General features: G+C 47.2%; 5 protein-coding genes and 2 pseudogenes across 6 annotated transcripts; 4 read left to right on the top strand and 3 right to left on the bottom strand.

Annotated features, from left to right (window-relative positions):
• Window positions 1-12,496: 12,496 nt before the first annotated feature.
• Window positions 12,497-13,671, top strand: LOC125529025 (fasciclin-like arabinogalactan protein 6). Its single transcript, XM_048693437.2, has one exon. It carries the CDS (start codon window positions 12,625-12,627, stop codon window positions 13,423-13,425), a length of 801 nt encoding a protein of 266 aa, XP_048549394.1. The 5' UTR covers window positions 12,497-12,624; the 3' UTR covers window positions 13,426-13,671.
• A 6,312-nt stretch (window positions 13,672-19,983) lies between these two features.
• On the bottom strand, window positions 19,984-23,125 carry LOC147992666 (uncharacterized; annotated as a pseudogene).
• Window positions 23,126-27,120: 3,995 nt separating this feature from the next.
• LOC125529034 (fasciclin-like arabinogalactan protein 12) lies at window positions 27,121-28,375 on the top strand. Its single transcript, XM_048693445.2, has one exon. It carries the CDS (start codon window positions 27,206-27,208, stop codon window positions 28,073-28,075), a length of 870 nt encoding a protein of 289 aa, XP_048549402.2. The 5' UTR covers window positions 27,121-27,205; the 3' UTR covers window positions 28,076-28,375.
• A 2,782-nt stretch (window positions 28,376-31,157) lies between these two features.
• Window positions 31,158-101,370, bottom strand: LOC147992667 (uncharacterized; annotated as a pseudogene).
• Window positions 101,371-109,813: 8,443 nt separating this feature from the next.
• LOC147992668 (monothiol glutaredoxin-S9-like) lies at window positions 109,814-110,704 on the top strand. Its single transcript, XM_087531330.1, has one exon. The coding sequence runs from the start codon at window positions 109,912-109,914 to the stop codon at window positions 110,347-110,349; it is 438 nt and encodes a 145-aa protein (XP_087387456.1). The 5' UTR covers window positions 109,814-109,911; the 3' UTR covers window positions 110,350-110,704.
• A 5,182-nt stretch (window positions 110,705-115,886) lies between these two features.
• LOC147992669 (phosphorelay protein) lies at window positions 115,887-120,444 on the bottom strand. The gene is made up of 4 exons (XM_087531342.1): window positions 119,979-120,444; window positions 119,000-119,109; window positions 118,408-118,512; window positions 115,887-117,075 (listed from the first exon to the last, which is right to left on the bottom strand). Exons 1-4 carry the CDS (start codon window positions 120,331-120,333, stop codon window positions 116,254-116,256), a joined length of 1,392 nt encoding a protein of 463 aa, XP_087387468.1. The 5' UTR covers window positions 120,334-120,444; the 3' UTR covers window positions 115,887-116,253.
• Window positions 120,445-120,537: 93 nt separating this feature from the next.
• Window positions 120,538-123,471, top strand: LOC147992670 (S-adenosyl-L-methionine-dependent methyltransferases superfamily protein). Of its 2 annotated transcripts, none has more exons than XM_087531349.1 (2): window positions 120,538-121,336; window positions 122,166-123,112. In XM_087531349.1, exon 1 carries the CDS (start codon window positions 120,617-120,619, stop codon window positions 121,289-121,291), a length of 675 nt encoding a protein of 224 aa, XP_087387475.1. In that variant the 5' UTR covers window positions 120,538-120,616; the 3' UTR covers window positions 121,292-121,336; window positions 122,166-123,112. The 2 variants fall into 2 exon arrangements, with proteins under 2 accessions (XP_087387475.1, XP_087387474.1); XM_087531348.1 differs by lacking the exon at window positions 122,166-123,112 and adding an exon at window positions 123,138-123,471 and having other exon boundaries at window positions 120,539-121,336.
• The last annotated feature ends 10,677 nt before the right edge of the window (window positions 123,472-134,148 follow it).

Genomic DNA, 134,148 nt, shown 5'->3' on the forward strand with positions numbered 1-134,148 from the left:
CCATATTCCACCTCGGTCATATTGTAGCGGTGCTTAGGCAAAGCCCTGCAATGGTAGTACATCAAGATCATCACCACGCCGTCGTGCTGACGGAACTCTTCCCCGACACTTTGCTGGATCAGAGTCCGGGGATCGTCATCGAGCTGAACGTGTGCTAGAACTCGGAGGTGCCATAGTTTCGGTGCTTGATCGGTCGGGCCATGGAGACGTACGACTACATCAACCAAACGCTTCTGTTGTCGATCTAAAAGGGTACGTAGATCACACTCTCCCCTCTCGTTGCTATGCATCACCATGATCTTGCGTGTGCGTAGGAAATTTTTTGAAATTACTACGTTCCCCAACATCTCCCTCTCACCAGGGGACTCAAAAAACATCAGCTCGGCACAATAAACCCCGTAAATGGTAATGCTCGGCATTTGATCACGCAGTATCGGGCACTCTCCTGTGCCATGTACAGCCTTGAGACAAGTATCACACAACTCAGTCACACATTCAGCAATAAAGTGACCCCTCTCACCACAGCGATAACAAAGCATCTTCTCCATTTTACGAGCCCACTTGGAGGCTCTATCAACATCAGTCATGTCCCCCGTACCCAGTGGCTCAGCCTCGGGCACCTCAGCATTTGCCAACATTGTTACTACCTCTATAGCCTGACCGGACAACTCAACTTGCTGACCCGAAGCATCCACCTCTGCAGACGTCGGCTCCACCACTACCGGTGGAGGAGGTTGGCGGTAGCGGTTCCGGCCAGCACGACCACCGCGACCTCCACGATGACCTATGTAACCACCTCGTTGCCTGTAATCAGGGCTGGACGCCCCCTCAACAAAACCCCCCGGGGGTCCATAAAAAGGTCTTTCAGCTGACCCATCACTCTGCCAAGCATAGCCTCGCCCGCCGCCTGCCGACGACGAGCCATGATGTTGGCCATCTCCATACGCGTTATGTCCATCATCACCCCACTGTCGTCGAGCAGGCCCGTTACCGCCGTGATCGACTGGTACCCGAGCCACATCTGCAGTTGCATCGCCCACATGCATGGTCTGAGGCTGTTTACCATGTGACTGCACCGGTATTCGATTCAGAGGCGGCCGAGTCACGTAGTTCGGCGGCGGCGCAACACGCGGCATCTGTCCAATTGCCGGCGCTTGCTTGCGTGAAGCCACGACAGCCGCGCCTAGTTGCGGCAGCCTCGGCCCCTATGTGCTGCCCCGCCCTCCAGGAGGCGGCTGCGCCTGGTTCTGCGCCTGAGGTCTGGCCGCCGTTGGCTTGGACCCCAGGGCTGCACCGCGCCCCGTAGTTCCTGCAGGTGGCACCGCCCCAGCAGCTTGGGCTGCTGACCCGGTGGGGCTCCTCCGCCTCGACCGGCCGACGAGGCCCCGACGACGACTGGAGCCTTGTGAACCGATGAGGCAGAGCCCCCCCCCCCGACCATGACCAGCCGACACAGCCCCGATGGCTCCTGGAACCTTCTGCCTTGCAGGATTGGTGCCCCCCGACCCGCCATTGCCGCAAGAGAGGGAATACGGCGCACTCGTCCCGCTCCGCACTTAGCGAAGCCAGGAGCTGCGCAGCGATGGCGAACCCTAGGAGGCGGTGTGGAACGAAGATACGATCTCTCGTCGACCGAAACCATGCATGGGCCAATCTTCAGCACCGACGAGGCTACCGGGATTGCCTGGGCCTCATACCCAGCTATCCACGGCCCACTCTCCTTCGGGTGAAATTGTTGGAAATATGCTCTAGAGGCAATAATAAAAGCATTATCATTATATTTCTTTGTTCATGATAATTGTCTTTATTCATGCTATAACTGTATTATCCGGAAATCGTAATACACATGTGAATACATAGACCATAATATGTCCCTAGTAAGCCTCTAGTTGACTAGCTCGTTGATCAACAGATAGTCATGATTTCCTGGCTATGGACATTGGATGTCATTGATAACGGGATCACATCATTAGGAGAATGATGTGATGGACAAGACCCAATCCTAAGCATAGTACAAAGATCATGTAGTTCGTTTGCTAGAGCTTTTCCAATGTCAAGTATCTTTTCCTTTGACCATGAGATCGTGTAACTCCCGGATACCGTAGGAGTGCTTTGGGTGTATCAAACGTCACAACGTAACTGGGTGACTATAAAGGTGCATTACAGGTATCTCCGAAAGTGTCTGTTGGGTTGACACGGATCGAGACTGGGATTTGTCACTCCATATAACGGAGAGGTATCACTGGGCCCACTCGGTAATGCATCATCATTATGAGCTCAAGGTGACCAAGTGGTTGATCACGGGATCATGCGTTACGGTACGAGTAAAGTGACTTGCCGGTAACGAGATTGAACAAGGTATTGGGATACCGACGATCGAGTCTCGGGCAAGTAACATACCGATTGACAAAGGGAATTGTATACGGGGTTGATTAATCCTCGACATCGTGGTTCATCCGCTGAGATCATCGTGGAGCATGTGGGAGACATCATGGGTATCCAGATCCCGCTGTTGGTTATTGACCGGAGAGTCGTCTCGGTCATGTCTGCTTGTCTCCCGAACCCGTAGGGTCTACACACTTAAGGTTCGGTGACGCTAGGGTTATGAAGATATGTATATGCAGTAATCCGAATGTTGTTCGGAGTCCCGGATGAGATCCCGGACGTCACGAGGAGTTCCGGAATGGTCCGGAGGTAAAGAATTATATATAGGAAGTGCTCTTTCGGCCATCGGGACAAGTTTCGGGGTTATCGGTATTGTACCGGGACCACCGGAGGGGTCCCGGGGGCCCACCGGGTGGGGCCACCTGTCCCGGGGGGGCCACATGGGCTGTAGGGGGTGCGCCTTGGCCTATATGGGCCAAGGGCACCAGCCCTACTAGGCCCATGCACCTAGGGTTTCCACCACGGAGGAGTCCAAGTGGTGGAAGGCACCCCGAGGTGCCTTGGGGGGGAGGGAAACCCTCCCCTGGCCGCCGCACCTAGGAGATTGGATCTCCTAGGCTGCGCACCACCCCCCCTTGGCCCTCCTATATATAGTGGGGGAGAGGAGGGATTTCATACCTCAGCCTTTGGTGCTTCCTCTCTCCCCGTTACATCTCTCTCGCAGTATAGGCGAAACCCTGCTACTGTGACGCCCTGCATCCACCACCACGCCGTCGTGTTGCTGGATCTTCATCAACCTCTCTTCCCCCCTTGCTGGATCAAGAAAGGAGGAGACGTCATCCGTTCCGTACGTGTGTTGAACGCGGAGGCACCGTCCGTTCGGTGCTAAGATCATCGATGATTTGAATCACGTCGTGTTCGACTACATCATCCCCGTTCTTTGAACGCTTCCGCTCGCGATCTACAAGGTACGTAGATGCATCTAATCACTCGTTGCTAGATGAACTCCTAGATGGATCTTGGTGAAACCGTAGGAAATTTTTTGTTTTCTGCAACGTTACCCAACAGAAATTGGGCCGACCCTATGTCCGCAGACTGGGCCATAGACTCGCCAAGCCCCTCCGGCCCAGTCGCGCCAATCAGCCTGTTCAAACGCCGGATCCGCGCATCCCAGATCTCAGCTGGCCGGGCGGTCGCCGGCGCCGGCCGGACCGCCACCGCCGCCGACCGTTTCTTTTTCTTTCTCCCAACCCTTTTCCAAACACACTCTTCAAAGAAATCAGATAAGGTAAGCTTCGGAAGACTCACCTTGGGGAGAGGACCGCGCCATGGCGGGATCACCGAAGACGTCGTACGACGATGACAATGCGGTGCACTAGCTCGATGTTGTCCTCCTCCTTCAATCCCGATCTCGCCGGATCGTCGCATGGGACCGCCAGATCAACGAGTAGCGCGACCTCGTGCTCCTCGTAGCCCATCCGAAACGCCTCACAGATCGCGTCTGACGGCGTCGGGGAGCCCGCCGGCGGCTCGTCCCCATCCGACTCACCGTGCTCGTCTTCCAGGTCGTCACAGTCCGCCAGCGCCCAAAACCTCCCCCCACCCGCCGCTCCTTGGCGGATGAGGCCGCCCGAGGCGTCGCCAGCGGTGCCGACGGTAGAGTCGCTAGAGCCCTTCTAGACGATCGAGATTTCAATATGGATTACATATGGATGTATATAGACGTAGTTTAGAGTGTAGATTCACTTATGTAGTCCATATTGGAATCTCTACAAAGACTTATATTTAGGAATGGAGGGGGCGTTTTTCTGACGAATTTGTTGGTCCCTTTTCATTTCTCACTGATTAGAAGGCACTATATATACTCAACATCCAAAATCTTCAGCAGCAGAAGCAGAGATCCTTCCGATGAGTTATAACCGGAGCCGGATCCTCTAACTTAGAGAAGGGAAGTCACGGTGCTACAGTGCTTGTCTAGTGTAAAATGAAGAAGGAATGTTAGGGACTATTAGGAGGTCATTTACTTTTGGTAATTACTGTAGATATAAAAAATCCAAAATTAATTTTATCTCACCATGAACTTGTTTGTATGTAATTACTATGAATGTACATACTAGATTTGTAATTTAAAAATTATTTAAAGTTATTTTAGCCTTAATTGTATGGTTTAACAGAAGGAAAGTCAGGGTACTGTAGCTTCTCTAAGATCCCTTGTGTATGTTAGAGGATCCAGTTCCGTTATAACCTGTTACCAGACGAACTCTAGGCCTGCATCCTTGAGCAAAGTTAGTTTGGTTGTTGCAACAGTGTGGCTCGAAAGATGCAACGCAACTTGGCACGTGGATGGATGCTAGCGACAGCGAGCAAGGGCCGCCCCGCTCCTCAGGGTCCAGCACGTGATGATGATGGATCGATCACGGGGGTCAACTAGCCAGCGCTCGCCAGGCATCAATCAAATGCTAGCAGCAGCTGCTGCGGCGTACTTTAATCAGCCAGCCCCTTGCATTCATGCAGTTGATCGTTAACCCACCCAACCATCCAAACGGTTCCGTATTAATACCGCCATGCATGCATGGCCCAGAATCCGGATACCCACGTAGACGTACGAGTAATTAAATGGAATCTCGCCGGGGAACCAAGCTCCCGTTTCGGAGGGAGCACTACTCCGCAACGGCTACTCGCCGGCACCGCTCTTGTCGTAGGTGAGCGATCTCGATCCCTCTCTGACCGGCCCTGATTTCTTTAGCGTGCTCAGCTCAGGTTCTGAGGTTGAGAACCACAAGCCGGTGCTTGCTTTTCTGTTACTACTACTGTTATGAGATTCTTGGCTCGGTCAATTAGTTTTCTTCGCGCGGCTCAAGGAGAGATCGATCTTGCAGTTGAGAAGCAAAGTCCACCGCCACCAGATGCTACTAGTCCTGGAGCCGAGCGTACTTAGTAACTAATCAGGTGGAGCAGATTGTTGTCAAAGAAGTCGAAGAATCGTATTGCTCAACCACAGCCCCGGGCACGTCGATCAGTCCATCCCGTGAAAGGTGAAACCGATCGGAGAGCAAGCTAGGCACCACCGCATCTGCATGCAGCCAAGTTGATGGGCGGTAGCTGAGTTGTATCCTGTTCCGGCAAATTATATGCATGCTCAGTCACATCGCCGGGCTCCGCGGCTTCTCTTCTTTTTTAAATTTTAGGGAAAGCAACTAGCTGGGGGGCTCCTCATATCCAGCGCGCAGCCCACGGGCAGATACACATTTCTGTCGGTAGAATGGAACGAGTTGCATGCTGGTCGAGCAAGTAGTACACATTTTTTGTCGGTGGAAGGAAGGAAACTAGGAAAGGAGTGGAGTAGCAGCCACCAAGTCCGTCTGCCAGTGCCAGATAGTTCCTTCAGACACCAGGTTGAGTCTCGCTCCTGTTTGAAGTCGTGCAAACCATTCAGAGCAAGAGAAAATTGGAGAGTACTGTACGTGCCAATACGGCTGGAGGGAGGAGCATATTTGTTTTGCTGCCCGTCGTCGCATGCAGCGGCAGCACGTCCGGTCGTTTCTGCTGGATTACACGCTTGTCTCGCATCGCAGCCAACGGCTAGCTAACCCGTCTGCCGATCCATCTACCTATGAATCTTATCTATCCATGTGCAGACCAGCAGATGTGCTGTAGCGCAGTGTCACTGGGTGAGTGAGTGATATGGTGATCACTGCAATGGCAACGGCAACGGCAACGGCCTCTTTCACCACCAACCAACGTATCTGCGGCACATGCCGTTTTGTCATGTCATGTCTAATAACAGATCCAAAGAAACTGCCCATCACGCGCCACAACTGCATGCAATGCAAGGCTGTGCTGTTAAACCGTTGCCCTGCCTGAATTAAATTGGATTCAACACCTACATCTCAAGATTTGATATTCTGCTTCTGCTTCTTCCTTTTCTTTTTCTTTTTTTTTTGTCGAAAGAGAAGGAAGACTTGATTGAGGCTGATCTGGCATGTGTACTTAAAGATGCTGTACTTTACGGAACCAGGTAGGGAATGCGGTGCTGCCGGGTACTGTCATATCCAATCCGGTAATACCACCGCTGCCGGGTACAGTCATATCCAATCCGGTAATACCACCGCTGCTGGGTACAGTCATATCCAATCCGGTAATACAGTCACTGAAGCGTTGCAAATATAAAAAATAGCATGCTATTGATGTAAATATAAAAAATAGCATGATATTGGTTCAGTATAGCCATACACCAAATCATTATTTATGAACTGACCTAAGAAAAATTTAGACAAATAAGATGCCTCTATTATGATGGAGACTCCATATATGAAGTGCGGCTTGCAGCAGCTCTTAAGAATGAACTAAACACTTCTAATAGTAATAGGTAGGAAGTGCGGCTCGCCGGGTGCAGCCATATCCAACTTGATAACAAAGCGTAGGATAAATATCCACAAATAGGAGACACACCTTGCATGTGCGGTGCTCAACCCATTGCCTAAGCGTGTAAACGAAATATATATTGTTGCGAGAATATAGGTTACACAAAATATATATTATTGCAAGAATATAGGATGAGTTTAACGCATAGAAGAATGAAAATTGTTTCTAAAGATAACATAGTTGTGTCCCACACATGTCGTACCAAATGCTAAGCAACATTTTGTCACCAAAACACAACACAGGAATTGCGGCTTTGCCTCACCCCACCTGCCCCAACCATATCCAACCCGCTAAGACAAGTAGTTTATATTCCATAGATCTATGGAATCAAAAGGTGACATCCATTACATGCCGATCGTAAGAAATGTAACAATGAAAACCTAAATAAGAGCTTATTCATAAGAAGCCAAAAATAATACCATTGTGAACCATAGCTGAAAAGGCACTTTGACCTTGTCTTCCTACATCAGGCAATGAATCAAATTATACTCTCTATGATCGCAATTTTTTTGCTCACAACTTTTAAAGAGTGTACTGAGCAGGCAACAGACATTTAGTTATATTAGGTTCTGAATATTGTTCCATGCAAACTGATCCTTTCAAGTCTGCAACTGGACAAACTTTTGTGCAAAACTCGAAAAAATGGTGCAGAACACAACATGAACAATGCATAAAGCAGCTCCTAGCTTCAGCCAGGACCCGACACTGCCAGTTGATACACAGACAACATCAAACTCTACTTCAACATGAACAATGCATAAATCATTTCAACGAAAATAAGAAATCTGCTATAGGCATCAAATTATCATGTCATTGGCATCTCACAAAGACATGGCATCTCTCCTTTCAGCCCACAAGGAAATCAAGATTAAGAGATAGACAGACTTGTGGGTCATTGGCAGTCACTTTGACGAATTTCTTCATGGAAGCTATCATCCGTCTCTTTGGTGTCGCGAAGGTTGTGCCTCTCCCGCCAATCACCAAGTGGCGGCAGCCTAAGTCAGGATCATAGCGGGAAGAGAAATCGGGAACTAATAAAGAGAACAGGAGTACTAATTAAGCACAGATTTTCATGTAGAAAACGATTCTAGATTTATTAAATTAACAAATTACCAGTCCCTAAAGGTCGAGGTGGATGCATGGAAACACATCCCTTACAACAACTCTGTCCTGATACAGAAAAAATCACCGCTATGAAGACAGAAGCAATAAAAAAATAGCAGTATAAAAGGAATCTTGAAAATCCATTATAAAAGAAGAAAACTTGGTCATGTATGCACTGCTGCTATTGTCACAAATAAAGAGAATGTCATATTCAAAATGAGGGTAAAAGTATTACTGATTTAGTTCCTAATTCTATATAGTAATCAAAATTCTTAGAAAGATGCGGACTACTTGGCATTTTAGGAATTGGCCACTTGAAATAAACCGACAGGGGCTCGGGCATTGGTTCTCGGACATTATTTTTACATATAACTTTTTAGCAAAACCAAGATATCATCAACCATTACTCCACTAAACAGATAGGGTAGTCACCTTTATGACAGATTGTGGTAGCTTATTTCAGTGTGTCAACAAATTACAGTTTCATATGTAGGGAGTGGGTCAATTCAAGTCCATAGCAAGCAGTCACATGGCTGATTTAGAAAAACATAATTATAGAATCTGTATGGATCAAGTATACACAATCCACCAGTCCAATCTATGGTATATTTATCCAGCGACGGGCCTGCCAAAATGCTCACAGTCTATATAAATATATCAGCCATCAGTGGAAGTAGTTCACAACAAACTACAAGCATTGATCCTAGAACTATACTTGGCCAGTATGACTAAAAGTTCGTCTATCAATGCAAAAATAGAAACACATTTGTAGATCAGCAAACAAATCTTTGAGATTTCTTGAGCATCCGCAAGCTCATAATTAGGCTGTCCGGGAAGTTAAATAGGCAAATGTACAACAATAATCATGGAAAAACAAAAGGTCACCTAAGAATTTCTTTAGCATCCGCAAGCTCATGGCCAAACCGTACATAACAGAACCCTGGCTCATGCATAGAATAAAAGAAGACACCTACATGTAAAAAACCACCTTTGTGTGATTAAGAACATCCAAGTTTCTTTCTGTGCGTGCAAGATATTTGTGATTGCATAACTCAAGGAGGTTTAAATCCTGAAACAGAGCAATTCAAGTCTGAGCTTTCTAAAATGCAGGTAGGGAATATCTTGCAATGCATAAACACATAGAAAGAAATTTTGTTTCAGGATTTAAACCTTCTTGAGTTATGCAATCACAAAGACTTGCAATCCATAAAGTTTTCTGCAAATACTTTAGTTATGCAATCCATAGACGCATAGACAGAGCAATCCATAAACCTTCTTTAGTTATGACACTCCTGGATCCAGCCAGGGGTGTGTTGGGTTCTCCTGCAGCCCAATAGGAACAAGAAACAAAGCAACACGGCATGAGGAAACAACATCCACAGCTCCAGAATCGAATCAAACAGAGAGGGGAGGGGAGTGGGGCGCACCTTGACCTTGACTACTCCATGGCTGGGCCTCGTCCTCCTCACTCTACATCGAGTCAAGTTGCTGCGTGCGTGAGGCAGGCAAGGAGAGAATGGAAGAAGAAGAAGTCCAAGAGGAGAGGATAAGGGGGCTGACCTTGATGGCGTTGGAGGAGCCTTGATGGCGAGGGAGCCACGGGGAGGGTCGCCGATGCTGGAGGAGACGCGGACACCGAAACCCTAGACACGGGGGAGCGATGCCCTGGTGCTCCTCCCAGGGATGGCGACGACGACAGTGAGTAGTGGCAGCGGCGAGGCCGGCGACGACGACAGTGAGTAGTGGCAGCGGCGAGGTCGGCGACGAAAGAGGAACTGAGGTCCTGGCTCAGACAACGAGGAGAAGGAGACAGCAAAGGCGCATGCGGCGCCGTCGGCAAGTGGGGTGAAGAGTGCGAGAGGGCGACGGCTAGGGTTCCTGCGAGGGAGGAATGGGAGCAGGGAGTAGGTCGTCGCTCTCCCTCACCAGCAGTCAAGTCATGTTGACCTAAGACGTGAAAAGACCAAAATGCCCATGGGGGCACCGAAATAACTGGCGGTGGCACACCAAAGGACGCACTATTCACATTGTAGCAGTGTCCAGCCTCGATCCGACGACCCAGATCATTTTGTCTGAGATCCAACAGCCCAAATCGTTTCGTTTGCAGATCCGGCAGACAGGATCATTTTGAAAACGCAATCCGACAGCCGAAAATCCAATGCCCTGAGGAGGCTTCAATTTACCCTGGACTCTAACAATGGGATGGGAGCAGCGGCGAATCCAAGGGGCAGGCTTGGATGGGCTCAAGCCTGCCCTCCGAAATTAAAATCCAGCCTATTCCAGCCCATCTCAGCCCAGTTTCAGCCCATCATAATCCAGTTTCAACCTGTGTACTGAAGTTGAGTCTGCCCTTCAAATTCATTCTAGATTCGCTACTGGATGGGAGAGAGATGGAGAGAGAAATGTACTGGTAGCAGTGAGTTTTTCTGTTATTGCGAGGCGGCTCGATGGGTCAATTAGTTTAGGTCACGCCATTCAAGGATAGATCTTGCAGGAAGCCAGTGGCAAAGTCCACCACATGTTGCTCTGCCAAGTCTTGTCACAGGCCGGCGAGCGTAACGTACTACAGAAATCAGGTGGATTCTTTTTTTTTTTGTTCCTGACCACGAAACCAGTCTAGCCTGCACAAAATCACATCGACTTCGATGGAGCTGGTTTCGATCCCGGGATACGCCCAACCCAGCCATCATCATTTTTCAAAACAATCCCGCAGTCGAGCACCTGATGTGCCCCAACCCCACTCTGAAGGCTGAAGCTACCAACGGACGGGCATGTGGAGAGCAGATCTTTTGGCCAGATTAACCAGCCCGAGAGATTCTTCAAAATTTCCAGTGATAAAGAAACGGGAACGGATCATTGGGGTGGTCGAGCAAATATCGGCGTTGCATAAGTACGGTGAGAAGCCGTAACCTCGCTGTCCCAAAGAGCTGACAGAAATCTACGATGGAGCTATGTCTAATCCCAAGACTTGGTTTTCTGCTTCACGTATCACATGTGCTAACCCGATCGACTGCATCTTGAAAGGCGCCGTGCTTCGCGGAATGAGAGAGTGAGAGACAGAAATGTACCGCAGCAGTAAAAAAGAAGAAGTAATTTTAGCAGTAAGTTTTTTCTGTTCTTGCGATCGGTCAATTAGTTTAGTTCACATGATACGAGGATAGATCTCGCAAAAAGTCAATGGCAAAATCCACGACATGTTGCTCTGATAAGTATTATCAGAGGCCGGTGAGCGGAACGTACAACAGAATTACAGAAATCAGGAAGATTCTCTGTTTTTCTCTCACGAAACCAACCTCGTTGCTCCTGCACATATTCACGTCCACTTCGATCGAGCTGGTTTCGATCCCGGGGTACACCCAACCCAACCATCATCATTTTTCAAAAAATCCCGCGCGCAGTTTGATCGGACAATAAGCTGAAGGACGCCAAGCACCTTTTTTTTTTGCGGGGAGAAGGACACCAAGCACCTGATGACCTATATTTTCCGAGCAATGCTACATCAACGGACTTTCACGGGCTAATTACGGGGTGAATTTGACATGGCCTTGCGAGAGCAGATCTTTCGGGCAGATTAATCAGCCCGAGAGATTCTTGAAATTTCCATGGATAAAGAAACGGAAGCGAATCATTGGGGCGGTCGAGCAAGGCAAGGCAGGCACGGCCAAGTCGATGAGCGGTAGCTGAGTAGCAGCTCCATCCTGCTCCAGCGAGCAACTGTAGGCTCATCACCACAGACAGTTTCGATGCAGATCACGGGTCTCTTTTTGTGTCTTTTCTTTTCCGGGGAAGCAGCTGGGCTACACTCTACAGCTGCTTTCGCGTCGCCGCTCTCGATCGGCGCACACGCGGACACACATTTCTGTCGGTAGAACGAACGGAGCTGCTGGCGGAGCTGCCAGACGATAGAATCTAGCCATGTTCAGTCAGTGCGCTCCCTTTTCTTCTTCAGGTTTGCCCTCCGCTGGCGATTTCAGATCGTGCGAACAATTTCATAGCAAGAGACCGCAAACATGTTAGCAATAGGAGCAGCAGCAGCAGTCCATGTGAATGACACAGTGTGATCCATGTGAGTGACACAGTGTGATCCCTGCACCTGCAGCGGCCCTCTTTCAACCCGAACGAGCATTTCTTCACATGCCATTTTGTCACGGAAACAAAAACTGCCCAGACTGTCCTGCAGTGCCCGCCCCATCACGCACCACCACACCTGCAACCAAAGGCTGCAGCAGATTGGATTCAGCGCCAGCATCTGAAGACACCATTTTAAATTGGTTCGCTTACTTTTCCTAAAGAGAGGATCAACTTGAAGCTCATCTGGCATGTGTACTTCATAATTATTTGCCATCAACATTCAAAAAAGAAATTTACTTGCCAAAGTCGATCTGCATCTGAACGATTCTGCAGCTGAGCTGAGCTGAGGCCTCTGGTTAATTAATCTCAGGATCGCACGGCCAAGTTGGCCTTAATCTTCTCCCCAATCCATGCGCCCCCACTAGCACCGTGTCGGTAGCCATATCACCCGGCGGTCATGGTCAACACTAACCAGCCAGTCCGTTACCATCCTCCCTTCCCATCTCGCCTCCTCCCTCACACAGCCCCATCCCCATCCCCAGTTATATATCACATCACCTTCCCCTGCTTTCAGCACTCCACACTCTCGCCAAGCCACACAGCCAGCCAGCGCCTCGATCTAGCACCACTCCTCCAGCAATGACGTCGTCCAGGAGAGCCCTCATCCTGCTGGCGGTGCTGCTGGCGGCGGTGCCGGCGGCGCTGAGCCAGAAGTCGACGGCCCCGGCGCCCGAGGCGCCCGAGACGCCGGACGCGCCTGCGGCGGGGACGCCGCCCAAGGCGTCCGCGGCGCCGAACGTGACGGCGGTGCTGGAGAAGAACGGGCAGTACACCAAGTTCATCCGGCTGATGGCGTCGACGCAGCAGGACACGCAGCTGAACGCGCAGGCCAACGACTCCGACACGGGCTTCACGGTGTTCGCCCCCACCGACAACGCCTTCAACAGCCTCAAGCCGGGCACCCTCAACTCGCTCTCGCAGCAGGACCAGGTGACGCTGGTGCAGGCCCACATCATCCCCACCTTCTACTCCATGGAGTCCTTCGAGACCGCCAGCAACCCCGTCCGCACCCAGGCCTCCGGCACCGACGGGCCCTGCACCGTCAACGTCACCGCCACCAGCAACAGCGCCGTCAACGTCTCCACGGGGATCGTCCACACCACCGTCGGCACCGCGCTGCGCGCCACCAGGCCGCTCGCCGTCTACTCCGTCGACAAGGTGCTGCTGCCCATGGACCTCTTCGGCCCCAAGCCCCCGGCGTCCGCGCCGCCGGCCCCCGGCAAGAAGCCCTCGTCGGCCAAGGGGGCAGCCAAGGCGCCCTCGGGCGACGACGAGGACGAGGAAGATGCCCCGCCCGCCGGTGCCGCCACCGCCGTCGGCGCCGGATGGAGGAGCCTGGTCGCCGTGGTGGCAGCGGCCACCGCCGCGTGCCTCTTGTAAGAAGAAGATCATGGTTCATGAGACCGACAGATTGATGGAGACTAGCTGCGTGCGTGCATGTTGTGCATGGATTTGGATAGCTTACGAGTAGTTCTTGGTGGCTGCTGCTTCTCTTCTTTCTTTTGTTAAATGTTCAGTTTTGCTGCTCTTTTTCTTCTTCTCTTGTTATTGAACCGGCGAGAAAGTTTGGGCTAAAATGTGACGAAATGTTTCACTGTTGAATCAAGCCGTCGTTGGGTGATTAAATTCTACTAGCACTGCATTTTATCTTCAGCTATTTAGCCGTTATTAAGTTATCTTCTAGAGAGACTTACATGTACACTGAATGTCTGAATCGGGTTGTCGGTGGTGAAAACGAACACTTAATACTCCCACGGGGCAACATTTTTCTGTTGTTGGAAAAGTGAAGCCACAAGTAGATCTTCCATCGATCTGAAAGACTGTAAATGAAAATGAGATTTGGTGCTGCTATTTTTTTTAGAGAGAAGAAACCTTTTTAGGGCAACTTGGTGTCAGTAGTTGTTTTTTCAGAGCAACTTGGTGTCAGTAGCTGACTGTATCGATCTGACTATTTATTTATCAATCTAGATACTCCAGCAGGACTAGACAAACTAAGGTGGATCAGAAGATGGGCTTGGTCTGGGCCCTGTCTTATGGTGGTTGGATCCTGTGTTTGTTTGTGGCCGATGAATTCGATCACGGGCTAGCTCTCTTCTTACTTTTTTTGGGGAAATAACGGCTAGCTCAGTCAGGCCTCCTAGTGTAAATGCAGCTACAGTACAGAGCTGTAAAGAAGGGTGGGCTTCCACTGAATAGATGGACACACCTGAGGAGGGCATGTTTTCCTTAAAAAAAGAGGAAAAAAAAATCTAAGAACATGTACAATGGTACTATCTTGGGAGTGACACACAGGGAAAATATTGAGGTGAAGAAGAGAGAAATCATAAGAAAATATGTGTCTTCTTTATTTAAGAGATGATCGCTTAGCACAATATGTCTCACCACGTTTTTAGGAATTGGTAGTTATTGAAGATAAGACTAAAAGATAATCCCTTGTAGACATGTTTTTATTACCATTTGTAGATTACATGCAAGGTTTAGGATAGGACTGTTTTATCAACCACTCTACATGCCCTAACAAAAAACTAAATTGACGGTCCAAATTTTCCATCAAATAAATCAACCCCCACCCCACCAAACACACTCTCTGACTTTGCCGTCCTCCATGGTGTCGGGTGGTTGTGGGGGAGCTTGGATCTAGGTTTGAGTGGTGTAAATAGGTACATTAGGTTGTCTAAGGAAGGGAGTTGAGACTGTGACGACATCCTCTCTGACGAGAAGTCCTCTCCGTTTCGGCAGTGTACCTTATGCAATACACGCATGGAGATTGTCCTTACTGGTTGGATCTTCAATTTGACAGTGTGATGTGTTGGTTTTCCTTTCAAACGGAGTTTCTACCGATTTGGAAGGAGGTGCATGTGTTCCTTCGCAAGACCGGGATAGTTATTCTTCTTTCTCAATGGCAGCGACCGACGGCTTCCTTCCTCATTACAGCAAGGTGTGCTCATTGACATCAGAATCGAACAACCCGGGTTGTTCATGTGTTTCAAAAACTGCACTTGGGCCTCGTCTAGCGCTGATGCGTACTTTCTACATCAACTTTCTTTTCAGTGTGTGCTAGCGTCGCCGGAGCCTACCTGTGTGTGAGGGGGTTTTGTTTTTCTGTCTTGCAGGGTCTTCTTCGTAGAGCTGCAGCTACTATGTCGTTATGTAAATAAAGCATTTGTTTTTAAGGTAACTTACTTTTAAAAACGAATATGCTAATATCAAGAAGATATCAGTTACACCTTTGCACCAACATGACTGAAGAGCTACTAAAAACATCGAAGATGCACGTGGCCAAATTATTACGAACAAAGAAAAACAACGACCAATAGAACAACTGTAGCAAACAATGGCAACAATCATAAATAATAGCAACCCCAAATAACAACATGGATGCTCCAAAAACGATGCCTGCAGAAAGGGAACAACATAAGAGCATTGTCCTCGCTGGACCCAACCACAAAGAACAGATTCTGAGTTTTCACTTGAGCGAGGAGTCTAGGTAAACTTGCCTTCAACAAGGAAAGTTTTGTGAACAATGTCATTCTCAGGTTTAACCCATAAAGGTGGGATCTAGAGTTTTCACCCCTGAAACACGAGCCCCTACACTAAGAAAGCACCACATATCCAGCATCGCCCTGTGTTGTCACCATCCCGTTGTTCCATCATCACACAACCGCTTAGACATACGGTCCTCGTGTTCCTAGCCATACAATTACAACCATACACGTGTAGCACATGCTTTCGAGCAGCACGTGTCATCCGCCATATTTACCGATCCCATGTTGACGAGAGTCCATAACGTCCACACAACCAATTTAGGCCAGTCACATGGGGCACTTCGACAATGGGGAAACCCACACATCAGGCAGAAGGTGAGTTGTCCGATCGTCTGCTGCAGACACCATCTTGGGCCATGTTGGCACTACAAACCTCTGTACCGAGTGGGAAACATCCAATCACCGAAGAGCACCGCCAGGATTCTTCCAATACGAAGGATAAAAACCCGCCAACCTTATTCCAAGCCTCTGGTCGTGTTGCCAGGAGCAAAATAACCGAGGTGCGCAGAACTACACTAGTTCAGAAATCGCTTCCGTGCATGGATCAAGAAGATGCTCAACCGTCGTCATCATCAGGAACTGGAACCATAAAGCTCACTGTCGTCGCAAAATGACGGATCGGAAAGCCTCTGCTACAAATCATCGTCGTCGTCGTTGATGCCATGATCGGCCACCTTGCAGCCGTTGCAGCAAGGCTAAGCTGAGAGGTCCCGGGGAGGCCACCCCGGTATCTGATCTCCGCTGACACACACGCCGTCCATGGCCGCTGCAAAGCTTTAGTTGTGAGGACACTTGTAACACAAGGAGATGAGCCTTCCACCGTCGTTTGCCAGCCTTGCATGACTTCCTCTTGCGGCGGCAAGATGGGTACTGTGTCTGTGATGACCTTACTAGGTAAGGATCACAATCACTAGATAAACCACTCTGAATTCGAATTTTATTACAGAGATGGAGTTTACGTGAGGTAGAAGAAAGAAATGGGGAATGGGGAATTAGACTGAGAGACTATCCTATTACAGATTCGCTGTCTTGCTCGACTGAACCCTGGTCTATAAGTACACACCGCTCGCGCGGCCACGGCCCGCTGACCATTACACCCCACACGGCCCAACGCCCAGAACTAGAATACTAAAGCTAGCCTGCTGTGATTACATCCCCTATTCCTTCGCTGTTCCCTCCCGACGATCACGGTTGCTGACAGTGCCTCCCTCTGAAGATCCAGCATGCCCCCATGCTGGTGCTCCGGGGTATCTCCTCTTCAAAACCTCATAGTCCTCCCATGTTGCCGCTTCTTCGAACAGTCCAGACCATTGCATGAGTACTTGCACATGCACTGCATTGCCTTTCTTGGCCATTTTTCTGTCCAACACCTTCTCAGGGACTACATTGGCCACTGATAAATCCGATGGCGTTGGAAAATCTGAAAACACAAGAGTGTGGTCTGGCCTGTGCTCCTTTAGTTGAGACACATGAAACACAGGATGAATGAGAGCCTTTTCTGGTAATTGTAGTCTATATGCTGATGGTCCAATTCGTTCCAGAATTTCAAAAGGGCCATAGTATTTGTAAGCAAGTTTGGGACAAGGACGATTGACCACTGTGTGTTGGGCGTATGGCTGCAGTTTCAGATACACCACCTCCCCCACTGAGTATGATCTGTCCGATCTGTGCCTGTCAGCAAAATGCTTCATCTTTGCTTGTGCTTTCATCAAATTGGCTTTTAGCAAAGCAGAATGAGCTTGGTGTTCTCTCAACCATTGTTCCACTTCCACATTGTCAGACTGGAGGAGAGAAGAGAAAAACCCATAGGTAGGACTGTACTTGTTGGGGAACGTAGTAATTTCAAAAAAATTCCTACGCACACGCAAGATCATGGTGATGCATAGCAACGAGAGGGGAGAGTGTTGTCTACGTACCCTCGTAGACTGAAGCGGAAGCGTTGACGCAACGTAAAGGAAGTAGTCGTACGTCTTCCCGGTCCAACCGATCCAAGTACCGTTACTCCGGCACCTCCGAGTTCTTGGCACACATTCAGCTCGATGACGCTCCCCGGGCTCCGATCCAGCAAAGCTTCGGGGAGGAGTTCCGTCAGCACGACGGCGTGGTGACGATCTTGATGTTCAACTGTCGCAGGGCTTCGCCTAAGCACTGCTACAATATGACCGAGGTGGAATATGGTGGAAGGGGGCACCGCACACGGCTAAGGAACGATCACGAAGATCAACTTGTGTGTTCTAGGGTGCCCCCTGCCCCCGTATATAAAGGAGCCAAGGGGAGGGGGCGGCCGGCCAAGGAGGGCGCGCCAAGGGGGAGTCCTACTCCCACCGGGGAGTAGGACTCCCTTCTTTCCTAGTTGGAGAAGGAGAAGTGGGAAAGAGGAGGAAGAGGGAAAGGAAAGGGGGGGGGGCGCCGCCCCCCTCTCCTTGTCCTATTCGGACTAGGGAGGGGAGGGGCGCGCGGCCACCTCTTGCCTCCTTCCCTCTTCTCCCTTAGGGCCCATGTAGGCCCAATAACCCCCCGGGGGGGTTCCGGTAACCCCCCGGTACTCCGATAAAATCCCGATTTCACCCGGAACGATTCCGATATCCAAATATATGCTTCCAATATATCGATCTTTATGTCTCGACCATTTCGAGACTCCTCGTCATGTCCTGATCACATCCGGGACTCCGACCAACCTTCGGTACATCAAAATACATAAACTCATAATGAAATTGTCATCGTAACGTTAAGCGTGCGGACCCTACGGTTCAAGAACAATGTAGACATGACCGAGACACGTCTCCGGTCAATAACCAATAGCGGAACCTGGATGCTCATATTGGTTCCTACATATTCTACGAAGATCTTTATCGGTCAGACCGCATAACAACATACGTTGTTCCCTTTGTCATCGGTATGTTACTTGCCCGAGATTCGATCGTCGGTATCTCAATACCTAGTTCAATCTCGTTACCGGCAAGTCTCTTTACTCGTTCCGTAATACATCATCTCACAACTAACTCATTAGTTGCAATGCTTGCAAGGCTTATGTGATGTGTATTACCGAGAGGGCCCAGAGATACCTCTCCGACAATCGGAGTGACAAATCCTAATCTTGAAATACGCCAACCCAACATTTACCTTTGGAGACACCTGTAGTGCTCCTTTATAATCACCCATTTACGTTGTGACGTTTGGTAGCACACAAAGTGTTCCTCCGGCAAACGGGAGTTGCATAATCTCATAGTCATAGGAACATGTATAAGTCATGAAGAAAGCAATAGCAACATACTAAACGATCGGGTGCTAAGCTAATGGAATGGGTCATGTCAATCAGATCATTCACCTAATGATGTGATCCCGTTAATCAAATAACAACTCTTTGTCCATGGTTAGGAAACATAACCATCTTTGATTAACGAGCTAGTCAAGTAGAGGCATACTAGTGACACTCTGTTTGTCTATGTATTCACACATGTATTATGTTTCCGGTTAATACAATTCTAGCATGAATAATAAACATTTATCATGATATAAGGAAATAAATAATAACTTTATTATTGCCTCTAGGGCATATTTCCTTCAGTACCCATATAAGGCCTTGAACGTGAGCATCCCAAGGCAGTATGGAAGTTGGTGTTATACCAAAACTCAGCCAGAGGCAGCCAATTGTGCCATTTATGAGGAGTGTCATGCACTGCACATCTTAAATACATCTCCAAACACTGGTTGACCCTTTCACTCTGACCATCGCTCTGTGGGTGATACGCTGTTGTCATGTGCAGCTTGGTGTCCCACAGCTTAAACAAGTCTTTTCCAGAAATGACTTGTAAAAATTTGATCCCTATCAGAAACTATTGTGTGAGGAGGTCCATGCAGCTTCACAATAGTTTCAAAAAAAACTTTTGCGACCACCGGAGCAGAAAATGGATGTCTGAGAGGAATAAAGTGGGCATACTTGGTATATCTGTCCACCACCACTAGTATCACGTTGTAGCCAGCGGACTTGGGAAGCCCTTCAACGAAATCCATAGCTACCTGTTGCCAGGGTCCTTTCGGAACTGGTAGAGGGTTCAGCAACCCGGGATATTTACAGTGTTCATGCTTAGCTTTTTTGACAAACATCACATTGTTGCACAAACTTAGTGACATCAGCTTTTAACCCAGGCCAAGCAAACAACTTGTGCAATCTCTGGAAGGTGGCCTGTATACCCGAGTGGCCCCCAAGAGCACTTGCATGGAAGGCTGAAATGAGCTTTGTTTTAAGAGCATAATTTGCCCCTATCCAAATTCGGTCTTGCATCTTAATAATCCCTTGTTGCAAGGAAAATCCTTCCACATTGTCATTAGCTATTGCCAGCTGTTGCAACAGTTGTTGGGCTTGAGGGTCCACTTCATATGAGTTCAATACCTATTGCAACCATACTGGCTGACTCCGTGAAGTTGTGGTGATAGCCAACAAGTGACCCACTCTAGACAAGGCATCAGCCACCGTATTTTCACTACCCTTTTTGTATTGGAATTGGAATTGCAGCCCCACCAGTTTGGTCATTGCTTTCCGCTGCAAGTCAGAAGTCAACACTTGATCTCCCAGTTGACACAAACTCTGATGATCTGTTTTAATAATGAAGGGTCCTCTCTGGAGATATGCTCTCCATTTTTCTACTGCCATCATGATCGCCAAAAACTCCTCATAAATTGACAGCTGCTGATTTTTGATGCCTAGAGCTTTGCTGTAGAAGGCCATAGGGTGAGCATCTTGTATGAGAACTGCTCCTATCCCAGTGGAGCAAGCATCAGTTTCAATTGTAAATTGTTTATTGAAATCGGGCAAACCAAGCACTGGAGTGGTGGACATGGCCAATTTCAACTTGTCGAATGCCAGATGGGCCTCATCGGACCAAGCAAAGCTATTTTTCTGCAGTAACTGAGTTAGTGGTTTTGCAATAATGCTATAGTGCCTGACAAACTTCCTATAGTATCCGGTTAGACCTAGAAACCCTCTCAGTTCAGTTACATTTTGGGGTACATGCCAATCCATCATCACTTTAGTTTTCTCAGGGTCTGTAGCTACCCCCTCATCAGAGATAATATGCCCCAGATATTCCAGTTTCTGCTGGGCAAAGGTGCACTTACTGAGTTTGGCATAGAACTGATTTTCTCTCAACACTTGGAACACCTCTCTCAAGTGGTTGACATGTTCCTCCAAGGACTCACTGAACACCAGTATGTCATCCATGAAAATGACCACATACTTTCTGTTTCCTTTGGAAAAACACCAATTCATTACTCCTTGAAAAGTTCCAGGTGCAGTGGCTAAACCAAATGCCATAACTCTGAATTGATAGTGACCATTGTGGGTTCTGGAAGCTGTTTTATGTTCGTCTTCAGGTAGCATTCTGATCTGGTGGTAGCCAGCTTTTAAATCCAACTTGGTAAACCATTTAGCGCCTGTAAATTCATCCAGTAGTTCATCCACAATTGGCATTGGAAACCTACTTTTGACAGTAATGGAATTTAACTTTCTGTAATCCACACAAAACCTCCAAGTGCCATCCTTCTTCTTGACTAGCAACACAGGAGAGGCAAAAGGACTGACACTAGGTGTAATCAAGCCAGCTTCTAACATTTCTGCCACTTGTTTCTCAATCTCATCCTTTTGCAAGGGAGAGTACCTATATGGCCTGACATTCACTGGTGCTGCTCCAGGTATGAGATGGATAGCATGATCCAGGGCTCTAGGGGGAGGCAAAGACTTTGGATCATTAAACACATCAGCAAACTCATCAATGACAACTTGAACTTCGGGATGGATTGTGTTGCTTTTAGTGTTATGAACAGGGACCAGCAAGGCAGTGGCCCAAATGTCATTCCCTCTATGCCATCTCATGGCCTGTTCCACTGACAATTCTTGTAAACCGGGTTTGTCGCTTTTAGTAATTCCTTGCAGAGTAATGAGTTGATCCTGATAGTTAAATCTGACCCATTTTTCCTTCCACTGACAAGTCATTTCTCCCCATTGCTCCAACCAGTCCATACCAAGGATCATATCATACCCTCCCGGGTCCAATACCTTCAGAGGATAACTGAAGGTATGCCCCTGTACCCACCAATGCATTTCCGGCACAAACGCAGAACACTGCAACTTCTCTCCATTTGCTACTTTTACTGGCCATGGTGATTGCAACTTCTGAGGAGTGACTTGAACTCTAGATAATATTTAAGAATCAATGAAACTATGAGTGCTCCCAGAATCAAGTAAAATTAACACCACCTGATTGCCAATCAGGGCTCTCAACCTAACAGTCTGGGGATGATCAGCTCCTGACAATGCATTGATTGAAATCTGCATGTCTGCCAGAGCAGTTTCTTGTTCCACAATAGCACCTAGTAACTCATCAGATAGGATGTCAGGATCTGCCCCTTGCATTGCTTGAACGGCCCCTTGAGGTGCAGATTTAGTGCACAAATGGCCCGACATGTATTTGTCCCCACAACTGAAACACAACCCATTGGCCCTTCTGAATTCTTTGAGCTATCTAGTTTTCCATAGATCTCCTACCACCACTGGTTGAGCCTTGTAATCAGTTTTTAGACCCATTGCTTTATGGTTTGTCCATTTAAGATGTTTGCTTCTGGCCAAGACCTCTTCCTGAATACCAACATACATCGCAGCTTCGCTGACTGTAGGTGGTATTTGCATCTCCACCGCAGCTCTCAACTCCTCTCTCAGACCCAACACAAACCTAGTTACCAGGAATGTGTCACTAACTGTGTTTTCATACAGCAGCAACTGGTAAATTAATTGCGTAAACTCTCTTTTGTACTCAGCCACTGACCCAGACTGTTTAAGCATCATCAACTCTTTCATTTTGTGTCTATGCGCATTGACATCGAACTCTGACATCATAGCAGAGCGAAACTCATGCCAATTAGGCCACTGATGAGTCAGTTTATACGCATGAAACCAATTGGCCGCATCACCATACAAATGCAGGGAAGCTGATGTGACTCTGAAGAACTCCGGAATTTCATACAGTGAGAAATAAGCTTCACATCCATCGAGCCAAATTCGCACATCAGTGCCATCAAAACGAGGGAAGTCCATTTTGGGCATCCACGGTCTACGCGGATGATGATCCTGACAATCAGACACAAATGCCTTCTTCTGCTTATCCAAATTGGGCTGGGACTTGTTCTGAACTGGCGGCGCATTGGGTATCGGTGCTTGGTTCCTCAGTTGCGATGTTATTTGCGGGGGTGACCCCAATATGCCTTCATTCCCCGCTGGTGAAACTGTGGGTGACGCCTGTTTGTGTAACTGATCACGGGCTGCTGCCATCTGGTCCTGCCTTACCTCTCCAATGGATTTCATAGTCAAATTGACATTGCTCTGAACGGCTCTGAATCACATCGATGCGTTCCACCTGCGTGTTGAACTTCTGATCCAATTCTTCTATCCTGGTGAAAAATTCATCGATGCGGCCGATTTTGTCTCCCAAATCTGATAGCACCTCCAGCCTCTGCATCACCCTTGTCTCAAATGCCTCCATGGAGCCTAGGACCAAATCTGTCTGCACACTGGCCTTGGGAGGAGCTGTGGTGCCCCCTGGATCCTACCGCCGCCCAGGTCAGTGAGTACTGGGGCGCCGCTCACCGTCTCCGCACGCGCCCTGTCCTCTGCAACTGACCTCCCACGCCTCCACTGCAGCGCCAATCTGGTCGCCGCCTTGGAATTTTACACCCAGCTGAAAATCACCGGGAAACCGAGCGCGTACCTGGATCCGCTGCCGAATGATCTCCGCCGCCCTGATTGCTCTCCACCGCCGGTGCTGGAACGAAGCACCCGACCCACCACCTCCGCGAACTCCGTCGACGAGCCGGGATTTTACGGGAGAGCCCAACCGAAGCGCCGACGAGCCCAATTCGCCTCCCCGCCGCCGATCGCCCGAATCTGATACCAACTGTGATGACCTTACTAGGTAAGGATCACAATCACTAGATAAACCACTCTGAATTCGAATTTTATTACAGAGATGGAGTTTACGTGAGGTAGAAGAAAGAAATGGGGAATGAGGAATTAGACTGAGCGACTATCCTGTTACAGATTCGCTGTCTTGCTCGACTGAATCCTGGTCTATAAATACACACCGCTCGCGCGGCCACGGCCCGCTGACCATTACACCCCACACGGCCCAAGGCCCAGAACTAGAATACTAAAGCTAGCCTGCTGTGATTACAACCCCTATTCCTTCGCTGTTCCCTCCTGACGATCACGATTGCTGACATGTGTCTTCAGCCGACACTTTCGTAGGAAGGACAGCAAAGGCGCCAGGAAGGCAAGGGCAGCAGTGGATGATCTCTACCATAACCAAACATGCCAAATTTTGATAATACGATGGCATGTTAGTAGGGATGGAGTAACAGGACGATGTGCGTAATGTTGCATGAGTTTGTATAGATTTGAGATATGATAATTGAGGTGTCCGGATATGGATGACATATGGATGACATTATTTGAAGCATGATCGTGAGTGCCCGCGGACGCGCCGGATTTGCCCATCGCGGTTGTAGACGCTCCGAGCAGTGCGTTTGCCTCATACGTGGAAAATGCAAGAGCCTACCATGAAACCTGTCCTAATTCAGTCAGTCGGTGTGATTCTCGTGGGTTATACGAGACCACGGGGGAGGTTTGGTGGGGCGGCGGAGACTGCAGAGTGCATACATACAACAAGCGAGGACAGAGCGGAGGAGAGAGACGGGTGGACGGACAGTGACACGCTCGCACACATGATGCCAGCCAGGTTCCGGTGGGCTTTCGCTGTCGCTAAATCACAAGCTTGTGCATGGCTGCGCTGGAAGAAACCATTTGTTATCGACCCAGCGCCCGGCCACCTCTCACCCGTTTTTCTTTCTCTTTGCGAGCTCGCGATCCAGATTTGCGCGCCACGTGGACGGACGGTAGTCGTCGGTCTCCCCCCTTGTACGTACACGTAACGTACGTACGCACATGACAGGAGATGGGCTACTAGTTCAGAGTAGGAGATGGTCGTATCGTATGTACGCACGCACATGTCCACATGAGATAACACAGCTGTATGCATGTACCGTAACGTCGAGGGATACGGCGGAGAACATGCAGGTGCTGTGGATTTGTTTGTTCATTCGTAGGCTCATAGCAGCCGCCGCGGACAATGTAGAGTGTGGCCCCGTTAACTTGGCGCCTGTGAATGTGCTGCACTACGTGTCCTCGAAGATACTACTCGGCCAGGGAGGAGTCGGCGGATCGGACGTCGTGTCCGCGTCGCTGCGCCGTCGCCGTCGCCGTCGATCTCTTTCTCCCCCTTGCTGCATGCTGCGTACGCCACTTTTGCGTCGGCGACCGCGTTCCCGCCCCAGCAGGGCAATATATTACGGCTACCCGATCTCCGTCGACCAGCACCCAAATTCTTGCCGAGAATAAAATACAGAGCACCCAAATGCAGAGTCACGTACGATTAGAGACGAGTGTAGCACACGACGTGAGACGTGAGGTGAGGTGAGGTGAGGCGGGCACGGCCCCAAAGTGGCAAGCAAGAAGCCGGACGGGAGTACGTTGGGCGGGCGCTGTCGACCCATCAATGATTCGACGTGGACAGCCCGATTGCACTAGAGCCAACCACGACCCTCTCATGGCGAGTCTCTACTACGACGCGCACACGCACGCACACACGCATACTGTCGGTGCAAATGAACGAAGCACCAGCAGCTTTGCGTGCCGACGATTTATATATTTTTTTCTTAAAGAAACTCAGCATCATGCATGTTGCCCCCGAAAGTACACATTTCCTACCGCAATCATTCGTACCACCAACTGATGAATATGAATATGCTATACTAGTAAGTGGTACTTATTATATGCTTGTCCAACTGGACTTTTCAGATCGGACATACTTACGAGCCACTCACCCGGCCGACAGAAAGAAGTGTCATCATACACGCAGGATTGATCGGTAACATGTTGTACAGTCCTCTTTCTGAGCCTTGTGCTTGTGCTTGGAGGTAAAGCATCCACATCCACCCTGGGTTCTGCCTGGCTTCACCGCCACATGCAGCTACTAGGTAATTCATCAGAGGCATCTACACGCAGGACGCGAGCACGTCTTAAACCCGCCTCAAACGCTCGGACAGACGGTCCGGTTATGAAAAATGACTCAGTCGGCCGCCTTGAACCGTACTCAAACGTTCGGGCTGTTCGGCGCCCCTCATATCCAGCCCAAATACGGGGTGGTCTAGATGCGTCCGTACAGCCCCGCCAGCGCCGGCGTCAGGACTGGCGAAGCTGTGATTATGGGGCTAATTAATGGAGAAGGGGCATAGCCGCGCCGGTGCCGGCGCCTGCATGCACGAGGACACCCGAGTCTGAGGCACGAGCAGCCCGGCTTGAGCGGCAGCGGGGGAGGGAGAGGGCAGCGGCGGGGGAGGCGCTGACCGCGCGCTGGTCGATTTGGAGGTTACACTCCTCGCGTCGGTTCTCCATCGCTCTCTCAAGATGGCGGAGACGGATACGCGACGCCTTCGCCGCAAGAATGCCAAGGCGCCCCGATTCGCCATCGAGTTGTCGGAGCGCGAGACAAACAAGGAGGCGGCGAAAGCGAAAGCGAAGATGGCCCGCCCATGCGACGGATCAGGACCGTTTGCTCCGCAGGCTGTCGGGCCAAAGGTGCAACTCCGACTCCAACCTGACAGACGGCTCCACCTCTAGCTCGACGCACCTTCACATGCCGACGCCAACATGGAGGAGGGGCACGGCCATGCTGACGACCGGAAGGGGAAGAGTCCGACGAGGAAATGGTGATTTCCTCCGCTCTTCCCTGTTTTATTTATGTTTAACCTATGCTTTAAGTATTTGTAGTATGCATTTGCACTGTTAGCTGATGAACTTCGATGAACTATGTGCTTTTGTTAGGCGATGTAATGGTGATCTAGCATGTCAATCATGTTAATACGTAGCGTTGCACGGGTTGCATTGTGTTGGGGTTTCGGATATGAGGGACGTGGATGTGGAAGCCAACATATGAGCCGTGCCAGGGCCGGATTGGCCAAGTCCAGCTATAGATGCTCCTAGAACAGTTTTAGAAAATGCCTGACAATTATCTTTTAGTGCTAAAATCGTCGAAAACTGTCAACCATTGGATTTAGATCGTGCGCTTTTGGGGGCGTTTGCTGGGATCTCAACCCCAGCGAACCCTCGCCAGATAGCTTTACCGATACACAAGCAACGCAGAGCCAAGTAACCTAGCTAGGGCGTGTGCATTGAGAATCCAGTGAAAAATTACGTGGATTGCTCAAAAAAAAATGTTTATTCGCATTCGTTTCGGGTTCAGGCACTCAAGGTAGTTCGTGAATCACATCACCCACGGCCACGGAGCGTAAATACGAGAGAAAGTTGCTGTCAGATTAGCTAGCTCGCAAGGAATTTCCACCGCGCGCATCTTCCCAGCCCACCTCGCACTCTCACCAGTCCCGTCTCGTCGCCACCCACCGCCACTATAAGTCTATTAAACACGCACTGCGAGATCGCGCTCCCTCTCAGACCAGCCCCTCCTCACCCCACCCACCAACCCATTGCCCGCCGGCACACCACCACGGCAATGGCGTCGGCGTCGCGGATCCTGCTCGTGGCCGCGCTGCTCCTGGCGGCGTCGGCAATGACGTCGGCGCAGAAGGCGAAGGCGCCCGTGAAGCCGGCCCCCGCGGCCGCCGATGCGCCCGCGGCCGTCGAGGCGCCCGCGAAGCCCGCCCCCGCCGCCGCCGACGCGCCCGGGGCCGCCGCCGCCGACGGGAAGCCGCCGACGGACGTGATCGCGCTGCTGAAGAAGTCCGGCAGGTACGACAAGTTCTGCGACCTGCTCAAGGAGACCCGCGTGGAGACGCAGATCAACGCGCAGCTGACGGACAGCTACAACGGGCTGACCATCTTCGCCCCCACCGACGCCGCCTTCGACGGGCTCAAGGCCGGCACCTTCAACACGCTGTCGTCGCAGGAGCAGATCCAGATGGTGCTCTACTGCGTGCTCCCCAGGTTCTACTCGCTCTCCATGCTCGGCACCCTCAACGGCAAGGTGAGCACGCAGGCGTCCGGCCACTCCGGCCCCTACACCTACAAGATCAAGCCCTCCGGCAACAACGTCAACGTCTCCACCGGCGTCAAGGGCAACAACATGCTCCTCGGCAGCGTGGTGAGCAAGGACTTCCCGCTGGCCGTCTACTCCGTGGACAAGATGCCGCTCCCCTACGAGCTGTTCGGCCCGCAGCCGCCCACCCCGGCGCCCGCCCCGGCCCCGGCCCCCACCAAGTCCAAGCCCAAGAAGAAGAAGAAGTCCGCCGGGATCGCCGAGGCGCCCGAGGCCGACGACGCCACCGCCGACGACGACACCGAGAAGTCCGCCGCCGCGTCCCTCTCCGGCGTCGCCAGGTGGGCCGCTGTACTCGGTGCCGCCGTCCTCGGCGCCATGTTCTGATCTGATCCGATCCGATCCGATCCGAGAGGAACGACACAAGGTGGTGGTGGTGCCATCTTTCTTGCACTGTGCGTGATCGAGTTGGTGCGGTGCGGTGCGCTCAGCACTCAGCACGCATCCCCTGTACCGATACTGTGATCTGATGATGTGTATGTCCATCGGCTTTATTCTTTCTTCTTCCTTTTTCCTTGTTTTCTTCTCGATTGATGAACACTCAATTCTTCTTCTTCTTCTCTGGTTTTCTTGTTGGTCTGTATGCTGTAATTTATGTGATATACTAGTGCTTCTCGAATTCATTCATTGGATTCATTCCACAACACATTTCGAGTAGTACGTAGCTGCGATGTGGATCTGCCTGCCTTGTTGAAGATCTGATCTGTTCTTGCGAAAACAGGGGAGACAGAGCAATAATGTTGCCTCCCACATTCCGTGATAGAATACGGAAAGCAGGGTGGCAGATTCAAAACATCACTACCACTACGGTGGAGTACTAGATCTTGGATGCCATTGCCAGCGGTGCTTTGCTCTGTGCGTGTTGTCGCTGGGCCGAAAGGGCACCGCCACCCACCAATTCTATATTGTTCTTGCATGCATCTCGATGCAGTGTCCACTTCACTCCACTCCAAACCAAAAGCGACGCTGTACGACGGCATCTCTAGACATGATCATAAACAAATCTACGCAGATACAATACCGTTGTTGCCACCTCGAGTTTGTACAGCCGAGCCATCGGCTGTGGAGTGTGGAGTGTGGAGTGTGGAGTGTGTTTAACTCGGCGAGAGCAGAGCTTGAAATGCGACTCAAAGCAAGGCGAAGGATTAAGAAAATGAAAGATTTTGGATTGATCGCAGCGGTGCAGCGCGATACGGCCCAGACGCATTATTGTACTGGGCGTAGGGTGCGCCGGACAGGGACCATTCGCGCTTAGAAAACTTGATGAAGGGTGGCGTTTGGCGCGGGATCGCTCTGGCTTGAGTCACATGGAACCAACCCACCTACTGACCCAGTGGGGGAGCCAGGATTCAAATATAGAGGGGGCCGAGTACGTATATTGATCGAATCTTGTTAATAATTACTAGTTGCTTGTACTGACTCACTGACTGACGACCGCGCTGGATCTGGCGTGCCCTTGCGTTGCGTTGCTCGTGTGTTGTTTTAGGCTGACATCCATCCATGATCCATGGGGTGCCTCCTCCGCCTTGCATGTGATCCTAGTCATGAGCCCAATTATGTTCTAGCCAGCGCCCGGATTCGAGGCCCAGTGTTTGCAGAAAGACAACTCGGTCCGCGGACGGTGCTTAATTATACTTACTTCACTCTCACCAAAATTAAGCATCACAATTCTAATCATGTCAAAAAAAAAAAACACCACAATTCTAATTAAGTTGCATGCGCCTATAAAGTGTCAAAAAAGAGAGAGTTGCATGCTCCTATTCTTTGTAGGGAGTTGTATGCCCTTGTCAAACATATTACATATGCAATCACAACCAAAAGGCGCCGGATTGTCCGTGCAAAAAACTCAGTTTTGCCTCTCAGTCCGAGCCAAATTCTTCACTGTGCGGCCGAGTGCGCGGGATTGTCCGTGCAAAAAGCTTCAACATCCTATCATGGTATATTTGCATGATCTTCGCCACATTGATATCCAAGTCCGACATCTTCATGGTCAACATTTTAATCTCCTTCGAAGCGGTCGTGAGCTCAATCTTCTTCTTTTGGAGCTTTATCACCTTGGCTTGCACCACAATGAACTTGTCAAACCTCTTGGCCTTCTTTTCCTCCTCCATGTTATTGCGCTTGACGCATGTCTCTTCCTAGTGCCACCACGATGAACTTGTCAAACCTCTCGGCCTCCTTTTCCTCCTCCACATTATTGTGCCTGACGCATGTCTCTTCCTTGTTCGTCATTGATGCCCTCAAATCTCTCTATCATCTTGGTTGGCCCTTCTCGCTTCTCCTTCTCCTTCTCCCACTTTCCTTCCCGATCCCTAGCAATCATTTTGGCCGGTGCAAGGCCTCCTTTTGTTGGATCACCATATTCAGATACATTGGGCATGGCGGCGGTCTTGACGAAATTGACGACGACATTGAGCCACTTCGGATGCACATTCAACTTCAACAAATAATGCATGAAGAGGAAGTGCTTATTCTCCTTTTTTAGGAACAATGTGACCGCACGGCTAGCCAAGATAGAAAATACATGATCAACTAGTTGCATATCCGGCCAAATGACCAACACAAGTTGCATATCCGACCAAATCCCCAACACATAGAGCGACAAAAAACTTATCATGTATATTTCCGATCACGATGAACTAGATGCATAGGATAAATTTATTGGTGAAACTCCAATTTCAATCGATTCCAATTCCAAGATCCAATATCATCGCATAGCATATACCATGCCAATGCTTTTCCCTTCAAAGATAATGGAAAAACCTTCTTCTTAGAGCATCTCCAGCCGTTGGCCCCCTAGGCGGCTCGTAAAATCGCCGCCTGGGGGCGAGCCGACGCTAAAATCGGCCTAGGTGCTTTCGGGTTCCCAGCCGCCGGCCCCAGGGTCGCCCCCAAAAGGCGTTTTTAATACTTTTTGAAAACGAATTCAGCTAAAATTCGGCAAACGGGACAAAGTTTTGGCTATAATTAGGCGAACATGACATTACTTAGGAAACTTAAATAGTTTTTTACATAGGAAACTAAAAATACTTAAAAAACAATGGCCGCAACTACGGGTCGAAGAACGCGCTGAGCGCGGCGAAGTCGCCGCCGTCGCCACCATCGCCATTGTCATCATCGTCCTTCTCCTTCACGCGGCCGCCCTTGCTGGACCCCGACCCGGGGTCACCCTGGCGGACCAGTGGCGGCGCGTCCTCGTCGTTGTCGTAGTCGAGGACGACGACGTCTCCCTCGCCGCGGCCCCGGCGCCGAGCGGCGAACTGCTCAAAGGCATGGCACTGGCGCTCTAGCTCCATCCGCGCCCAGTCTTCGTGCACCCACTTCAAGGCCGCCTCGTCGGAGAGCCCCGGCTCCGTCTTCACGGCGGCGAGGGGCTCTATCTTCACGGAGGCGAGCCCGGGCTCCGACTTCACGGCGGCCGGCTCCGTCTCCGGCTTGATGAAGCGGAGAGGAGCCGAGGAGGAGGCGTGCCCGCCCTCATTGATGACGACGCCGGTGCTGCGGGTGCGCCGGCCGAGCGGCGCCTCTGCGGGCTCGGCCTTGACGCCGAATAGCGCCGGCGACCCGGAGGAGTGTGAGGAGGAGCGGGAGAAGGAGGAAGAAGAGGATGCCGTCCTCCTCGGCATCGATTGGCCGCCGCTCCAGACCGGGCGGTAGGTTACGTGAACGGTGGGTCGTTGCCGCCCTCGAGGTGCCGGAGAATGGAGTGGAGCATGCGGCCGGGGGCACCCCACCATAGGCGGCGCCCCTCGCTGTTCTTGGTGCCCCACACCATCAGCGCCCCGTTGGTGGAGGCGAGCCGCTGCGCCTACCGGTGCCGGAAGTATGTCGCCCACGCCTCGTGGTTGCCGGTGCCGTACTGCGGGAGGGCCCGCTGCTCCTCCATCAGCGACGCCCGCACGCGGTCGACCTCGTCGGCGAAGTAGTCAGGGCGCACGTCGACGTCGGGCAGCGGGGGGATGGCGACGCCACTGGCGCTGAGCTTCCACCGCCCCGGCGCGCGCATGGAGGGAGGCGCCGGGATGTTCGCCTGGAACAACAAGTGGGCTTCCCACTCGTGCAACGTGCGGCGGCCGAAGCCATTGGCCGCCGCGCCATCTCCGGGAAACGCTCGCCCATCGTCCCGGCTACGCACGGGGAGAGAGGGGAGGAACATCGACGGCGGCTGCGCATGTGGAGAGAGAGGTAGAGCTCGGCGGCTGTGGGCGGTGTGTGGTCACATGCGAGGGGGAGGCGTTGCTTTATAGCGGTCCGGGGGTGGGCGCCGTGTGTACGCGAGGCGGGAGAGGGGGCGTCGTCGCGCCGCCCGTGAGGAATCAATAGAAGGCTGACTGGCGGCATCCTACGCATTGATTCCCCGCGGGAAACCGAGGTGATGAGGACAACGAGGCTCGGGGGGTCGCTGACTCGGCGGGCCCGCCGTTCTTTCATGCCAAAAACACTTGCCCCGGCGCCCCCGGGCGCCCCCCAGCGCGTCGGGTTCGGCCTGGATCCGCCGGCGCCAATTTCGGCCCAAATTGGCGAAAAACAGGCTCCTAGGGGCGCGACTGGGCCGATTTTTGGGCGTCGGCGCTGAAAAATCGCCCGGGGGGCCTGTTTGGGGCGCGGCTGGAGATGCTCTTAGCTTCATCTCCGGGTAAACCTGCAGGCTTAAACAATCCACAAATTTCATCCACATATATCAAGTGCATATCTGTATATTTGGTTCCATCTCGTGCATAAGGATTAGCTAGCAGTTGTTCTATCATACCCGAAGGAATTTCATATTCAATATTTTCAGTAGGTCCAGTAGGTTGAGGGATAATTAATTGTGGTTCCGGTCGAGGTGAAGATACCCCGAACAAACCCCTCAAAGGATTGTTCTCCATAGTAACAAGTGACAATAAATTTCAGCATGTAGTAATAAATTTTTCTTACCAATTTCAACTTACCAAGAGTGTTTCACTCCCCGGAAACAGCGCCAGAAAAGAGCCTTGATGACCCACAAGTATATGGGATCAATTGTAGTCCTTTTGATAAGTAAGAGTGTCGAACCCCATGAGGAGCAGAAGGAAATGACAACTGGTTTTCAGCAAGGTATTCTCTGCAATCACTGAAATTATAACGAGTAGGTTGATAGCAAGATAATTTGTAATGAGCAAATAATGATAGTAGTAACAAAAGTGCAGAAAGGTAGCCCAATCCTTTTAAGGCAAAGGACAGGCCAAAATGGTCTCTTATGATAAGCAAAGCGTTCTTGAGGATACACGGAAATTTCATCTAGTCACTTTCACCATGTTGGTTTGATTTGTGTTCACTACTTTGATAATTTGATATGTGGGTGGATCGGTGCTTAGGTGTTATTCTTACTTGAACAAACCTCCTACTTATGATTAACCCCCTCGCAAACATCCGCAACTATGAGAAAAGTATTAAAATAAATTCTAACCATAGCATTAAACTTTTTGATCCAATCGGCCCCTTACGGAATAGCGCATAAACTAGCGTTTAAGCTTCTGTCACTCTCGCAACCCATCATCTAATAATTACTCCACAATGCATTTCCTTAGGCCCAAATATGGTGAAGTGTCATGTAGTCGACGTTCACATGACAGCACTAAGGGAATCACAACATACATATCATCAAAATATCGAACACATATGAAGTTCACATGATTACTTGCAACAAGATTTCTCCCGTGACCTCAAGAACAAAAGTAACTACTAACAAATGATAATCATGCTCAAGATCGGAGGGGTATTAAATAGCATATTGGATCTGAACATATAATCTTCCACCAAATAAACCATATAGTAATCAACTACAAGATGTAATAAACACTACTAGTCACCCACAAGTACCAATCTATAGTTTCGATACAAAGATTGAACACAAGAGATGAACTAGGGTTTGAGAGGAGATGATGTTGTTGAAGATGTTGAAGGAAATATGCCGTAGAGGCAATAATAAAGTTGTTATTTATATTTCCTTATATCATGATAAATGTTTATTATTCATGCTAGAATTGTATTAACCGGAAACTTGATACATGTGTGGATACATAGACAAAACACAATGTCCCTAGTAAAACTCTACTAGACTAGCTGGTTAATCAAAGATGGTTAAGTTTCCTAACCATAGATATGTGTTGTCATTTGATGGATGGGATCACATCATTAGGAGAATGATGTGATGGACAAGACCCATCCGTTAGCTTAGCATAATGACCGTTAAGTTTAATTGCTATTGCTTTCTTCATGTCATATAAATATTCCTTTGACTATGAGATTATGCAACTCCCGGATACCGGAGGAATACCATGTGTTCTATCAAACGTCACAATGTAACTGGGTGATTATAAAGATGCTCTACAGATATCTCCGAAGGTGTTTGTTGGGTTGGCATAGCTCGAGATTAGGATTTGTCACTCCGAGTATCGGAGAGGTATCTCTGGGCCCTCTCGGTAATGCACATCATAATAAGCCTTGCAAGCAATGTGACTAAGGATTTAGTTGCGGGATGATGTATTACGGAACGAGTAAAGAGACTTTCCGGTAACGAGATTGAACTAGGTATGAAGATACCGACGATCAAATCTCGGGCAAGTAACATACCGTTGACAAAGGGAATAACGTATGTTGTCATTACAGTACGACCGATAAAGATCTTTGTAGAATATGTGGGAACCAATATGAGCATCCAGGTTCCGCTGTTGGTTATTGACTGAAGAGGTGTCTCGGTCATGTGTACATAGTTTTCGAACACGTAGGGTCCGCACGCTTAACGTTCGATGACAATTTTGTATTATATGAGTTATGTGATTTGGTGACCGAATGTTGTTCGGAGTCCAGGATGAGATCATGGACATGAAGGGGAGTCTCGAAATGGTTGATCGGTCAGAACGAGAAGGAAATATGCCCTAGAGGAAATAATAAAGTTGTTATTTATATTTCCTTATATCATGATAAACGTTTATTATTCATGCTAGTATTGTATTAAACGGAAACTTAGTACATGTGTGAATACATAGACAAAAGAGAGTGTCCCTAGTATGCCTCTACTTGACTAGCTCGTTAATCAAAGATGGTTAAGTTTCCTGACCATAGACATGTGTTAACATTTGATGAACGGGATTAAATCATTAGAGAATGATGTGATGGACAAGACCCATCCGTTAGCTTAGCGTAATGATCGTTAAGTTTTATTGATATTGCTTTCTTCATGACTTATACATATTCCTCTGACTATGAGATTATGCAACTCCCGTATACTGGAGGAACACCTTGTGTGCTATCAAACGTCACAACGTAGCTGGGTGATTATAAAGATGCTCCACAGGTGTCTCCGAAGGTGTTTGTTGGGTCGGCATAGATCAATATTAGGATTTGTCACTCCGTGTATCGGAGAGGTATCTCTGGGCCCTCTCGGTAATCAGGGCCGGGCCGGCAAAATCTAGGGCCCTGTGCGAAAATAAAAAATGAGGCCCTATTTCACTAAAAAAAATGAGCAATCATAATGTATATAACCCTAAAAAGACAATTATAATGTACATAACCCTAAAATAAGTGACTGGACTTTATACTAACTTTAATACAAAAGTTAATACAAAGTTGAGCCACTTATTTTGGGACGGAGGGAGAATATGATATAATGTCTTATCAAACTAATGTTTCCTCGTGATGACCAAAATCAGTATTATAGAAACACAAGATACAAAACATGAATAAAACAAAATTAAACCGATACCCCCCCTGTAAACAAATATAAGAGCATTTACAACACTGTTTTAGTGATCTAAATGCTCTTATATTTCTTTATGAAGGGAGTGCCATTTAACTCAACTAGTCTGTAATTAGAAATTAGGAGTAGAAGCCAGAGTTAATCAGAAAGGACTCTCCAATGGGAGGCTACCTGTTTTGGCGAGAGGATCAGAGGAATTGTCCCCGTGCCGCCCGTCGCCCGTGTTCTGGAGTCTGGAGTTGTCACCCTGCCGCTCCTCACCGGCATTCTTGAGTCTGGAATTGTTGCCGATCGATCCGACGATTCAATTTCCAATGATCCGATCGAGCAGCGTCGGAACTCGTCAGAACTGTCACCGAGGCCAATCGATCTGACAATGGATGATCACGTTTCCTGTAGGCTGTAGCCCGTAGCGACGCAAGTGCTTTTGCTTGTTTGCGGTCCGTTGATCGATCTGATGATTCAGTTTCCCCTTTTTAGGGTTGACAATCTCCGTTTCCTAATTCTTACTGTATCAAGCAGCGTTGCAGCGGTTTTTTTGGTTGGGGGAGGGGAGCAGCGCTGCAGCGGCTAATCGATCCGACGCTCGAGCTAGCGGCCGAGAGCCATGCGCACGCGCACGCGCTAGCGGCCTAGAGCCATGCGTGCGGCCCAGCGCCCAGGAACAACTAACATATCATAGGCCTATAAAAAAGTTGGGGCCCCCAAATTTTATGGGCCCTGTGTGGGCCGCACGTTTTGCATAACTATGGGCCCGGCCCTATCGGTAATGCACATCACTATAAGTCTTGCAAGCAATGTGACTAATGAGTTAGTTGCGGGATGATGCATGACAGAATGAGTAAAGAGACTTTCCGGCAACGAGATTGAACTAGGTATGATGATACCGATGATCGAATCTCGAGCAAGTAACATACCGATGACAAAGGGAATGACGTATGTTATGCCGTTTCGATAAAGATCTTCGTAGAATATGCAGGAACCAATATGAGCATCCAGGTTCTGCTATTGGTTACTGACCGGAGATGTCTCTCGGTCATGTCTACATAGTTATCGAACCCGTAGGGTCCGCATGCTTAACGTTCGATGACGATTTGTAGTATGAGTTATGTGTTTTGGTGACCGAAGTTTGTTCGGAGTCCCGGATGATATCACGGACATGACGAGGAGTCTCGAAATAGTCAAGAAGTAAATATTCAAATATTGGAAGGTTATATGCAGACGCCGGAATGGTTCCAAAGAGGTTCGGGGATTTTTCGGAGTACCGGGAGGTTACCGGAACCCCCCGGGAAAGTTAATGTGCCTCATGGGCCATAGTGGAGAGAGGGAGGAAGGCCACAAGAGGAGGCGCGCGCCTCCCCTTGCCGAATCTGAATTGGACAAGGGGTGGGGGCGCGGCCCCCCTTTCCTTCTCCTTCTCCCCTCTTTCCCCTTTCCCCTCTCTGTTGGAAGGAAGGGGGGCGAATCCTACTAGGAGTGGAGTCCTAGTAGAACTCCCCCCCCCATGGCGCGCCACCCCTAGGGCCGGCCACCTCCTCCTCCCCTCCTTCATATACGGGGGCGGGGGGCACCGCAAAGACACATTAATTGTTCTCTTAGCTGTGTGCCGTGCCCCCCTCCATAGTTTACTCCTCCGGTCATAGCGTCATAGTGCTTAGGCGAAGCCCTGCGCGGATCACATCACCATCATCGTCACTACGCCGCCGTGCTGACGGTACTCTCCCTCGACCCTCTACTATATCAAGAGTTCGAGGGACGTCATCGAGCTGAACGTGTGCTGGACACGGAGATGCCGTACGTTCGGTACTTGGATCGGTTGGATCGTGAAGACGTTCGACTACATTAACTGTGTTAACCTAACGCTTCCGCTTTTGGTCTACGAGGGTACGTGGACACACTCTCCCCCTTTAGTTGCTATGTATCTCCTAGATAGATCTTGCCTGATCGTAGGATTTTTTTTAAAATTGCATGCTACGTTCCCCAACAGTAGCTACCTATGGAATCATCGAATAAATGACGACACCGGAGAGTAGAGGGGATGTGAGGACTAGGAGGTGGTGGAGTGGGGATGATGTGGTATTAGTGGTTTGGGGTGGTGGTGAGAGGACGGGGTGATGTTGTTATTTGGGAGGCGGTTGGAGGCCATGGAGGCTGGAGCGCAGCAGAAGAGCGGGCAGTGGCAGTACTAGAGGCACGCCCGACACCTTTGGGATCAGTGCAAGTTGCAACCACGTGGTTAGATGTAAGGCAGCGGTAGAAGAGATGAGATGATTTAAAGGAACAAGGCAGAGTGCAAGAAGTTGTACGTCATCTGATACGTCCATTTTGCATCATGCTTTTATATCGATATTTATTGCATAATGGGCTGTTATTACACATTATGTCACAATACTTATGCCTATTCTCTCTTATTTTACAAGGTTTACATGAAGAGGGAGAATGCCGGCAGCTGGGATTCTGGGCTGGAAAAGGAGCAAATATTAGAGGCCTATTAGGCACAGCTCCAAAAGTCCTGAAACTTCACGCAAGTTATTTCCAGAATATATAAAAAATATTGAGCGAAGAAAGTTCCAGAGGGGGCCACACCCTGGCCACGAGGGTGGGGGCGCGCCCCCTGCCTCATGGGCCCCCTGGTGGCCCTCCGGTGCCCATCTTTGGCTATATGGAGTCTTTCGTCCGAGAAAAAAATCATAAGCAAGTTCATGGGACGAAACTTCGCCGCCACGAGGCGGAACCTTGGCGGAACCAATCTAGGGCTCCGGCGGAGCTGTTCTGCCGGGGAAACTTCTCTCCGGGAGGGGGAAATCATCACCATCACCATCACCAACGATCCTCTCACCGGAGGGGGTCAATCTCCATCAACATCTTCACCAGCACCATATCATCTCAAACCCTAGTTCATCTCTTGTATCCAATCTTTGTATCCAAACCTCAGATTGGTACCTGTGGGTTGCTAGTAGTGTTGATTACTCCTTGTAGTTGATGCTAGTTGGTTTACTTGGTGGAAGATCATATGTTCAAATCCAATATGCATATTAATACCCCTCTGATTATGAACATGAATATGCTTTGTGAGTAGTTACGTTTGTTCCTGAGGACATGAGAGAAGTCTTGCTATTAGTAGTCATGTGAATTTGGTATTCGTTCGATATTTTGATGAGATGTATGTTGTCATCCCTCAAGTGGTGTCATGTGAACGTCGACTACATGACACTTCACCATTGTTTGGGCCTAGAGGGAGGCATTGGGAAGTAATAAGTAGATGATGGGTTGCTAGAGTAACAGAAGCTTAAACCCTAGTTTATGTGTTGTTTCGTAAGGGGCTGATTTGGATCCATATGTTTCATGCTATGGTTAGGCTTACCTTAATACTTCGGTTGTAGTTGTGGATGCTCACAATAGGGGTTAATCATAAGTGGTATGCTTGTCCAAGTAATGACAGTACCGAATCACCGGTCCACCCACATATCAAATTATCAAAGTACCGAACGCGAATCATATGATCGTGATGAAAACTAGCTTGACGATAATTCCCATGTGTCCTCGGGAGCGCTTTCCTTCATATAAGAGTTTGTCCAGGCTTGTCCTTTGCTACAAAAAGGATTGGGCCATCTTGCTGCACCTTATTTACTTTTATTGCTTGCTACTCGTTACAAATTACCTTATCACAAAACTATCTGTTACCGACAATTTCAGTGCTTGCAGAGAATACCTTACTAAAAATTGCTTATCATTTCCTTCTGCTCCTTGTTGGGTTCGACACTCTTACTTATCGAAAAGGCTATGATAGATCCCCTACTTTTGTGGGTCATCATCATCCTCCTGCTACGAGAGCTAACAATCATGGGTGCATGGTGGCTACCTAGGATGTTAGACAGACTACATGGTGTAGCATGCGCAACCGCGAGAGCAGAGCTACTGATCCTCTTATGCTTCATGATAGAAGAATGCTATCATCAGCGCTATCATGCCACACTGGATGCATAAGGATAGCGACCTCTAGGCAATGATCGAGCAACCTATACGACATGTCTTTTTCTACAATTTTTCATGAACTATTGGATAAGCATGATTCATGCCAAACAATACATTATAGTTAGATGACAAAATATTGTAACAAGGCACCAAATATCATTGTACAAACATTTCAAAGATGTAGAGGTAAATGATGGGCAGTGTTGGTATTTGTATTTACCTGTCCTGTATGCTTCTTTCCTTTACTTATTGGTGGAGATTTCATCATGTTCGCCATCAAACCGAGAAAAACAATGACAGACTGCACTGGCTCATGATGAGTAGATTCTGACGAACCAAGGCCAATGAGGAGGTGAAGGATACATACATTCATGGTCGCTGATATGCGTGGTCCATTGAGCGGGGCGCCCCCACTATTGAGCGCATTGATTGTGCCCTCTACAACACCAGTTGGGACGACCTCCACCCATAGTCATTTCTTCACCACCATGCGATGGCCGTCTCCGATCATAGCCCTCTGGTGGTTGATCTCCCCTCGCTCCTCGGGTGCGTCTGTTCCACTTTGAGAGGCACTAGCCAAAGATCGATGTTTTTCATCAAGTGGCACGAGGCTTGGCTCTTGCTTGTCGCTGACCTGGACCCCTCCGCCGCACTATCGGTCGCATGAAAATCATGACTTGTCGGTTGCACACGTGGATTGCGAAGAATATTATCAATGTTTCCCTCCATCTTCTCCTCTCCCGAGAAATCAGTGACGAAGAATGAATTTTTGTGTGAGGTGGGCAGACTCTAAAGCAGAAAAACATTTTAGGGCAAACCATAGTTGTCCATTCACATTAAGGATGCACATCGATAATTTTATGTGATATAAATGTAATGACCGACAATTGTTGTGGATTCCAGCACTTGTGCCACTCCTGTTGATACTTGGATTAGAAGTACTACGCCTACCGACTACATCAAAATATCTTGTCAAATTTGCAATTAATCACATGAGAATGTCACTAAAATCTTTGCATTGTAGAGTGTCAAGCCATTCTCTAAAAAGGCCACTAAAATTCAAAAAATTGCCCCCCCTTTCCTTTCCTAACCCTTTCTCATTCATGGGCATATTCTCCTTTCCCCATTGATGCCTGATGTGCGCATTGGGGGTTGGGCATTGGTCGACGGTTGTTGGACAATACCGCTGCTCAAGGAGCAAATAACCTAACTGCTCAGGTCCCAATATAGGACGGCTCCTCACGGCCCAAAATGGAAAGGTTTTTAGGGATTTTTTCCAGGAGCTATCGGTTTATCTCAACGAGCGACTACATGCATGTATACATAAAAATATTAGCAAATAAAGGTTGGAAAGATGCTCTACCTCACCTTGTCGAGAGCTCTACGGCCTTGCCCGTGGCTCGGTTATGAGTATGACCCGGCCAAAAATAAGGAGACTTTGCTTTGCCCTTGTAGCTTCCGACCTTGACAGTTTAAGCTCTGGGTGGGCCATCCAGCAGCATGCATCAGCCTGTAACATCATTGCGTATTGACCCATCCCACCCCACCAACTCGATCAAAGCGTTGAAACACAAAAGCAAAGCACTGCAATCTCGTCCTCCTTATCGATCCTCAACTTGCTCTCCTTCTCTCAAGTAGAGGATTGCTTTTAAAAGCATATTGGTCCATTCAGCCACTATAGCGATGCTGAGCTGTCGGTGTCAAAACCGGCGGATCTCGTAGTAGGGGTCCTAAGCTAGGCGTCTTGGAGCGATGGTAACCTGGACACGGATTTTACCCAGGTTCGGGCCCTCTTGATGGAGGTAAAACCATACGTCCTGCTTTTGATTGTATTCATATGGGGATAGTACAGAGTACATGTGTCTACCACGAGATGGTAATGAATATGAGATATTGTCTATTGACTAGCCTGGCCTCGGTTTATATATGCACCGTAGGCCTAGGGTTTAGAGGAGTCCTTGTCTTGGGCGCCAAGTCTTGTGGAGTCTTCCTTGTATGCGGCAAGGGTTGTCTGAACTGGCCCATGAGTCTTCCTTGATCGGGAGATGACATGGTGAGTACCCCCTAGTCCAGGACACCGTCAGTAGCCCCCTGAACCGGTCTTCAAGTTGGGGACGCTCCTCGATTCTTCTGAACTGTTCTTCATATTTGGTCGTCGGTCTTGAAAACTGGTTCAACAAATCTTCCCATCTTCGATCTTGAGGATCGCCAAAGTGCATCCGAAGAGTTTACACATCGGGTACCCGAGGAGCCCCTTTAAGTTCCCGGCCTTTATCAATGCCTCGTTATTTTCACGCCCACCTCAGGTTTGAAGTTGTCCTCGTGCGGCGGTGTCCTCTTGCATCCGGGCTCCAATGCCGGACTGCATTTGAGGTATCTTTTGCAGCCAAGCACCAACGCCGGACTGTATCTGAGCTCCAACGCCGGACTGAATCCAAACTCCAACGCCGGAGAGTATCCAAGCTCCAACGCCGGACTATATCTGAGGTAGTACACCACCACGTCCATGGGCTGATTTTTACGAATTTAATCTCGAATTGTGCAATGTAATCTCTACTGAGATGTATAGCTAGTAGCCCTCAAGGTGCATGTTGACCCAATATTCGGGATGTATCTGAAGGAAAAAATCAAACCGCTGACCCTAATTGCCCCTGAGACTCAGGTTGATTCATAAAATCAGCCTGAGGATCAATTCCCATCTCGGTAGCATATTTAGGAATAGAAACGTGGTGTGCAAAGTTCTCGAGACTCAGGTTGGGTGCGGCCGACCAACCTGAGGATAATAATCTCCTCGAAAACTATATTGCACTTTAAATTTTCTGCATTGGATTGTCAATGCAGTAGCCCCCGAGACACTGGTCGGGTGGCAACACCAGATCAGGGGATCGATCTACCCCTTTAATATTTGTAAATAATAAGCACGAAGCCCAGTAGCCCCCGAGCCTTAATGTGAGCACGGGTGGCCGGATTAAGGATCGATATCTAGACTAAAATCACAAATTATGTGTAATGATTCTATGTATCCAAGGACGTTACATCATTAACGCTCGGATCCACATTGTACAAAACTTTGTTGACCGACCATCGGCTTCCACCTCCTCGGCCAGTAGCCAAGGAGTGTTTTTCCTACTTTATAAAGCCTTTATGAGGGCAAAGATTTATGACAAACAAGGCAATCTGGCCATACGGTTTTATAAGCAAAGGTACGCAGAGAGATCATATGTTATATTACTGTTTAACATAAGAAATTTCTCTCAAAGAAAATAGTCCCGCTATCGGTTCCTTTCTTTGGGTTGTCATGCTAAGCATGATCATGAAACCTCAGCTCTAATGCAAGAGCAAAATATTGAGGATTTAGTTTGGGAGGCTAGTTACTAGCCCCCGGTAGTGTTTGACGACAGTCGAGGTCAAGCCGTAAACACTTCGGCCAATGTTATGAATGGCCCGTCATTTAACACAGTCATCGGATCACTGACCAGTTTACGCTTATTGTGATAGTCATTTTTCGGCTTTCTCCACTGAGGTGCTTAACCATGTGAGTTGGAAGCACAATCGCAGTGGTTCTCCCTTTGCACACCTAGCCGAACAAAGCGGAACGTAGGAGGCAAGCGTAGGAGCCGGGCAATGATGTCTACTACACAACCTTCTTCTTGTAGACGTTGTTGGGCCTCCAAGTGCAGAGGTTTGTAGGACAGTAGCAGATTTCCATCAAGTGGATGACCTAAGGTTTATCAATCCGTAGGAGGCGTAGGATGAAGATGGTCTCTCTCAAGCAACCCTGCAACCAAATAACAAAGAGTCTCTTGTGTCCCCAACACACCCAATACAATGGTAAATTGTATAGGTGCACTAGTTCGGCGAAGAGATGGTGATACAACTGGTATATGGATAGTAGATAAAGGTATTTGTAATCTGAAATTATAAAAACAGCAAGGTAAATAATGGTAAAAGTGAGCGTAAAAGGTATTGCAATGCGTTGAAACAAGGCCTAGGGTTCATACTTTCGCTAGTGTAAGTTCCCTCAATAATACTAACATAATTGGATCACATAACTATCCCTCAACATGCAACAAAGAGTCACTCCAAAGTCACTAATAGCGGAGAACGAACGAAGAGATTATGGTAGGGTACGAAACCACCTCAAAGTTATTCTTTGAAATCAATCCGTTGGGCTATTCCTATAAGTGTCACAAACAGCCCTAGAGTTCGTACTAGAATAACACCTTAAGACACAAATCAACCAAAACCCTAATGTCACCTAGATACTCCAATGTCACCTCAAGTATCCCTGGGTATGATTACACGATATGCATCACACAATCTCAGATTCATCTATTCAACCAACACATAGGACCTCAAAGAGTGCCCCAAAGTTCTACCAGAGAATCACGACGAAAACGTGTGCCAACCCCTATGCATAGGTTCATGGGGCGGAACCCGCAAGTTGATCACCAAAACATACATCAAGTGAATCACGTGATATCCCATTGTCACCACAGATATCCACGGCAAGACATACATCAAGTGTTCTCAAATCTTTAAAGACTCAGTCCGATAAGATTACTTCAAAGGGGAAACTCAATTCATTACAAGAGAAAAGAGGGGGAGGAGAAACATAAGATCCAACTATAATAGCAAAGCTCGTGATACATCAAGATCGTGCCAAATCAAGAACACGAGAGAGAGAGAGAGAGATCAAACACATAGCTACTGGTACATACCCTCAGCCCCGAGGGATAACTACTCCCTCCTCGTTATGGAGAGCACCGGGATGATGAAGATGGACACCGGAGAAGGATTGCCCCCTCCGGCAGGGTGCCGGAACGGGTCTAGATTGGTTTTCGGTGGCCACGGAGGCTTCTGGCGGCGGAACTCCCGATCTAATCTCCATTCTGAAAGTTTTAGGGTATGACGATATATATGGGTGCAGGAAGTATGTCGGAGGAGCTACGGGGGCCCCACGAGGCAGGGGCGCGCCCTAGGGGGGTGGGCGCGCCCCCCCTCGTGGCTTCCTCGTTCCTTCCTTGACGTGAGGTCCAAGTCCATCGGGTGGCTTTCGCTCCAAAACTAACTTCTCTAGTTGAATTCGTTCCATTTCGACTCCGTGTGATATTCCTTTTCTTCGAAACACTGAAATAGGCATAAATCAGCAAATCTGGGCTGGGCCTCCGGTTAATAGGTTAGTCCCAAAAATAATATAAAAGTGGAAAATAAAGCCCAATATTGCCCAAAACAGTAGATAATATAGCATGGAGCAATCAAAAATTATAGATACGTTGGAGACGTATCAAGCATCCCCAAGCTTAATTCCTGCTCGTCCTCGAGTAGGTAAATGATAAAAAGATAATTTTTGATGTGAATGCTAGTTGGCATAATTTCAATGTAATTATTCTTAATTGTGGCATGAATATTCAGATCCATAAGATTCAACACAAAAGTTCATATTGACATAAAAATAATAATACTTCAAGCATAATAACAAAGCAATCATGTCTTCTCAAAATAACATGGCCAAAGAGAGCTATCCCTACAAAATCATATAGTCTGGCTATGCTCCATCTTCACCACACAAAATATTTAAATCATGCACAACCCCGATGACAAGCCAAGCAATTGTTTCATACTTTTGATGTTCTCAAACCTTTTCAATCTTCACGCAATACATGAGCGTGAGCCATGGACATAACACTATAGGTGGAATAGAATGGTGGTTGTGGAGAAGACAAAAGGGGGGAAGATAGTCTCACATCAACTAGGCGTATCAACGGGCTATGGAGATGCCCATCAATAGATATCAATGTGAGTGAGTAGGATTGCCATGCAACGGATGCACTAGAGCTATAAATGTATGAAAGCTCAACAAAAGAAACTAGTGGGTGTGCATCCAACTCGCTTGCTCACGAAGACCTAGGGCGTTTTGAGGAAGCCCATCATTGGAATATACAAGCCAAGTTCTATAATGAAAGATTCCCACTAGTATATGAAAGTGACAACATAGGAGACTCTCTATCACGAAGATCATGATGCTACTTTGAAGCACAAGTGTGGTAAAAGGATAGTAGCATTGTCCCTTCTCTCTTTTTCTCTCATTTTTTTTATTTTTTTAATTGGGCCTTTCTCTTTTTTTATGGCCTCTTTTTTTCTCTTTTTTTATTTGGGCTTCTTTGGCCTCTTTTATTTATTTATTTATTTTCGTCCGGAGTCTCATCCCGACTTGTGGGGGAATCATGGTCTCCATCATCCTTTCCTCACTGGGACAATGCTCTAATAATGATGATCATCACACTTTTATTTTTCTTACAACTCAATAATTACAACTTGATACTTAGAACAAAGTATGACTCTATATGAATGCCTCCGGCGGTGTACCGGGATGTGCAATGACTCATGAGTGACATGTATGAAAGAATTACGAATGGTGGCTTTGCCACAAATACGATGCCAACTACATGATCATGCTAAGCAATATGACAATGATGGAGTGTGTCATAATAAACGGAATGGTGGAAAGTTGCATGGCAATATATCTCGGAATGGCTATGGAAATGCCATAATAGGTAGGTATGGTGGCTGTTTTGAGGAAGGTATATGGTGGGTTTATGGTACCGGCGAAAGTTGCGCGGTACTAGAGAGTCTAGCAATGGTGGAAGGGTGAGAGTGCGTATAATCCATGGACTCAACATTAGTCATAAAGAACTCACATACTTATTGCAAAAATCTGTTAGTTATCGAAACAAATTACTATGCGCATGCTCCTAGGGGGATTGATTGGTAGGAAAAGACCATCGCTCGTCCCCGACCGCCACTCATAAGGAAGACAAACAATAAATAAATCATGCTCCGACTTCATCACATAACGGTTCACCATACATGCATGCTACGGGAATCACAAACTTCAACACAAGTATTTCTCAAATTCATAACCACTCAACTAGCATGACTCTAATATCACCATCTCCATATCTCAAAACAATTATCAAGTATCAAACTTCTCATAGTATTCAACACACTCATAAGAGAATTTTATTATTCTTGAATACCTAGCATATTAGGATTTTAAGCAAATTACCATGCTATTTAAGACTCTAAAAATAATCTAAGTGAAGCATGAGAGTTCATCTATTTCTTCAAAATAAAACTACCACCATGCTCTAAAAGATATAAGTGAAGCACTAGAGCAAATGACAAACTACTCCGAAAGATATAAGTGAAGATCAATGAGTAGTCGAATAATTATGCAACTATGTGAAGACTCTCTAACATTTAAGAATTTAAGATCTTGTATTTTATTCAAATAGCAAGCAAAACTAAATAAAATGACATCTAAGAATAGCAAACATCATGTGAAGAAGCAAAAACTTAGGATCAACCGATACTAACCGATAGTTGTTGAGGAAGAAAGGTGGGATGCCAACCGGGGCATCCCCAAGCTTAGATGCTTGAGACTTCTTGAAATATTATCTTGGGATGACTTGGGCATCCCCAAGCTTGAGCTTTTGTGTCTCCTTAATTCCTCTCATATCACGGTCTCCCTAAATCTCAAAAGCTTCATCCACACAAAACTCAACAAGGACTCGTGAGATAGGTTAGTATAAACCATTGCAAAAACCTTATCATACTCTACTGTAGCAAATCACTAAAATTATTATTCAATATTGCATACTAAATGCCTCTGCATATTTAATAGTCCTATCCTCAAATAGAATCATTAAAGAAGCAAACATATGCAAACAATGCAAACATAACAGCAATCTGCCTAAACAGGATAGTCTGTAAAGAATGCTGCAACATCCATACTTCCCTAGATCCAAAAAATTTGAAACAAAATTCCCACTGTAGTAAATTTATCAGAGCTTAATATGCAAAAGGTTTCAACATTTTATCATATTCTGACTTTTCTAGGGAATTATTGCAACAGAGGTAAACTTTCTGTTTTCAAACAGCAACATGTATACTTGTAACATAGGCATAGTGGAGGCTATCAATGCCACTTTTATTGAAATAAAATATGCAAAACATTGTTCTAAATAACAGCAAGCAAATCCTAACAAAATAAATTGACGCTCCAAGCAAAACACATATCATGTGGCGAATAAAAATATAGCTCCAAGTAAAGTTACCGATGAACGAAGACGAAAGAGGGGATGCCTTCCGGGGCATCCCCAAGCTTAGGCTCTTGGTTGTTGAGGGAGTCCTGGATTAGGGGGTGTTCGGGTAGCCGGACTATACCTTCAGTCGGACTCCTGGACTATGAAGATACAAGATTGAAGACTTCGTCCCGTGTCCGGATGGGACTTTCCTTGGCGTGGAAGGCAAGCTTGGCGATGCGGATATTCAAGATCTCCTACCATTGTAACCGACTCTGTGTAACCCTAACCCTATCCGGTGTCTATATAAACCGGAGGGTTGTAGTCCGTAGGCAATCAACTCCATATACAACAATCATACCGTAGGCTAGCTTCTAGGGTTTAGCCTCCTTGATCTCGTGGTAGATCTACTCTTGTACTACCCATATCATCAATATTAATCAAGTAGGACGTAGGGTTTTACCTCCATCAAGAGGGCCCGAACCCGGGTAAAACATCATGTTCCCTGCCTCCTGTTACCATCCGGCCTAGACGCACAGTTCGGGACCCACTACCCGAGATCCGCCGGTTTTGACACCGACATTGGTGCTTTCATTGAGAGTTCCTTTGTGTCATCGCCTTTAGGCCCGATGGCTCCTTTGATCATAAACAACGATGCGGTCCAGGGTGAGACTTTGCTCCCCGGACAGATCTTCGTCTTCGGCAGCTTCGCTCTGCGGGCCAATTCGCTCGGCCACCTGGAGCAGATCGAAAGCTACGCCCTTGGCCATCAAGTCAGGTTTGGAAGCTTAAACTACACGGCTAACATCCGCGGAGACTTGATCTTCGACGGACTCGAGCCACGGCCAAGCGCGCTGCACTATCTCGAGAGGCATGATCTAGCTCTGCCCCCGGACAGTGTCCTGGAGGCCGCACACGCATCGGTTCCGACCCCTAACTCGGAGCCTATTGCGCCAATCGAGGATGAGCGGTTGGACGTCACCTCGGGGGCTGCGATCCCAAAAGCGATCGAGCCGAACGCTAGCCCCGCACTCTGCACGACCCGTGACTCCGAGGATCCGGACCCCTCCCCGGACTCCGAACCCCCCGCGCCCCTGCCAATCGAATCCGATTGGGCGCCGATAATGGAGTTCACCACCGCAGACATCTTTCAGCATTCGCCTTTTGGCGACATCCTGAATTCTCTTAAGTCTCTCTCTTTATCAGGAGAGCCCTGGCCGGACTACGGTCAGCGAGGGTGGGATACGGACGATGAGGAAATTCAAAGCCCACCCACCACCCACTTTGTAGCCACTTTCGACTATCTAACCGACATGCTTGACTTCAGCTCCGAAGACATCAACGGCATGGACGACGATGTAGGAGATGAACAGGAACCAACACCTATAGGGCGCTGGAAGGCCACCTCATCATATGGCATATATATGGTGGATACTCCAAAAGATGGAGATGGCGATGGAACAGTGGGGGATGACGCCCCCAAGAAACAGCCAAAGCGCCGGCGTCAGCGGCGCCACTCTAAATCCCGCCAAAGCAAAAACGGTGATTCCGGCATGGGAGATAATACTACCCCGGATAGCGCCGAAGAACACCCACCTCAGCAAGATTCGGCACAGAAAGATGGAGAAGCCAGCCCTCATGAGAAAGCGGCAGACCGAGAGGTCGAGGATGATAACTATACGCCTCCCTCCGAAGACGAGGCAAGCCTCGATGATGACGAATTCGTCATACCATCAGACCCCGCCGAACAAGAGCGTTTTAAACGCAGGCTTTTAGCCACGGCAAGCAGCCTCAAGAAAAAGCAGCAACAGCTTAGAGCTGCCCAAGATTTGCTAGCTGACAGATGGACTGAAGTCCTTGCGGCCGAAGAGTATGAACTCGAACGCCCCTCCAAGAGTTACCCGAAGTGCAGGCCGCTACCCCGATCAGAGGAGGAAGCACCTACATCACCAGCGCATGACATGGCAGACCGGCCACCTCGCGGCCGCGACAGAGAGGCCTCTCGGCCCTCCACCCAAGCCATGCCCCGACGCCGCTCAACTAAGGCACGGGAAAATGCGCCCGACCTGCGAGACATACTGGAGGATAAGGCAAGACAAACAAGATCGATCTACGGATTGCGCAGGCGCCCTACGGCATGTGACAATGATCTTCACTCCGGATACAAAAAATCCGGCCGGGCCAAACACAACAGACATAGCTCTTCCGAGCTGCGTCGTGATATAGCCCAGTACAGAGGCGCCGCACACCCGCTATGCTTCACGAATGAAGTAATGGATCATAAAATCCTAGAGGGTTTCAAACCCGTAAACATCGAATCATACGATGGCACAACAGATCCGGTGGTATGGATCGAGGATTATCTCCTTCACATCCACATGGCACGCGGCGATGATCTACACGCCATCAAATACCTCCCGCTCAAACTTAAAGGACCGGCCCGGCATTGGCTTAACAGCTTGCCAGCAGACTCAATCGGTTCTTGGGAGGACCTGGAAGCCACATTCCTCGACAACTTCCAGGGCACTTACGTGCGACCGCCGGATGCCGGCGACTTAAGCCACATAATTCAGCAGCCAGAGGAATCGGCCAGACAATTCTGGACACGGTTCCTAACAAAGAAAAACCAGATAGTCGACTGTCCGGACGCAGAGGCCCTAGCAGCCTTCAAGCATAACATCCGCGACGACTGGCTTGCCCGGCACCTGGGACAGGAAAAGCCGAAATCCATGGCAGCCCTCACGACACTCATGACCCGCTTTTGCGCGGGAGAAGACAGCTGGCTAGCTCGCAGTAACAACTTATCGAAGAACCCTGGTAATTCGGATACCAAGGACAAAAGTGGCAGGACACGTCGGAATAAGCAAAAACGCCGCGTTAACAGCGACAGCAATGAAGACACAGCAGTCAATGCCGGATTCAAAGGCTATAAATCCGGTCAGCGGAAAAAGCCATTCAAAAAGAATACTCAGGGCCCGTCCAGTTTGGACCGAATACTCGATCGCTTGTGCCAGATACATGGCACCCCCGAAAGGCCAGCCAATCACACTAACAGGGATTGTTGGGTGTTCAAGCAGGCAGGCAAGTTAAGGGCCGAAAACAGAGACAAGGGGCTGCACAGCGACGACGAGGAGCCCAAGCCGCCGAACAACAATGGACAGAAGGGCTTTCCCCTACAAGTGCGGACGGTGAACATGATATATGCAACCCACATTCCCAAGCGGGAGCGGAAGCGTGCGCTACGGGACGTATACGCGATGGAGCCAGTCGCCCCAAAGTTCAACCCATGGTCCTCCTGCCCAATCACTTTTGATCGAAGGGACCATCCCACTAGCGTCCGTCACGGCGGCTTCGCCGCATTGGTTGTCGACCCAATCATCGACGAATTTCATCTCACAAGAGTCCTCATGGACGGCGGCAGTAGCCTGAACCTGCTTTATCAGGATACAGTGCGGAAAATGGGCATAGATCCGTCAAGGAATAAGCCCACAAGAATGATCTTTAAAGGCGTTATACCAGGTGTAGAAGCCAACTATACAGGCTCAGTAACACTTGACGTGGTCTTCGGATCCCCGGACAATTTCCGAAGCGAAGAGTTAATCTTCGATATAGTCCCGTTTCGCAGTGGCTATCACGCCCTGCTCGGACGAACCGCATTCGCAAAGTTCAATGCGGTGCCGCACTACGCATATCTCAAGCTCAAGATGCCAGGCCCTCGAGGAGTAATTACGGTCAACGGAAACACCGAACGCTCCCTCCGTACGGAGGAGCATACGGCGGCTCTCGCAGCGGAGGTACAAAGTAGCCTTCTCAGGCAATTCTCCAGTCCGGCCATTAAAAAGCCAGACACTGCCAAGCGCGCCCGGGGTAACCCACGACAGGACTGCCTGGCACACTCTGAGCAAGCATAGCAATGCGGCCCCAACCCCAGCTTTCGCGACATAGCGAAACCAGTACCTCGCGTACATAACTACGCCCTTGAAATACCACGGGCACAGGGGAAGGGGCACAATAACGGCACGCCCAAAATACGGCTTAAAACGTACTAGGGGCTGCCGGATTCTTTTTTTAAATTTTTTCTTATTTTCAGGACTCCATATTTCGGACGACCTGTTCGGCAATTCGACTGCCGCACAAAAGATGCAAGATCCAGGGAGGCAGACAAGCCATGCCGCATTATGGAACTCCCAGGTGGTCTCTGTTACGAGCGGTATACTTGTTTTAAATACAATTCCGCGGCCTGCCCCTGGTCAGGACATACTGAATAGTCCAATATCTTTTGCTTACCGCACTATTTGTATCGTTCGGCTTTGATAAATAGCCTCTCTATAAACAATGCTTAGCTTCTTGTCTATTTTTGCATTATCTTCTTTTCACATTTATGTTTATTAAATGACATGATTGCACCCGTACACCATGGTACGGCAAACACGCCAGGGGCTTCAGTACCCCTCATAATGGTGTGAGAAGTCCGTACACTTTCACAAGTGCAGCACCCCGAACTTATAGCACTATATGCATCGGCTCCGAATCATGATTTGGGTCAATAGTTGGGTTTGCCTGGCTCCTATGTTTTGGTGCCTTACGTTCCGCTCTATCAGCTAAGGTAGCACTAGGAGAACCACTGCGATTGTGCCCCGGTTCAGCTGGGTTAAGCACCTCAGTGGAGAAAGCTAAAACTGACTGTCATGACGAGGCGAGAGACCGGTCGCTGTTCGAGAGGTTTTTCGAGTCCCTAAAGACTTATGCCGCTTCGAGCGAGAAGCTGGCTTTGTCCGGCCAAGGCGTGGATAGCGCCCCGAACTCGGTCTTCCGAACTAGGGGCTTCGCCGAAATTTAAAATTAAAGAGTTCTATGGCTAAGTGAGAGTGTTCAAGCATTATAGTCCGATTGCCTGGTTCGTTGTGCTGAGCGCCTCCCTCGAAGGACCCAACTATGGGAAAAAGAGCGCTCAGGTTTATCCCGAACACCCCAGCACTAGTGGCATGGGGGCAGAAGCCAACGACTGGCCATCTCTCAATTTTTTGATAAACGGCCGCACAGAAAGTAATATTTTAAATTCAATAAGCATTGCTTAGCGCATATGAACAAGTTTTCAGCGCACAGGATAAACACGAGCGAGTTCATTCAAAAATCACATCCTTGGTACATTCATCCGCCACAAGGCGGGCACCTGCAAGAACATCCTTGTAGTAGTTCTCAGGCTTGCGATGCTCCTTTCCCGACGGCGGCCCGTCCTTCACAAGCTTCTCACTGTCCAGCTTACCCCAGTGCACCTTTTCACGGGCAAGGGCCCGACGGGCACCTTCGATGCAGACGGAGTGCTTGATGACCTCGAGCCTCGGACAGGCCTCCACCAGCTGCTGCACCAGCCTGAAATAGCTCCCAGGCAGGGCCTCTCCGGGCCACAGCCGAACTATGAAGCCCTTCATGGCCTGTTCGGCCGCCTTGTGGAGCTCGACCAGCTGTTTCAGCTGGTCGCTCAAAGGCACAGGGTGTCCGGCCTCAGAATACTGAGACCAGAACACCTTCTCCATCGAGCTGCCCTCTTCAGCTCGGTAGAATGCGGCGGTGGCGGATACGCTGCGGGGAAGATCTGCGAATGCCCCTGGAGAGCTCCGGATTCGGGTAAGTAACAAGTAGTTTACTTTTATATTTCTGCTTTGCATGAAGAATGCCTTACCCGCTGCTATATTCCTCATCTCCTCCAACTCTTGGAGGGCCTTTTGGGCTTCGGCCTTGGCAGACTTGGCAGTCTCAAGGTCCGTCGCGAGCTCGGATGCTTGCGCCTTTGACTCAAGCTCCAAACTCTCATATTTTTTCATGAGAGCCTGAAGCTCTTGCTGCACCTCGCCGACCTGAGCCCCAAGTATGTCTCGCTCGGTGCGCTCCGCGGCCGTTTTCTTTTCGGCCTCAGACAGCGCCTGCTTAAGGGTCGCCACCTCAGTCGTGGCCCCTACAATAAGCAGTACAATCCTGTTATTTTTTTTGCAATCACGCTTTCTATAGGCACCTTTTCTGTAAGGTATTTCTTACCTTCTTTCTCCTCGAGCCGCCGCTTGGCAAGGCCGAGCTCTTGCTCGGTCTGCTCGAAGTCCTACTTCAGGACACCCACCTCCGCAGTCAGTGCGGCGGTGGATAGCAGCGAAGCCTGCATACGCATATTGACTCTTTTTTTGTTAGACTCCTGCGAAATTTAATAGATCCTCTATTCGGCTTTTCTTTCCGAACGCCAAACAGAGCATCAGGGGCTATTGTCTATGCGGTAATATTTTTACATATTTTCACTTACCTCGAAGCCTGTTAGAAGGCTAGCGCAAGCTTCAGTCAGTCCGGTCTTGGCGGACTGAACCTTCTGGATCACCGTACTCATAATAGTGCGGTGCCCCTCGTCGATGGAGGCGCCGTCGAGCACCTCCAGCAGATTGTCCGGCACCTCCGGTTGGACGGAGGCCGCCGGCTCAGAAGGCTTGCTCCTCTTGGAAGGAGTTCGCCTACCGCGGTCCGGAACAGTGGAAGATTCCGGCGCGGTGTCCAGCACAAAGCCGGACTTGGAGCCCCGGGGGGCCTTATCCCCTTCACTCCTGGAGTCCGGGAGGTTGCCTTGCGGCTCCTCCGGGACCACCACCTCCTGCCCCAGAGCTTGTCGCGACGCCACTTCGGCGTCGTCTGCAGTGCGGGGGCAGACAGCGGGCGGAACTGAGTTCACGTCCGATGAGTCCAGGGAGCCGCCCGACGATTCGTCGAATTCGGCCCGGGGCGGACTGCATAATTACATTCAACATTAGGGAAAGCTGTGCAACAAAGGAACATCATGAGTTATTCTGATATCCAAACTTACGATTTCACCGGACGCTTGGCCCTGTTTGGCCACTCCTCTTTGCCCTCTTCGGCGTTGGGGGCGTAGTCCGGCGGAGGGGTCTTCCTTTTCCTAGACCCCTCGGCCTCCCCCGTTGGGGCGGCCTTCCTCTTCTCTCCTCCTTCCATTGGGGGGGGGGAGTTTTCTTCCTCCTCCTCCTCGTTTTCACGGGAAGAGGGCGTCTCGGACTCGTCGGATGACGAGTCCGACACCACCACGTTGCGGGCACTCTTTCGAGTCCCCGTGGTCTTCTTCTTCTTGGCCTTCTTCTCCGGCACCACATAAGGCGCCGGAACTAGCAGCTTCACTAGTAGAGCTGGGGCTGGGTCTTCGGGCAGCGGAGCCGGACAGTTAATCGGTCCGGATATCGCCCGCCAAGCCTGTCAAAGGCAAGGGAGTTTAGATCCCACATAGAGTCAAACTATGAAAAAAGCTTAACATCCTGTAAAAGGTGTAGATGGCATACCTCGCTAGCGTGACGCTGCGAGCTGTATCCGCGGTCCTCGGAAGCGGATGCGGGAGCCTCGGCGCCCTTGAATAGCATCTTCCAGGCGTCTTCGTGCGTCGTGTCGAAGAGCCTGCTGAGGGTTTGATGCTGCGCCGGGTCGAACTCCCACAGATTAAAATCCCGTTGTTGGCACGGGAGGATCCGGCGGACGAGCATAACCTGGATTACATTAACAAGCCGGACTGGCTTGTTCACCAGGGACTGGATGCATGTTTGCAATCCGGTCACCTCTTTTTCGTCACCCCATGACAGGCCCGTCTCTTTCCAGGACATAAGCCGCGTGGGGGGTCCGGATCGGAACTCGGGGGCTGCGGTCCATTTCGGATCGCGTGGCTCGGTGATGTAAAACCACCCGGATTGCCACCCCTTTAGGGTCTCCACAAAAGAGCCCTCGAACCATAGGACGTTGGCCATCTTGCCCACCATGGCGCCTGCGCACTTCGCCTGGCTGCCGTGCACCACCTTGGGCTTGACGTTGAAGGTCTTGAGCCAGAGGCCGAAATGAGGGCGGACGCGGAGGAAAGCCTCGCACACGATGATAAATGCCGAGATGTTGAGGATGAAGTTCGGGGCCAGATCGTGGAAATCCAGGCCGTAATAGAACATGAGCCCCCGGACAAATGGGTGGAGTGGAAAACCCAGTCCGCGGAGGAAGTGGGGGAGAAATACTACCCTCTCATGGGGCCTTGGGGCGGGGAGAAGCTGCCCCTTTTCGGGAAGCCGGTGCGCGATGTCCTTGGACAGGTATCCAGCCTTCCTTAGCTTCTTGACTTGGCCCTCCGTAGCGGAGGAGACCATCCACTTGCCTCCCGCTCCGGACATTGCTGGAGAAGGTTGAGGTGGGAAGTGCGGGCTTGGGCGCTGGAGCTCGAGTGCGCAGGAGATGGATAGGCAAAGGAGGAAGAAGGCGTAGGTAAAAAGGTGGATCCTTATCCCCTTATATGGGCGGATGCGGTTGTGCGTCCCCACCAGCCTAGTAAAACTCGCTTGCCTCCCAAGCGCCGTGATAAGTGGCGCAGTTGGGTTACCCACGTCCGTATTGATGAGAATCTCGTAAAAGGGGGTACACGATCTCTGCTTTGACAAGACGTGCCAAGGAAACCGCCTCGCAAAACATGCTGAGGTGGAAAAGTAAAAACGATTCGAGTAAAGGACTTGGCTGTAGTGTGATGACGCACTACGGAATACGTCAGCAGATTTGATTTGTGTTAATATTATTCTCTCTATGGCAATATGTGGAAGCTTATTTTGCAGAGCCGGACATTACTCTTGGTGTTTACAATCTTCTATGAAGGACTTGGAGGAGGAACCCTCCTTGCAATGCCGAAGACAATTTGCGCGCCGGACTCGTCGTCATTGAAGCCTGGTTCAGGGGCTACTGAGGGAGTCCTGGATTAGGGGGTGTTTGGGTAGCCGGACTATACCTTCAGCCGGACTCCTGGACTATGAAGATACAAGATTGAAGACTTCGTCCCATGTCCGGATGGGACTTTCCTTGGCGTGGAAGGCAAGCTTGGCGATGCGGATATTCAAGATCTCCTACCATTGTAACCGACTCTGTGTAACCCTAACCCTATCCGGTGTCTATATAAACCGGAGGGTTGTAGTCCGTAGGCAATCAACTCCATATACAACAATCATACCGTAGGCTAGCTTCTAGGGTTTAGCCTCCTTGATCTCGTGGTAGATCTACTCTTGTACTACCCATATCATCAATATTAATCAAGCAGGACGTAGGGTTTTACCTCCATCAAGAGGGCTCGAACCTGGGTAAAACATCGTGTTCCCTGCCTCCTGTTACCATCCGGCCTAGACGCATAGTTCGGGACCCACTACCCGAGATCCGCCGGTTTTGACACCGACAGTTGTCCTTGAATATTACCTTGGGGTGACTTGGGCATCCCCAAGCTTAGGCTCTTGCCACTCCTTATTCCATAATCCATCGAATCTTTACCCAAAACTTGAAAACTTCACAACACAAAACTTAAAGTAGAAAACTCGTGAGCTCCGTTAGTATAAGAAAATAAATCACCACTTAAAGGTACTGTAATGAACTCATTATTTATTTATACTGGTGTTAAACCTACTGTATTCCAACTTCTCTATGGTTTATAAACTATTTTACTAGCCATAGATTCATCAAAATAAGTAAACAACACACGAAAAACAGAATCTGTCAAAAACAGAACAGTCTGTAGTAATCTGGATCAAACGCATACTTCTGGAACTCATAAAATTCTCAAATAAATTTCTGGACCTGAGTAATTTATCTATTAATCATCTGCAAAAATAATTAACTAAATATCACTCTCCAAATAAAAATGGCAGCAATTCTCGTGAGCACTAAAGTTTCTGTTTTTCACAGCATGATCAACAAGACTTTCCCCAAGTCTTCCCAAAGGTTCTACTTGGCACAAACACTAATTAAACACATAAAACCACATCTAAACAGAGGCTAGATGAATTATTTATTACTAAACAGTAACAAAAAGCAAGGAACAAAAATAAAATTGGGTTGCATCCCAACAAGCGCTATCGTTTAACGCCCCTATCTAGGCATGATGATTTCAATGATGCTCACGTAAGAGATAAGAATTGTAACATAAAGAGAGCATCATGAAGAATATGACTACCACATTTAAGTCTAACCCACTTCCTATGCATAGGGATTTTGTGAGAAAACAACTTATGGGAACAATGATCAACTAGCATAGGAAGGCAAAACAAGCATAACTTCAAGATTTTAAGCACATAGAGAGGAAATTTGATATTATTGCAATTTCTACAAGCATATATTCCTCCCTCATAATAATTTTCAGTAGCATCATGAATGAATTCAACAATATAACCAGCACCTAAAGCATTCTTTTCATGATCTACAAGCATAGAAAATTTACTACTCTCCACATAAGCAAAATTGTTCTCATGAATAATAGTGGGAGCAAACTCAACAAAATAACTATCATGTGATTGAAAATTAAGATCAATATGACAAGTTTCATGGTGATCATTATTCTTTAAAGCATACGTGTCATCACAATAATCATCATAGATAGGAGGCATGCTTTCATCATAATAAATTTGCTCATCAAAACTTGGGGGACCAAAATTATCATCTTCATCAAACGTAGCTTCCCCAAGCTTGTGGCTTTGCATATCATTAGCATCATAGATGTTCAAGGAATTCATACTAACAACCTTGCAATCATGCTCATCATTCAAATATTTAGTGCCAAACATTTTATAGATTTCTTCTTCTAGCACTTGAGCACAATTATCCTTTCCATCATACTCACGAAAGATATTAGAAAGGTGAAGCGTATGAGACAAACTCAATTCCATTTTTTTATAGTTTTCTTTTATAAATTAAACTAGTGATAAAACAAGAAACTAAAAGACTCGATTGCAAGATCTAAAGATATACCTTCAAGCGCTAACCTCCCCGGCAACGGCGCCAGAATATAGCTTGATGTCTACTACACAACCTTCTTCTTGTAGACGTTGTTGGGCCTCCAAGTGCAGAGGTTTGTAGGACAGTAGCAGATTTCCCTCAAGTGGATGACCTAAGGTTTATCAATCCGTAGGAGGCGTAGGATGAAGATGGTCTCTCTCAAGCAACCCTGCAACCAAATAACAAAGAGTCTCTTGTGTCCCCAACACACCCAATACAATGGTAAATTGTATAGGTGCACTAGTTCGGCGAAGAGATGGTGATACAAGTGGTATATGGATAGTAGATAAAGGTATTTGTAATATGAAATTATAAAAACAGCAAGGTAAATAATGGTAAAAGTGAGCGTAAACGGTATTGCAATGCGTTGAAACAAGGCCTAGGGTTCATACTTTCGCTAGTGTAAGTTCCCTCAACAATACTAACATAATTGGATCACATAACTATCCCTCAACATGCAACAAAGAGTCACTCCAAAGTCACTAATAGCGGAGAACGAACGAAGAGAGTATGGTAGGGTACGAAACCACCTCAAAGTTATTCTTTCCAATCAATCCGTTGGGCTATTCCTATAAGTGTCACAAACAGCCCTAGAGTTCGTACTAGAATAACACCTTAAGACACAAATCAACCAAAACCCTAATGTCACCTAGATACTCCAATGTCACCTCAAGTATCCGTGAGTATGATTATACGATATGCATCACACAATCTCAGATTCATCTATTCAACCAACACATAGGACCTCAAAGAGTGCCCCAAAGTTCTACCGGAGAATCACGACGAAAACGTGTGCCAACCCCTATGCATAGGTTCATGGGCGGAACCCGCAAGTTGATCACCAAAACATACATCAAGTGAATCACGTGATATCCCATTGTCACCACAGATATCCACGGCAAGACATACATCAAGTGTTCTCAAATATTTAAAGACTCAATCCGATAAGATTACTTCAAAGGGGAAACTCAATTCATTACAAGAGAGAAGAGGGGGAGGAGAAACATAAGATCCAACTATAATAGCAAAGCTCGCGATACATCAAGATCGTGCCAAATCAAGAACACGAGAGAGAGAGAGAGATGAAACACATAGCTACTGGTACATACCCTCAGCCCGAAGGGAGAACTACTCCCTCCTCGTCATGGAGAGCACCGGGATGATGAAGATGGCTCCCTTAAAGCTAAAAATCAGAGGGGGGCTTTCGGGACGAAGTGCCGCCGTCTCGAGGTGAGACTTGGGCAGGAGCACTTTTGCCCTCCGACGGAGCCATTCCACTGGGGGAACTTCCCTCCCAGAGGGGAAAATCATTGCCATTGTCATCACCAACAACCCTCTCATCTTTGGGAGGGAAATCTCCATCAACATCTTCAAAAACACCATCTCCTCTCGAACCCTAGTTCATCTCTCATGTTCAATCTTTGGACTGGAACATTAGATTGGTACTTGTGGATGACTAGTAGTGTTGATTACATCTTGTAGTTGATTACTATATGGTTTATTTGGTGGAAGATTATATGTTCAGATCCATTATGCTATTTAATACCCCTCTGATCTTGAGCATGATTATCATTTATAAGTAGTTACTTTTGTTCTTGAGGTCATGGGAGAAGTCATGTTGCAAGTAATCATGTGAACTTGATATGTGTTTGATATTTTGATGATATGTATGCTGTGATTCCCTTAGTGGTGTCATGTGAATGTCGACTACATGACACTTCATCATATTTGGGCCTAAGGGAATGCATTATGTGAAGGAAATATGCCCTAGAGGCAATAATAAAGTTATTATTTATTTCCTTATATCATGATGAATGTTTATTATTCATGCTAGAATTGTATTAACCGGAAACATGATACATGTGTGAGTACATAGACAAATAGAGTGTCACTAGTATGCCTCTACTTGACTAGCTCGTTGATCAAAGATGGTTATGTTTCCTAGCCATAGACATGAGTTGTCATTTGATTAACAGGATCACATCATTAGGAGAATGATGTGATTGACTTGACCCATTCCGTTAGCTTAGCACTTGATCGTTTAGTATGTTGCTATTGCTTTCTTCATGACTTATACATGTTCCTATGACTATGAGATTATGCAACTCCCATTTACCGGAGGAACACTTTGTGCGCTACCAAACGTCACAACGTAACTGGGTGATTATAAAGGTGCTCTACATGTGTCTCCGAAGGTACTTGTTGAGTTGGCGTATTTCGAGATTAGGATTTTTCACTCCGATTGTCGGAGAGGTATCTCTGGGCCCACTTGGTAATGCACATCACTATAAGCCTTGCAAGTATTGTAACTAATGAGTTAGTTGCGGGATGATGTATTACGGAATGAGTAAAGAGGCTTGCCGGTAACGAGATTGAACTAGGTATTAAGATACCGACGATTGAATCTCAGGCAAGTAACATAACGATGACAAAGGGAACAACGTATGTTGTTATGTGGTTTGACCGATAAAGATCTTCGTAGAATATGTGGGAGACAATATGAGCATCCAGGTTCCGCTATTGGTTATTGACCGGAGATGTGCCTCGGTCATGTCTACATAGTTCTCGAACCCGTAGGGTCCGCACGCTTAAAGTTCGGTGATGATCGGTATTATGAGTTTTTGTGTTTTGATGTACCGAAGGTAGTTCGGAGTCCCAGATATGATCACGGACATGACGAGGAGTCTCGAAATGGTTGAGATATAAAGATCGATATATTGGCCGACTATGTTCGGACACCGGAAAGGTTCCGGAAGGTTTCAGACATATACCGGAGTACCGGGGGTTACTGGAACCCCCGGGGGGCTTAATGGGCCTTGATGGGCCTTAGTGGAAATAGAGGGCAGCAAGGGGAGTGTGGGGCGCGCCCCCAAGGCCCAAACCAAATTGGTTTAGGGCAAGGGGGTCTGGCCCCCTCTTTCCTTCTCCTCCTCTCCCTTTCCTTCCCCCTCTCCTACTCCTACTAGGAAAAGGAGGAGTCCTACTCCTAGTGGGAGTAGGACTCCCCCTCTTGGCGTGCCTCTCCCTGGCCGGCCGCCTCCTCCCCTTGCTCCTTTATATACGGGGGCAGGGGGCACCCCATAGACACAACAATTGATCATTGATCTCTTAGTTGTGTGCGGTGCCCCCCTCCATCATAATCCACCTCGATCATATCGTACCAGTGCTTAGGCGAAGCCCTGCGTCGGTAGCATCATCATCACCGTAACCACGCCGTCATGTTGACGAAACTCTCCTGTGAAGCTTTGCTGGATCGGAGCTCGCGGGACGTCATCGAGGTGAACGTGTGCAGAACTCGGAGGTGCCGTGCGTTCGCTACTTGGATCGGTCGGATCGTGAAGACGTACGACTACATCAACCGTGTTGTGCTAACGCTTCCGCATTCGGTCTACGAGGGTACGTGGACACACCCTCCCCTCTCGTTGCTATGCATCACCATGATCCTGTGTGTGCATAGGAATTTTTTTGAAATTACTACGTTCCCCAACATTGTGGAGTAGTTATTAGATGATGGGTTGCTAGAGTGACAGAAGCTTAAACCCTAGTTTATGCGCTACTTCGTAAGGGACCGATTTGGATCCAGAAGTTTAATGCTATGGTTAGATTTTATCTTAATACTTTTCCCGTAGTTGCGGATGCTTGCGAGGGGGTTAATCATAAGTAGGAGGTTTGTTCAAGTAAGAACAACACCTAAGCACCGGTCCAGCCACATATTAAATTATCAAAGTAGCGAACACGAATCAAACTAACATGATGAAAGTGACTAGATGAAATTCCCGTGTACCCTCAAGAACGCTTTGCTTATCATAAGAGACCATTTTGTCTTGTCCTTTGCCACAAAAGGATTGGGCTACCTTGCTGCACTTTATTTACCGTTACTGTTACTTGCTCGTTATAAATTATCTTGCTATCAAACTACCTGTTACCGGCAATTTCATTGCTTGCAGGAAATACCTTGCTGAAAACCACTTGTCATTTCCTTCTGCTCCTCGTTGGGTTCGACACTCTTACTTATCGAAAGGACTACTATTGATCCCCTATACTTGTGGGTCATCAGTACCCGAAATCCCTTACATCGATCCAGGAGGAGGTAAAGTGCATGGATGCATGGAAGGATAGAACGAATGCAAGTGATAGTAAGGATTGGTATGGTTGCCAAAAGTAACTCCTTGGGGGCATGAGGTGCAATCACTAAATGCCCAATGCGTTAGTCTAGAGAAATCCTAAATAACTGGGTTAACCCCGCATGATGGTAATAGACTTGGTTGGATAGTAGACTCACAATGCAACTTGTTGATCAGTTGTGAAGTTATTTGGATGCATCCCCCGCATCTACATGCCGAGAACACATCATACCATTGTTTACCAGGAATATGTTGGAAATCAAGACGAGATCCTAAGTGCAAGTATAAAGTTGTAACTAAAGTCCTCATGTCCAGGATTATTTTCATTTCATTGATCTTCCTCCATTGAACTTATGATATCCGTCTTGAAAAATTGAAACTTTTAACAACGACAATATCTTTCTTTAATCCCTGTCAATTAGCAAAACTTCCCGTGTGTTCGGTACCCAGGGTCACCCTTGTGGAAAAGAGGTGAGGATCATCTACAATATGAAACCATATTAAGGGTAATCAATGGACGGCAACGTAGCGGACGCCGAGGCTGCGTCTCTCTGTCTGAATGCATGCGGTGCATTGTACTGCTCAACCGATTGACAAATTCTAATGTCCATGAGGAACTTCGGCAGCGGTGGAGCACAGAGGGGCAAGTGTTCATGGGGAGCTAGGCTTCTGGGTTTTTATTCTTTACGGTGTGCTTGCCCTGATGGTTTTATTTCCTATTTTCATTGGTCATAGGTGGGCGTGTGTGGAGAGTGATGTGCTGCAGAGAGCGGAGGATGAACGAAAAATTATGACCTACAAACACCAACTCCCCTTTAATAGTAGGATGTCCGAGAACTCTTCCTTAAAAAGTGTTATTAAACAAAAAAATCCATCCAAAAAATAATGACAACTAAGCGGACCTCACCATGTCCAGTCTATTTGGGAATAATCCTTCGCCACGAGCATAGAAGATGCATGACGGCTATTTCTCGCCTAGTTTGTGACGTAGCTCCACTTCACCTTGACCGCGCGATCAAATCAGCGAGCCAGTCATGAAGGTTCTTTAGACATGTTGCATTTTTCTTAAAAAACTATGTGTTTCTTCATCGATTTTCTTCTGTTTTTTGCAAATACATGTCCAATTTTTAAATACAAGGTGTACATATTCTGTATATAACTGGAACATTTTTTATACACATTTGAGTAGATACATAACGACCAATTTCTCAAATGCATGTTTGAATATTTTTGTGAATAAATGTTAAATAGTTTTCAAACGCATGCTGATCAAAACATATTTTTTTTAAATTGCACAGTCATTTTATTTTGCATTGTATAAACATTTGTTAACCATTGTCACGAACATACTTTTGAAACTTCTGAACATTTTTTAAAAATGTCACATGAAGTTTTTTAAATGACGTGGAACATTTTAAAAAAATTACGTGAACATTTTTTACATTGTATAAACATTTTGAAAAATGTCACAAACATTTTTTACATTGTATAAATATATTTTTTAAATGTCAGCAAATGTTTTTTCAAAACATGTGAACATTCTCGAAATGTCAAAGATTTTTTCCAACGGTACACATATTTATTGAAAATTACGTTAACAAATATTTTACATCATGTTACCATTTTTGAATTTAAGTGAAAATTAAAAAAAATAAGTAAATAACGTCTTGAAATATTTTTTTTTGAATATTTCATAAATATTGAGAAAATAAAAGATAAAATAATATAAAGAAAATAAAACACGACTAGGCCGGTCCAATAGTAGCGATCTGTAACCCTCGTGAGACCAGCACTATGCAAATGTAGCACCTTCACTAGTTGAGCTATACAAGCGGGAGGAACTTATGTGGAAACAGAGGGCGCGTGTTGAGTGGCTTCATGTTAGAGACAAAAATACATGGTACTTCCAACTTCGGGCAAACATGTGTAGAGCAAAGAACATGATTAAGAATCTAATGAAAGCTGATGGGAATATAACAGATGATGCCGAGGAGATGAAAAATATGACCAATGGCTTTTACAATACTTGTACACTTCTGAAGGAGTTGAGAACATGGCAAGCGTATTGGATACTGCCCCATGCAAGTTTCACACAACAAATGAATGAATTTCTCAATGCCCCTTATACAGCTACAAAAGTGAAAACCACGTTTTTTCAAATGGTTTTCCTGCCCAATTCTTTCAAAAACATTGGGACATTTGTGGTGAAGCTGTAACGAAGGTGATACTCCGGATTGTTGAGGGCCATGAGAGTGCACATGAGCTAAATAGTATAGTTCTGGTTCTAATACCAAAGGTAAAAAAATCCATCGCTGCTATCTCAGTTTCGTCCTATAAGTCTCTGCAATGTTTTATATAAGCTGGCTTCAAAGGTTATTGCCAGCCATTTGAAGAGCATTCTACCAGATATTATATCTGAGGAACAATCTTATTTTGTCCCTGGTCGTCTGATAATTGATAACATCATTGCTACATATGAATGTTTGCATTTTATGAAGAGGAACAAAGCTCAGAAACACATGCATTGTGCATTGGAACTTGAAATGATGAAGGCATATGATAGTCGAGTGGAGCTATTTGAGAGCTATCATGCTGAAGCTGGGTTTCCAAGCGAGGTGGGTGAACATAGTTATGGGTATGGTCACCTCAATCTCCTTTTCAGTTATGGTTCAATGGTCAGAAGCTTGATAAATTTACACCATCTCGAGGTATCCGTCAGGGGGATCCTATTTCATCCTATTTGTTTTTGCAAGCAGTAGAGGGCCTTTCGTGCCTTTTGAAATCTAGAGTTCAGTCATCCAGCCTTGGTGGCATACATGTGGCCCCATCAGCTCCGCCGGTGAACCATTTGTTGTTTGCGGATGACAGCCTGTTGTTCCTTAAAGCAACTATAGAGGGGGGCGAGGAAGTGTCCCAATTCTTGGAACTATATGCAAAAGCTTCAAGTTAGAATGTCAACAAGGAGAAATCATCAATTTTATTTAGCAAAGGTTGACCTGAGGAGGTGAGAGCAGTAGTGAAAAATATATAGAGTGTCCCAAATGAGCAATTAAATGAGAAGTATTTAGGCATGCCGTCAGATGTGGGTACCTAAAAAATGGTGTTTTCGAGTACTTGAAAGATCGACTATGGTCTGAGATTCAAGGGTGGATGGAGAAAATCCTATCGGCTGCAGGTAAAGAAGTCTTTAATAAAATCGATGGCTCAAGCAATCCCGATTTATTCCATGTCTTGTTTTTAAACTCCCACGGGGGTTGTGCGAGAGCTTAACTTCCATGATTAAGGCCTTCTGGTGGCGAAGTAAAAGAGGCAAACAAAGACCTTATTGGGTGTCTTGGGACACTATGAGCCTGCCAAAATACATGGGAGGCCTTGGCTTCCGAGATTTCGAGATTTTCAACTTGTCTCTTTTGGCTCGACAAGCATGGCGGATCTTGGAGTTTGCCGAGTGTATTTCCCAAATGCAGATATACTTAGCGCTGAACTCGTGAGTCACCCCTCTCAGATATGGAGAGCAGTTGTGGAAGGCCGTGATATTCTGAAGCAGGGCCTCATAAAAAGGATTGGCAATGGGGGAACTACCTGTATATGGGATACACACTTGATACCCAGACCGAAAAATATGCAGCCAACTGTTTCTCTAATTCAGAAGCCGCTACAGTTGGTAGCTGATCTTCTGGACCCTCTGAATGCGTGTTGGAACACACAGCTTGTCCAGCAAATGTTTCTACCTAATGATGCAACATCAATCCTTCAAATACTAGTTTGCACACTCAAAATAGAGGACTTTTGGTCATGGGTTTTTGAAAAGAATGGTATCTTTACGGTCCGATACGCTTATAAAATGATCATGGCAACCAAAAAAAGGATGGAAGATTGGTTGGAGGAGAGAGTGATGTCTACTACGCAACCTTCTTCTTGTAGACGTTGTTGGGCCTCCAAGTGCAGAGGTTTGTAGGACAGTAGCAAATTTCCCTCAAGTGGATGACCTAAGGTTTATCAATCCATGGGAGGCGTAGGATGAAGATGGTCACTCTCAAACAACCTTGCAACCAAATAACAAAGAGTCTCTTGTGTCCCCAACACACCCAATACAATGGTAAATTGTATAGGTGCACTAGTTCGGCGAAGAGATGGTGATACAAGTGCAATATGGATGGTAGATATAGGTTTTTGTAATCTAAAAATATAAAAACAGCAAGGTAACTAATGATAAAAGTGAGCACAAACGGTATTGCAATGCTAGGAAACAAGGCCTAGGGTTCATACTTTCACTAATGCAAGTTATCTCAACAATAATAACATAATTGGATCGTATAACTATCCCTCAACATGCAACAAAGAGTCACTCCAAAGTCACTAGTAGCGGAGAACAAACGAAGAGACTATGGTAGGGTATGAAACCACCTCAAAGTTATCCTTTCTGATCAATCTATTCAAGAGTCCGTAGTAAAATAGCACGAAGCTATTCTTTCCGTTCAATCTATCATAGAGTTCGTACTAGAATAACACCTTAAGACACAAATCAACCAAAACCTAATGTCACCTAGATACTCCAATGTCACCTCAGTATCCGTGGGTATGATTATACGATATGCATCACACAATCTCAGATTCATCTATTCAACCAACACAAAGAACTTCAAAGAGTGCCCCAAAGTTTCTATCGGAGAGTCAAGACGAAAACGTGTGCCAACCCCTATGCATAAGTTCACGAGGTCACGAAACTCGCAAGTTGATCACCAAAACATACATCAAGTGGATCACATGATATCCCATTGTCACCACAGATAAGCACGTGCAAGACATACATCAAGTGTTCTCAAATCCTTAAAGACTCAATCCGATAAGATAACTTCAAAGGGAAAAATCAATTCATCACAAGAGAGTAGAGGGGGAGAAACATCATAAGATCCAAATATAATAGCAAAGCTCGCGATACATCAAGATCGTACCACCTCAAGAACACGAGAGAGAGAGAGAGAGATCAAACACATAGCTACTGGTACATACCCTCAGCTCCGAGGGTGAACTACTCCCTCCTCATCATGGAGAGCGCCGGGATGATGAAGATGGCCACCGGAGAGGGATTCCCCCCTCCGGAAGGGTGCCGGAACGGGTCTAGATTGGTTTTCGGTGGCTACGGAGGCTTCTGGCGGCGGAACTCCCGATCTATTGTGTTCCCGGATGTTTTTAGGGTATATGGATATATATACATAGGCGAAAGAAGTCGGTCAGGGGAGACACGAGGGGCCCACGAGGGTGGGGGTGTTGGAAATATGCCCTAGAGGAAATAATAAAATGATTATTATTATATTTCCTTGTTCATGATAATTGTCTATTATTCATGCTATAATTGTGTTATCCGGAAATCATAATACATGTGTGAATACATAGACCATAACATGTCCCTAGTGAGCCTCTAGTTAACTAGCTCATTGATCAATAGATAGTCATGGTTTCCTGACTGTGGACATTGGATGTCATTGATAACGGGATCACATCATTAGGAGAATGATGTGATGGACAAGACCCAATCCTAAGCACAGCACAAGATCGTGTAGTTCGTTTGCTAGAGCTTTTCCAATGTCAAGTATCATTTCCTTAGACCATGAGATCATGTAACTCCCGGATGCCGTAGGAGTGCTTTGGGTGTACCAAACGTCACAACATAACTGGGTGACTATAAAGGTATACTACAGGTATCCCCGAAAGTATCTGTTGGGTTGATACGGATCGAGACTGGAATTTGTCACTCCGTATGACGGAGAGGTATCTCTGGGCCCACTCGGTAATGCATCATCACAATGAGCTCAATGTGACCAAGTGTTTGGTCACGGGATCATGCATTATGGTATGAGTACAGTGACTTGCCGGTAACGAGATTGCACGAGGTATTGGGATACCGACGATCGAATCTCGGGCAAGTAACGTACCGATTGACAAAGGGATTTGAATACGTGATTGATTGAAACCTCGACATCGTGGTTCATCCGATGAGATCATCGTGGAACATGTGGGAGCTAACATGGGTATCAAGATCCCGCTATTGGTTATTGACCGGAGAGTCGTCTCGGTCATGTCTGCCTGTCTCCCGAACCCGTAGGGTCTACACACTTAAGGTTCGGTGACGCTAGGGTTGTAGAGATATTAGTATGCGGTAACCCGAAAGTTGTTCGGAGTCCCGGATGAGATCCTGAACGTCACGAGGAGTTCCGGAATGGTCTGGAGGTGAAGATTTATATATAGGAAGTCCAGTTTCGGCCATCAGGGAGGTTTCGGGGGTAATCGGTATTGTACCGGGACCACCGGAAGGGTCCCGGGGGTCCACCGGGTGGGGCCACCTATCCCGGAGGGCCTCATGGGCTCAAGTGGGAGGGGAACCAGCCCCTAGTGGGCTGGTGCGCCCCCCATGGGCCTCCCCCTGCGCCTAGGGTTGGAAACCCTAGGGGTGGGGGGCGCCCCACCTGACTTGGGGGGCAAGTCCCCCCCTTGGCCGCCGCCCCCCCCCCTGGAGATTGGATCTCCTAGGGCCGGAGCCCCCCTAGGGGCCCTATATATAGTGGGGGGAGGGAGGGCAGCCGCACCCAAGTCCCTGGCGCCTCCCTCTCCCCTCGTAACACCCCTCCCTCTCGTTGGAGCTTGGCGAAGCCCTGCCGAGATCACCGCTGCTTCCACCACCATGCCGTCGTGCTGCTGGATCTCCATCAAGCTCTCCTTCCCCTTGCTGGATCAAGAAGGAGGAGACGTCTTCCCCAACCGTATGTGTGTTGAACGCGGAGGTGCCGTCCGTTCGGCACAAGAACTTCGGTGATTTGGATCACGACGAGTACGACTCCCTCAACACGTAGGAAAATTTGGAATTTCTGCTACGTTCCCCAACAGTGGCATCATGAGCTAGGTCTATTGCGTAGATTCTATGCACGAGTAGAACACAAAGAGTTGTGGGCATTGATTTTGTTCAATATGCTTGCCGTTACTAGTCTTATCTTGATTCGGCGGCATCGTGGGATGAAGCGGCCCGGACCAACCTTACACGTACTCTTACGTGAGACCGGTTCCACCGACAAACATGCACTAGTTGCATAAGGTGGCTGGCGGGTGTCTGTCTCTCCCACTTTAGTCGGATCGGATTCGATGAAAAGGGTCCTTATGAAGGGTAAATAGAAATTGGCATATCACGTTGTGGTTTTGGCGTAGGTATGAAACGTTCTTGCTAGAAACCTATAGTACCCACGTAAAAACTTGCAACAACAATTAGAGGACGTCTAACTTGTTTTTGCGGCATGTGCCATGTGATGTGATATGGCCATAAGGATGTGATGAATGATATATGTGATGTATGAGATTGATCATGTTCTTGTAATAGGAATCACGACTTGCATGTCGATGAGTATGACAACCGGCAAGAGCCATAGGAGTTGTCTTAATTTATTTATGACCCGCGTGTCAACATAAACGTCATGTAATTACTTTACTTTATCGCTAACCGTTAGCCATAGTAGTAGAAGTAATAGTTGACGAGACAACTTCATGAAGACATGGTGATGGAGATCATGGTGTCATGCCGGTGATGACGATGATCATGGCGCCCCGAAGATGGAGATCAAAAGGAGCAAAATGATATTGGCCATATCATGTCACTATTTGATTGCATGTGATGTTTATCATGTTTTACATCTTATTTGCTTAGAACGACGGTAGCTTAAATAAGATGATCCCTCACAATAATTTCAAGAAAGTGTTTCCCCTAACTGTGCACCGTTGCGAAGGTTCGTTGTTTCGAAGCACCACGTGATGATCGGGTGTGATAGATTCTAACGTTCGAATACAACAGGTGTAAGCCAGATTTACACACGCAATACACTTAGGTTGACTTGATGAGCCTAGCATGTACAGACATGGCCTCGGAACACGGAAGACCGAAAGGTCGAACATGAGTCGTATAGAAGATACGATCAACATGAAGATGTTCACCGATGATGACTAGTCCGTCTCACGTGATGATCGGACACGGCCTAGTTGGCTCGGATCATGTATCACTTAGATGACTAGAGGGATGTCTGTCTGAGTGGGAGTTCATTAAATAGATGAACTTAATTATCATGAACTTAGTCTAAAAACCTTTGCAAAATGTCTTGTAGATCAAGTGGCCAACGCTCATGTCAACCTTAACTTCAACGCGTTCCTAGAGAAAAACAAGCTGAAAGATGATGGCAGCAACTATACGGACTGGGTGCGGAACCTGAGGATCATCCTCATAGCTGCCAGGAAAGCATCTGTCCTAGAAGCACCGCTAGGTGAAGCACCCATCCCAGAGAACCAAGACATTATGAACGCTTGGTAGTCGCGTGCTGATGATTACTCCCTCGTTCAGTGCGGCATGCTTTACAGCTTAGAACCGGGGCTCCAAAAGCGTTTTGAGCAACACGGAGCATATGAGATGTTCGAAGAGCTGAAAATGGTTTTCCAAGCTCATGTCCGGGTCGAGAGATATGAAGTCTCCGACAAGTTCTACAGTTGTGAGATGGAGGAAAATAGTTCTGTCAGTGAGCACATACTCAAAATGTCTGGGTTGCACAACCGCTTGTCCCAGCTAGACATTAACCTCCCGGACGAGGCGGTCATTGAAAGAATCCTTCAGTCGCTCCCACCTAGCTACAAGAGCTTTATGATGAACTACAATATGCAGGGGATGGTGAAAACTATTCCTGAAGTATTTTCAATGCTGAAATCAGCGGAGGTGGAAACAAAAAAGGAACATCAAGTGTTGATGGTCAATAAAACCACTAGTTTCAAGAAAGGCAAGGGTAAGAAGAACTTCAAGAAGGACGGCAAGGGAGTTGCTGCGGCCGGTAAACCAGTTGCCGGGAAGAAGTCAAAGAATGGACCGAAACCTGAGACTGAGTGCTTTTATTGCAAGGGAAAGGGACACTGGAAGCGGAACTGCCCCAAATACTTAGCGGACAAGAAGGCCGGCAACACTAAAGGTATATGTGATATACATGTAATTGATGTGTACCTTAATAGTACTCGTAGTAGCTCCTGGGTATTTGATACCGGTGCGGTTGCTCATATTTGTAACTCAAAATAGGAGCTGCGGAATAAGCGGAGACTGGCGAAGGACGAGGTGACGATGCGCGTCGGGAATGGTTCCAAAGTCGATGTGATCGCCGTCGGCACGCTACCTCTACATTTACCTACGGGATTAGTTTTAAACCTCAATAATTGTTATTTAGTACCAGCTTTGAGCATGAACATTGTATCTGGATCTCATTTAATACGAGATGGCTACTCATTTAAATCCGAGAATAATGGTTGTTCTATTTATACGAGAGATATGTTTTATGGTCATGCCCCGCTGGTCAATGGTTTATTCTTAATGAATCTCGAACGTAATGTTACACATATTCATAGTGTGAATACCAAAAGATGTAAGATTGATAATGATAGTCCCACATATCTGTGGCACTGCCGCCTTGGTAACATCGGTGTCAAACGCATGAAGAAGCTCCATACAGATGGACTTTTGGAGTCTCTTGATTTCGAATCATTTGACACGTGCGAACCATGCCTCATGGGTAAAATGACCAAGACTTCGTTCTCCGGAACAATGGAGCGAGCAACCAACTTATTGGAAATTATACATACTGATGTGTGCGGTCCAATGAGCGTTGAGGCTCCCGATGGCTATCGTTATGTTCTCACTCTCACTGATGACTTAAGTAGATATGGGTATGTCTATTTGATGAAACACAAGTCTGAGACCTTTGAAAAGTTCAAGGAATTTCAGAATGAGGTCGAGAATCAACGTGACCGAAAGATAAAATTCTTACGATCAGATCATGGGGGAGAATATTTAAGTCACGAATTTGGTACGCACTTAAGGAAATGTGGAATCGTTTCACAACTCACGCCGCCTGGAACACCTCAGCGTAACGGTGTGTCCGAATGTCGTAATCGCACTCTATTGGATATGGTGCGATCTATGATGTCACTCACTGATTTACCGCTATCATTTTGGGGATACGCTCTAAAGACAGCTACATTCACTTTAAATAGGGCACCGTCTAAATCCGTTGAGACAACACCATATGAATTATGGTTTGGGAAGAAACCTAAGCTGTCCTTTCTAAAAGTTTGGGGATGCGATGCTTATGTCAAGAAACTTCAACCTGAAAAGCTCGAACCCAAGTCGGAAAAATGCGTCTTCATAGGATACCCAAAGGAAACCATTGGGTATACCTTCTACCTCAGATCCAAAGGCAAGATCTTTGTTGCCAAGAACAGGTCCTTTCTGGAGAAAGAGTTTCTCTTGAGAGAAGTAAGTGGGAGGAAAGTAGAACTCGATGAAGTACTGCCTCTTGAACCGGAAAGTAGCGCAGCTCAGGAAGATGTTCCTGTGGTGCCTGCACCGACTAGAGGGGAAGTTAATGATGATGATCAAGGTACTTCGGATCAAGTTGCTACTGAATTTCGAAGGTCCACAAGGACACGTTCCACACCAGAATGGTATGTCAACCTGTTGGGGAACGTAGCAGAAATTCCAAATTTTCCTACGTGTCACCAAGATCTATCTATGGAGAGACTAGCAACGAGGGGAAGGAGAGAGCATCTACATACCCTTGTAGATCACTAAGCGGAAGCGTTCAAGTGAACGGGGTTGATGGAGTCGAACTCGTCGTGATTCAAATCACCGATGACCAAGTGCCGAACGCACGGCACCTCCGCGTTCAACACACGTACAGCCCGGTGACGTCTCCCAAGCCTTGATCCAGCAAGGAGAGAGGGAGAGGTTGAGGAAGACTCCATCCAGAAGCAGCACAACGGCGTGGTGGTGATGGAGGAGCGTGGCAATCCTGCAGGGCTTCGCCAAGCACCACAGAAGAGGAGGGAGAGAGAGATGCAGGGCTGCACCAATGAGGGATCAAATCACCTGTGTATTGGGCAGCCCCCTAGGCCTCATATATATAGGGGAAGGGGTGGAGGCTGCGCCCCCTCTAGGGTTCCCACCCCTAGGGGGGAGGCAGCCCTAGATGGCCAAGGGGTGGCGGCCACAAGGGGGAGGAGAGGGAGGCGCAGGGTATATGGGCCTTAGGGCCCATTTACCCTTAGGGTTTGCCCCCTCTCCCTTCTAGGCGCATGGGCCTTAGTGGGACTGGTTCCCTTGGCCCATGTAGGCCAAGGAGCACTCCCTACAGCCCATGTGGCCCCTCGGGTCAGGTGGCCCCACTTGGTGGACCCCCGGGACCCTCCCGGTGGTCCCGGTACATTACCGATAAACCCCGAAACTCTTCCGGTGACCAAAACAGGACTTCCCATATATAAATCTTTACCTCCGGACCATTCCGGAACTCCTCGTGACGTCCGGGATCTCATCCGGGACTCCGAACAACATTCGGTAACCACATACAAACTTCTTTTACAACCCTAGCGTCATCAAACCTTAAGTGTGTAGACCCTACGGGTTCGGGAGACATGCAGACATGACCGAGACGTTCTCCGGTCAATAACCAACAGCGGGATCTGGATACCCATGTTGGCTCCCACATGTTCCACGATGATCTCATCGGATGAACCACGATGTCAAGGACTTAATCAATCCCGTATACAATTCCCTTTGTCTATCGGTACGATACTTGCCCGAGATTCGATCGTCGGTATCCCGATACCTTGTTCAATCTCGTTACCGGCAAGTCTCTTTACTCGTTCCGTAACACATCATCCCGTGATCAACTCCTTGATCACATTGTGCACATCATGATGATGTCCTACCGAGTGGGCCCAGAGATACCTCTCCGCTTACATGGAGTGACAAATCCCAGTCTCGATTCGTGCCAACCCAACAGACACTTTCGGAGGTACCTGTAATGTACCTTTATAGCCACCCAGTTACGTTGTGACGTTTGGCACACCCAAAGCACTCCTACGGTATCCGGGAGTTGCACAATCTCATGGTCTAAGGAAATGATACTTGACATTAGAAAAGCTTCAGCATACGAACTACACGATCTAGTGCTATGCTTAGGATTGGGTCTTGTCCATCACATCATTCTCCTAATGATGTGATCCCGTTATCAACGACATCCAATGTCCATGGTCAGGAAACCGTAACCATCTATTGATCAACGAGCTAGTCAACTAGAGGCTTACTAGGGACATGGTGTTGTCTATGTATCCACACATGTATCTGAGTTTCCTATCAATACAATTATAGCATGGATAATAAACGATTATCATGAACAAGGAAATATAATAATAATCAATTTATTATTGCCTCTAGGGCATATTTCCAACAGTCTCCCACTTGCACTAGAGTCAATAATCTAGTTCACATCGATATGTGATTAACACTCAAGGTCACATCCCCATGTGACTAACACCCAAAGAGTTCTGGGTTTGATCATGTTGCTTGTGAGAGAGGTTTTAGTCAACGGGTCTGAACCTCTCAGATCCGTGTGTGCTTTACAAATCTCTATGTCATCTCCTAGATGCAGCTACCACGCTCTATTTGGAGCTATTCCAAATAACTGTTCCACTATACGAATCCAGTTTACTATTCAGAATAATCTGGATTAGTGTAAAAGTTTGCATCGGCGTAACCCTTTACGACGAACTCTTTTACCACCTCCATAATCGAGAAAATTCCTCAGTCCACTAGTTACTAAGGATAACTTTGACCGCTGTCTCGTGATCCATTCTTGGATCACTCTTGTACCCCTTGACTGACTCATGGCAAGGCACACTACAGGTGCGGTACACAGCATAGCATACTGTAGAGAGCCTATGATAAAAGCATAGGGGACGACATTCGTCCTTTCTCTTTCTTCTGCCGTGGTCGAGCTTTAAGTCTTAACTTCATACCTTACAACTCAGGCAAGAACTCCTTCTTTGACTGATCCATCTTGAACACCTTCAAGATCATGTCAAGGTATGTGCTCATTTGAAAGTACCATTAAGCGTTTTGATCTATCCTTATAGATCTTTATGCTCAATGCTCAAGTAGCTTAATCCAGGCTTTCCATTGAAAAACACTTTCCAAATAACCCTATATGCTTTCCAGAAATTCTACGTCATTTCTGATCAACAATGTGTCAACAACATATACTCATCAGAAATTCTATAGTGCTCCCACTCACTTCTTTGGAAATACAAGTTTCTCATAAACTTTGTATAAACCCAAAATCTTTGATCATCTCATCAAAGTGTACATTCCAACTCCGATATGCTCACTCCAGTCCTCAGAAGGATTGCTGGAGCTTTGCATCCTTATTAGCATCTTTTCAGGATTGACAAAACCTTCCGGTTGTATCACATACAACCTTTCCTCAAGAAAATCGTCGAGGAAACAATGTTTTGACATCCTATCTGCAAGATTTCATAAATAATGCAGTGACTGCTAATATAATTCCAACAGACTCTTAGCATCGCTACGAGTGAGAAAGTCTCATCGTAGTCAACTCCTTGAACTTGTCGGAAAACATCTTAACGACAAGTCGAGCTTTCTTAATGGTGACATTTACCATCATTGTCCGTCTTCCTTTTAAAATCCATATGTACTCAACAGCCTTGTGACCATCAAGTAGTTCTTCCAAAGTCTACACTTTGTTTTCATATATGGATCCTCTCTCGGATTATATGGCCTCGAGCCATTTTGGAATCCAGGCCCACCATCGCTTCTCCATAGCTCGTAGGTTCATTGTTGTCTAGCAACATGACTTCCAAGACAGGATTACGTACCACTCTGAAGTAGTACTCATCCTTGTCATCCTACGAGGTTTGGTAGTGACTTGATCCGAAGTTTCATGATCAATATCATAAGCTTCCAATTCAATTGGTGTAGGTGCCACAGGAACAACTCTTTGTGCCCTGCTATAAACTAGTTGAAGTAACGGTTCAATAACCTCATCAAGTCTCCATCATCCTCCCACTCAATTCCTTCGAGAGAAACTTTTCCTCGAGAAAGGACCCGATTCTAGAAACAATCCCTTATTGCTTTCGGATCTGAGACAGGAGGTATACCCAACTGTTTTGGGTGTCCTATGAAGATGCATTTATCCGCTTTGGGTTCGAGCTTATCAGCCTGAAACTTTTTCACATAAGCGTCGCAGCCCCAAACTTTTAAGAAATGACAGCTTAGGTTTCTCTAAACCATAGTTCATACGGTGTCATCTCATCGGAATTACGTGGTGCCCTATTTAAAGTGAATGTGGTTGTCTCTAATGCCTAACCCATAAACTATTGTGGTAATTTTGATAAGAGACATCATGGTATGCATCATATCCAATAGGGTGCAGTTATGATGTTCGGACACACCATCACACTATGGTGTTCCAGGCTGTATTAGTTGTGAAACAATTTCCACAATGTCTTAATTCCGTGCCAAACTCGTAATTCAGATATTCATCTCTATGATCATATCATAGATATTTTATCCTCTTGTCACGACGATCTTTCAACTTCACCCTGAAATTACTTGAACCTTTCAATAATTCAGACTCGTGATTCATCAAGTAAATATACTCAACATCTACTCAAATCATCTGTGAAGTAAGAACATAACGATATCCACTACATGCCTCAGCACTCATTGGACTGCACACATCAAAATGTATTACTTCCAACAAGTTGTTTTCTAGTTCCATTTTACTGAAACCGAGGCTTTCAGTCATCTTGCCCATGTGGTATGATTTGCATGTCTCAAGTGATTCAAAATCAAGCGAGTACAAAACGGTCCATTTGCATGGAGTTTCTTCATGCATATATACCAATAGACATGGTTCGCATGTCCCAAACTTTTCAAAAACGAGTGAGTCCAAAGATCCATCAACATGGAGCTTCTTCATGCGTTTTATACCGATATGACTTACGTGGCAGTGCCACAAGTAGGTGGTACTATCATTACTATCTTTTGGCATGAACATGTGTATCACTACGATCGAGATTCAATAAACCATTCATTTTAGGTGTAAGACCATTGAAGGTATTATTCAAATAAACAGAGTAACCATTTTTCTCCTTAAATGAATAACCGTATTGCGATAGACATAATCCAATCATGTCTATGCTCAACACAAACACCAATCTCGATGGTAGAGGGAGCGTACGATATTTGATTATATCAACATTGGAAACACTTCCAACACATACCATCAGCTCACCTTTAGCTAGTCTCCGTTTATTCCATAGCTTTTATTTCGAGTTACTAACACTTAGCAACCGAACCTGTATCTAATACCCTGGTGCCACCAGGAGTACTAGTAAAGTACACATCAACACAATGTATATCCAATATACTTCTATCGACCTTGCCAGCCTTCTAATCTACCAAGTATCTAGGGTAATTCTGCTCCAGTGGCTGTTCCCTTTATTACAGAAGCACTTAGTCTCGGGTTGGGGTTCAACCTTGGGTTTCTTCACTAGAGCAGCAGCTGAATTGCCGTTTCACGAAGTATCCCTTCTTGCCCTTGCCCTTCTTGAAACTAGCGGTTTCACAAACCATCAACAATTGATGCTCCTTCTTGATTTCTACTTTTGTGGTGTCTAACATCGCGAATATCTCAAGGATCATCATATATGTCCCTGATATATTATAGTTCATCACGAAGCTCTAGCAGCTTGGTGGTAATGACTTCGGAGAAACATCACTATCTCATCTGGAAGATCAACTCCCACTTGATTCAAGCGATTGTTGTACTCAGACAATCTGAGCACAAGCACAACAATTGAGCTTTTCTCCCTTAGTATGTAGGCTAGAAGAACCGTCGGAGGTATTATACCTCTTGACGTGGGCACGAGCCTGAAATCCCAATTTCAGCCCTCGAAACATCTCATATGTTTCGCGACATTTCAAAACACGTCTTTGGTGCCTCAATTCTAAACCGTTTAACTGAACTATCACGTAGTTATCAAAATGTGTATGTCAGATGTTCGCAACATCCACAGACGACGTTCGAGGTTCAGCACACTGAGTGGTGCATTAAGGACATCAGCCTTCTATGAAGCAATGAGGACAATCCTCAGTTTACGGACCTAGTCCACATAATTGCTACTATCAACTTTCAACTAATTTTTCTCTAGGAACATATCTAAACAGTAGAACTATAGCGCGAGCTTACGACATAATTTGCAAAGATCTTTTGACTATGTTCAGGATAATTAAGTTCATCTTATGAACTCCCACTCAGATAGACATCCCTCTAGTCATCCAAGTGATTACATGATCCGAGTCAACTAGGCCGTGTCCGATCATCACGTGAGACGGACTAGCCAACGTCGGTGAACATCTTCATGTTGATCGTATCTACCATACGACTCATGCTCGACCTTTCGGTCTTCTGTGTTCCGAGGCCATGTCTGTACATGCTAGGCTCGTCAAGTCAACCTAAGTGTTTGCATGTGTTCCGAGGCCATGTCTGTACATGCTAGGCTCGTCAACACCCGTTGTATGTGAACGTAAGGATCCATCACACCCGATCATCACGGCGTGCTTAGAAACGACGAACTTTAGGAACGGTGCACAGTTAGGGGAGAACACTTCTTGAAATTGTTATGAGGGATCATCTTATTTACTACCGTCGTTCTAACTAAATAAGATGTATAAACATGATAAACATCACATGCAATCAAATAATAGTGACATGATATGGCCAATATCATATAGCTCCTTTGATCTCCATCTTGGGGCTCCATGATCATCATCGTCACCGGCATGACACCATGATCTCCATCATCATGATCTCCATCATCGTGTCTCCATGAAGTTGTCACGTCATCTATTACTTCTACTACTACAGCTACCGGTTAGCAATAAAGTAAAGTAATTACATGACGTTTATGTTGACACGCAGGTCATAAATAAATTAAGACAACTCCTATGGCTCCTGCCGGTTGTCATACTCATCGACATGCAAGTCGTGATTCCTATTACAAGAACATGATCATCTCATACATCACATATATCATTCATCACATCCTTTGGCCATATCACATCACATAGCATACCCTGCAAAAACAAGTTAGACATCCTCTAATTGTTGTTTGCATGTTTTACGTGGCTGCTATGGGTTTCTAGCAAGAACGTTTCTTACCTACGCAAAGACCACAACGTGATATGCCAATTGCTATTTACCCTTCATAAGGACCCTGTTCATCGAATCCGATCCGACTAAAGTGGGAGAGACAGACACCCGCCAGCCACCTTATGCAACTAGTGCATGTTTGTCGATGGAACCGGTCTCACGTAAGAGTACGTGTAAGGTTGGTCCGGGCCGCTTCATCCCACGATGCCGCCGAATCAAGATAAGACTAGTAACGGCAAGAATATTGAACAAAATCAATGCCCACAACTACTTTGTGTTCTACTCGTGCATAGAATCTACGCAATAGACCTAGCTCATGATGCCACTGTTGGGGAACGTAGCAGAAATTCCAAATTTTCCTACGTGTCACCAAGATCTATCTATGGAGAGACTAGCAACGAGGGGAAGGAGAGAGCATCTACATACCCTTGTAGATCACTAAGCGGAAGCGTTCAAGTGAACGGGGTTGATGGAGTCGAACTCGTCGTGATTCAAATCACCGATGACCAAGTGCCGAACGCACGGCACCTCCGCGTTCAACACACGTACAGCCCGGTGACGTCTCCCAAGCCTTGATCCAGCAAGGAGAGAGGGAGAGGTTGAGGAAGACTCCATCCAGCAGCAGCACAACGGCATGGTGGTGATGGAGGAGCGTGGCAATCCTGCAGGGCTTCGCCAAGCACCACAGAAGAGGAGGGAGAGAGAGATGCAGGGCTGCACCAACGAGGGATCAAATCACCTGTGTATTGGGCAGCCCCCTAGGCCTCATATATATAGGGGAAGGGGTGGAGGCTGCGCCCCCTCTAGGGTTCCCACCCCTAGGGGGGCGGCAGCCCTAGATGGCCAAGGGGTGGCGGCCACAAGGGGGAGGAGAGGGAGGCGCAGGGTATATGGGCCTTAGGGCCCATCTACCCTTAGGGTTTGCCCCCTCTCCCTTCTAGGCGCATGGGCCTTAGTGGGACTGGTGCCCTTGGCCCATGTAGGCCAAGGAGCACTCCCTACAGCCCATGTGGCCCCCCGGGTCAGGTGGCCCCACTTGGTGGACCCCCGGGACCCTCCCGGTGGTCCCGGTACATTACCGATAAACCCCGAAACTCTTCCGGTGACCAAAACAGGACTTCCCATATATAAATCTTTACCTCCGGACCATTCCGGAACTCCTCGTGACGTCCGGGATCTCATCCGGGACTCCGAACAACATTCGGTAACCACATAAAAACTTCTTTTACAACCCTAGCGTCATCGAACCTTAAGTGTGTAGACCCTACGGGTTCGGGAGACATGCAGACATGACCGAGACGTTCTCCGGTCAATAACCAACAGCGGGATCTGGATACCCATGTTGGCTCCCACATGTTCCACGATGATCTCATCGGATGAACCACGATGTCAAGGACTTAATCAATCCCGTATACAATTCCCTTTGTCTATCGGTACGATACTTGCCCGAGATTCGATCGTCGGTATCCCGATACCTTGTTCAATCTCGTTACCGGCAAGTCTCTTTACTCGTTCCGTAACACATCATCCCGTGATCAACTCCTTGATCACATTGTGCACATCATGATGATGTCCTACCGAGTGGGCCCAGAGATACCTCTCCGCTTACACGGAGTGACAAATCCCAGTCTCGATTCGTGCCAACCCAACAGACACTTTCGGAGATACCTGTAATGTACCTTTATAGCCACCCAGTTACGTTGTGACGTTTGGCACACCCAAAGCACTCCTACGGTATCCGGGAGTTGCACAATCTCATGGTCTAAGGAAATGATACTTGACATTAGAAAAGCTTCAGCATACGAACTACACGATCTAGTGCTATGCTTAGGATTGGGTCTTGTCCATCACATCATTATCCTAATGATGTGATCCCGTTATCAACGACATCCAATGTCCATGGTCAGGAAACCGTAACCATCTATTGATCAACGAGCTAGTCAACTAGAGGCTTACTAGGGACATGGTGTTGTCTATGTATCCACACATGTATCTGAGTTTCCTATCAATACAATTATAGCATGGATAATAAACGATTATCATGAACAAGGAAATATAATAATAATCAATTTATTATTGCCTCTAGGGCATATTTCCAACACAACCCTGTCTTGGAAATCATGTTGTTAGACAACGGTGAACCTTCGAACTATGAAGAAGCAATGGCGGGCCCAGATTCCAACAAATGGCTTGAAGCCATGCAATCCGAGATAGGATCCATGTATGAAAACAAAGTATGGACTTTGACAGACTTGCCCGATGATCCGCGAGCGATGGAGAATAAATGGATCTTTAAGAAGAAGACGGACACGGATGGTAATGTTACCATCTATAAGGCTCGACTTGTCGCTAAGGGTTATCGACAAGTTCAAGGGGTTGACTACGATGAGACCTTCTCACCCATAGCAAAGCTGAAGTCCGTCCAAATCATGTTAGCAATTGCCGCATACTATGATTATGAGATATGGCAAATGGACGTCAAAACGGCATTCCTTAACGGCTTTCTTAAGGAAGAATTGTATATGATGCAGCCGGAAGGTTTTGTCGATCCTAAGAATGCTAACAAGGTATGCAAGCTCCAGCGCTCCATCTATGGGCTGGTGCAAGCATCTCGGAGTTGGAACATTCGCTTTAATGAAATGACCAAAGCGTTTGGGTTTATGCAGACTTATGGAGAAGCCTGCGTTTACAAGAAAGTAGGTGGGAGCTCTGTAGCATTTCTCATATTATATGTGGATGACATACTTTTGATGGGAAATGATATAGAACTTTTGGACAGTATTAAGGCCTACTTGAATAAGTGTTTTTCAATGAAGGACCTTGGAGAAGCTGCTTACATATTAGGCATCAAGATCTATAGAGATAGATCGAGACGCCTCATAGGTCTTTCACAAAGCACACACCTTGATAAGATATTGAAGAAGTTCAATATGGATTAGTCCAAGAAGGGGTTCTTGCCTGTGTTGCAAGGTGTGAAATTGAGCTCAGCTCAATGTCCGACCACGGCAGAAGATAGAGAAAAGATGAGTGTCGTCCCCTATGCCTCAGCCATAGGGTCTATCATGTATGCCATGCTGTGTACCAGACCTGATGTAAACCTTGCCGTGAGTTTGGTAGAAAGGTACCAAAGTAATCCCGGCATGGAACACTGGACAGCGGTCAAGAACATCCTGAAGTACCTGAAAAGGACTAAGGATATGTTTCTCGTATATGGAGGTGACGAGGAGCTCGTCGTAAAGGGTTACGTCGACGCTAGCTTTGACACAGATCTGGATGACTCTAAGTCACAAACCGGATACGTGTATATTTTGAATGGTGGGGCAGTAAGCTGGTGCAGTTGCAAGCAAAGCGTCGTGGCGGGATCTACATGTGAAGCGGAGTACATGGCAGCCTCAGAGGCAGTGCATGAAGCAATCTGGATGAAGGAGTTCATCACCGACCTAGGAGTCATACCCAATGCGTCGGGGCCGATCACTCTCTTCTGTGACAACACTGGAGCTATTGCCCTTGCCAAGGAGCCCATGTTTCACAAGAAGACCAGGCACATAAAGCGTCGCTTCAACTCCATTCATGAAAATGTTCAAGATGGAGACATAGATATTTGCAAAGTACATATGGATCTGAATGTCGCAGATCCGTTGACTAAACCTCTTCTGCGAGCAAAACATGATCAACACCAGAACTCTATGGGTGTTCGATTCATCACAATGTGACTAGATTATTGACTCTAGTGCAAGTGGGAGACTGTTGGAAATATTCCCTAGAGGCAATAATAAAATGATTATTATTATATTTCCTTGTTCATGATAATTGTCTATTATTCATGCTATAATTGTGTTATTCGGAAATCATAATACATGTGTGAATACATAGACCATAACATGTCCCTAGTGAGCCTCTAGTTAACTAGCTCGTTGATCAATAGATAGTCATGGTTTCCTGACTATGGACATTGGATGTCATTGATAACGGGATCACATCCTTAGGAGAATGATGTGATGGACATGACCCAATCCTAAGAATAGCACAAGATCGTGTAGTTCGTTTGCTAGAGCTTTTCCAATGTCAAGTATCATTTCCTTAGACCATGAGATCGAGTAACTCCCGGATGCCGTAGGAGTGCTTTGGGTGTACCAAACGTCACAACGCAACTGAGTGACTATAAAGGTATACTACAGGTATCCCCGAAAGTATCTGTTGGGTTGATACGGATCGAGACTGGAATTTGTCACTCCGTATGACAGAGAGGTATCTCTGGGCCCACTCGGTAATGCATCATCACAATGAGCTCAATGTGACCAAGTGTTTGGTCACGGGATCATGCATTACAGTACGAGTAAAGTGACTTGCCGGTAACGAGATTGAACGAGGTATTGGGATACCGATGACCGAATCTCGGGCAAGTAACGTACCGATTGACAAAGGGATTTGAATACGGGATTGATTGAATCCTCGACATCGTGGTTCATCCGATGAGATCATCATGGAATATGTGGGAGCCAACATGGGTATCCAGATCCCGCTGTTGGTTATTGACCGGAGAGTCGTCTCGGTCATGTTTGCCTGTCTCCTGAACCCGTAGGGTCTACACACTTAAGGTTCAGTGATGCTAGGGTTGTAGAGATATTAGTATGCGGTAAGCCGAAAGTTGTTCAGAGTCCCGGATGAGATCCCGAACATCGAGAGGAGTTCCGGAATGGTCCAGAGGTGAAGATTTATATATAGGAAGTCCAGTCGGCCATCGGGAAGGTTTCGGGGGTAATCGGTATTGTACCGGGACCACCGGAAGGGTCCCGGGGGTCCACCGGGTGGGGCCACCTATCCAGGAGGGCCCCATGGGCTGAAGTGGGAGGGGAACCAGCCCCTAGTGGGCTGGTGCGCCCCCCATGGGCCTCCCCCTGCGCCTAGGGTTGGAAACCCTAGGGGTGGGGGGGCGCCCCACCTGACTTGGGGGGTAAGTCCCCCCCTTGGCCGCTGCCCCCCTTGGAGATTGGATCTCCTAGGGCCGGCGCCCCCCTAGGGGCCCTATATATATTGGGGGGAGGGAGGGCAGCTGCACCCAAGTCCCTGGCGCCTCCCTCTCCCCTCGTAACACCTCTCCCTCTCGTTGGAGCTTGGCAAAGCCCTGCCGAGATCACCGCTGCTTCCACCACCACGCCGTCGTGCTGCTGGATCTCCATCAACCTCTCCTTCCCTTTGCTGGATCAAGAAGGAGGAGACGTCTTCCCCAACCATACGTGTGTTGAATGCGGAGGTGCCGTCCGTTCGGCACTAGGATCTTCGATGATTTGGATCACGACGAGTACGACTCCCTCAACCCCGTTCTCTTGAATGCTTCCGCTCGCGATCTACAAGGGTATGTAGATGCACTCCTCTCCTCGTTGCTAGATGACACCATAGATTGATCTTGGTGATGCGTAGAAAATTTTAAAATTCTGCTACGTTCCCCAACAGGGGGCGCGCCTAGGGGGGTAGGGCGCGCCTAGGGGGGTAGGGCGCGCCTCCCTGCCTCGTGGCTTCCTCGAAGCTTCCCTGATGTCTACTCCAAGTCTCCTGGATTGCTTCTGTTCCAAAAATAACTCTCCCGAAGGTTTCATTCCGTTTGGACTCCGTTTGATATTGCTTTTCTTCGAAACACTGAAATAGGCAAGAAAACAACAATTTGGGCCGGGCCCCCGGCTAATAGGTTAGTCCCAAAAATAATATAAAAGTGTATAATAAAGCCCATAGACATCCAAAACAGATAATATAATAGCATGGAACAATAAAAAATTATAGATACATTGGAGACGTATCAGCATCCCCAAGCTTAATTCCTGCTCATCCTCGAGTAGGTAAATGATAAAAGTAGAATTTTTGATGTGGAATGCTACCTAACATATTTATCAATGTAATCTTCTTTATTGTGGCAAGAATATTCAGATCCATAAGATTCAAGACAAAAGTTTAATATCGACATAAAAATAATAATACTTTAAGCATACTAACAAAGTAATCATGTCTTGTCAAAATAACATGGCCAAAGAAAGCTATCCCTACAAAATCATATAGTCTAGCTATGCTCTATCTTCATCACACAAAATATTAAATCATGCACAACCCCGATGACAAGCCAAGCAGTTGTTTCATACTTTTGATGTTCTCAAACTTTTTCAATCTTCACGCAATATATGAGCGTGAGCCATGGATATAGCACTATAGGTGGAATAGAATGGTGGTTGTGGAGAAGACAAAAAGGAGAATATAGTCTCACATCTACTAGGCGTATCAACAGGCTATGGAGATGCCCATCAATAGATATCAATGTGAGTGAGTAGGGATTGCCATGCAACGGATGCACTAGAGCTATAAGTGTATGAAAGCTCAAAAAAGAAACTAAGTGGGTGTGCATCCAACTCGCTTGCTCACGAAGACCTAGGGCATTTTGAGGAAGCCCGTCATTGGAATATACAAGCCAAGTTCTATAATGAAAGATTTCCACTAGTATATGAAAGTGACAACACAGGAGACTCTCTATCATGAAGATCATGGTGCTACTTTGAAGCACAAGTGTGGTAAAAGGATAGTAACATTGCCCCTTCTCCATTTTTCTCTCATTTTTTTTCTTTTTTTCTTTTTTCTTTTTTTGGGACTTCTATTTTTTATGGCCTCTTTTTTTCTTTTTTCTTTTTCGTCCGGAGTCTCATCCCGACTTGTGGGGGAATCATAGTCTCCATCATACTTTCCTCACATGGGACAATGCTCTAATAATGATGACCATGACACTTTTATTTACTTACAACTCAAGAATTACAACTCGATACTTAGAACAAAATATGACTCTATGTGAATGCCTTCGGCGGTGTACCGGGATGTGCAATGACTCATGAGTGACATGTATGAAAGAATTATGAATGGTGGCTTTGCCACAAATACGATGTCAACTACATGATCATGCAAAGCAATACGAAAATTATGGAGCATGTCATAATAAACAGAATGGTGGAAAGTTGCATGGCAATATATCTTGGAATGGCTATGGAAATGCCATAATAGGTAGATATGGTGGCTGTTTTGAGGAAGGTAAATGGTGGGTTTATGGTACCGACGAAAGTTGCGCGGTACTAGAGAGGCTAGCAATGGTGGAAGGGTGAGGGTGCGTATAATCCATGGACTCAACCTTAGTCATAAAGAACTCACATACTTATTGCAAAAATCTATTAGTTATCAAAACAAAGTACTACGCGCATGCTCCTAGGGGGATAGATTGGTAGGAAAAGACCATCGCTCGTCCCCGACCGCCACTCATAAGGAAGACAATCAATAAATAAATCATGCTCCGACTTCATCACATAACGGTTCACCATACGTGCATGCTACGGGAATCACAAACTTTAACACAAGTATCTCTCAAATTCACAACTACTCAACTAGCATGACTCTAATATCACCATCTTCATATCTCAAAACTATCATCAAGTATCAAACTTCTCATAGTATTCAATGCACTTTATATGAAAGTTTTTATTATATCCCTCTTGGATGCCTATCATATTAGGACTAAATTCATAACCAAAGCAAACTACCATGTTGTTCTAAAAGACTCTCAAAATAATATAAGTGAAGCATGAGAGTTCAAAAATTTCTTCAAAATAAAACCACCGCCGTGCTCTAAAAAGATATAAGTGAAGCACTAGAGCAAATGACAAACTACTCCAAAAGATATAAGTGAAGATCAATGAGTAGTCGAATAATTATGCAACTATGTGAAGACTCTCTAACATTTAAGAATTTCAGATCTTGGTATTTTATTCAAACAGCAAGCAAAACAAAATAAAATAAAATGACGCTCCAAGCAAAATACATATCATGTGGCGAATAAAAATATAGCTCCAAGTAAAGTTATCGATGAACGAAGAAGAAAGAGGGGATGCCATCCGGGGCATCCCCAAGCTTAGGCTCTTGGTTGTCCTTGAATATTACCTTGGGGTGCCTTGGGCATCCCCAAGCTTAGGCTCTTGCCACTCCTTATTCCATAGTCCATCGAATCATTACCCAAAATTTGAAAACTTCACAACACAAAACTTAACAGAAAACTGGTAAGCTCCGTTAGTATAAGAAAATAAATCACCACTTAGGTACTGTTGTGAACTCATTCCAAATTCATATTGGTGTAATATCTACTGTATTACAACTCATCTATGGTTCATAACCTCCGATACTACTCATAGATTCATCTAAATAAGCAAACAACACATAGAAAACAGAATCTTTCAAAAACAGAACAGTCTGTAGTAATATGGATCAAACATATACTTATGGAACCCCAAAAATTCTGAAATAAATTGCTGGACGTGAGGAATTTATCTATTAATCATCTGCAAAAAGAATTAACTAAATAGCACTCTCCAATAAAAAATGGCAGCAATTCTCGTGAGCGCTAAAGTTTCTATTTTTTACAGCAAGATCAAAAAGACTTTCCCCAAGTCTTCCCAACGGTTCTACTTGGCACAAACACTAATTAAACGCAAAAAACACAATAAAAACAAAGGCTATATAAATTATTTATTACTAAACAGGAGCAAAAAGCAAGGAACTAAAATAAAATTGGGTTGCCTCCCAACAAGCGCTATCATTTAACGCCCCTAGCTAGGCATGATGATTTTAGTGATGCTCACATAAAATATAAGAATTGAAACATAAATAGAGCATCATGAATAATATGACTAGCACATTTAAGTCTAACCCACTTCCTATTCATAGGGATTTTGTGAGCAAACAACTTATGGGAACAATAATCAACTAGCATAGATAGGCAAAACAAGCATAACTTCAAAACTTTATGCACATAGAGAGGAAACTTGGTATTATTGCAATTCCTACAAGCATAAATTCCTCCCTCATAATAATTTTCAGTAGCATCATGAATGAATTCAACAATATAGACAGCACCTAAAGCATTCTTTTCCTGATCTACAAGCATAGAAATTTTATTACTCTCTACATAAGCAAAATTCTTCTCGTTCGGAATAGTGGGAGTATCATAAGAAACTCGAATACTATAAATTGTTTCCACATTAAAAGAGTAATGTTAAGAAAAAGGGTAATCATAATCATGATTTTTTTTAATATAATCATCACTACTTTTTATAGCATATGTATCATCACAATAATTATCATAAGTAGCAACTTTGTTCTCATCATAATCGATTGAAACCTCTTCCAAGATAGTGGAATCATTACTAAATAAAGTCATGACCTCTCCAAATCCACTTTCATAATTGTCACAATAAGATTCAACACCCTTCAAAATAGTGGGATCATTACTTCCTAAAGTTGACACTCTTCCAAACCCACTTTCATCAATATAACTATCATAAGTAGGAGGCATGTTGTCATCATAATAAATTTGCATATCTAAACTTGGGAGATTAAAAATATCATCTTCATTAATCATAGCATCCCCAAGCTTGGGACAAACATTAATTGCAACAAATACATTCTCAAACATGTCATTCTCATCAAACATAGCATCCCCAAGCTTGGGCCTTTTCATATCATAAGCATAATCACTCTCATCATTGATAGTATGGATAGCACCAATAATACAACAATTATCATCATCACAATGAGTAATAGGAGCAACATCATTTGCGAGGGATACATTTTTACCTTTGCTTCTCTATATTTTCTTTTTCTTCTTCACATTAAGTATGGGTTTATCCCTCTTTTTGGAGCTCCTTATTAATGAGATTGGTTGAATAGAGGGCTCCTCCTCATTACCTGATTCATCATAAGAAATAATAGGAGGGCATTGGGAAGTCTCTTCCCATTCATTAGTATTCTCTTCATCTTCTATTTGTTTTCTTGTCTTTATGTAATTGGCAATATAAGGATTTTCAATGCAATTCACCGCACAATACATAAAAAATTCTTCTAGATCAAAATCAAGAAATCTATCAAGATTAAATTTTGGGATACCCTCAGTTATACGTTTCATTTCTTCTTACCCCAAAATAAGATTAAGCTCTTTATGATGCTCAAGGGTAATCAAGTTATCACATTGGACACGATTTGATCATGAAACAAATCGCATTGGAGCTTTAAATGACCATGTTCATTGCAAAGTTCACAAGGATGGAGATAAATACTTAATCTTTCGACACAATCATCTAGCCTTTCTTTGAAACCATTTAGTTTCCAAATACTTATGCCTCTTGCAAAATCTATCCTCCCTATTTGGTGTGTACTTGCAAACTCTATGCACTCCACAAAAATTGACATGCTTATAAGAGACATTTTCATTATGACTAGTGCAATCATCATTAGTACTACGGATATTCAAGGAGTTCATACTAGCAACATTGCAATCATGCTCATCATTCAAAGATTTAGTGCCAAACATTTTATAGACTTCTTCTTCTAGCACTTGAGCACAATTTTCCTTTCCATCATTCTCACGAAAAATATTAAAAAGATGAAGCGTATGAGGCAAACTCAATTCCATTTTTTGTAATTTCCTTTTATAAACTAAACTAGTGATAAAACAAGAAACTAAAAGATTCAATTGCAAGATCTAAAGATATACCTTCAAGCACTCACCTCCCCGGCAACGGCGCCAGAAAAGAGATTGATGTCTACTACACAACCTTCTTCTTGTAGACGTTGTTGGGCCTCCAAGTGCAGAGGTTTGTAGGACAGTAGCAAATTTCCCTCAAATGGATGACCTAAGGTTTATCAATCCGTGGGAGGCGTAGGATGAAGATGGTCTCTCTCAAACAACCCTGCAACCAAATAACAAAGAGTCTCTTGTGTCCCCAACACACCCAATACAATGGTAAATTGTATAGGTGCACTAGTTCGGCGAAGAGATGGTGATACAAGTGCAATATGGATGGTAGATATAGGTTTTTATAATCTGAAAATATAAAAACAGCAAGGTACCTAATGATAAAAGTGAGCACAAACGGTATTGCAATGCTAGGAAACAAGGCCTAGGGTTCATACTTTCACTAGTGTAAGTTCTCTCAACAATAATAACATAATTGGATCATATAACTATCCCTCAACATGCAACAAAGAGTCACTCCAAAGTCACTAATAGCGGAGAACAAATGAAGAGATTATGGTAGGGTACGAAACCACCTCAAAGTTATCCTTTCTGATCAATCTATTCAAGAGTCCGTAGTAATTTAACACAAAGCTATTCTTTCCGTTCAATCTATCATAGAGTTCGTACTAGAATAACACCTTAAGACACAAATCAACCAAAACCCTAATGTCACCTAGATACTCCAATGTCACCTCAAGTATCCCTGGGTATGATTATACAATATGCATCACACAATCTCAGATTCATCTATTCAACCAACACAAAGAACTTCAAAGAGTGCCCCAAAGTTTCTATCGCAAAGTCAAGACGAAAACGTGTGCCAACCCCTATGCATAAGTTCACGAGGTCACGGAACTCGCAAGTTGATCACCAAAACATACATCAAGTGGATCACATGATATCCCATTGTCACCACAGATAAGCACGTGCAAGACATACATCAAGTGTTCTCAAATCCTTAAAGATTCAATCCGATAAGATAACTTCAAAGGGAAAACTCAATTCATCACAAGAGAGTAGAGGGGGAGAAACATCATAAGATCCAAATATAATAGCAAAGCTCGCAATAAATCAAGATCGTACCACCTCAAGAACACGAGAGAGAGAGACAGAGAGAGAGAGATCAAACACATAGCTACTGGTACATACCCTCAGCCCCGAGGGTGAACTACTCCCTCCTCATCATGGAGAGCGCCGGAATGATGAAGATGGCCACCGGAGAGGGATTCCCCCCTTCGGAAGGGTGCCGGAATGGGTCTAGATTGGTTTTCGATGGCTACGGAGGCTTCTGGCGGCGGAACTCCCGATCTATTGTGTTCTCGGATGTTTTTAGGGTATATGGATATATATAGGCGAAAGAAGTCGACCAGGGGAGCCACGAGGGTGGGGGCGCGCCCAGGGGGTAGGGCGCACCTCCCTGCCTCGTGGCTTCCTCGAAGCTTCCCTCACATCTACTCCAAGTCTCCTGGATTGCTTCTGTTCCAAAAATAACTCTCTCGAAGGTTTCATTCCGTTTGGACTCCGTTTGATATTCCTTTTCTTCGAAACACTGAAATAGGCAAGAAAACAATAATTTGGGCTGGGCCTCCGGTTAATAGGTTTGTCCCAAAAATAATATAAAAGTGTATAATAAATCCCATAAACATCCAAAACATATAATATAATAGCATGGAACAATAAAAAATGACAGATACGTTGGAGACGTATCAGAGAGCTGGTTCATCAAAGTTTCCAAAAATGAGAGGTCATGGGAGATGTTGTGGCATGTCGCAGTGCCAGCGAAGATCAAGAACTTCTTGTGGAGACTGGCACATAATTCCACACCAACTGAAGATGTAAACCATAGGAAGATGTCCTCGCATGATAAGTGCTATGTATGCGGTATGAGAGACTCTTGGAAGCATAGTCTGATTGAGTGCACCATGTTGAGGTGTGTGTGGGCGCTGATGGATCAGGATCTGATGGAACTTATGATTGAAACAACCATGCCGTCAGTCGGTACGTGGTTGTTTTCTATAATGGAGGTGCTGATCCATGATGAGATGACACGTATGGGAGTTACATTGTGGGAAATTTGGTACACTAGAAGGAAGCTGATCCATGAGGGACTAAACCAAAGCCCGTTGTCACCAAACTTGTTCATAACTGGGTTCATTGCAGAACATTAACAACTACAGGAACCTCACCCTCCACATGCGATAACAAGTACTGAAGTAGGCTGAGCAAGATGGGTTCAACCACCTAAAGGTTCATTTAAGATTAATTCGGATGCGGGGATATCTCTGGATCACAATGTGGGTGCAGCATATTCTATATGTCGTGACCGAGATGGAAGCTAATTGGGCTCATCTATTCTGGTTGTCCAAGGAGCCACTGACCCAGCTACAATTGAAGCGATGGCGTGCCGCGAAGCTCAGTCTTTGGCGTTGGATCTTGGCCTGCAGTACATTTATGTAGCCTCTGATTGCAAACAAGTCATAGCACACATCAAGCAAGGAACATGAGACAATTATGCAAGCATTATAAAGGAGATGAAAGAAACCTCTCAAGCCTTCATGTCGTGTAATTTTAACAATGAATCTAGAACGTCAAATTTTGAGGCTCATGGGCTAGCTAGGTATGGTGTCATCCTACCCATGGGGAGACACATTTGGTTAGGGCATCCGCATGATGCAGCTATTATTCCTGTAAACATTTTATCCTCTCAATAAAGGCCTAGCTATCCTTTCTCAAAAGAAAAACTAGCATTTACATAATTTTGGGCAGTAGAAACTGCTAATCATAGCCCATTCATGTGCTAGTCATTTCTGGCCATCAATTATCCTGATATGGACATTCTTTACTATTAGATCTTCTGTCCTAATGGTCTGTGATACGTCTCCAACGTATCTAATTTTTTTGATTGTTCCATGCTATTATATTATCTGTTTTGGATGTTTATGGGATTTATTATGCACTTTTATATTATTTTTTGGACTAACCTATTAACCCGGAGCCCAGTGCCAGTTTCTGTTTTTTCCTTGTTTTAGAGTACCGCAGAAAAGGAAAATCAAACGGATTCCAATTGACCTAAAACTTCACGGAACTTATTTTTGGACCAGAAGAAGGCCACGAAGTATCGGAGTTGGACCAGGAGAGTCTCGGGCTGCCCACGAGGGTGGGGGGGCGCGCCCACCCCCCTGGGCGCACCCCCCTGCCTCGTGGACAGCCCGGAGGTCCACCGACGTACTTCTTCCTCCCATATATACCCATATACCCTAAAAACTTCGGGGAGCAGAATATATCGGGAGTTCCGCCGCCAGAAGCCTCCGTAGCCACCGAAAACCAATCTAGACCCGTTCCGGCACCCTGCTGGAGGGGGGAATCCTTCTCCGGTGGCCATCTTCATCATCCCGGTGCTCTCCATGACGAGGAGGGAGTAGTTCTCCCTCGGGGCTGAGGGTATGTACCAGTAGCTATGTGTTTGATCTCTCTCTCTCTCGTGTTCTTGAGGTGATATGATCTTGATGTATCGCGAGCTTTGCTATTATAGTTGGATATTATGATGTTTCTCCCCCTCTACTCTCTTGTAATGGATTGAGTTTTCCCTTTGAAGTTATCTTATCGGATTGAGTCTTTAAGGATTTGAGAACACTTGATGTAATGTCTTGCGTGGGATACCCGTGGTGACAATGGGGTATTCTATTAATCCACTTGATGTATGTTTTGGTGATCAACTTGCGGGTTCCGCCCATGAACCTATGCATAGGGGTTGGCACACGTTTTCGTCTTGACTCTCCAGTACAAACTTTGGGGCACTCTTTGAAGTACTTTGTGTTGGTTTGAATAGATGAATCTGAGATTGTGTGATGCATATCGTATAATCATACCCACGGATACTTGAGGTGACATTGGAGTATCTAGGTGACATTAGGGTTTTGGTTGATTTGTGTCTTAAGGTGTTATTCTAGTATGACCTCTAGGATAGATTGAATGGAAAGAATAGCTTCATGTTATTTAACTACGGACTCTTGAATAGATCGATCAGAAAGAATAACTTTGAGGTGGTTTCGTACCCTACCATAATCTCTTCGTTTGTTCTCCGCTATTAGTGACTTTGGAGTGACTCTTTGTTGCATGTTGAGGGATAGTTATATGATCCAATTATGTTATTATTGTTGAGGGAACTTGCACTAGTGAAAGTATGAACCCTAGGCCTTGTTTCAACGCATTGCAATACCGTTTACGCTCACTTTTATCATTAGTTACCTTGCTGTTTTTATATTTTCAGATTACAAAAACCTTTATCTACCATCCATATACCACTTGTATCACCATCTCTTCGCCGAACTAGTGCACCTATACAATTTACCATTGTATTGGGTGTGTTGGGGACACAAGAGACTCTTTGTTATTTGGTTGCAGGGTTGTTTGAGAGAGACCATCTTCATCCTACGCCTCCTATGGATTGATAAACCTTAGGTCATCCACATGAGGGGAATTTGCTACTGTCCTACAAACCGCCGCACTTGGAGGCCCAACAACGTCTACAAGAAGAAGGTTGTGTAGTAGACATCAAGCTCTTTTCTGGCGCCATTGCCGGGGAGGTGAGTGCTTGAAGGTATATCTTTAGACCTTGCAATCGAGTCTTTTAGTTTCTTGTTTTATCACTAGTTTAGTTTATAAAAGAAAATTACAAAAAAATGGAATTAAGTTTGCCTCATACGCTTCATCTTTTTAATATCTTTCATGAGTATGATGGAAAGGAAAATTGTGCCAAAGTGTTAGAAGAAGAATGCATTAAAATGTTTGGCACTAAATCTTTGAATGATGAGCATGATTGCAATGTTGTTAGTATGAACTCCTTGAATATCCATAGTACTAATGATAATTGCACTAGTTATGATGAAAATGTCTCCTATAAACATGTCAATTTTTATGGAGTGCATTGGGTTTGCAAGTACACACCAAATAGGGAAGATAGATACTGCAAGAGGCATAAGCATTTAGAAACTAAATTGTTGCAAGAAAGGCTAGATGTTTGTGCTGAAAGATTCAATATTTATCGCCATCCTTGTGAACTTTGCAATGAATATGGTCATTTAAAGCTCCAATGCTATTTGTTTCATGATCAAGTCGTGTCCAAAAATTGTGATAACTTGATTACCCTTGAGCATCATAGAGAGCTTAGTCTTCTTTTGGGTTATGAAGAAATGAAACATATAACTGAGGGTATTCTAAAATTTAATCGGGGCACGGAAATCGAGGAACGACGGCCGGAGTTACTGTTCACGCCGGAGCTCGACGGAGAGGGAGAAGACGGCCGGGGCGGCGAGGGTGGCCGCGGGGGCGGCGCTCGGCGTGGAGGGAGTCGGCGGCCGCGGCGGCCGGGGACGGCGCCGGCGAGGGGCTGCCGGAGCGGGGCGGCTCCGGTGGCGAGGAAGAGGCGGCGGGGTCGGCGGGGTCCGGCTGGCGTCGCGGTGGCGCGCGGCGGCTCCGGTCGCCGGGCGGAAGGAGGCGGCGGCAGCGGAGCGAACGGGGCGGCGGGGCCGGGCGCGACAAGGCGGCGGCGGCTTCGGGCCGCGGGGGCCCTCCCTGGGCCTCCCGGGCCGCGCGGTGGGAGGCGGCGGCGAGGCCACGTGGCAGCACGCGACTCGGCGGTGGTGGCGGCGCGGACGCGTCCGGTCCATCCGGACGTGTCCGGCGGCGGAGGAGGAGAAATTTAGGGTTTCAGGGAGAGGGGATCCGGGATATTTCGAGGGGGGCCTATTTATAGGCATAGAGGGAGCTAGGGGAGTCCAAATGAGGTGCGGTTTTCGGCCACGCGATTGTGATCAAACGCTCTAGGTGATGGAGCAGAGTTAGGTGGGTTTTGGGCCAAATTGGAGGGGTGTTGGGCTGCAACACACACGAGGTCTTTTCGGTCCCTCGGTTAACCGTTGGAGTATCAAACGAAGTCCAAATGGTACGAAACTTGACAGGCGGTCTACCCGTAGTAAACCAAGGCCGCTTGGCAAGTCTCGGTCCAATCCGGAAATGTTTAATCCCCACACACGAAAGAAAGCTAGAAATGGCCACCGGAGGAGAACGAAGCGCCGGAATGCAAAACGGACAACGGGGAAAATGTTCGAATGCATGAGACGAACACGTATGCAAATGCAATGCACATGATGACATGATATGAGATGCATGACAACGACAACAACACACGGAGACAAAAACCCGAACCCGAGGAAATAAATATAACTTAACGCCGGAAACGGCAAGAGTTGGAGTACAAATTGGGAAAGTTATATCCGGGGTGTTACAGTGGCTCTGGCTCGGTCCTTGACTCCATGGTCCTTAGATCGATCGGAATTCGGACTAAGCGACAGGCCGCTGCCACGGTGCTGCCATTGGCTTCCTCGTTTCATTTCTTAAATAATATAAGGGTGTCATTGAAGATTTCATTTTAAAGAATACTAAAAGAACGAGGATGCTCAAATAATTAGCAAACAGGAGTTGGATAGGTATGACTTTTTTCTATGTCAAATTATTATGTAAGGCATTACATTATATACATTAAAAAAATTCATGAGATATATATACATTATAATTGTTCGTTAGTTCATTTTTTTTTTGTGAAATAGAGCCCCATTTTTTAGTTTCGCACAGGGCTCCGGATTTTGCCGGCCCGGCCCTGCTATCCCTACATGTCTCCCAGCATCGAGGATGCATCCCAACATCCATACATGTCTCCCTGCATCGAGGATGCAGGCCGCTCTGGCCAGACTATGAGTCTCCAAGTTACTGTCTATCTTCTCATGTTTAATGGTCACTGACGAGAATCCAACAAGTGTGGATTACATATCTTGTAGGAGTATAATCGTCATGTTCGCTTCAAGATAGAGCTACAAATCAGGGAGCTCCTATTGGAGGCTTTAGGTGCCAGGGAAGCTCCCTAGTGTTCAAGCGTCGGCACTGCTGGGCCGGCCTAAGTACTCATTCACATTTGAGAAAACAAACGGAAAAACAAGGGAAAAAAAAACGAAAAAAAAATCAGGAATTCAAAAAATTTCATGGATTTTGAAAAAATGTGCACGAACTTGAGAACAATTCATCAATGTTGATAAAATCCATTGAAATTGAAAAAAGTCAACTGAATTTGAAAAAAAGTTCATCAAATTTGAAGAAGGTTCATTAATTTTGAAAAAACTATTCAATTTGAAAAAATTTCATCAAATATGCAAAACAATTCATCGATTTTGAAAAAAATTCATTAAAATTGAAAACAAAAGTTCATGGATTTTTTAAAAAGTGCAAAAATTTGAAAAAAAAAGTTCATCGATTTTTTTGAAAAATCATCAATTTGAAGAAAATTTTCATGTATTTCTGAAAAATTCATCGAACCAGGAAGAAGAAAAATGAAAGAACATAAAAGGGAAAGGAAAAGGAAAGAATAAAGTTGTATCTTCCTAGATGCTGCTGGGTGGTGAAGTGGTTACACCAGCGTAATTACATGAGAGAGGTCGCTCGTTCGAATCTCAATCGGCACGCTTGTTTTTTTTGCAAACTAAAACACAGCTATTGGGCCAGCAAGTGAGGGGCGCTTCAGGCGCCCGTTTGTGAAATACACCTCCTTAACAACGGAAGCGGGGGCTAACTATAATTATTTATTACGTTTATTGAGTTATGAATTCTAAACCTCTTGGTTACAAGTTTATGCATCTAACCAGTTCATTCATGAGTTCATGCTAATGGATAAAAGTTGGCTATGCATTTATACATCAACACTTCCACTCACGAGTGGCGCACTCAACCTGAACGTGCATCGAAAGTGGACTGCAATTTAATTGGGCCAGCCGGATCTTAAACTCAAAACCTCTTAGCAAGTGAGGGGCGCTTCATGCGCCCGTTTGTGAAATACACCTCCTTAGCAGCGGAAGCGGGGGCTAACTGCAATTATTTATTACGTTTACTGGGTTATGAATTCTAAACCTCTTGGTTACAAGTTTATACATCTAACCAGTTCATCCATGAGTTCATGCTAATGGATAAAGGTTGGCTATGCATTTATACATCAACACTTCCCCTCACGAGTGGCGCACTCAACCTGAACATGCATCGAAAGTGGACTGCAATTTAATTGCACCAGTCGGATCTTAAACTCAAGACCTTTTAGCTTCGATACCATATAAAACTGCACACATCAACTAATTCATCCAAAAGTTCGAGCTATGAAAGAGTATCGGACATGAAATCGCCTACAAACTAGTTGGGCCAGCAAGTGAGGGGCGCTTCAGGCCCCCGTTTGTGAAATACACCTCCTTAGCAGCGGAAGTGGGGCTAATTGCAATTATTTATTACGTTTACTGGGTTATGAATCCTAAACCTCTTGGTTACAAGTTTATACATCTAACTAGTTCATCCATGAGTTCATGCTAATGGATAAAGGTTGGCTATGCATTTATACATCAACACTTCCCCTCACGAGTGGCGCACTCAACCTGAACGTGCATCAAAAGTGGCCTGCAATTTAATTGCACCAGCCGGATCTTAAACTCAAGATCTCTTAGCTTTGATACCATATAGAATTGCACACATCAACTAATTCATCCAAAAGTTCAAACTATGAAAGAGTATTGGACATGAAATCGCCGAACTAGCTATCCCAAGTATGGGCAATGGACCGCCCCACCCCCAGGCCTCCGCTTGATAAGTATCAGAATAAAAATACTTTAAAAAAGTGATATTCCCTCTGTCCATTTTTATAAGGCTTTATAGACATTTCAAACATTATGCAAAACAGCTCAATTTCACTTGTCTGAAATGACTTATAAAAATGAATGGAAGAAGTACATAACAACACACAAGGAAAACAATGCTAGCGATATTTGTGTAAAAAATGCATATCACGTCCCTATTCTGGCAGACCTCTTACTCGGCGCAAAAAGCGCTGGCTAGGAGAACTCGCACCATTCTGCGCCGGTTCAGTAGCATTGTCGCTCGTCCCATCTCACCTTCGTTCGCTCGATCACGGTTGAGCAGTTGACTTAAAAAACAAAAACAAAACAAAAAAAATACAAAGCAAAAATCAAAAATAAAAGTTCATCAATTAAAAAAATTCAAAAAAATAAAAAAATCATGAATTTTGAATTTTTTTCATTAATTCGGAAAAGTCCATGATGACTTTGAAAAAAATCACGCTTTTGGAAAAAGTTCATCGATTAATTACAAAAAATAATTCTGATTTTTTATGGATTTTGGAAAAAATTGACGGATTTGGAAAAAGTTCAGGGCTTTAACAAAAATCATGGATGTGAGAAAAGTGAACAATTTTTGCAAAAATATTTTAAAAAAATCATCGATTTTGAAACACGTCTAGAAATTGGGAAAAACTTCACGGGTTTCAAAGATATTAAAAGAGTACAGGGATTTTAAAAATATTCATGCATTTTTAAAAAGTTCATGGATTTGAAAAAATTCACAAATGTAAGGAAATGTACAGAAATTGAAAAGTTGGGAATTTTAAGAAAATTTTGCAATTTTTAAGGAAAAAAATAAATGAAAAGAAAATGAAAATGACAAACAAAAGAGAAGCCGGTGAAAGGAAAACTGAAAAAGAAAAAGAAAACCAAACAGGTTCACGTTGGTTGGCGTTATAAGGTTTAGTGAGGTGAATCACGAGGTTTAGTAAGGTGAACCTTCATGGCAAGAACCTCCAGTTTTTATTTGAGCTAGTCTTGCTGATGATGTAACTGTGATTCCAGATCAATAAAACCCGCCATGATGGCTTTCCTGAAGAAAAAAAAAGGAAAGTTATCCAGTTGGTTATCGTGGTTTGTACTTTGCCAAGGGGTGTGGACTTTGAATCTCATCCGGCGCATAATTTTTGAAGCTTCCGAGAACAAAAAATGGGGATGCACTGGGCCTCTTTTCATACGGCTCGTGAAAACGAGGGTGGAAAACTCAACTATACTTCTCGTCCGTTCGTCGGCGAGGGCGGCGTGACCGCCTGAGCGCATCCACCCCTGACGTCGTCGGGGATATCCCTCCGGCCGGCCGGCGCGCGCCACAGCTCACGCACGCACGTTCGTCGGTGCGCTTGGAGCGGGCGATACGACATTACAGGCGGCGGGTCGACGTGCCGCCATGCCGGCACGCCGCATGTCTTGGGCTGGTTGGCTCGGTCCGTCGTGTGCGTGCATGCCGGCGACTTTGTCTTGTCGCCGCCTCCACGCACATGGATAAGTAGATAGGCACGGACAGAGTGGCCTTTAGTTAATTATTAGTTCGATCTCTCTTCTATCCGACACGTACGACTGCCGGCCGCCGTGGCTCACGCTGACACTCCACGGCGGGCACGTGGGGGCCGCCCGGCATGGCCGATCACTGGCAGCTTCTCGCCGCCGCGCTGCCGACATGTATATATATTCCGATCCACCGCACTCGTCGTGCCGGCGGGTTTGTCTTGTCGCGGTGCCGACCGCGTGGGGCCTGTACACATGCGGCGGGTAGGCACGGATGACTGTGCGCATAGTCACGTAGTGGCAGATCGATCAGACGCGGCGGCGCACGTACGTGCATGTTCCGAGCAGCCGGCGGCCGGCCGGCCGCCGTGATTCACGCTGACACTCCCCGGCGGCCGCGTGGTGCGTAGTCAGTTAAATTGGCAGCTTCTGGCCGTTGTATCGCCGACATGAATCCCGTTCAGTGCAGCAATACAGGGCAAGGACGCCGCTAGCTAATTTTGCAGTTAGTTAGAGGCCGGGTCGTCTCAAATCAGTCTCAAACGTTCAAAGAGCCCGTCCGGTCACTGATCGGTCATGAAATTTTTATCCAGACGGGCGCCTTAAACAGGCCTCAAACACCTGGATTGACCGGCACGCCTCATATCCAGCCTAAATATGAGGCGCCTGGACGCGTCCGTCATGTCAGACTGACGACGGAGTCCCATGCGAAATCGTTCGGAAACACGGCAGTCCGAAACTCGTCTTCTTCGTTGGACCGATGTCATCGCGTGGCGCCGCTCCGACGGGCCGCGTAGTGCCTAGCCCGGCTATTTAAGTCGATCGTCCGCACCAAAACCCTACCCTCCACATTTTCCTCCGCTTGCCCGCCGCCGCCGCTCCGACGGGCCGCGTAGTGCCTAGCCCGGCTATTTAAGCCGATCGTCCGCACCAAAAACCTACCCTCCACATTTTCCTCCGCTTGCCCGCCGCCGCCGCCGCCACTTTCCACTGCAGGTCCGCTATCACTAGTAGCCATGCCCCCACGTTGTCGGACGAGGAGCTACCCATTTCTAACGCCGGAGCGTCGGCTGAAGCTCCTTGAGAAGGCGTGAAGCCCGGATCACCTAGGGGCTATCTCCGGATGCAGTGGATCCAAAGAAGGAGGAGGATGTGGGGGACGCTGGCGACACGGATCTGCAGACGGAGCAGCATGCCATTCTCGATTCCCTTCGCCCAGAGCGCCGGCTGGAGCTCCTTGAGCAGATCCGGGCAAGGCGTGAAGCTCGGATCGCCTAGGGGCTACCTCCGGATGCAGTGGATCCAGAGAAGGAGGAGGAGGATGTGGGGATGCTGGCGACACGGATCTGCAGGCGGAGCGGCGGGTCATCCTCGATTCCCTTCGCGTGGAGCGCCGCCTGGAGCTCCTTGAGCAGATCCGGGCAAGGTGCGAAGCCCGGATCGCCTAGGGGCTACCTTCGGATGCATGGATCCAGAGGAGGAGGAGGAGGATGTGGGGGACGCTTGCGACGCGGATCTGCAAGCGGAGTAGCAGGCCATCCTCGATTCCCTTCGCCCGGAGCGCCAGCTGGAGCTCCTTGAGCAGATCCGGGCATGGCGCGAAGCCCGGATCGCCTAGGGGCTACCTCCGGATGCACCGGATCCAAAGAAGGAGGAGGAGGATGTGGGGGACGCTGGCGACGTGGATCTGCAGGCAAAGCATCAGGCCATCCTCGATTCCCTTCGCCCGGAGCGCCGACTGGAGCTCCTTGAGCTGATTCGGGCGAGACGCGAAGCCTGGATCGCCTAGGGGCTACCTCCGGATGTAGTGGATCCAAAGAAGGAGGAGATGTGGGGACGCTGGCAACGCGGGTCTGCAGGCGGAGCAAGAGGCCATCCTCGATTCCCTTCGCCCGGAGTCGGCTGCAGAGGCCAGACCCCGTCGCAGGATAGGAGATGGAGGTGCAGCAGGCTATGGAGGAGGTGAAGATGCTCGCCTACATGGATAAGATCGAGCAGGAGAAGGATGAGCCGAAGCCCTCCTACGCACCCGTCCACCCGACACCTGGCACCGATGTCATGGACATCTCCGATGTCATGGACATCTCCGATGATGAAGATTAGTTAAGGTAGTATGTAGAATTTTTTTACATATTTTATATGGATTTAGAGGTTGAAATATGAGAGACTTGGATGCAGAGTAATTGTTAATTTAAAGCATGACCGGTCACCTATCCGTGGATGCGTCCGATGCGTTCGAGGGATCGAATTTGTAAGTCCGGCTCCACGATCGGCTCAAGAAAAAATTTATCCCCAAAGATCGTCGTCGGCTCGTTGCTACCACCATACCATATCGTTGTCAACTTTTCATCCTTAGCTTCATCGCGATGGATGTATAATTCCCATTCGTTTATCACGTACGGTTGTCCCTATCGTGACGACCCATCCATATGTCAGATCAATGCGTAGGAAGGTTGAGAAAATCCCGCCGAATCGTAAGGTACGTGGAAGCTAACTAGCTGCTCGTCCGGCAGTCTTGCGTGCATGCACACGCCTCACTGACGCAATTGGTTGTGTATGCATGCGCGGCACGGATCGGACGCTTCGTCCCTTCCGTGCCCAGCTATACAACTTGTGTACACATAATAGTTTTCGAACAAGGAACCCAGCTAAGCTAGCCCGAAATGGTTTTGGAAAACGTGAAGGCGCACGTCATGGACCGGCTAGAGCTATAGCTGGCTAGCTGGACCGATCGATCATCGGGTTAACGTGCAAGAATGCCATGTTTCTAGAAGCCAACGCACTGTCGTCGCACTTGCACCCACCCTGCCGGTGTCCATCCGGCTGGGCTGGAATCGGTCACGGCGAAGCTGTGACTAAGTGCATCTCCAGCCGTTGGCCCCTTCAGGACGCATAAAAATCGCCTTCTGGCTGCAAGCCGGTGATACAGTCGGTGCTGGGGCGGTTTTGCACCCAGTCGTCGTCTCTAGGCGTTGAAATTGGCCCACTTTGCAGCCCAATTTTGACGAATAAATGGCCCATATAGGTGAGAATAGGCCCATATTCGGCGTGGTTTCGCCGTGTCTCGGCATTCAATTATCAACAAAATTATTTCTTATCACATATTTCATCACAGAAAAATCAAATACTTCAACAAAATAGTACAACAACAAATAGTTCAATACAAATTATATGGTTCAACAAATAAAAACTCGTATTTTATCACAAGGCGTCCCCCTTGAGCCTTCATAGGTGCTCAATCAGGTCTTCCTGCAGTTGATGATGCACCTGTAGGTCTCGGATCTCCTGACGCATACTGAGATAGGCAGTCCAAATTGCCGGTAGCTGGTGATCAACTTCGGCTAGAGGACCCTGCCTGTAGTATGGTTCAGTGTCAAACATTGGGTCTTCTTGCTCGCTCTCGATGATCATGTTGTGCAAGATGACACAGCAAGTCATAATCTCCCACATTTGATCTTTGGACCATGTCTGAGCGAGGTACCGAACAACAGCAAATCAAGATTGGAGCACACCAAATGCCCGCTCGACATCCTTCCTGCAAGCCTCCTGAAGCTTCGCAAACCAGGCGTTCTTGCCTCCTGCCACAGGGTTTGAGATCGTCTTCACAAATGTCGATCATCTCGGATAGATGCCGTCAGCTAGATAGTACCCCTTGTTGTATTGGTGCCCATTGATCTCGAAGTTCACCGGAGGAGAATGACCCTCAACGAGCTTGGCAAAAACAGGAGAGCACTGCAGCACGTTGATGTCATTGTGAGTTCCTGGCATACCAAAGAAGGAGTGCCAAATCCAAAGGTCATGTGTGGCTACCGCCTCAAGCACCACACTGCAACCGCCTTTGGCGCCTTTGTACATCCCCTGCCAACCAAATGGGCAGTTCTTCCATTTCCAATGCATGCAGTCGATGCTTCCAAGCATCCCAGGAAATCCTCTTGTTGCATTCTGGGCTAGGATCCGAGCAGTGTCTTCCGCATTGGGTGTTCTCAAGTATTGTGACCCAAACACTGCCACCACTGCCCGACAGAACTTGTAGAAACACTCTATGCTGGTGGACTCGGCCATGCGCCCATAGTCGTCGAGTGAATCACTGGGAGCTCCATATGCAAGCATCCTCATCGCTGTCGTGCACTTCTGGATGGAGGTGAATCCAAGAGCGCCAGTGCAATCCATTTTGCACTTGAAGTAGTTGTCGAACTGCCGGATGGAATTCACAATCCTGAGGAAGAGCTTTCGGCTCATCTGATAACGGCGCCGAAATGCTCTCTCGCCATGAAGTGGAGCATCGGCGAAGTAGTCGGAGTAGAGCATGCAGTAGCCTTGGAGACGATGCCGGTTCTTTGCTTTCACCCGCCCCGGCGCCGAGCCACCTCGTCGCGGCTTTTCATTGCTCGCCAGCAGCTGGGCGAGGGCGGCGAGCACCATGAGATGCTCTTCTTCTTGGACGTCGGCCGCGGCTTCCTCCTCCAGCAGCGCGGCGAGCTCTTCCTCCTCATCCGAGTCCATCGCCGAGACAGGCAAAATGCCGAACACCTTGCGCTCGGTGGGCGTGTACCCGTCGTTAAACTGCGCCTCCGCGGCCGGAAACGGCGGCCGGAAACGCCCAGCTGCTGTGGGAGGGGCTGCCGCGGCGAAGCGCTGCTATTTTCCGGCGGGGAATGGCTATCTACCGGAGTAGGGCGGCGGCCGTCGCCGGGATATAGTTAGTGGTGGTCGAGGACGCGGGGGGTGCGAGGCGAGTCGGGGGAAGAAAACCTTAACTTTGCCCCTATCGGTGTGGGCCAGGCGTGCTTTTCCCTAGCGCCGGAGCCTCCAACTGCTCCCCAGCGCATCGGGTTCGGCTTGTGACCGTCGGGCGAAAAAAAGGTTCGAACCGGCGATTTTCGGCGTCCTGAGGGTGCGACTGGACCGTTTTTTTGGTATCGGCGCCGAAAAAGTGGCCTGGGAAGGCCTGTTGGGGACGCGGCTGGAGATGCCCTAACGCACACCTGATCGATGCCGTGATGCGTGACGTCTTGTCTAAATTCCGAAACCATGGACCGGCCGACGAGCCGGTCAAATAACTCAGGAGGCAGCACGTATATATGTAGCTAGGACGACGACGACGACGCATACCAAGTCATACGTGACATGTGCGGCCGATGCCGGCACGCCGAGACAAATACACCATTCATTGTACGTAGTATTCAACTGCTGCTAGCAGTTACGTTACGTACGTACTGCGAGTCGTCATGCGTGTCATGCAGACGGCATGCATGCGCGCACACGTCACGCCAGGTGATGATCGTCCTCTGGATGGAGACGGAGCAACCAATCGCGGCACGCACGCACTCACGCGCGTCATGCATGTCGATTTATGCATATATGTTTACGACCAGGTATGTATGTACGTATGTACGCAGATATCTATACCAATACGATTGTATACTCAGTAGTGTAGTGTATTGCTAGTACGTCCTGGTCGCGAGGGATGTCACGCGTGTCCACGTCGCCGGCTGCTAGCTTTGTATTCCTTCTGTTCTTAAATAAGTTTTTTTAGAAATTTCAATATGAATTATAAATGGATGTTTATATACGTAGTTTAGAGTGTAGATTAACTCATTTTATTTCATATATAGTTTATTTTAAAATCTCTACAAAGACTTATATTTAGAAATGATGGGAGTAGTTCATTATCCTGATCTAGCTGGATCGAGTGATCGAGATCATGCATGAATGGAGAGTTACACTGGAGCGAGCATCTGAAAAAGAAAAGGCTCCAGGTGCTGCTGCTGCTGCTCAAATCGCCCTCTTTTCAAAGAACACGTAGGCAAGCGGTGAAGCAAATCGAATTGGGGAGATATAGAAGTAGTGGGGAGGCAGCGGAGTGGAGGAGGTGCCCACCAAAATCACGTCGTCGACCGCGACGCGCTTTTACACGATCTTCCTCCCAACAGCGGCCGCCGGACGGCGCACTATCATCCAGCCTCAGAATGTTTCCAATCATGTTTAACTATCCCTTAACGGTATATTCTGCTGCGTCTACAGTAGAGGCTATTGTTCAGTTGACCTAGAAATTGTCATTCTCTCCCTGCAAAAAATAAAAGAGCAAAGAAACTGCCACGTCTTTGCCGACATTCATATCCATTACATGAGTAATGTATGATTCTAATTTATCTTATTTTAAAACGCAGGCATAAGCTTTTGCCTCATCTATTAATTAAAAGAAAAAAAAGAGAATAGAGTTTGTTGCACACCACCATTATTTCTAGAGGTCATTACTCTCCTGTTTCGATACTACCCAAATTTTTCGCATCCGGAATAGTCCAAAGTCTTGTTCCCTCTTGATGGTACCAAAGATGATCGATGGAAGAGTGGACTTGTGTCAGAAGTCTGAAGACACATAAGTTTCTCTCATTCCAAATATTCAAACTAACAAGCATGATGAAAGAGCACAACCTTTCTATCGGGGTTGTTTTTGCCCAACATGTTGCACCACCAAATCACCAATGCCTCGGAGAGAGGCACTGGCCCACCAGCGTGCACACAACATGTGGCAAAACGGCCGGATTCTCTTCGGTGTCCCAAAGAATATCATCTCGGACACTGAAGAAAACCTATCCACTCAGAAGAGATTTTCAAGTCTTCACTCGAAGAAATAGGTTTGGATTGAGTACACACCGAAAACATAAATCTCAACTTTCTCTTAGACCCCTTAATAGTATGTTTTGACCTATGACTCAAATAGAAGAAAATGCAACCAGGACATCACATTCTTCATTATGCACTTATTCCTCGCTACGAGTTGATTGTTCTTCGAACAAGCATTCCAAGATATTCATTGTCATTACAAATTTTAGAGTCATAACTCTCATGTTAAACAAAATACTTTGGGACTTCCACCCATGTACACTCATAAATATATTAGTCGCTTACTTTTTTGTCATTAATCATCCAAATCCATGTAGGGGCACTAGATACACTTACAATCTTCTCTTTTTGGATGATTGATGTAACAATACCAGTTAAGCTTCAAGAGATGATAAATTAAGTTGGAAGTAGAAACATGAGGATCTTGAATTCGAAGATATAGAGGAAGCTCCCTCCTAAAGATGTGCATATCGAGGAATCTGCATTTGAATGCATTTGCACATGGTAGGTTTGAATTCTGGCGATCTCCTCCATATCTTGGAATTTCAGGGCATCCATTGCAATGTATAAACTTGCGAGGAACAATACAATGCATCTAACAGTGATCTCTGAGGAATAACCACATGCATATAATATAGCAATTTAAGCATGCATGAGGAATAAACGAGTTTAACGCATACAGAGGATCACAGACTTAAGAGTGTTACAACACTTTATGAGGCAAATCAAAGTTCAAGTGTTGCAACCTCGAGGCAAAACCCACCAAAGGACCCACGAAGCTATTAACACATTGATATCTCCCCCTTTGTCAACAAGTGACCAAAAAGGTCAAGAAAAAGTGGAAGACTACTCGTCCACATGCTCGAGGAAGATATCGATGAAGAATCCAACAACGAGGAGGAAGTCGAAAAATCAGCGATGATCAGAGCAGCTTCTTTGTCGGCAACAGGAGAAGTTGGGCCCGATGGAGTGTCTTGGCGTTGCAAGCTTGGATCAAATGCAGGCAATGCGACAGTGTCGTTGAAGTCACCAGGGGTGATCATGATCCCATCCGAAGAGCTTGACCGTGGCAGAGGAGGAGTTGCTTTGCAAACGAAGTTTCCGCAAGGAACATCACACGTCCGATGAAGCAAAGTTTTATCATTATCTAAAGTTATTGCTAATGCTAAAAGCGTCGAGTTCTTGTAATGCTTTAGCAAAAGTGCAAAGATTTATCCTTGCCATCATGCTTGATATGCTTCGTTAGCGCTTGTTGTAGATGAACACGAATCTTGTGGTTTGAAGGTGGCTCATGGTTAGCTCTTGTACGACAGAAGGAAGGATCTATGCCACTGGATCAGGGCAAACACGCAAAGATGCTTGATCTTTGCTGAAATGGATTTGATGTGTTGGAGCTTCAGGATAAGGAACTTACTGAGAGGTGCCCACAATACCTTTGCCACAATCACTATGAGGAGCAGGAGGGAGACCATGAAATCGTGGTAGAAGATATTCATGAGAGGAAGGCTAGCACAACGGCCACTCACTGATACCTGCACTGGCTCATTGATGCGGAGCTGAGTGGAGTTTTTCTTCTTGGGAGGCCGAGTTTCAATTTCTTGAACCTTTCACTTTTTCCGAGTCACTGATGCAGCAATAACTTTCTTCAGAGAGGAAGGCTAGCACAATGATATTCTGCTTCTGAGTACATTCTAGAATGGCATTTGCTAGGCACGCTCACCGGGTGCTTTTCTTCTCAATATAACCTTTCTTCTCTTGCTTCGGCTCTTCTATGTTGAGCAAGATAGCATCTATCTGGCGGTCATCAAAACTGAACTCATATCAGCCAGCTTCATCTTGCCATTTTTCATCGACTATCAATTTCAACGTGAAGATTTTGTAGCTCATCCACGAAGGATGTCACTTCCTCAATTACGTCGTCGGAAAAAAGGCATTCCCTCGATGGGAGTGCACGCGTCTTCAGTCGAAACATCCATGAGATCGAGGATAGATGTAGGATGAAATAATTCAAATTCTCCTTCAGTAGGTTTTGAAGAGGAACATTCGGCAAAGCTCTCTTGCCGAGGTACGTTATACTTCTACGCCAGAGAAATTAAATCATCTGCGCTGCCATATGCAGAGCTCTCCAGAGGTGTTTGCTGAGGCGGTGGTGTGGATGTGAGAATGCTACTCCCGCAGTCATTATGGGACGGAGGGAGTAGCATGGAGCTATCATGCGCTTCCCCTAAAAAAATGCAGCAAATATGCGTCCACATTTTTCATAGTATTCGAAAATTAAGAATATATCGCTACCACGCCTAAAAAATCACTCAGCTAGTATAAACAGACAGACTACTCCTTTTCAAAAACAAACAAACAAACAGATCACTGTTAGGACACATCATGCTCCTCATCCCCATCCTCCACACCTGATCCCAGTTCCTCCACGGCGTCCTCGTGCGGCACGGCAGCCGCCCCCGGTCCCACCCGCCAGTCACCAGGAGAGGTCCAGCCACCCCGGCAATCGTCACCGGCCACGTCGCCCCCGTCACGAGCGGGGCTCGCCGAACCACCGCGCGGTCTCACCCCGCAACCGCGGCTGACGCGCCGCCACGTCACGCCGCCCCCCGCGTCGCACCACTTTGCATGCACGCGCACACGGCCGCGCCGCGACCGGCGCGAGAAAGCCGCGGTCGCCGTCGTCCTCTCGCCGCGTGGGCCCCGCCGGGGAGAGAAACGCTCGCCACCGCGCCGGTGACGGGCGGGTGACGTACCCCACTTCCCGCCATGAGCTCATCGCGCTTTATATATCCGGCCTCCCAACGGCCATTGCCCATCACACCACCACGGACGCAAGCAAGCTGCGCAAGGCACCCAGCGGAAAAGGCAGCGGAGGAGGAAGAAGAAGAGCTCCATCGATCACGTGCGTGCGTGGCCCGGCCGTCCGATCGAGATGTACCAGGCGATCCCCTACAGCGCGGGGCGGCTGCCGGCGTGGCCGCGGCGGTCCGAGCAGGCCGAGGCCGACGGCGCGGCCGGCCAGGAGGGCGCGCTCGCCGACGCGGCGGCGATGGGCGACGGCGGGGAGGCGGTGAGGCGGGCGGTGGCGGAGAGCCCCGTGCTGGTGGTGGGGAGGCGCGGGTGCTGCCTCAGCCACGTGGTGAAGCGGCTGCTGCAGGGGCTCGGGGTGAACCCCGCCGTCCACGAGGTCGCCGACGAGGCCGAGCTCGCCGCGGCGGTGGCCGGGGACGCCGGCGGCGAGGCCGTCGTCGCGCTGCCGGCGGTGTTCGTGGGCGGGAGGCTCCTCGGCGGCCTCGACCGGCTCATGGCCGTGCACATCTCCGGCGAGCTCGTGCCCATACTCAAGGACGCCGGCGCGCTCTGGCTCTGATCCTCCTCTGAGCAAAATCAAAGATGCATACGGGAGGTGGTACTACGGACGTACGCACAGCCGTTTGATCAGGAGTTAATCTTTTCTCCTCTTTTGATTTCTCCTTTTGACTCTTGAGATCATGTGAGTTACTGCTGCTCGATCTTCAGTCTCTCTTGATTGGGATCAATAATGGAGTACTAGTATGTACTAGCTAGCTATAGTTAGGCTTAAATTCTTTTGATTAGGGGATGAAAAGTTAGGAATTATCGTGTCATCTCGTGCTTATTTTCGACCACACGCTTGTAAATACATGGATGAGTGAAGAGGGGTGTACTATTTAGCACTGTATAAATCATGGTCCTTTCATCATGCACATCGGTTTTCTAGATGCCAATTCATTTTGATTTTGAAGGTTTCTTTTAGCGGGCTTATGATGTTATCATGAAATGGCACTGTGTTGGATATTTGTAATCCATGGCAGGTGGTTGTTTGTTGCAGCCGATTTTCCCGGCTCTTGTTCTATAGTACTCCTTCTATTTCAAAATGTAAGACTTTTTTTGATGCTACACGTATGGTTCACCACCACAACACTCAAGCTAAGCTGGTGCTAGCTGCAATTTAGTCGATGTCATGATGAATCTTATCAGTGCAACAATGACGTGTGACGTGTGATTTATCATCACGAGCTAACCTCACCCACGTGGCGCCCGCAGGAAGCCAACCAGCAAACTAGTCATGATACATTTCTTATGAAGGTTTATTAATTCATTTCCACCCAGCAAAAAAATCCCCTCTCCTCTCCTCGGAGTGCTCAAATTGCCATGATTTTTCACATCTGCTAGAAGCCGTTTCCATTGTAGGGTTCATTTGGTTATTTATTTGCTCATGGTCCCTTTTGTGTTGTTGGTTTGAGCCAACAAACCCTCTATCCCACATGTGCGATGTGCCAGCCGTTTCTCCTTTCTATAATTTGTGAAACAGCGATGCGATGACACACGATCAAAACACCCCGAATGAACAACACGAATACCCAAATGTCAAAATGAATGTTAGGTCGATGATGTGTGGGATCCCACATCAAATCCACAACCAAGACAATAAGAACTCCCTTTTTGTCAACGTAGACAACTCTCTAGGGAGTTTAGAGCAACTCTAGCAAAGTCGTCATGATGGGCAAATCGCTATGATAACCATGAATGCGGTGATTCCGGCTACAAAAACACACTCTAGCAGAGGCGCCATATCATGACATGCCATCGTAATTTGTGGAGCACTCTCCATATCTGGCCTCTAAACCTCCACAATTGGAGTCACGGGGCTGCCTTTGGAGCACACTCCATGTGATAGTTGTGTATGGTGGGAAAGAAACTTTACGTGGTCTCCCGTCTCATGTGGGATAACGTGAAAGTAAGGGAAAACGGATTTCCCATTGATAAATGGGTCCCGCATGTGGAGGCAGCTAAATATGGTGACTTTGAGTTTGTGCATAGTTGTCGCAGGCTTCCATATTCATTTAGAGCGCGCTTTATATTAATTATATTGAAGCTGCTGAGGTGATGCACAAACTCAATATGGAGACTCCCAGGGATGCACAAACTGAAACTAAATATTTGCATTATGCATTATGGCATCGTCGGCATGGACTAGGATGGAGGGAAGTGGTCGGCGATAAATACGGCATGGAAGGGGAGGCGCTGGCGTGCGAGGGCAGAGTAGCGACAGGGGAAAATGTCGCTCGCACCAAACTATTTTTTTTTTTGAAGGCGCACCAAACTATTCTTGGGATGGAGTGCACTCTGAAACATTCCCCCACAATGAAGACTCGCAGGCTTAATTTGGAGCGGCCTCATTATGCCGACCGCACATGGGATGATGACTCTACTAGACCGCTCTTTGCCCTGAGAAAACTAGACTGCCCTTTTCGACAAATATCGCCAAGCAGACGGTTATCATGGCATCAATCACCGTGATTCTGCTAAAATTGCTCTTAGAAGACGATAATGGTGTAACTTGCGGCAAGAAGCAAGATGTTCAGTCACACGTCGGCATGTCGGCCCCTAGGTGCGTGAAGTAGAAACCTACCTTGCAAAAAATGACAAGCTAGCCACGACTCAACGGCACGTACTATGTAAGAAAATACATAGATCGCTACCGTGGGTAGGTTCCGGTGGGGAAACAACGAGAACCCCATGAGTTGTCAAAGGGCAAAAATAAAAACCGCACGAAATGACATAGGTGCATGCGTGCATCCTTGTGTCGTTTCTCTTCTCCTTTTTTTTTTCGCTTGCTGTTGCCTGTTGGATGCGAGCAGATCGACTAGATCATGCGCGGCACGTACGTGCAGGTGCCCTACGTCAGACTGGCCGGAATGGCACTGCCCAACCAACTTTGGATAGGACCCGTTTGTCTCCACGAAACCGCTACTCAGACGACAGTGCTGTCCGATCTATGCACGACGTGCTAATCCAGCCGCTGGTGCCCTTCTCAATCATGTGCATGTCCGGCTGGATTTAAGTATCGTGCATGAATCGTGTGCATTGTGTCTTTTTTTTTGTCGTGTGTATAGCACTGCTGTTGTCTCCAGCGGAGAAGAAAATTCGACGACGTCTATTTGGAGTAAAGTACACAAGTCGTACCACGTAAGTAGGAACCAAAAATCCGAGTTCGTCATGAGAACTTGAGCTCAACTGGCCAAGTTGTGAGCGAGACTCCCTGCACTCACCCACCCAAGATTATCCATACCCCCTAAAATTTCACACAGTAAAAGTGAAGTTAGTTTCCTGTTGAGTATTGAAACTTAACATGGAAATTCCCCAGCACCACTGCTAATCCGAGGTAGACGCCCATCAATCTATTGGCTTCAACAGTGAGAGCACTGACCAGCAGTAAGATGGAGATTGCGTACGTAGGAGGTAGGGCGAATATGAAATTGGCCTTTGACCATCTCCGGTGGGCAACAACCGTAGAACACATGCGTCGCTGGCGTGGCAATGCATCACGCCCCGCCCGATCATGGGAATTCCGCCTTTTCTTCTAACGGGAAAACGACATGATGATGATGTACCCTCCTCTCTCAGCTTCTCGTCAAGAGTATTCCCTTGAGGTGAAAAGGGGTTACCGCATGCGCATGAGCTGGTGAAGCTGGCACGTCGCGCTCACGCGCAATTCGCCCGGATCCAGATGAGCTCAGCAACCCGAGAAGCACGAGGGCGTGAGCCAACGAACGGTGGGTGAATTGTGTTGAGAGAAGAAAGGGACGGTGAAAAATATCAAACTGAAATGGTCAAGACTTTCCAGAAGATTTGCATCACTTGCGCTGAGCGAGTCTATGGCCAATGAATCGCCGGAAAGCATTCTGATGACGCTCAAAGCCTGAAAAATGCACGCATGCATGGGCATGGCGACGACATTCAGGCCACTTGATTCTGATCGCTAGGTAGATCTGCTTTTCCTCGGAGCGTTCAATATTTCTTTCGCAATTCCTATCATAATTGAATTGAATCAAATTACTTCTCAAGAAATTCATGTGAAATTCCCATGGATTTCCCGAGTTCCTTCCACGGCCTGAATTTCACCAGTAATGTACAGTAATCTTGATAAGGAGATGACATAACATCGACACGACGACTCTGGGAATCCAAATTACTGTTCCTGAGCTAGCACAATCTACAGGAGACGTGGTCACAGATTAATCGACTGATGTCACCCCAAGGGGCATCTAAAACTCTAGCAAGGAGTATTAAAAACGTGTAGAAGCAATCGTGTGACGACGACCCCGATCGACAGCAACGTTGTCGCGCCGGCCTACGTGGCGCGACGAAGGCCACGGTAGGACGACGTGGGGTGGAGATCCGGAGGATCGCACCCTGACATCAACGTGTTTGACAAGTAGCTACCCGGTGGTTGGATGACAGTAGTACTTGATAATTAGAGATAGCACTTGATTAATTACACAACTAGGAGTACGTACTACCGGTAATGGCCTGCCAAGACGAACGGCTCCTGGCCAGTTGATGTCACGCCCCTGCGCATGTGCTCATGGACATACGTCATGGATCATCAGGAAATGGGTTCCAGCCCATCCCAGTGGGAGGAGGATTTTGGGTAATCTATCAGGACCTGGTCTTTGTCAAGCAAAAATATGCAGCCTTTGTTAATTGAGGTACAATTGCTCAGAGAAAACAAGCATCCAGGCTTCTTTGGATGCTACCTATCAGGGTTTGGTGTCAAAAACGCTCTTATATTAAAGGACGGAGGGAGTACCTACGATTAATTAGGCTGCGGTGCTGCCCGAGCATCATCAAAGTCCAAGGGAATGAACCTATTCTATCCTCCCTTGTGCCAAACCGACAGGACGGAGTTGTGCTGGCCTATCACAACTTGCTTGATGCCCGAAACGAACATGGACCCTCCCTCTATAAGGCTGGCTGGAGCGGAACAAAAGCTAGCTAGACAGGAGGGTCAGGCATCAATATCATCATCATCGTCGTCGTCGTCGTCGTCGTCGTCATGATGCATCGTTGTTGTGTACCACTACCTGTTTTGATGCTAGGGAACCCTTTTCTTTTCTTTAGAAGAAGAAGCACTTTATATTAGTGCAAAAATACCACATGGATATGCCGGTTTATTGGTCGCGATTTTCATATGTAAAAGCGCAGAGAATAAAAATGGAAACATACCATGGTACAACTACAAAATACCCCTGGGAAGAAATGCATGGCTATTTATCGGCTGCGATTTCCATTGTGTACGTGGTGAACTGACCTGCGATGCCGGGCGGCGTCTTATCCAGACACGGAGATGATGAAGCCATGGGATGATGGGCAAAGGGTGCTGCTGTCACGAGGTTGGCCCCGTGAAAGCAACCGGCATGTGCGCACCCTGGCTCCTGGATAGCCCTTGGGGCGATGCAAGGGCCAAATTGTGTTGTGTGTGTACAAATCATGATAATATCTGGATTGGGACATGGGCAGGGTGTCAAGATAGATGATAGGCTTCAGCGCAGCACGAACCTGGACAGACACAACAAAATGAGTGATGATGAAGGCAAAACAACTGGGCAGACACAACATGTGATGTCAATCAAAACGAATGGAACCTTTGCACGGATGAGCGCACCTCTCTGTCCAGATCAAGCAGAAGATACCACCATGAAGAAGAAAAGGCTTTGTTTGGACCACAGCGGTTGGTTTCTCCATGGCGAGGGAGGTGAAGGGGGTTCGGATGCCGTACCTTCGCCGCGAACATCTGGCACTTTAGAGTCCTTGAATCAGCTGAATTGCGGTGTTCTTGGTCCTTTGAGGTGGGTGGTATGCTTGATCCTTTGCAGATCATAAAGGGAAACAACTGAACCAGACAATGGTGTTCAGAAGCAGCGACTGTTGCAGGCTTCGCACTTGAGTTATCTGAATCCATCTGAAGCCTTCGAGCTCAAGAGGGATCAGGTGTACAAATCAGTGACCAAACTCAACAAACTTGCCGATATCGACATTTCCCCAGAATAAATGTAATCAGGAGGGGAGTGGGCATGCAACAGAAAAGTACATACAGGGAACAAAACAGAAAGACTGAAGTGTTTGCATTACTCTGTTAAATCAACAAATTAAGGGTGCAACGTACTACAAAGATGTGACTGAGTACAGGTCACGAAGGTACAGATCGACAGCTATAGATTTAACAGCAGCCAGCCTTCTGGACTCATGATCAGTATGGCAATAATGCAACATAACACAGGCCTAGCACCGAACTGACACGAGCCGGCGAGTGAAGCGCATGGGTATCCATGACGGGTATATATATGGGAGCTTCTGAAGACAGCTTTCCAAAAAGGTTTGCTACTTAGTTTCATGAACTGAACAAAAGCACAGTAGGCCCCTAAAGCCAACTGGCACCTCTTCACGATCGAAAGTGTTTCTTCTACCTCTACAGTGAGTCAAACCACAAATCAAAGTCAGCCGATACGTTCGAGGATCCAGAAGGTGGAGGTGCGTTGGCATTCGAGATGTTCTGTTGCCCCTGTACAGGTGTAGCTTGTTTCTGGTCACTCAGGCAGAAAGGGGTGTTGGCAAGCAAATCATCCACAGAATCATCGATAGATGTTACATCAATCTGCTTGGCATATCTGAAGTCAACGTTGCTGTTGGAGTCAAAAGTTGGGCGAGAAGATAAACTTGATGCAGCAGAACCATCATTCTGGACAGATAAGGATGTCTCTGAAAGCAAGGCATCTAGATCATCATCAACAGGAGAAAGTGCCAGCGATTTGGACGTGGTGCTGCTAGACACGACTTTCTCATTTGACTCGTTGATCTTCATACCTACCAAAGTAGAACTACTTCCAAACGACTCATCTAAGTTGGAGCTAGAAAGGTGAGTTCCATCGAGTGAATTGAGAAGCATATCGAGCTCTTCCTCTGGAGCAACCATCCCAAGCTTCGACTGTTCTCTGTGGCCTGCATTTGGAACAGTACCTGTGATTCCTGTGTAGGTTTCAGTGTCTGATTGCATAGGTCGAGGAATAACTTTGAATGATGTTGTAGCTTCTTCTGCAAAACATTCCGACTGAAGATGTGTTTTCATTGGGTCATCAGAATGAATGTTGCTGGCATGGTCAGGACTAACAGCGTCTTTCCCAGGCTTTATGTCCCTGAAGTTATGTTGAACAAAACTGCCTTTAGCATCAGACTCCAATGTTGTGCCCAATTGAATCAGTATTTCATCATCTTCGTCTTCAGAAGCAACAGCCTAGGGAATGACAAGATGAGTCAGCCTAGGAGAAATCAGATGAACAGAGGGATATCAAGTCAAGCTGAACGGATTTGAAAGAGGCTTAAGCATACATGCATGTTTAGCATAAAAGATCTTAATGTCACCAACTCAATATTTATAAAATAGGCACATGCATACAACTCCTAGGCTCCTGGCTCCTGGAATTAGGACCTTATAGATACATGAATCAATATTGATGGCTCAGATGAACACCAATACTCCAACAGGTCAACAGCAGCTTTATCTTTATCTATTTTAATATTGTATGCACCATGCAGAAGACAAATTAAGGGCGGAGGGTTTAATCGGTCAAACAGTGAAATAGGGATAAAATGTCTAGATGAACACCAACACTCCAACAGGTCAACAGCAGCTTTATCTTTATCTATTTTAATATTGTATGCACCATGCAGAAGACAAATTAAGTTCGGAGGGTTTAATCGGTCAAACAGTGAAATAGGGATAAAATGTCTACTCAAACTCATTACCCTACATAATTATTATGGATGGGTACTGCTCCAATGAAGGGAACAAACGTGTTCCTCCAATGAAATTAACATCATCAGAATAATACGTAAGCTTATATAAATTTTATTGCTTCAATTAACAACAGAGTATGTAGTGTAGGAAATTGCCGTGATGGTGAATGCAGCAGAAAGCAGTGGCCAGAATAGCCAAAAGGTCAGATGCTAAAGTACCCTATCCTTGTTGCAGAAAATTGGGAGATCAACGGAGAAAATGGTAGCATAACGAGGCAGACGGGCTAGCTAGGAGGTGGCAACTACTAGTCATGAGTTGCGAAAGTGCGTACACATTTAGATTGCAGCAATTGATAAGGTTTGCATACCAAATGCATATGTTTATGGTAGTATTTGTCAGGAAATATGAATTTCGATTGAAGGTTTCTTCGTATACAGATTGGATTAGATTTTATCGTCCATTTTCATTTAATATAAGATGGGCCTCTCCAAAATCTAACAGATCATCTATTCGTTTACACCTCATAATATTAAATGTTCTCATAAACTATCTATCAGCAAACTTACTGCACCTAATACCAAAATCTACCACAATTAATTTACTTCATTGCCATTTCTCAAAATTAACCTCAGAGGTTATTATAAAACTGGAAAGTACCAACTGAAAGGAAAGTACCAACATGAAACAAAGTTAGCAACTGGAAACAGAAATTGCAGTACTGTTTTTACTATAAGAAGGCAATCTTAGTACTCTTCCATGATTCAATACATTCAATATTTATAAAATGTGCGAAGCTGAACACGGTAGCAATAGAACAGAATATAGTACCATATCCTCGGGTAGTAGATCTTCTTCCATAAAAAGTCTCTGGGAGAGCTTAATCTTTGAGAGTTTGGTGGCCAATGCATGGAGATCCATGGAGAGAAAAGGCACCTGAAATTAGAAGAAAATATACTCCCATATGAATATGTGAAAAACTGATGGTCCTGGAGTGAAGAAGCCACCAAATTCTGAACAAAAAGGTGCAATAGTTTTGTAAGTAAAAAACCACAAGAGTCCACCAATCCAAATAAACCTCTACATTACTTCATATCCTCTTCTATTCAATAATCTAATACGCTGATATTGTCTATTTGATCCAAACACATTTTCCTTCGATAAACTTCAACAGATGCTCAGACAAGGAAGGGACCAAGGGCAACTCCTGCCAGAATCCCATGCATTTTTAAACTAAATATTTGCTCCCAGAAAATTATCTATACCAATTTTTAAGACAACATCAAACCCAACACTTGTGTAGAAAAAACAGGTACGGATTGGACCTAAACATCATCTACCCAAACAAGCACCAAAGCAAGTTATAAATTGCATAAAACAATACATTTCACAAACATGATATAGCACAGTAGCAGATATGTACCTCAAAATCTGGTGCTAAATCATCCTCTAATATGAAATTATCGTCTTCAAACCAGGACATGATCCCTTCCCCTTTAGCCTCAAGCATAGATGTAGAAGCCTGCATAAAATCTAGAAAAGGAAACATAAAATAAAATCTTAGCACCACTAGAACCAAAGCAGTCTCATAAACAATGGCCACATCCTACTGAATACGTGGTGCTAAGTTCAGCGCACAAAAACAGAATCCACATATCAATTATGCCAACATTATGTGCTAACTCATTGTGGTAGGGAATTTTTAATATGAGTCCAAATCAATCAAGGGATATATGCTCAATTCCAGTCCTTATAATAACAGAGTAACTAATGATGAAATGCAAAGTATACCTTGTGATGTTTGATGCACTCGATTCTAAGTCTCGGTGTTAACACGATTAGGAACAGAACATATCTTACATTAGCATTGACAGGACCAATTTAGTCATATTTGAAGCAAGGATAGCACGGATCACCTAATTGACCTAAACATGGTTGAAGCGACGATCTGAATAAGCTTGCCAATGAACAGAGGGAGGTAAACAACATAATCCACACTCAATTTACATAAAAACTATGAAACAGAGGGTGAGTATCAGGCACGATATTGTTGGAATTTTCAACACTGCACATAATCAATCTGCGGGGTATCTTCTTAATCCCAGTCCTAACAAGAGCACCGTAATTACTACTGAAATGCAGAGGATGCCTTGTGATGTTTGATGTACTCGATTCTAACTTGGCGCCGCCGTTAACATGAATAGGAACAAATTAACAAAGCATTCCTTACTTTAGCAAGTGTTCACACTACAAATATAGGCGTATTTAGAGCAAGGATCGCACAATTGACCTAAGCATGTTTGAAGCGACGAACTGAATAAGCTTACTCAATGAACAAACAGCGGAAAAAGATGCTGAAAATAAATCAGAAGTGGCAGCCGAAGCTGGCGGCGAGAGCTCACCAAATGGGGAGTCCTGGGAGGCGAGCCGGCTGGCCGCGCCGAGGCCCCGCTCCTCGAGGGGCTGGGCCCGGGCCTGCTCGAGCAGGAAGGCGAAGTCGGCGCCCTTGCTCCGCGGCGCCACCTCGCCGGCCCATTCCGCGGCGTCGTCGGCCTCGGGTTCTTCCTCGAAGCGGTCCCAGTTGGAGGGGAGGTTGCGGCTGCGGGGGGCGGAGGAGGAGGAGCCGCCGCCGCCCCCGCCGGCGGCGGCAGCCGCGCGCTTCTGCTTGTGCGCCGCGGCCGCCGCGGGGGTCTGGTGGGTCCGGCGGCCGTGCACCGTGTGCGAGCGCTTCGACCTCGCCGCCGCCTTGGGATCCATCGGAGGGGAGCAGCGGAGGAGGGACGGGGAGGGTTTCCGCTGTGCGCTTCACCCTCGTTGCTGTGTCGATTTGCAGTTCAACCCCTAATACTCTTGGTAAGAACAAATGTGTGCTCTCCGAGGGTCCCTGTGTAAAATTACCAGGGACATATTTATGATTACACACTTTCACGAGGGCCCTTAAGCTTTTAGGACCCAAGGATAGTTCCTCAGAGGACAGAGCAGAGAGCCCAGGCAAAACCCTTCCCTTCCGTGGCTGGCTTGACGGGCGGCGGCGGCGGCGATGCGGTTCACGGCGTCTCCGGTGGTGGAGCTGCCGGTGGGCGGCGCGGTGCTGAGCTTCGAGCAGGACAACGACTCCTTCGAGGTGGGCACCTCGGTCTGGAACTCCTCCCTGGTCCTCGTCAAGTTCGCCGAGCGCTGCCTCGGCGACGCGGCTCTGCCCTTCGCCGACGCGCTCCGCTTCGCGGGTGCCCGCGCCATCGAGCTCGGCGCCGGGTGCGGGCCCGCCGGCATGGGGCTCTCCCGCCTCGGCCTCGCCGACCTCGTGCTCACCGACACCGCCGCCGTCCTCCCGGCCCTCCGCCGGAACCTCCGCCGCAACCGCCGCCACCTCCCGCGCGCGCCCCGCCTCGCGCAGCTCCACTGGAACTGCCCCGCGCACCTCGCCCAGCTCGCCGCCCCGCGCCGCTACGACCTCGTCGTCGCCGCCGACGTCGTCTACGTCCAGGAGTCCGTGCCCCACCTCGTCGCCGCCATGGACGCGCTCGCCGACGCCGAGCGCGGCGTGGTGCTCCTCGGGTACCAGATCCGGTCCCCCGAGGCGCACCAGGCGTTCTGGGACGCCGTTCCCGCCGCCTTCCCCGTGATCGAGAAGGTGTCCCGGGAGCACCTCGACCCGGAGTACGCCTTCGAGGAGTCCGATGTGTTCATACTCCGCAGGAGGCCGCGGCAGTGAGATTTATTCTTGTTGCCAAACATTTGCTCGTCATTTACATAGCAGGTTTGCAAGAATTGCTTATTCCAGTTCAAAAGTATGAGTATTTAGTTGTGATGGCTGGTGAAGGCCTCTGATATACAGTGCTGAATGTTTGGCTTCCATGGGTTAATGTTTAAGTAACATGTTAAGTTTCGCCTATGCTTTGCGGTGTAAACATGTCAGGTATTTCAAGTTCATGATCGCATTTGTCTGTTGCATTGTGTTTGTGTGATCGACAAAAAGGAATTCAATGTGTAGACTTAATGGAGTTGTGGTCACTAAGCATCTTAACACGCAACTCCTGTGTCAAAATCAAATCTTCTTGTGAGTGACACTCTGTCTTGATGAACTGATGAAATGCCCCCCTTTCCAACTAGGGTAAGAGATTAACTGAATGTGACTTTAAATTCAGAGATAATTGACTCAACTTCTGTGTCGAAATCACTTTGCGAGTGACACTCTGTTTTGATGAACTGATGGAAAACTGGAAATATCCCTCCTCCCAACTTGTGCAAGAGATAATTGAATGTGACTCCTGGGGTATGCAAAATCTGGCTGAGTACACTGAGAGGATTCCGCCATGTCTTCTACTATCGTTTAAAGCAAATATGTTGCTGCTGTGGTTTTATCGAAGAGTGGTTAAAACCTGATAAGATTTTTGAAGGAGCCACTAGTTCTGGCCTTTTGGGAAGCGTGGTGCTTATAATGGCTTGAACTTAAAAATACAATGTTTCTGTTTCCGCCCATGTAGTTCCTTTTGGCACATTGAAACCGTGCTGTATGCCGATTGCGCCCTTGATGAGGCGAATCGAGTTCCATTTCCCCTTTTTACTGTTTGGTGTTGAACTTGAAGGGTGACTGGATTCAAGGGAGTGAATTGTCCATCATGGATGTGTCGTTGAAGCCTGGAACAAACCATGATGCCGTGGGACTTGCACGTAGGCATGTGTCCAGCCTGAAGTATGCCTCTTGCTTGGGTTATGTCTCGGGGAGCTGTACCACGAAGAGGCCTCAGATGATTAAACAGTTTATGCTCTGCTCATATTTGTCGCATTTTGTAGGGAGTATGGTCAGCCTTATGTTGATCTTTGGGGAACTTTATTTAGATCTGTCTAGGAGTAAGACCTGAGCATGGACAGACCGACTTATTGAAAGCAATCAGGTGTAGCTTGGGGTCCAGTTCTCCACCCAAAACCCGGTCCAAAAGGCCAAAACTTGTGAAATGTTTTATTGATCGGATATAAAGTCTTGTAGATACAAGATATACTCCCTCCATTTCCACATGAATTCGCATATTAGGTCTCACATCAGAAACATGATGTTCTTTGTCTGGGCACCTCTGGTCTTATTTCATCCGGCACCTCTGGGTATTTGGATTCTTCAAAGGTAGTATTAGTTATTATAGCAGCTGTATATGAACATATACAGCTGTGGTGTCTATGATGTTTAAAGGCAATAAGTTATGGTGGAATGGAAATTGTATGATAAGTGCAGTAAGTATAGCAGGTGTATGTGTCGTTCATGCTATGATCTGGCTCAAGCTTGTGGACACTATTTCTAAGTCGGATTGTGCTGTGTAAACCAAGGTAGGTATTTTATGTTTCCAAACAGCTTCGATGATACCAAGCAGAGGACAGGCAGCACTGCTGACCTTCTGCGCTTGCAGTAGCCTGGTGAGCGTTGGGCTTTGCCCTGTCAATCGTGGTCTCGGGAAGTGGGGTTTTCTGGCTTATGACCTTGGGCGATGCACTCTACTAGCCTAATTTCTGGATGAGACTTACAATACAACTGTAGTGACTAATTCTGTTTTGTATGGATGCTCCAGGTAGTACACTACTGGAAAAAAGCGTCGAGGAAAGAAGAGATCAAGATGGTCTTGTCTGGTAACAACAGGAGCGCATTGGACTATTGGAGGGAGGTTCTCGTGCAGGCTGAGCAGATGAGGAAGGAGCTCAAGTTGAGTGAGAAGGGGGATGGTATACGTGAAGGGGATATTGGAAACATGGGCAATAGCTTGATATATGTGAGTAGTGCAGTAACCAAACAAAACCGTTCAACCCAGGTTTTCCTGTGATGCACTGCAGCCTAACTGTAGTTTGTATCCAAAGCCCGGATGCTTGTGCTTCTCTCCCTGTTTGTAGCTTGGGGTTTTCCTTTCACCGACCGCATATATAATTTTGCTTAACAAAGACCAGGTCCTGATTAGCCAGAATGTTCCTTCCACCAGCTAGGATGGGCTGGAAGACATGGCAGTGATCCATGACGTATTCTCATGAGTCGTTCAGGCAAAAACCATTGCTGGTAGAACACCGATAATGTGTCTGTCATCCAACCACTAAGCTTGGCACTTGTTCAAACCCTGTTGATGCCAGGATGTGATGATCTTCCAGATGTTTATCCGACTCACGTCACCGTACCGTGGCCTTGGTCGCGCCATGTAGGCGAGGCAAAGTAGCTGTCGGAGTCGTCACCTGATGGACTGTGGCCACGACCATCCTGGTTGACTCTGCTAGCAGCTCAGGAACAGGTCCCGTAAAAACAAAAACAGCTCAGGAACAGGTCCCGTAAAAACAAAAACAGCTCAGGAACAGGTCCCGTAAAAACAAAAGGCAGCTCAGGAACAGGAATCTGGATTATGAGAGTCGTCGTGTCAGCATTATGTCATCTCCCTATTAAGATTACTACGTCTCCAGTAAATTCAGGCCGTGAAAGGCACACTGGAAATTTCGGCTCGTTCACGGCGGGAATTGCGAAAAGCTGAACAAAAGATAGATCCGCCTAACAATTCGGCATCGGCAAGTATCAAGTGTGCAGGAACTTACGTCTAAAAGAAAGGGTACATGAACTAGATCAAGACGCGAGGTTCCCCTTCCCAAACCGTTACGATGCGACGTTCGAAGCCGAGGGCGATCACCCAGCGGACGCAATGCCGCTAGGAGGAGGAGTGTTAGACTCTGTATATACTGGGCCCCACTTGTAATTATGCTGTATATCACTATATAATGGAAAGGTCACCCCATGTTTGAAGGTGTGCCACAAACCCTAAAACTCTTGTCTAATATAGTATCCGACCTAACGATCTAATGTCTTCCGCTCCGCCTCCGCCACCAGCCGCCGCCGCCTCAAGCGCCGCCGGCACCGCGGTTTCCTTCCCCGCCCTTCTGCCGCCGGCCCCCGTCTACATGGATCACTCGTTCCACCCGCCGTCCCTCGCGCGTCTCCTCAACGTCGGGACTGCGTCCTACACGGCGAACGGATCGCTCGGCCCCCTGCAGACTCAATCGGCGGGGTCTCTCTTCGCCGGCCCGGTGTCTTCGCTGTACGCCGGCGTCTCCTCTTCATCGCCTGCTGCTTCGGCCCGGTCCCAGCAACCGTCGCCGCCGCCGGCTGCCATGCACTCCCTTGTGCCTGCGCCGCCACCACCTACCGCGTCGCACCAGATGCGTGCGATCACGCCTGCTCCGGCTGCCTCCATCTACACCGCAGCCGGCCCTACTGTTGCCGATGCCGCCCATGCCAATCACGGTGGCTACCCACTGTACGCGGCGCCGTACGGCCCGTCGCCACCTGCGCGTCCTTCCTATGGTGCGTACCCTGGCCAGGGCGCGTACCCGGCTCCGTCGCCCTATGGGGCGCCCTACCCGTACGGCCCCTCGCACCTGTACGCACCGGCTGCGGCGCCATCTGCACCAATGCCCTCTCCGACGCCATACGTGGATGCCGAAGCTGCTCTGGCCGCGATCTCCTCGCCGCCGTTTTTATTCTCGCACCTCCTTCCGGTGAAGCTTAAACCGGACAATTATCTCTATTGGCGTGCTTAGGTGCTTCCTCTCCTTCGCAGCCATTACTTGGAGGGGTTCGTCAACGGTACACTGCCATGTCCACCGCCACATCATCCGATGTTCCGTGCGTGGATCGCTCGGGACCAAGCCATCCTCTAAGCCATCCAGTCTTCTCTGGGTGAGGGTGTGGCCGGGCTCGTCCTCTTTGCTTCGTCCTCTCATGAGGTGTGGGACAACCTGGAGTCGAGTTTCTCGTCTCAGTCTACTGCTCAATCCATGGCCATCCGTGCCAAGCTTGGTGAAACTCGCAAGGACAATGGTACGGTGACCACCTTCTACAACAAGATCAAGAAGTTGGCTGACACTCTTGCTTCCATTGGAGAGCCCCTTCGTGACAGCGAGTTCACATCCTTCATCCTAGCCGGCCTCGACAGCGACTACGACTCGCTTGCCGAGGTGATTAATGAACGCAAGGAGCCTCTTCGTCCTCAGGAACTCTACAGCCGTCTCTTGTCAACGGAGCAACGGCTCAACGCGCGCCGCCCCAACGTCTCCATCGACTCCTCCGTCAACGCCGTGTACCGCGGCAAAGGCGGTGGCCGTGGCCCCTCTGCAGCTTCCTCGGGAGGAGGGGGCAAGTCCGGTGGTGGTGCGCCCTTGGCACAACAGCAGCAGGCCCCGCATTCTGGTGCCCCGGTAGTCGTCGTTGACGGCCGCGCCTGCGCCTGCTGTACCGCCTGTGGTGCGGCTCAGCCATGTCAGCTCTGTGGCCTGTCTCGCCATGTCGCCTCTCGCTGTCATCGCCGGTTCAAGACGGACTTCCTTGGCCTCGGCAATAATGGCAAGGGCAACGAGCGTCAAGTTAACATGGCGCAACAGGGTCACACCCCTTCTTATCCTGTTGATCCTTCTTGGTACATGGATACTGGAGCAACCACGCACGTCACGAATGAGCTGGGCAAGCTAACTGTCCAGCAGCCTTACCGTGGGCATGACAAGGTTCACACAGCTAACGGGGCAGGTATGCACATTTCGCATGTTGGTCAGGCATCACTTCTCACAAACACCTCTAGGACATTGCATCTTAGAAATGTTCTTCGTGTTCCCACAGTTGCACGTAATTTACTCTCTGTTCCTAAACTTACACAGGATAATAATGTTTTCTGTGAGTTTCACCCGTTTCATCTCTTTGTTAAGGATCGTGCTACGAGGAACATACTTCTTAGAGGTCGCTACCGCCATGGTCTATATGCTCTTGATGCCCCCACCGATGTTCCCGCTCCTGCTGCTGCGTTCCAAGTCTTCAGTGGCGTTCGTGTCTGCATCAGTATGGCACTCTCATCTTGGTCACCCAGCATCTCCCATTGTTCGCCATGTCCTCCATCGTCATGAGCTACCGTCCGAGTCTAGTAATAAAGATGCCGCTGTCTGTGATGCCTGACAGCAAGGCAAGAGTCATCAATTACCTTTTTCTGTTTCTACACATATAGTCAAAACTCCTCTTGAGCTTGTGTTTTCAGATGTATGGGGTCCTGCCCAGCTGTCCGTTAGTGGGCACGAATATTATGTCAGTTTCATTGATGCTTATAGTCGCTTTACCTGGATTTATCTTCTTAAGCATAAGTCTGATGTCTTTAATGTGTTTTTACAATTTCAAGCACATGTTGAGAGACTCCTAGATCATAAAATCATTCATGTACAGTCAGACTGGGGGGGGGGGGGGGGGGTGAATACCGCAACCTCGGTACTTTCTTTGAAAAACTTGGAATTGCTCATCGTGTTTCTTGCCCACATACACATCAGCAGAATGGTTCAGCTGAACGTAAGCACCGTCATATTGTTGAAACTGGGTTAACCTTGCTTGCTCATGCCTCTATCCCGTTTCGTTTTTGGAGCGATGCTTTTACCACAGCCTGTTTCTTATAAATAGGCTTCCTTCGCGGCTCCTTCATATGAAAACTCCACTTGAACTCTTGCTTGGTCAGACTCCTGATTACACGTTTCTTAAAGTGTTCGGTTGTGCGTGTTGGCCGCATCTCCGTCCGTATAATAATCGCAAGCTTGAGTTCCGATCAAAGAAGTGTGTCTTTCTGGGGTATAGTTCTGTTCACAAAGGGTATAAGTGCCTTCATGTCCCGTCTAATCGTGTGTATATCTCCCGAGATGTTGTTTTTGATGAGCACGTTTTTCCCTTTGCTGCTCTTCCCTCACCTGACACAAGCTCCACACCGCCAGTGCACCCATCCACTATATTGCCTGATCAATTTGTAGATGCTGCACATTCGCCTTCTTTGTTGTCTAACCATGGTGCAGGTATTGGGAGATGTGCGCGGCTTGAGCTCCTGGATGAGGTTGACACTCCGGCTCCCTCGTCCCCAACGGCTACGTCATCACCACCCGCTCACGTTGATCGGCTGGCTTCGTGCATGTCCCATGCGACGAGCCCGCCTATGCCCGTGACCGCAGCTGCTGCACCGCGCGTCACCACTCTGGCCCAGCCGCCGCTTCTGCTGACTGGCGCGTCGGCCCAGCGGGCCGTCACGTCTGCGCCGGCGTCCTCGCCATCGACGCCTGGGCCGTCACCTGCACCGACGCATGGGCCGTCCCCGCCTGGGAGTCCCCCGCCATCGATGCCTGAGACGTCTTCGCCTGGGAGTTCTGCGTCATCCTCGTCGCCTGTGCAGCACTTGTCCCGCTCGTCTGGATCGGCGTCGCCCTCGAGTGGGTCGGCGTCTCCTGCTATGTCTTCCTCGTCACCGACACCGACTGCATCAGCCTCTACCATGACGGATGCTGCGTCCACTTCATCATCCTCACCATCGGTTTCACCACCTGCTCTGCCCCCGGTGTTGCGTCCTCATACACGCAGCAAAAGTGGGGTGTTTCGTCCTAAGGAACGCAAGGATGGCACGGTGGCCTGGCTTGCGACTTGCATGGCGCACGCGCAGTCCGACCCTACTGCTGAGCCTCGGCATTTTCAGGCTGCCCTGAGTATCCCTCACTGGCGCACTGCGATCGAACAAGAATACCACACTCTTCTTTGTTGGAAATATGCCCTAGAGGCAATAATAAAATGATTATTATATTTCCTTGTTCATGATAATTGTCTATTATTCATGCTATAATTGTATTATCCGTAAATCGTAATACATGTGTGAATACATAGACCACAATGTGTCCCTAGTGAGCCTCTAGTTGACTAGCTCGTTGATCAACAGATAGTCATGGTTTCCTGGCTATGGACATGGGGATGTCATTGATAACGGGATCACATCATTAGGAGAATGATGTGATGGACAAGACCCAAACCTAAGCATAGCACAAAGATCGTGTAAGTTCGTTTTGTGAGAGCTTTTCTAATGTCAAGTATCATTTCCTTAGACCATGAGATTGTGCAACTCCCGGATACCGTAGGAGTGCTTTGGGTGTATCAAACGTCACAACGTAACTAGGTGGCTATAAAGGTGCACTACGGGTATCTCCGAAAGTGTCTGTTGGGTTGGCACGAATCGAGACTGGGATTTGTCACTCCGTATGACGGAGAGGTATCTCTAGGCCCACTCGGTAATGCATCATCATAATGAGCTCAATGTGACCAAGGGGTTGGTCACGGGATCATGCATTACGGTACGAGTAAAGTGACTTGCCGGTAACGAGATTGAACAAGGTATTGGGATACCGACGATCGAGTCTCGGGCAAGTAACGTACCGATTGACAAAGGGAATTGAATACGGGATTGATTAAGTCCTCGACATCGTAGTTCATCCGATGAGATCATCGAGGAGCATGTGGGAGCCAACATGGGTATCCAGATCCCGCTGTTGGTTATTGACCGGAGAGGCGTCTCGGTCATGTCTGCGTGTCTCCCGAACCCGTAGGATCTACACACTTAAGGTTTGGTGACGCTAGGGTTGTAGAGATATTAGTATGCAGTAACCCGAAAGTTGTTCGGAGTCCCGGATGAGATCTCGGACATCACGAGGAGTTCCGGAATGGTCCGTAGGTAAAGATTTATATATAGGAAGTCCAGTTTCGGCCAGCGGGAAGGTTTCGGGGGTTACCGGTATTGTACCGGGACCACCGGAAGGGTCCCAGGGGTCCACCGAATGGGGCCACCTATCCTGGAGGGCCCCATGGGCTGGAGTGGCATGGGAACCAGCCCCTGATGGGCTGGTGCGCCCCACCCAAGGGCCCAAGACGCCTAGGGTTGGAAACCCTAGGGGGCCGTTGCCCCCTGAGGGGGCATGCGCCCCCCTGGTTGGAAACCCTAAGGGGGCCGTTACCCCCAGGGGCCGCCGCCCCCACCTTTTAGATGGGATCTCCAAGGGGGCATGCGCCCTCCTAGCCCCTATATATAGTGGAAGGTAGGGAGGGCAGCCGGACCTTGCTCTTGGCGCCTCCCTCTCCCTCCGCAACACCTCTCCTCCCCGCTTGTGCTTGGCGAAGCCCTGCCGGGATCCTGCTGCATCCACCACCACGTCGTCGTGCTGCTGGATCTTCATCAACCTCTCCTTCCCCCTTACTGGATCAATAAGGAGGAGACGTCTTCCCAACCGTACGTGTGTTGAACGCGGAGGTGCTGTCCGTTCGGCACTTGGTCATCGGTGATTTGGATCACGGCGAGTACGACTCCATGATCCCCGTTCACTTGAACTCTCCCGCTCGCGATCTACAAGGGTATGTAGATGCACTCCTATTCCCCTCGTTGCTAGAATACTCCATAGATTGATCTTGGTGATGCGTAGAAATTTTTTAATTTCTGCTACGATCCGCAACAGTGGCATCATGAGCTAGGTCTATGCGTAGTTACTATGCACGAGTAGAACACAAAGTAGTTGTGGGCGTCGATATTGTAAATTTGCTTGCCGTTACTAGTCTTATCTTGATTCGGCGGCATCGTGGGATGAAGCGGCCCGGACCAACCTTACACGTACGCTTACATGAGACCGGTTCCACCGACTGACATGCACTAGTTGCATAAGGTGGTTGGTGGGTGTCTGTCTCTCCCACTTTAGTCGGATCGGATTCGATGAACAGGGTCCTTATGAAGGGTAAATAGAAATTGGCAATTCACGTTGTGCTTTTGGCGTAGGTAAGAAACGTTCTTGCTAGAAACCTATAGCAGCCACGTAAAAACTTGCAACAACAATTAGAGGACGTCTAACTTGTTTTTGCAGCAAGTGTTTTGTGATGTGATATGGCCAAAGGTTGTGATGAATGATGAATGATATATGTGATGTATGAGATTGATCATGTTCTTGTAATAGGAATCACGACTTGCATGTCGATGAGTATGACAACCGACAGGAGCCATAGGAGTTGTCTTTATTTATTTATGACCTGCGTGTCAACATAAACGTCATGTAATTACTTTATTTTATTGCTAAAGCGTTAGCCATAGTAGTAGAAGTAATAGATGACGAGACAACTTTAAGAAGACACGATGATGGAGATCATGATGATGAAGATCATGGTGTCATGCTGGTGACAACGATGATCATGGAGCCCCGAAGATGGAGATCAAAGGAGCAAATGATATTGGCCATATCATGTCACTATTTGATTGCATGTGATGTTTATCATGTTTTACATCTTATTTTCTTAGAACGACGGTAGCTTAAATAAGATGATCCCTTGTAATAATTTCAAGAAAGTGTTCCCCCTAACTGTGCACCGTTGCGAAGGTTCGTTGTTTCGAAGCACCACGTGATGATCGGGTGTGATAGATTCTAACGTTCGAATACAACGGGTGTAAGACAGATTTACACACGCAATACACTTAGGTTGACTTGACGAGCCTAGCATGTACAGACATGGCCTCGGAACACAGAAGACCGAAAGGTCGAGCATGAGTCGTATAGAAGATACGATCAACATGAAGATGTTCACCGATGTTGACTAGTCCGTCTCACGTGATGATCGGACACGGCCTAGTTAACTCGGATCATGTTATACTTAGATGACTGGAGGGATGTCTATCTGAGTGGGAGTTCATTTAATAATTTGATTAGATGAACTTAATTATCATGAACTTAGTCTAAAATCTTTATAATATGTCTTGTAGATCAAATGGCCCACATTGTCCTCAACTTCAACGCGTTCCTAGAGAAAACCAAGCTGAAAGACGATGGCAGCAACTATACGGACTGGGTCTGGAACCTGAGGATCATCCTCAAAGCTGCCAAGAAAGATTATGTCCTAGAAGCACCGCTAGGTGACGCACCCGTCCCACAGAACCAAGACGTTATGAACGCTTGGCAGACACGTGCTGATGATTACTCCCTCGTTCAGTGCGGCATGCTTTACAACTTAGAATCGGGGCTCCAAAAGCGTTTTGAGAGACACGGAGCATATGAGATGTTCGAAGAGCTGAAAATGGTTTTTCAAGCTCATGCTCGGGTCGAGAGATATGAAGTCTCCGACAATTTCTTCAGCTGTAAGATGGAGGAAAACAGTTCTGTCAGTGAGCACATACTCAAAATGTCTGGGTTGCATAACCGCTTGACTCAGCTGGGAGTTAATCTCCCGGATGACGCGGTCATTGACAGAATCCTTCAGTCGCTTCCACCGAGCTACAAGAGCTTTGTGATGAACTTCAATATGCAGGGGATGGAAAAGACCATTCCTGAAGTATTTGCAATGCTGAAATCAGTAGAGGTAGAAGTCAAAAAGGAACATCAAGTGTTGATGGTGAATAAAACCACTAAGTTCAAGAAAGGCAAGGGTAAGAAGAACTTCAAGAAGGACGGCAAGGGAGTTGCCGCGCCCGGTAAGCAAGCTGCCGGGAAGAAGCCAAAGAATGGACCCAAGCCCGAGACTGAGTGCTTTTATTGTAAGGGAAGTGGTCACTGGAAGCGGAACTACGCCAAATACTTAGCGGACAAGAAGGCCGGCACCACGAAAGGTATATGTGATATACATGTAATTGATGTGTACCTTACCAGTACTCGTAGTAGCTCCTGGGTATTTGATACCGGTGCGGTTGCTCACATTTGTAACTCAAAGCAGGAGCTGCGGAATAAGCGGAGACTGGCGAAGGACGAGGTGACGATGCGCGTCGGGAATGGTTCCAAGGTCGATGTGATCGCCGTCAGCACGCTACCTCTACATTTACCTACGGGATTAGTTTTAAACCTCAATAATTGTTATTTAGTGCCAGCTTTGAGCATGAACATTGTATCAGGATCTCGTTTAATATGAGATGGCTACTCATTTAAATCCGAGAATAATGGTTGTTCTATTTATATGAGAGATATGTTTTATGGTCATGCTCCGATGGTGAATGGTTTATGCTTAATGAATCTCGAGCGTAATGCTACACATATTCATAGTGTGAGTACCAAAAGATGTAAGGTTGATAATGATAGTCCCACATACTTGTGGCACTGCCGCCTTGGTCACATAGGTGTCAAACGCATGAAGAAGCTCCATGCAGATGGACTTTTAGAGTCTCTTGATTACGAATCATTTGACACGCGTGAACCATGCCTCATGGGTAAAATGACCAAGACTCCGTTCTCAGGAACAATGGAGCGAGCAACCAACTTATTAGAAATCATACATACTGATGTGTGCGGTCCAATGAGTGTTGAGGCTCGCGGTGGCTATCGTTATGTTCTCACCCTCACTTATGACTTGAGTGGATATGGGTATGTCTACTTAATGAAACACAAGTCTGAGACCTTTGAAAAGTTCAAGGAATTTCAGAGTGAGGTTGAGAATCAACGTGACAGGAAAATCAAGTTCTTGCGATCAGATCGTGGGGGAGAATACTTGAGTCACGAATTTGGCACACACCTAAGAAAATGTGGAATAGTTTCACAACTCACGCCGCCTGGAACACCTCAGCGTAATGGTGTGTCCGAACGTCGTAATCGCACTCTATTAGATATGGTGCGATCTATGATGTCTCTTACCGATTTACCGCTATCATTTTGGGGCTATGCTTTAGAGACTGCCGCATTCGCTTTAAATAGGGCTCCGTCGAAATCCGTTGAGACGACACCGTATGAATTATGGTTTGGGAAGAAACCTAAGCTGTCGTTTCTAAAAGTTTGGGGATGCGATGCTTATGTCAAGAAACTTCAACCTGAAAAGCTCGAACCCAAATCGGAAAAATGCGTCTTCATAGGATACCCTAAAGAAACTGTTGGGTATACCTTCTACCTCAGATCCGAAGGAAGATCTTTGTTGCCAAGAATGGATCCTTTCTAGAGAAAGAGTTTCTCTCAAAAGAAGTAAGTGGGAGGAAAGTAGAGCTTGATGAAGTAATGCCTCTTGAAGCAGAGAATAGCGCAGCTCAGGAAAATGTTCCTGTGGTGCCTGCACCGATTAGAGAGGAAGTTAATGATGATGATCAAGATACTTCGGATCAAGCTCCTACTGAACTTCGTAGGTCCACAAGGACACGTTCCGCACCAGAGTGGTACGACAACCCTGTCTTGGAAATCATGTTGTTAGACAACGGTGAACTTTCGAACTATGAAGAAGCGATGGCGGGCCCAGATTTCGACAAATGGCTAGAAGCCATGAAATCCGAGATAGAATCCATGTATGAAAACAAATTATGGACAATAAGAAGAAGACAGACGCGGATGGATCTTTAAGAAGACAGACGCGGATGGTAATGTGACCATCTATAAGGCTTGACTTGTCGCTAAGGGTTATCGACAAGTTCAAGGGGTTGACTACGATGAGACTTTCTCACCCATAGCGAAGCTGAAGTCCGTCCGAATCATGTTAGCAATTACCGCATTCTATGATTGTGAGATATGGCAAATGGACGTCAAAACGGCATTCCTTAACGGCTTTCTTAAGGAAGAATTGTATATGATGCAGCCGGAAAGTTTTCTCGATCCTAAGAATGCTAACAAGGTGTGCAAGCTCCAACGCTCAATCTATGGGCTGGTGCAAGCATCTCGGAGTTGGAACATTCGCTTTGATGAGATGATCAAAGCGTTTGGGTTTATGCAGACTTATGGAGAAGCCTGCGTTTACAAGAAAGTGAGTGGGAGCTCTGTAGCATTTCTCATATTATATGTGGATGACATACT

Source organism: Triticum urartu, chromosome 1A (assembly GCF_056163025.1).
Source record: "Triticum urartu cultivar PI428250 chromosome 1A, HENAU_Tu73, whole genome shotgun sequence".
In the NCBI taxonomy this organism is placed as follows: Eukaryota; Viridiplantae; Streptophyta; class Magnoliopsida; order Poales; family Poaceae; genus Triticum; species Triticum urartu.

Excerpts from the sequence above, each read along its gene's own strand:
- LOC125529034 (XM_048693445.2), top strand. The coding sequence starts at position 27,206 with ATGGCGTCGGCGTCGCGGATCCTGCTCGTGGCCGCGCTGCTCCTGGCG.
- LOC147992669 (XM_087531342.1), bottom strand. The coding sequence starts at position 120,333 with ATGGATCCCAAGGCGGCGGCGAGGTCGAAGCGCTCGCACACGGTGCAC. Across the intron at positions 118,513-118,999 it reads ATTTAGCACCAGATTTTGAG|GTGCCTTTTCTCTCCATGGA; the intron begins GTACATATCTGC and ends TTCTAATTTCAG. Across the intron at positions 117,076-118,407 it reads ATCTACTACCCGAGGATATG|GCTGTTGCTTCTGAAGACGA; the intron begins GTACTATATTCT and ends GTCATTCCCTAG.
- LOC147992668 (XM_087531330.1), top strand. The coding sequence starts at position 109,912 with ATGTACCAGGCGATCCCCTACAGCGCGGGGCGGCTGCCGGCGTGGCCG.
- LOC125529025 (XM_048693437.2), top strand. The coding sequence starts at position 12,625 with ATGACGTCGTCCAGGAGAGCCCTCATCCTGCTGGCGGTGCTGCTGGCG.
- LOC147992670 (XM_087531349.1), top strand. The coding sequence starts at position 120,617 with ATGCGGTTCACGGCGTCTCCGGTGGTGGAGCTGCCGGTGGGCGGCGCG.